At 35.4% G+C, this 144179-nt stretch overlaps 4 protein-coding genes across 7 annotated transcripts in view; 2 read left to right on the top strand and 2 right to left on the bottom strand.

Moving 5' to 3' along the window:
- LOC129261083 (cathepsin O-like) overlaps positions 1 to 16094 on the top strand; it is a 16974-nt gene extending 880 nt beyond the window's left edge. The window contains exons 2-8 of the mRNA XM_054899118.2: positions 4402 to 4604; positions 5564 to 5612; positions 7495 to 7508; positions 8214 to 8447; positions 10569 to 10610; positions 12150 to 12319; positions 13240 to 16094. Coding sequence (XP_054755093.2) covers positions 4402 to 4604; positions 5564 to 5612; positions 7495 to 7508; positions 8214 to 8447; positions 10569 to 10610; positions 12150 to 12319; positions 13240 to 13367 — 840 coding nt within the window. The 3' untranslated portion in view covers positions 13368 to 16094. The remainder of the gene's footprint in view (positions 1 to 4401; positions 4605 to 5563; positions 5613 to 7494; positions 7509 to 8213; positions 8448 to 10568; positions 10611 to 12149; positions 12320 to 13239) is intronic.
- A 5835-nt stretch (positions 16095 to 21929) lies between these two features.
- Positions 21930 to 49467, bottom strand: LOC129261084 (tryptophan 2,3-dioxygenase-like). 2 transcript variants are annotated; one of them, XM_064099255.1, is made up of 12 exons: positions 49341 to 49448; positions 47468 to 47567; positions 41724 to 41976; positions 40141 to 40301; positions 37632 to 37765; positions 36663 to 36800; positions 34964 to 35074; positions 29580 to 29687; positions 28420 to 28531; positions 27964 to 28101; positions 26706 to 26796; positions 21947 to 25969 (listed from the first exon to the last, which is right to left on the bottom strand). In XM_064099255.1, exons 3-12 carry the CDS (start codon positions 41753 to 41755, stop codon positions 25636 to 25638), a joined length of 1359 nt encoding a protein of 452 aa, XP_063955325.1. In that variant the 5' UTR covers positions 41756 to 41976; positions 47468 to 47567; positions 49341 to 49448; the 3' UTR covers positions 21947 to 25635. The 2 variants fall into 2 exon arrangements, with proteins under 2 accessions (XP_063955324.1, XP_063955325.1); XM_064099254.1 differs by lacking the exon at positions 47468 to 47567 and having other exon boundaries at positions 21930 to 25969; positions 49341 to 49467.
- Positions 49468 to 50980: 1513 nt separating this feature from the next.
- LOC129261085 (exocyst complex component 1-like) lies at positions 50981 to 88834 on the bottom strand. 3 transcript variants are annotated; one of them, XM_064099250.1, is made up of 24 exons: positions 88782 to 88834; positions 80840 to 81012; positions 79963 to 80090; positions 79261 to 79356; positions 78488 to 78557; positions 77347 to 77534; positions 76772 to 76897; positions 73500 to 73734; positions 73025 to 73134; positions 72290 to 72439; positions 71531 to 71788; positions 69645 to 69743; positions 67498 to 67574; positions 65680 to 65721; positions 64225 to 64260; positions 61516 to 61596; positions 60785 to 60920; positions 59980 to 60063; positions 59514 to 59667; positions 58627 to 58647; positions 58064 to 58188; positions 57375 to 57497; positions 56853 to 56924; positions 50981 to 54776 (listed from the first exon to the last, which is right to left on the bottom strand). In XM_064099250.1, the coding sequence occupies exons 2-24, from the start codon at positions 80961 to 80963 to the stop codon at positions 54624 to 54626; spliced, it is 2688 nt and encodes an 895-aa protein (XP_063955320.1). In that variant the 5' UTR covers positions 80964 to 81012; positions 88782 to 88834; the 3' UTR covers positions 50981 to 54623. The 3 variants fall into 3 exon arrangements, with proteins under 3 accessions (XP_063955320.1, XP_063955321.1, XP_063955323.1); XM_064099251.1 differs by lacking the exon at positions 64225 to 64260; XM_064099253.1 differs by lacking the exons at positions 64225 to 64260; positions 65680 to 65721.
- Positions 88835 to 107017: 18183 nt separating this feature from the next.
- Positions 107018 to 137845, top strand: LOC129261271 (exosome complex exonuclease RRP44-like). The gene is made up of 19 exons (XM_064099249.1): positions 107018 to 107379; positions 108501 to 108563; positions 108971 to 109065; positions 109889 to 110070; positions 110855 to 110943; positions 111523 to 111696; positions 112318 to 112461; positions 113111 to 113233; positions 113997 to 114134; positions 122928 to 123074; positions 123601 to 123717; positions 124516 to 124617; positions 129657 to 129806; positions 130251 to 130378; positions 131840 to 131926; positions 133075 to 133231; positions 133740 to 133960; positions 134179 to 134269; positions 135471 to 137845. The coding sequence occupies exons 1-19, from the start codon at positions 107155 to 107157 to the stop codon at positions 135609 to 135611; spliced, it is 2574 nt and encodes an 857-aa protein (XP_063955319.1). The 5' UTR covers positions 107018 to 107154; the 3' UTR covers positions 135612 to 137845.
- Positions 137846 to 144179: the final 6334 nt, after the last annotated feature.

Here is a 144179-nt window from a genome sequence, read left to right as displayed (position 1 = left end):
TGGGATTTTATGGAGGAAAAATATAAAATTCATGCAACATCACGATCTTTAAAAACAATTTATAACTAATATTCTTACTTTACACAAAGTTTCACTTCTTTTCCATGCTTCTATCAGTCTAAAAATTGGTGATTTAGAGCCAACATGAAATTCCTCACATGTAAAAATGATGTATAAATAATTCGCTGCCGATTTCAAAACATCGGATGCGATATGCGCGAGGTACCGTATGGGCACTAGCATGACCAGTATTCAACCCGGCATAATTCAAAGACTTGGCCGAATTCCCCCAAATATCTAGAAATAAGGAATTTATCTTAATTTCATACCTTTGTTATTTCAAGGGTAATCTGTTGTCGGTATTTTCTTTATCAATCTGTCGACTGTATGCACGGAGTATCGAATTATGTGGCGATGACCTTTTGCACTGAATTGCACTAGTATTCAACCTAGTGATGATAGATAGTGAATCTCAAAATGGTTTAAATTGCTAAACTAGATCTAGATCTATGTAAGTCTCTGGCTTTGACTAATTCCCTGTTTGGTCTCATCTCAATTGGTCTAGTCCATAGTCGGATGGGACAAGGGCAGATCGAGAGACAGGGCCATCTTTCATCGCTAGGTTGAATACTAGTGCCGACGGATTGAATACTAGTGCCAAAAACCATCGCTGTATAATTCGATCGCCCGCGTACACAGTCGACGGGTTGAAAAAAAAAATAATGCAAAAAGTATAACCAACATTTGCTCTTGAAAATAAGGCAGGTCTGAAATTAAGGTAAATTCCATATTTCTATAAATTTGAGGAAATTCTCCAAACGGGTTGAATACTAGTGCCCTTACGGTACCGGGTCCGGTCCGAGCTCGGACTTTCGCGCATGCGATGATTTGAAATCGGCAGCGAATTATTTATACGTGTGAGGAACTTCATGTTGGCTCTAAATCACAAATTTTGAGACTGATAAAAGCATGGAAAAGAAGTGAAACTTTGTGTTAAGTAAGAATATTAGTTATAATTGTTTTTAAAGATCGTGATGTTGCATGAATTTTATATTTTTCCTCCATAAAATCCCACCTTTGTCACTTGGAATATCAGATCGAGGTCACGGTCTCAAAGTTCGGGTAGGTGGAGCGTAGTGTAGCGGTAGTGAAGTGGAGTGGAGCCTGCACGAACTTCGCTCGAGGTAGTTTTTCCTAGGCCAATAGCTTTGGGCTAGGCCTTGGGTAGACAGCTGGCAGCCGTCTGTTTCGAGGAATTTTTAAACATTTTTTTTTTATTTCTCGTACACAGACGGCTCGCTATCGTGCAGCCACCATCTGACCATTAGGGGGTGAACAATGCAAAATCCCCCCGACGGGGCTCATCGATTTTTGTCTTTATTTCATCAAAATATTGAAAAAGAATTGCACCAAAATAGAGATTATTATTCCCTTTTGGCCTGAAATGCACCAAAACAGGGAAAAATAAACTTAAAAGGGGAAAAAACAGTGACTTACTTCGGCTGTCGCGCAACTTCACTTCCCTGTTTATCCGAACTTAAGTACATAAACATATGGCCATTGAGTCCCCTGTACAGATCGCGCTAGAACTTCAATCTCTGTATTTGGTGACTGGAGCCAACGGAGTTCAGCGGAACAACCAACATAACAGAGACCGAAGCTTTTGGTCTAGGCCTAGGGTAGACCAAAGGCTTCATTCATTCTCTGTATTTTGGTTGTTCCGCTGAACTACGTTGGCTCCACTCACCATGCAATACATGAATGAATGGGGATATAGTGAAATGTCAGAAATTGTTAAGGAAATCCCCAGAAACGACGGTTATTCCTGGTAGGCCTAGGGTAGACAGCTGGCAGCCGTCTGTTTCAAGGAGTTTTTTAACATTAAAAAAAAAAATTCTCGTACACAGACGGCTCACTATCGTGCAGCCACAATTAGGGGGTGAACAATGCAAAATCCCCCCGACGGGGCTCATTGATTTTTGTCTTTATTTCATAAAAATATTGAAAAAGAATTGTACCAAAATAGAGATTATTATTCCGTTTTGGCCTGAAATGCACCAAAACGGGGAAAATATAACTTAAAAGGGGAAAAAACAGTGACTTACTTCGGCTGTCGCGCAACTTCACTTCCCTGTTTTATCCGAACTTAAGTACATAAACATATGGCCATTGAGTCCCCTGTACAGATCGCGCTAGAACTTCGGTCTCTGTATTTGGTGAGTGGAGCCAACGGAGTTCAGCGGAACAACCAACATAACAGAGACCGAAGCTTTTGGTCTAGGGCTAGGCTTGAAGACTCCATGATGATATTTTTTAATATTTTGACATATATACTTCTTCATCACGGAGCCTCGAAACTCTGTCCATACAGCCATAAGCAACACCTACATTCCCGGATGGATTTCCCAAGGAAATCCATATTTACAGGGTGAAATCGGTGTGTACGGTTGAATTTTATTTATCTATGATGAACCTTTGTACGCCTAATGCGTATATTAAAGGGATAACAATTATTTCACTATAAATGGCAAAAATGAGAGGTTTCTTACCAGACCGATCTCGTGTAGATCCCTTGATCCGTTTGTCAACAAAGCAAATACAATAGGCCTGACCCGTGAACCGCTGCGTTATGACGTACTGTACCTTCGATTAGCGATGTTACAAAATGCCGTTTTGAAGAACAATTTATAGATAGAAATTATTATTTAACAAATACTAAAATTTACCGTAAGGGCACTAGTATACAACCTAGCGATGAAAGATGGCCCTGTCTCTCAATCTGCCCTTGTCCCAATAGACTATGGACTAGACCATTTGAGATGAGACCAAACAGGGAATTAATCAAAGCCAGAGGCTTACATAGATCTAGTTTAGACGGGAATAACCATCGTTTCTGGGGATTTATTTAACAATTTCTGACATCCGCAGAACAACCAAAATACAGACTAAAGCTTTTGGTCTAGATCTAGTTTAGCAATCTAAACCATTTTGAAATTCGCTATCTATTATCACTAGGTTGAATACTAGTGCAATTCAGTGCAAAAGGTCATCGCCGCATAATTCGATCCTCCGCGCATACAGTCGACAAGATTGATAAAGAAAATACCGACAACTGATTACAATAAAAATAGCAAAGGTATGAAATTAAGATAAATTCCCTATTTCTTAATATTTGGGGAAATTTTTCAAAATCTTTGAATTATGCCGGGTTGAATACTAGTGCCCATACGGTACGTGATTATAAATAATATAATACTAATAATTATTTATAATCATGTATTAAATATTAGTATTTGTTAAATAATAATTTCTATCTATAAATTCTTCTTCAAAACGGCATTTTGTAACATCGCTAATCGAAGGTACGTCATAACGAAGCGGTTCAAGGGTCAGGCCTATTTTATTTGCTTTGTTGACAACGGATCGAGGGATCTATGTACACAAGATCGGTCTGGTAAGAAACCTCTAATTTTTGCATTTATAGTGAAACAAGGTGTCGCTTATGGCTGTATGGACAGAGTTTCAAGGCTCCATGATAAAGAAGTATATATATGTCAAAATATTGAAAAATATCATCATAGAGTCCTCAAGGCTAGGTTGTTCCGCTGAACTTCGTTGGCTCCACTCACCAATAACAGAGACCGAAGTTCTAACTCCATCTGTACAGGGACTCAATGGCCATATGTTTATGTATTAAGACCGGATCAACCAGGGAAGTGGGAGTTGCGCGACAGCCGAAGTAAGTCACTGTTTTTTCCCCTTTCAAGTTGATTTTTTCCCGTTTTGGTGCGTTTCAGGCCCAAAACGGAATAATAATCTTTATTTTGGTCCTCTTCTTTTTATATATTTTTGTGAAATAAAGACAAAAATTGTGAGCCCCGTCGGAGGGATTTTGCATTGTTAATGGTGGCTGCACGATAGCGAGCCGTCTGCGTACGAGGAGAATTTTTTTTTTCTTAAATGTTAAAAAACTCCTCGAAACAGACGGCTGCCAGCTGTCTAAGACAACACCAGCATTTCCTGATCTCACCTTCAGTTAGAGTAGACTCGGCGCTGCCCATTTCATGAAGGCAATTTTGTCTTCCTAGTCTGAGACATCGTTTGATAATGACAGTATTTGCAAAATATTTAGTCTTCATTGTCACCTGAACCCTTAAAATCATATATTTCAGTAAATGGAGATAAAATAATTCTTTATGTATTTCAGTTTGTAGAATTGATGTAGATCTTTTGGTGCTTATAATATAAGGTAAAAAGAGAAACAGCTTTATAGATAGATTCACAAAAATAAATGGATAAAATCGAAATTTCTATTATTTTCCTTATCTAGTCTTTGTAACTTTATTGGTTCACTGTTTAATTTACCTCATTTTCCTTCCAATGATGCTGTTTATATTTCAGGAAAGCTTACTAAAGCATGAAATGTTAAATGCCTTTGCAACTCATAGGGACCATGCAACATATGGAATCACCAAATTTTCAGATCTAACTGTTGAGGAGTTTAAATCTGAGTACCTTGGAGCCATTAGAACACCAGACCAAAAGCTAAGCATTCCTGGGCCATTCCAGAGACCTTTGAAGACTGTTCCATCTGTTTATGACCTGTGAGTGCATACATACAGTACGTAGTCTGTGGTCTACATTCCATGAGTTTATTAACGTAGACCCATGTTATACCTGATTCCGGGGAAATAGTCTCGGGGTGTCCCTAGACCAGTCTCAGGCATGTTTCTAATCCGGTGTTAATGCATAAACCTACCCAAGACCCCTTCTGAGCAAACCTCGGACCACCTCGCGCGATGTGTCCCGAGACCGGTCTCAGGGCGCCCCGAGACTGCTTTAGATTTGGTGTAAATGTAAACCTGCCTGAGACTGGTCCGAGACAGGTTCGCTTGATGCGCTACACGTGGAATGATTATCCAAACAACAAACACAGCGCACGCTTTGCGCCCTGCCAAACCTACATGTACCTCGGACAGCTTTGGTAATTCGCTGTAAAAGCACAGAAAGCTGTCTCGGGCACACCTAGACTGGTTACGATTCCAGTGTAATAGGGCCAAAAATTTAGGTAAACCTTTTGGAAACCAGTCTCGGGGTGCCCTGAGACTGGTCTCGGGTCGGAAATCCAGTGTAACAGGAGTCTTAGACATCCACATTGAAAATCATTTGTTGAATCCTTAACTGTTCAACGAGTTCCTAGTTTCTTACTCAGAATTCAACACTCTGATTTTGACGTGAAGAACGGCAATATTAATTGTTATAGAATACTTTGAGAAAATATGGTATACATTACTTTACCTGTGATAGGATTTGATATATTGACAGTTTCTCAACGTATTTGCAGAAAGGTTGCATAGATACCTAGTTATAGAGTACACTCTCAACAAAACAAAATAATTCTGTTTGATAAAACCATTTTCTGTTGAGTGATTGGTTGAATACACAAATAACACAATACATGTGCCAGCTATTGGATTAGTAATTCATGGCTAGTATTATATTGAAAATAATTGTTTTGCTCCCAATTTCTCAATGTTTTTTGTGATTTTTTTGGATAAAACAGAAGATCCATTAAGCCATCAGTTGTCACGCCAGTGAGGAATCAAAAGTCGGTAAGTTCTTTAAATGAGAATAACTGACCCTCAAATTTTTATGTACAGCGTATTTATTTATAAAAACATTCTATAAAGCTGTTCATAAGTTATAAGGGACTTTATGAACGACTGTTGATCCTGTCTTTGAATTTGAAGCTAACTGGAGAGAGAATTTGCAGTATATCATTTACCACAAGAAAGAATCACCAGTCATTCATGTAGTCGCTCATAACTTTATAGCTTTATGAAACACCCACCTGTATGTTTAATAATAACTAAATAAAAATTAATTCTGAAGCTTTCAAATAAATTCAATATTAAAACATTTTCCCGGCCTAGTCAGGAATGTGCTCATTGTAATTTTATCTTACAAATGTATTTTGTTTCTTGTTGAAAAAAGTAAAATAAATAAATAAATAAACCAAGAGGGATGTAATAACTTTAATCAAACAGCGTGAAATAAATTCATGAAAATTAATCAGTCCACAGATTCTTAAAATCAATTTCATCTTTTAGAGAATAATCCTGTGGTATTGTTTTTTTATAGAAACCTGCTTGTCATCAGGAATTAATTTGAGTTTAATTTGTTGGGGTAACAATTTAAAAACAATTTTTGTCTCGCCTGCATAGCAGAGCGAGACTATAAGCACCGCTTTTCCGACGGCGGCGGCGACGACAGCGTCGTCAACATTGAAATCTTAACCAGGGTTAAGTTTTTGAAATGTCATCATAACTTAGTAAGTATATGGACCTAGTTCATGAAACTTGGACATAAGGGTAATCAAGTATTACTAGACATCCTGCCTGAGTTTCAGGTCACATGATCAAGGTCAAAGGTCATTTAGGGTCAATGAACTTAGACCATGTTGGGGGAATCAATATCAAAATCTTAACCAAGGTTAAGTTTTTGAAATGTTGTCATAACTTCGAAAATATATGGACCTAGTTCATAAAACTTAGACAAAAGGGTAATAGTGTATCACTGAAGATCTTGCCTGAGTTTCAGGTCACATGATTAAGGTCAAAGGTCACTTAGGGTCAACAAACTTTGGCCATGTTGGGGTTATTTGGGGAATTGTCATCATAACTTTAACATTTTATGGATCTAGTTCATGAAACTTAGACAAAAGGGTAATAGTGTATCACTGAAGATCTTGCCTGAGTTTCAGGTCACATGATTAAGGTCAAAGGTCACTTAGGGTCAACAAACTTTGGCCATGTTGGGGTTATTTGGGGAATTGTCATCATAACTTTAACATTTTATGGATCTAGTTCATGAAACTTAGACATAAGAGCAATAAAGTATCCTTGAACATCCTGTGCTAGTTTCAGATCACATGACCAAGGTCAAATGTCATTTATGGTCCACAAACCAAGATAATGTTGGGGATATTTGTGGAATTGCCATCATAACTTTAAAAGTCTATGGAGCTAGTTCATGAAACTTGGACATAAGAGCAGCAATGTATCCCTTAATACCATGTGTGCATTTCAGGAACATGGCCAAGATCAAAGGTCATTTAAAGGTCAATGAACTCTGGCTGTGTTGGGAGTACAGTGTATGTGTTGAATTGGCATCATAACTTATGAAGTTTATGGATCTAGCTCATGAAACATCGACATAAGGGTAATCAAGTATGAATGATTATTTTGCACATGTCTTAGGTCACATGATCATGGTCAAAGGTCATTTTGGGTCAATGGACATAATATTTTATTATCATATTGGTGTTTTCTTCTGTGAATAATTATTCATTAGCTGTTTCAAAGGAAGCACTGCTGCTATATCGAATTGCCTAATGCAGGCGAGACTGCCAGAGGCATTCCACTAACTTGTTTATATTTTTTTTTCTCTGATCTTTCCCTTTCTTTTCAAAACATCAATCCTGCTGTATCCCAGTGTGGAGCATGTTGGTAAGTTTTTTTCGAGGATGTTTTTTTTTCCCCTTTGTGAAATCATTTTAAAAGACAAATGCCTGTTGATATTGGGGCCTTTTGGGGGTGTGGATTGTGAAGGAGGGGGGGGGGGGATTTTGCATTTTTTCATGAATTACGTAAACTATCAGGGTCTCCAGCATCCAATACAAGGTATTTTGCTACAATTAATTTGAATATTACTTTGTAATATCTCAAAAAAGTCTTTTTTATGACTGTCTGCAATTGGGAATAAAAAAAATGGAATGTTGAATATTATCTCGACAAGGATTGTTACAGTCGAAGTTAATTCCAGATTCATGTATATTGAATTGATTCAACTTTCTTGTCAAATTTGGAGATAAGCTTCAGAGTCATTGAGATGACTGACAATTATTAAGGTTGATTATCATCGTAAAGAAATAATTCAAAGCACATTGTGAAACTAAATGGCATATTTTGTTTGCTTATTTTCAAATATTTTATACTTATGTTATTGTATATGTATATTGGGGATAGTCCCAAAATACATTCTTTTATATGTAAGTTTTATGTGTAGTGCATATTTCACAATAAGTGGGGCATCATCTTCATCATCATTTAGAAGGGGATAAGAAAAGTTTTGACATCAACTCAATGTTCAAAGAAGGATATTGATGCTCAAATTTTTATTGCAGAACATTTATTTGTGTATGTATTTTATAGGGCTTTCAGTGTTGTGGAGACCATGGAAACTCAGATTGCTTTGAAATATAAACATCTAACTGAGCTCAGTGTTCAAGAGCTGGTGGATTGTGGGACGGCTGCCGGAGACGGTGGTTGCCGTGGCGGCGTACCATGCAAGACACTCCATTGGCTGAATCAAACCAAAACATCACTTGTTCCTGAGTCTACTTATCCATATAAAGCTAAGAAAGGAGACTGTAGGATTATCAAAAAGTGAGTGTAGACTATTCCAGATTGTTTGATAGAGTTGGGGGATAGGAGTCCAGGGAAGGGGGTGGGGGCTAGGTGTCTTTGATATACTGTATGTCCTTTGAGAAGAGTTGTCAGGTGAAAATCATACTAGTGGAACTAGAACCATCTTATTCAATAGAGATAAACTTGTCTACATGTACTTTTCTCAGGATGTTGTTATCCTACCCCTGTCTTCCCCCAGTGTGCCGCAACTTTCATGGGAAATGTGTTGTTTTTGTCTCACCTCACCTGCATAGCAGAGATTAAGACGGCGACGGGTCAGCGGCGTCAACACCATATCTTAACCGAAGGTTAAGTTTTTGAAATGACAGCATAACTTAGAAAGTGTATGGACCTAGTTCATGAAACTTGGCCATAAGGTTAATCAAGTATAACTGAACATCCTGCTTCAGTTTCATGTGACATGACCAAGGTCAAAGGTCATTTAGGGTCAATGAACTTTGGCCAAATTGGGGGTATCTGTTGAATTACCATCATAACTTTAAAATTTTATAGATCTGATTCATGAAACTTGGACATAATAGTAATCAAGTATCACTGAACATCCTGTGCAAGTTTCAGGTCACATGATTAAGGTCAAAGGTCATTTAGGGTCAATGAACTTTGACCAAAGTGTGGGTATCTGTTGAATTACCATCATAACTTTAAAAGTTTATTGGTCTAGTTCATAAAACTTGGACATAAGAGTAATCAAGTATCACTGAACGTCCTGTGCGCATTTCAGGTCACATGACCAACGTCAAAGGTCAATGAACTTTGGCCATAATGGGGGTATCTGTTGAATTACCATCATAACTTCGAAATTTTATGGATCTGATTCATGAAACTTAGACATAAGAGTAATCAAGTATCTTTGAACATCCTGTCCGAGTTTCAGGTCACATGATCAAGGTCAAAGGTCATTTAAGGTCAATGAACTTTGACCATGTTGGGGGTATTTGTTGAATTACCATCATATCCCTGTAAGTGTATTGGTCTAGTTCATAAAACATGGATATAAGAGTGACCAAGTATCACTGAACATCTCATGTGAGTTTCAGGTCACATGACCAAAGTCAAAGGTAATTTAAGGTCATTGAACTTTGGCCATTTTAGTGGTAATTATTAGATTGCTGTCACAACTTTCAAAGTTTATAGATACAGTGTATAAAATGTGGATATAGGGGTAATCAAGTATCACTGACAAGTTTTAGGTCACATGATCAAGGTCAAATGTCAATGAACGTAGTATTGTATCATTATATGAATGGTGTTTTTTGTGAATGATTATTTTATAGTAGTTTTCAAGGTCAGCACTGCTGCTATGTTGAATCGCATGATGCAGGTGAGACCGCCAGAGGCATTCCACTTGTTCTAGGCTTTTACCACAGTAAAAGGAAGAAATCCCAGGGTTTTTTTCTGATAACTAAACATGGCAAATTATTTTCATACTTGGTCCAAGTACACATGAAGGTAAAGGTCGAACAAGGAATAAACTTCTAGGCTGGCCCCATATTAGTGAGGATGAGCTGATTAGATTTTGGAGAACTTTTACAATGGCTATTATAAGCTTAGAAGTCAGGAGTTCTACATGTAGGCCTATATGTAATGTGGCATTGACGGAGACATGGATTTTGACTATGTACTGTCAAGAACCCCCTAGTTCTTTTTCTAACAAGGGAATTATTTATGTAATAAAAATGGATTTGAATATCTATTTCAATAATATTGGAAAGGAAAGGAAACCAAGATTGTTTTAAATTTCAAGTATGCAATATATGCACTTTGTAGATCAAATTTTGTAATGTTTGATAAAGCATTGACCCAATATTAAAAGCTTCCAAACTGGAAAAAGCATACCAATAATTCAAATTCAATAAATTCAGTGTTTCACTTTTTTTCTTGTTCTATTTCATTTACATATTTAAGCTACATGTACTTTTTTAAGTCTTTGAATTGAGAGACTTTTATTAATCCAAGGGTACATATCCTACCATGCTACAAATCCACACATACTTGTAGCTTAACAGGGGTATTTGTACCCTTGGAAAAATGTAAATTAAGGTTTACTCTGAAGTTAAATCTTATTTCATATTCCTCCAGCTCAACCCTAAATGCAGTGGTGTCAGACTTTTCTTGTGGAAAGTAAGTATGTACCTTGAATGTATTCAATTTTCTGGGTTTATTTCCCATATTATGATTTTTGGTAATTATTCAAGTAAGGGCATTTTCAGATATTTGATGGATATTGCTATGAATCACCAGGGGTGCCCATATTATGGAATATACTGCCTGTAACACTAAGATAGACCTGCTGACAAGTTTAAAACGTTTAAATCTCTGCTTAAAACACATTTATTTGTTCATTGAAACTCTTTCTCCTTATATGAGTTTTTGGTGTAACTAGTGGTTTAAATATTCATGTTTAGTTCTTTTTTTTGTGAGTATGGCATGCTTTCGTAAGTTGGATTTGTGTTAGGGTTTAGCCTAGGCCTGGTGTTTTTAGAGCCATTGTGAGTTATGAGCCTGCCGGATTGCCTTCTGGGCAAGTTCTGCGAGTGAACATGGCATTAAGATCAGGCACCAGTCCCCGTAGATACATTTTAAAGTGCTGATCAATGTTATTTATTTATTGTTATGATTATTAGTTGTTCATTGTAAAGCGCTTTGATCATATGTTTGGTAAAGCACTATATAAGTACCTGTTATGTATGTATGTATGTGTCAGTAACATCATTTAGACATTATCACCGTGTGCAATAGATGGCATGTTTTATGCTTATAATCAGTACATAATCCATGGTGAAGCCTTATGATTCACAATGTACCATGTTGACGTCTTACAACCAGTGACTGTTGGCACAGTTGGTAGAACATCCGTCTCACAACCAGGTCGGGAGTTCAAATCCCTGCTGCGTCAGACCAAAAGACGTTAAAAGATAGAGTTTTTGCTATCCTGTTTGGTGTTCAACAATTCAAGAGCTATACCCACATCGATCTGGCGCTGCACAGTGGAAGCCGGGCCCACGATCAATTACGCAAAAAATAAAGAATTCTATTCCAGATTTTCTTTCGAACAATAGAATATGGATTTTTGAATTTTCCCTTTTTTTTTCTCTTATTTCTCACTATTCAAATATTGAATGCATAATGGCACTAGAGTACTAATACCATTATGATGATGTCGCATTGCACGCGATGACCAAATCACACCCCGTTTCATGTACAATCAATCGTGCTATAAAGCCTTATTATATTTAGTCTTTTGACAAAACATGTACAAAAACTTTTAATTGAATATGAAATTGATATTAATCCTATCTCTCTATGCACACGTTCATTAAACTACTTCTCGGGATCATACACATGTCATATTCAAGTCTTTTGGAATTGCATCATAGGAGTGTAACAAGAACAGTGTATTGTGATTTTTGATATTGTTATTATTGCTATTATTATTGTTGTCGTTATTATTATTATTTTTTATCATTATTATTACTATTGTTGTTGATTAATCATTATTATCATCATCATTATTTTTTCTATAATATTATTTTTATTGTTATTATTATTAATACTATTGTTGATTTAATCATTATTATCATCATCATTATTTTTACTATATTATTATTTTTATTGTTATTATGATTATAGTTGTTTTTTCTATTATTTCATGCTATTCAGTTATACAATCAATGAGGAGGTAATGCCTGGTATGGTGTACAACCATGGTCCTCTAAGTATCTCAGTGGATGCTGAAGCTTGGCAGTACTACCTTGGTGGTATCATCCAGTATCATTGTACACCATCATACCTCAACCATGCTGTTCAGATTGTTGGCTATGATATGTCAGGTATGTCAAATAAAACCAACAGGACAAAATTACTCTTTGGACATTTGAATAACTGTTAAAGCAGTTCCATGACAATTGCTCTGCTCTAAATTCCACACACTGATCAAGTGACCAACTTCAACCCTGGGTTTAACACTACTTCCTACCCTAAACCTAACTTAAAACCCTATTGCAACCCTAACCCAGACCCTACATCTTAGATGAAATTAAATCCAAAGCAATTGTTGCAGGAGCAAATGTCATGTACAAACAAATACAAACCAGTAGCCACCTCAAATCCTCAACTACTTTTATCTAGCCAAGTTCTTTATCCATAATGCATCGTTCTCAGAAGTGTAGTCTTGTAATATATAGGTCCACTTAATTTGGAACACACTAATTCACTGCTCATTATGTTACTACCACTATAGCTGTGGTGCCAAGTAGCAAATGAATAAGTACTTTTCCTGGACAGAAATTTTAGTTTCTCTTTACAAATGAAATTAAAGGCTAATTTATTCTCTAAATTATTAACAGTTATCTGTAAGGTACATTTTTAAGACTAGCTTCTTATGCACACATTCAATGACAGACCACACACAGCCCCCCCCCCTTTTAAAGGGGAGCGTCCATCAAAAGTTTTGTCTGATACAGTGTAAGCTCTCAGATTTGATAACTTTCCCTGATTTTGATTGGCTGAGAAGCTCTGTTATTATGGTAACTTTCGGATAAAACGTTTGATGAGTCCTTTGTGTTGAAGAAGTGCTATTAAATTGATTCATTTCTATTGATATGTAGATAAGCTCATTCAATCCAATACATCGACAGATCAATATCTTTAGCTATTTCATGATGCCTTGTATGCTTTCATGTCTGCAAGACTTGATTATTAAAGCTTCTTTTCTGTACAGCTTTTCATTTTTATACATTTTCTTTTACAGGGGACATACCATTCTACATCGTGCGTAATTCATGGGGAGCGGATTGGGGTATTGACGGTTATCTAAAGATCAAAATAGGCAACAATGTTTGTGGTGTCGCAAGTGCTGTTCAGACCGTTTCTGTGTAGATTGGTAAACGATTCACACGTGTTGTCTTTTTTCCCCATTGTCACTTCGAGGAATATATATGAATAATTTATAAATCTTTATATACATTGACTGGGACCGTTCACAGTTAGAATGTAACAATGTTCAGATTCCTCAAAAACCGTACCACGATTGAGATGTAATCCCATGGCAATTCCTTCAACAATATGGGAAACTTGTATTCTATATCATTTATTCATTTCTCGATTCTTGTTTTATTCTTTTATTATCATTTTTAGGGGTACAATTAAAGAAAATTAGATTCCTTGCTGTATTCCCTTTCCCTCCCCAGAACTGGGTCTCAAATGAGACAAAGAAATATCACTAATGCATTGCTTAAGATATGAAATTATTTTGTCTGAAAATTGCAGCAGTAACTCAGAATTTTCAAAACTAAGCTATAAAACTCCTAATTTCAAATCTGCTTATCAATAATCATCTGTTTCTGGTTTTTGCATGTATGTGTCCCCTAAAAAGTGTGCCTTGAGTATCTAAGGTCAGATGCCTATGACGTCTAACTAGTATTTCTATTATCATTATTGTTATTAATTTTTTAAATTGTTATTAGTATTACTTTTGTTATATTATTATTGTTCCTATTACTGTTATCAGCAGTGTTATCGCTACAGTGGACAGCAGTGGTTGGGCCCAATCGGCACAAAAGATTTTTGACCACCACTCATCATGGAAAACGCTGTTCCTTCGTCCACCACTAATTTCAAATGAAAAGTGTTTCAAATCTCTTAAACCCCTTGCAAAGAGGAATTACCCTTGCGTTATTTCCATCTTGTATCTTGTTGGGTGTTTTTTCTGCATAATTTACAAAATATTCTTATATTTGATAAATATTGTTATTACATTTATGTTCCTTCACTTTTTGCTTTAAGACCACTATAAACTTACTCGGCCTGAATTTTTTTGTAATGCTGTGAAATAGCGACCACCACTAAAATGGGTCTAGCTAGTACACCGGTTATCAGTAGTATTAATAATAGTATTATCATCATAAATATTATCATCATCTTCATCACCATTATCATCATTTATGCCTACAAGGTTAAACCCACTTAGGTCAAATATTAACATGGACCAATAGCAAGTCAATTCCATGTTGGTCTAGTATTTTGTAATTTTCTTTGATCTACAAATGCCCCCCCCCCCTCATTTAATCTTGACCATTTTGTTGATTTCAAGTTCATGTAATCAAGAAGACTTATGAGGATAACTATTTAAACTTTATTAAAGTCTTTTTTTATAAATCATTGTAAATGGTACTTGGTCTCAGTAGCAGCTAGAGCTAGAGTCACTGGTTGTAGAACAAGTGGGATGAAAATTGAATGAAACTGAGACAAGTTCAATTAGAATCATACTTGCAATGTAAATTTGTGAAATCAGGAGAAATACACAGTGAAAACTGTCGTCTGTCAGTTGTAAATGTAATGAGTTAATCTACAGGCAACTCTGCCTAAGTTGATCTTCTAGAAGTCGAATAATTGCTTAAGTCGTAATCATTTTTTGACCAGATTATTGAAAACATGTCCAATGTACCTAAGTTGAATTTTGCCCAAGTACATGTAGAACATATTTCTCTGGTCCTAAGAGATTTGACTTGTCACTTAGGCAGAGTTACCTTTATGATCAATCTTTTTTTTGGCACATTAACTTTTTTTTTAATGGAAATTATCAGTGATACTTTTTTTATCATAAACATGAAATTAACTGATTTTAATCACTAAAGTAAACATACTGATTCAGAAATGAATTTTAGATAGAAACAGAATTTGCATTGGATTTGTACATGAAATCATGTTTGTGAGCAAATTGTGTACAAATTGTATAAAATAAATCAATAAAATCAATGAATATTGTAATAGAAATAACTTATTTTTGCTAAATTATTGTCATAATCAACGAGTAGGGGTGTCGAGTGTATTGAATGTAATGTGCATGTGAAATATTGTAAGTACATGAAATAATGCATAACAGATTCAAAACTCTAAACTTGTTTTGTTTGAGATATTTTATGAGAATATGACATTCTCACTGTTTTGTTTAATCATTCAATCAGTTCAACTCACATTTGGTTGAATTTGTCATTTTAGCTATCAAATTGTGTTCATGTATATAGAGAGCTTAGGATGAAAGAAGAAATAGCAAATGAAGATGTGGACAGGAAAAATAAAATCAGAAAAGGTTAGCATTGAGCTCACTTTTGAATTGAAGAAGGCATTGTATACTTTGTCTTGTATCTTAATATAATGTACTTTTCTGGTGATATAGAATTGTTCATTTATATATAAACAAACAACTTGACATTCCGATGATTTTTCAGTTGAGATGGAAATTAATATGCCTGCATTTGTAATACTTTCTCTCATATGTCATTGTCATACATGTTCATTCATAAGTTGATATACTGTACTGTACATTTATTAGGCCTGTATTCTTGAATTGATAGGAATTATGTCCAATCTATTATCAATTCTTTGAAAGATATATTTTTCATGTATTTAACAATTAATATTTTTGTAATCTAGTACTTGCCATTTTTTGTTTAAAGAACTCACAAGACAAATTGAATCAAGATGTATGTATCATGGTATATGTATGTAAATGATTGTATGATTTGAGAATATATTTTCAATTATATAATATGCAACAAATAATTATGCTATTGTGCTTCCATTAAAATCTGGTGTATTCACTGAGGCATTTATTTTTTTTCTCTGTGAATTTGTGAATCTTTTATGTGTAAACACAGCCAGTGATGTCACACACCATTAATTTTGTATTTTATTTACCAAATTGGAAAAAAAAGGAAATTTTAGATTTGTTGAAAAAATGGATCACCAAATCACAATGAATTATAGTCCTGATGATTTACATTTCCATGAAGAAAACAAAGCTCTACATTATTGAAAAAAAATATTTGGAATTACATATAAAGGAAAGAAAAAATGTATGTGTAACATCATTACTTCTCTCATTTGCATATCACTGATTAACACTGTCTTTTACAAGTAGTGAACCAGTCTATTGTACAGTGTACATCCCATTTTTATTACATTTTCAGCGTCTTGCCTCTTTTATGAAATAACCTTCTTTATTGGGATTGAATTTACATAATACACTGTTGAATTGAAATCTTTTAAAGGTCAAGTCCACCACAGGAAGTATTTAAATCTATAGAGAAAAATCAAAGAAGCATAATGCTGAAAATTTCATAAAAATCGGGTGTAAAGTAAGAAAGTTACATTTTAAAGTTTTGCCTATTTTTTACAATAGCTATATACACAACTCAGATATGCAAATGAGAGTCGATGTCACTTTTGTTTTTTTAACCAATTTTGATATCAACATAATCAGGTAGTGTCACATTTTCAGTTCGGAATAAAAATTTACTTGACAATGAGAAAATTAACATATTGCATATAATGAAATACAAAATAAATAGTGAGTGTATGATGTCATCAGTCCCTTATGTGTTGTGAAATTAAGCAAAACTTTAAAATGTCATTACTCTTATTTTACATTCATTACATTTCTATTCAAATCAGTGTTTTGTTGGGGTGGACTTGCCTTCATAACATACACAGAAAAGCAGTCTTTTGTCCATTGTAAGTTGAATAAATTCAGTCAATCAAGAAACATTTGTGTTATAAAATATTTATTAAACTTGCAGATTGGAATGTTGGAATTTTTTTCTACATGCAATAATCCAATAGACAAATCTTATGAACTTTGGATGACACATGTGTACATGACAGTCATATGTAAGTGCAACCCCCACCCCCCCCCCCCAAAAAAAAAAAATCAAAACCAAATCCACATCAAAGTGACTACATATTTCTGAATGAAAAGAAGGAATTATCTGCTAAGTCTCACACAAAAAGAACTCACTTGAAGTGGTACCTTGTAATTAAAAAGATACTACAATAGGCCATATGATATCACTTGATTACACACAAGTGAATGGAATATGTGAAACTCCAGTGGCCCATTTCATAAAGACTTCAAGCAATTGTTACTATGCCATTCTAGTAACCATCATATATACTGGGCTCAGCAGCCAATCACAATGTTTTCATGGAAGTTACTCTACTGTCAAAATTACCATACTAGTGAGTCTTTATGAAATGGAGCTCCAGACATCAATAACAAATGAAACACACCAAATATTGTATGGTTCTCATAAAGAGATCACTAACATGTATTGGCATTGTTGAATGCAGAAATATAATGATATTCTTCAGACTAATAGTTTGGATCTCGGTTGAGGATGGTATTGTGAACACTGCTGAACATGACCTACATTGCTAGGCATAAATGTATATTACGGTATACTGACTGTATCCATCCTGCAAAGGGTACACACAGATACTGCATTATAAGTTTCACAAACAGAAGACAGATGGGTCTATTAATTTGTAAAATTTCAGCTCAGGAAGTTACATTTCAAAGGTTTCAATCATAAATCTGGTTGTCTTAAGAAAATGTCTTCGAGACAGTTCTCAAAATTATAGCTTTTCAGGTTTTATAATTCGGGATATCAGTTGTGTTTCCTTTCCATACCTCTATAAAAAGAAAAGTTGAACAATTGAATACTAAAAGTTTACAATAAAATTATAATAGAGTCACGTAGGAGTACTGCTACAGTCTAGACATAACATTGTTATGTTAAAATATTACAGCCTTGATTCCACACTTCAATAATTTCAGGTGAATACTTCTCAAGGTTTTCTTTTTTTAGATTTCAATAATATATGTATAAGGTGCTTTCATTTAAAAAAGAATTAAGTTGAGGACTTATGAAAGGAATTTTATCTTTCAATAGCAGACCATGAAAGTGAAAATGGAATAAAGGTATACTGTAGTCAGCTTTCATGGTAAGTAGATAGCAATTTGCTGATGCCAGATAGTGTGAAAAATCACTAGAAATACATGTAACTAATCATTAAAAAAATTCTGGAGCTAGCTAAGTTGTCCCACCACAGATGTAGATACTCTTCAATTAAGGGGCATTGTTGGTCGGGGAAGGTAAGATGACTACTGAATATAGACAGCGTCAGCATTTATTTGCAGTGTACACTGCCGCTGTTGCTGCCCTCTACGTTTGTTGATGAGGACCTTATCATGCAAGGTGAATGGGTCTAAGTTACAAAGCAAATAATGCATATTGTCTGTTGCTTTGACCTGATTCTATTTTGGGTCATTGACTACACCTTTGAATTCAATACCATGTGAATGCCAATAATATGCCTTTAAAGGACAATTCCATATCCCAGAAAAGTGTTGATTTGAATAAATAGAGCAAAATCAAACCAGCATAACGCTGAAATTTCAACAAAATTGATGGAAAAATAAGAAAGTTATGGCATTTTAAAGTTTCGCTTATTTTTCACAAAACAGTGATATGCACAACTCAGTGTCATGCGAATGAGCCAGTTGAAGATGTCCATCACTCACTATTTCTTTTGTTTTTTATTGTTTGAATTATACAATATTTAATTTGTTACAGATTTGACAATAAGGACCAAGTTGACCGAACCACATGTTCAGGGAGAAATTAATTGTTGTTTCACTTGACAATGAGGAGCAAATCAGAATATTTCACATTTCATATAATAAAATACAAAAGAAATAGTGAGTGGATGACATCATCAATCTCCTCATTTGCATACCCACCAGGATGTGCATATAACTGTTTTGTGAAATTAAGCGAACTTTAAAATGTCATAACTTTCTTGTTTTACATCCGATTTTGATGAAATTTTCAGTGTTATGCTTGTTGGATTTTTCTCTTTTTATTCAAATCAATTTTTTGTTGGGGTGGACTTGTCCTTTAATATAGATACCTATTCATGTTTGACAAATAGATTTCAAATTCTGCAATATTAATTTATTCCACACATTGCAATTGAAATTTGATTAAATAACTTTACCTAACATTTACATTTGAAAAAATTATTTTGGAAGAATCCTTAAAGTTTTGATGTAGTAAGAGTTAAACCTTTCCTTTCATGAGTTTGATATACATTGTTTCAGAATTATTCCACTTCTTTGATATTCCCTTTGACATGCATTATTCCCCTTTGGATCTAAAAATTTATCTTTCCTATTTTTGAGCCCAGACTCAGTACCATCCTCTCTCTATAAAGATTAATGTGATTAGGATCGAAATGGGAAATTGATAATATAAATCAGGAGTATAGCAGGATGAAGTACCACACTTTAAGCAGAACACATTCAATTGCACCCTATGAATTTAGTATATGTGCTTTTCCACTAAAGTAAGCCATTGTTTTGGAAAAACAAGATCAAGAAGGGGATGGTTAGAATTACAAACTTTCAATTTCATAAATTTTCTTTCTAAGAGAGGGTAAAAAAAATATATAATTGTAAATTACTACATATTCTGTATGTAATCGTACTAAAGAATACTGTACAGAAATTGTATATACACTGTATACAGTTTGTATATTTCATAATTAGCAAATTCAATAATTTCACATACTAGTAATATTTGAATGGCCAAATTTTGTACAACAGATTTACAGCAACTCTAATATTACCCCTTTTTGGTATCATTGCAGTAAATATATGGTTAATCAAACAACAATTGTAAAAATCACAAAATTACATCATCTGAATACAAATTGTATTATTTTTATATTGACTTTTTATCACCCCCTTAGAAAAAAAATCACCAATTCCATAAATTTCAGGGACATATAATGTACAAAGCAGCATACTTATCCTACCCCTAATATAAATGAAATTTCCATATAGTATTCTAGAAGAACAATAATATGGACATGCAAATACAATGAAAATGCATGGAACACTCATGTCCCCACGAGGGTATAAACATATTATGGACATTATCACGTTAATTAACAAATAGACAATTATAGCAGCATATCACTAAAATGTATGGAGCTGGTCCCAAGGCAGACAATGAGAGGGATCACGCGATTGTTACAAGAAATCAAATCATTTTCATTTTTATCTGTGATGTAGAAAGATTCATTAAGTTCGAAATTTCCTCACCAATTTCCATTGAAAATTATAAAGCAATATTTACAAGACATATAAAACATCCCCATCTTTGCATAAAAATTCATGTTTTCCTCAGTCACAAACAATATTTCAAGACATCAACATATACGTGCAATGATGGGAAAATAGGAATATAAACACTTCTTAAATATAACATTTATATATACATGTGCAGCTGATTTATGAAAAAAAAAATAGATTGTTCTCTTTAGACGAAAGGTTCTGTGATAAATATCAAATCCACTTGTGCAATTTTTTTTTCAGCTGCATTATCAACAAATATTTGTAACTTTTAAAAGGATGGAAATTTCATAAATGAAGACATCATGATAACAAAAAAAATTGTGAATGTTACATTTTTCATTGTGTTAATCTTTTATTATAAAAAAAATGAAAGCAATCACTGAGAAACTTGTGGAAATTATAGTTAAATAATGATTTTAGATTGTCCTGGAAAGAAGTCTCATGATTTTCAGCACACTAGATATGGATTGTGCAATTCAACAATATAAAGTCAAAACTACATTTAAACTTCAGAATGATATTGGGGCAACATGACTATCTGCCTACAATCTGTCAATCTATAGTGCAGACTGAGAGTGAACAGAGCCCTCAGACGTATGTTAGCAGTGGCGTACCTAGGATTTTTCACAGGGGGGGCAAAACCGTCCGCCAAAAATTTGACAAGCAAAAAAAAAAAAAGTCTTCAATCACAAATGAAGGATTTCGTACCAGAAAAAAATTTGACAAGCAAAAAAAAAAAAAAGAGCTTCAAGCTCGTCAGGGGGGGCAATAAAAGTCTTCAAGCTCGTCAGGGGGGGGGGGCAGGGATATGTCCTTTGCATGGGTTGTGGCTCATCAGGGGGGGGGACAGACTGCCCCCTCTGCCCCCCCCCCCCCCCCCGTAGGTACGCTAGTGTATGTTAGTATCTCCAACAAGCACATCATGGAAAAATGATAACCACTCACTGAAATTACATAAAATTTGAAGAGCAAAGTTGGCTCAGTCGGTAAAGTGTCTGCCTGTCGAACCAAAGATCGTGGGTTCAAGTCCACCCCGACCAGATGACTGAAGCCAGTGCGTTGTGTGTAAACGTCTCTCCCCTGTTTCATAGATGCAGGCTATGTTAGAGTGGAAAACACTCCATCCCTTGGATAGGACGTTAAATGGAGGCCCCATGTAGAGGAGAGTCACCACCTTTGCACGTTAAGAACCCACTGCACTATTCGAAGAAGAGGGGGAAACCCTGGTGTAGTGGTCCACCTGCATTCCCCTAATCAGTAAGATCGGGATGAGAGACCTGCGGGTCACAGTTCTGTGTGCGTGTCTTTCTAGGCGACCCAGATTTGGCTGGCTCATCCAAAAAAGCACCTTTGAATATCTGACAGATATATGGCGCTATACAAATGCTGTGCATCATCATCATTATCATCAGTAGATTAAACAATTCAACCCAGAACATTATCAGTTGATTCAACAATTTAAGCTTTTCAATAGCCTCACCCACCCAATTTCTGTTTAAATCACCATATCTCTTCATATCAGTGGTAATAATTAAGTTTTTTGCCAATTATCAATTATATAAAATTCACCAATTCTGGTATCCCCAGTTTATAACACTATTATGTTCAATCCAAGTATCAAGCACAGTAGAGTATACAGCATATATGCATATAGTAACTGCACTATATAATTGGACCACATTAATATATTTTTTTCATACCCTGCATCTCTACTTTGAGTAAATTCATTTCTTTTTCAATTTTCAACATACAAATCTGTAATAATAGAGAAATGCTTAGAATCAATGAGCAAAAATTACAATCATCCGACTGTAAATTTGTAATATTGAGACAAGAGAAACACATAGAATTTCTCATCAATACTCCAATTCTGTATCGAATTCAATGTATTGAATTTATGATTAATTGAGCAAATAAAAGAAGAAATGAATAACGAAACAATGAAACAGAGTTTGTTGGCCCCTGGAACACATGGATAAGTAGGAGTACTGTATAATATATTCTTAGTCACAGAATAACTAAGAGAGGTACGGATTTGTCTGGTCTGTACTGATTTAAATTAGCATTTCATACAAACCATCGGCCAATTACGTATTTAAAAAATATAGTAATAGCTGAAGGCACATAGAGGAATACATAATATGCTATAGGAATTTCAGACAGATGATTATCAAACGGGATTACACTACAGGCAAACAAAAACACACAGGATAATTATTTTGACCAATTACCTGAATTATTAAAGGTACTATTACAAAGTACAAGAAGAGCTGCATGGAGTATTAGATGAATACATGTGTGGGAACTTTTTCCAACACTATTTATAATATTAGTGGATTTAACAGTGGATTAGTGGAGTTTTATTAGTGGAGTACAAAAAAAAATGTTTATGTACAAGAAGGTCCAAACCTCTCTAATACCACTTTCATACTGACAGCCGAAGAGGAGTTACTCCGGAGTCCAGAAGGAGTTACTCCACTTTGGAGGGCAGTTGAAATTCTAGATTATTTTGATTCGAATTCAAAGCGGAGTACTCAACCCACTTCGAGAAGAGGGTTACAAATAGTTAGTCCGCATCGGAAGTGCGGCATCGCCTATCTCGCGCATAACTTCATTCACTTCCGCATGGGGGAGATTCCACGCGCCACACATTATGGCGCAAACTCACTTGGAAACCACAGTAATGACTGCAGATACACCGATGCGGAGCTTGCCAGTTTGAAAGGGGGTGTAATGTCGGTCCGCAGTACAAGCATATCAACTCAATCCAAAGTTACTCTGGAGCAACTCCACTTCGCCTTCAGTATGACAGCGGCCTAAGAGTAGGGACTTTTTCTAAAATGATTTACCATAACTTCATCTACTAATTTTGTTAATATGAAGGGATGTGCTCTCATATTCTCATGACCCAAGAAGAGAAGTAAATGAGAAAAACATGTCAGAGGTATAAGACATCATTTCATGGAACTGCTCATTTATCATATATCTAAATACAATTAATACAAATGCATCATGTGTGCACAGGAAATATAAAAACACCCCATAGAAATCACATCCTGGCGAACATTTCATGAAAGGACTTGTCAGACGTATTATCTGACAAGTCCTGTTTTATCTGACCATACTAACAATGCCTTTCAGCCAATCAGAATCAAAGAAAGTTGTCAGATCTGACAACTTGTCGAACAAAAATGTTGATGAAACACTACCCTGATTGGATCCTACATTGGTCTTGGACATTAAGATTAAAGGGATTCTCCAGGCTGAAAAAAATTTATTTCTAAAAAATAGAGTAAAATTCACTGAGCAAAGCTTAAAATCTCATCAAAATCGGATAACAAGTAACATAGTTATTGAATTTTAAAGTTTAGCAATATTTTTTTTTTTAATAATGTAGTTATATGCACGTCATCATGAATATTCATTAGGTGGGCTGATGATGCCACATCCCCACTTTCCTTTTTCTTATGTTATGACATGAAATCATAATTGTTTCATATTTTCATACATGTGTGAACAATGTGTCTCATTTATAATGAAATAAGTTGCAGCAATGAATATCTAATACAGTAAATCAGATGTCAATCCAATTTTTTCAGTTCTTGGTAGAAAAAATTTGAATAAACCCAATTTCATATTATAAAATACAAAAGAACAAGTGGGGATGTGACATTATCAATTTGCTCATTGAATATTCATGAAGACATGCCTAAAACAGTTTCACCGGAATAATGCAAATCTTAACAAGTGGAATGCCTCTGGCCGTCTCACCTGCATCACGCGATTCAATATAGCAGCAGTGCTGATTTTGAAAACTACTATAACTCGCACAAGATGTTCAGTGATACTTGGTTACTCTTATTTCCACGTTTTATGAACTAGACCAATACACTTATAGAGATATGATGGCAATTCAACAAATACCCCCAACGTGGCCAAAGTTCTTTGACCTTACATGACCTTTGACCTTGTTCATGTGACCTGAAACTCGAACAGGATGTTCAGTGATACTTGATTACTCTTATGTCCAAGTTTTATGAACTAGACCAACACACTTTCAAATTTATGGCTGTAATTCAACAAATACCCCAATTTGGCCAAAGTTCATTGACCCTAAATGACCTTTGACCTTGATCATGTGACCTGAAACTTGCACAGGATGTTCAGTAATACTTGATTACTATTATGTCCAAGTTTCATGAATCAGATCCATAAACTTTTAAAGTTATGATGGTAATTCAACAGATACCCCCAATTCGGCCAAAGTTCATTGACCCTAAATGACCTTTGACCTTGGTCATGTGACGTGAAACTCATGCAAGATGTTCAGTGATACTTGATTAACCTTATGTATAAGTTTCATGAACTAGGTCCATATATTTTCTAAGTTATGATGACATTTCAAAAACTTAACCTTAGGTTAAGATTTTGATGTTGATTCCCCCAACATGGTCTAAGTTCATTGACCCTAAATGACCTTTGACCTTGGTCATGTGACATGAAACTCAGGCAGGATGTTCAGTAATACTTGATTAACCTTATGGCCAAGTTTCATGAACTAGGTCCATATACTTTCTAAGTTATGCTGTCATTTCAAAAACTTAACCTCAGGTTAAGATTTGGTGTTGACGCCGCCGCCGCCGTCGCCGTCGGAAAAGCGGCGCCTATAGTCTCACTCTGCTATGCAGGTGAGACAAAAATGCCATAACTTTGTTATACCTTGACCGATTTTGATCAAATTTTTAGTGTTTTAATTGTCTGATTTTTCTTTATCTGTTTATTTCATATTACTTTCAGCCCAAAGCATCCCTTTAAAGTCTTTGTCTCAGACTTTATGTCTCATTGAAAAACAGATCCAGACATCATAATTACATTAAAAAAGAAAGAAAAAGATTGTCCTCAAAATCAAACACATGTAGTTCTTAATTGCAAGGAGTAATTGCATGTAAACAAAACAGTGTTACATTCAGTTTTTCATAAAAAGATATACTTTACACTTTGTAAAGACAAGAACATTTTCAATATAAAATACAAAAATAAATGCTCGATATATTCATTTCAGTAAAACGTATCAACTTTGTTTGTGGCCATCTGTATTTCTACTCAATAAATGGTCCATTAAAGTTGCTTCAAATTTGCAGATGCATCTCTGCATGGCAGCATCTTTCATGCAGAGAATACAATTTGACCATTAGCCTGAGGAGATTGGTCACTATCCTCATCATCATCGGAAGAGCTCAGCCCTTCAAAGATAGCATCTTCAGGTGTCCCAGGCAAGCTTCCCCTCCCCAGTGAGCTAGGACTAGATGATAGAAGACCTCCTCCACTCCTACTAGGGCTGCCGATGTGAAACCTGCGGAACATTCCACTGTCCACGCTGGTGTTGAGGTTGGGGATGGACAGTGTGCGCTTCATAACGGGAGTGAGGGGAGGGATGTAATTCCTGGGGAGGAGGTAGTTGGAAAGGTTGAAGAGGTCGAGGAAGACCTTGTAACGATCACTGCCAGGAGAGGAAGAAAGAAAAACAAAATTCTATGAGTAAATCACATATTTATATTTACCATTACTTATATTTTATTCAAAGGGCAATTTCTACTAACAGCATTAAAACCAATATAAACATGTGATTACAAAATAAAAATGGCGAGATGCTAATCCAATTTTGTAGCCGTCTATATGCAATGAATGGCAACAAGAGGAAAGGAAATTTAACTTGGGACCAATCTGCCAGGTAGGTCAAGGTATCTCACTTCATCATCTTCTTTAATGGATGTGCTGGTTTTAAAGACATATTGAAGCATTGGCAGATGACACTAGAGACCTGTGTTGTGACTCAGTGGATAAGTCTCCGGACTTTAACAAGGACTGGGGTTTCAATCCCACCATGACACTCCCATTCTTTGGCAAAGTGTTCAGATATATTTGCTCATCTCCATCTAGATGTCGTAAATGGGTACCCGGTAAAAAGGAATTCCTTGAATGCTTGAGCACCTGATCAGAATAGCCATGCTAAAGCTGGGGTAATGGTATGCAGCATTTAAAAACATTGTATAAAGACTATATAAATGTTGCTTTATTTGAAACTTTGGACATGATCAGAGTTGAACGTCCTGCACTCTGACACCATCTGACAAAATAGTTAAGAAAGCATCAGATGACATCATCAGAAGTATGTGATAAGGCCTTAGATGGATCAACGCTAATCAACGTTTATTACAGGGATTCTCATTACTTACCTGACAGTAGATCGAAGGTAGTGATAACCAGATGAACCACCTGTTCCTGGCTTAGAACCAATCATTCTCTGAACCATCATAACATGATTATCTATCATCAACATTTTCAAATTGAGAAGGAAAACAAAAATAATGTATGGTAAGATATCTGATTTTCTTATTATTATTATAACACACTTGCCAATCCACAATTAAACCTACGAGTATCAGACTATTAACAAGTCAACAATTTAAAATCAGTTATAATAAACAATATCTATCAAAAAAAAAATTGTTACCATAATAGGCTCGGGCCCTATTTTTTTTGTAAGAGAGAGAGAAAGAAAGAACAGAACAGGCTAAACAGTTTGTTTGATTGATCGCAACTTCAAATATTCTTTATTCTCCTTTTCTTTATTTGCTTTTTCCTCAGCTTTCAGTGCCCAAAGATCTACTGCTTCTATTTCCATTACACAATGACCTTAGCTTTAACCTCATTGAAAAGGAGAACTATACAAAAAAGTGCAAAGCATTTTGAAAGGGGAAATTCACCCTGGCGTGAAATTGATTTTAATAGCAGCAGAAAAACAAAAACAAATCGGTGAAGATTTGGTGAAAATTCATCAAAGATCAACCAAGTTATAGATATCGGAATATTGATTTAATGATGTCACGTGCGAGGAGCTCTGCCATTGGTCACATGATATACATTTCATAAAATATATTTGCGTCAGAAAATTGAGAATTATTTTGTTTGTGCGTTCATCATATCATCAGACATCATTTTACATCCCCCTCTATAACTAGTATAAGAAAGGCATTTTCAGTCATTATGAACTGTAAACAAATGGGAATATATGGCATTTACATTACATGACAAATACAGCAGCTGCTCGAATATGACATCAGAAATTCCAATTGTTTACAATTGATTTCTCTCTCAATCTTTGATGATTTTGTCAAACCTTCACCAATATTTTTCTAGATTTTTTTTAGATCTTTTAAAAAACCTTTATCATTAGGGTGATCCTCCCCTTAAATAAAACATAGGTAGCAAATGATTACAGTGTCTATTTGTAAAGGTGATGAGACAAACTACACAGAGTAGTGTGTGAGCAGCACTTTGTAACCAAAAGGAAAAGGTGCCATATCAAATGTATATTGGATTGGACGCTATTAACATACAATTTACCGATAATCAGGTTGATACTGTCAATGATATAATTCAAAGTTGTTATAGCAGATATATCTAATTAAAGAAATATTTTTGAAATCTTACATCTCCATTTTGTGAGAAGAGAATCAATATCCATAAGCCTTGTCATAAACTGGTAGGGTTGGTGGAAGCGGACTTCTTCTCTGTAATGGGATATCAACAGCGCCCCCTGTAGAGCTTTGTGAGAGATTCGAACATCACCTGTACAACAAAGACATTTTCATTTCATTTTATCTTCATCTCTTAGAAAAAAAAAGACAGTCAATAATCTAGAAATTGTCTACAGCCCGAAAGAAATAGCTATTTTACAACACTACACTCCATCTACCCTATAAATTTGCACTTCATTGGTGTACAAATCCAATTACATTACTCGCATATCGAGCCATTTCACTTGCATGGATGAGCGCCAGTTCCAAGCGAGCCAGATAAACAAAAACATCACTGCTTGTTTCTTATTCATAATTCATCATTAACTCATGACATCATATACATTGCCAAATCCATATTAAGACTTACCTCTTGCCAGCATTGCTTTGTATTTCTCTGTGTCTAGTATGACATCAAACGTTTCCTTAAATGACTTGTGATCGTTCAAAATCTGATCTCTTTCTTCTTCACTCTCTGCAGCCTGATGGAGAAAGAACAGTATCAAGGAAAATTTTATTGACCTTTAGAGACAATCTTTGCCCCCATGAAATAAAATTCTACTCACATGACTCAGCATTTTTTGTTGAATTGCTAAATATCAACCTACATACATGGCGAAGATCATTGACTTGGAATGACATTTCTGTTTTGGGTTTGTAACCCAACATTAAAATGATCATATATAGTTCAATTAATTCTTCATCAACATCATTCATACTTTTGATCTGACATGCAATGCATACCTAGATTACTATATTGAAAAGGAAAGAGACATTAACTAAAACAATATCACATATCCACACATAGTATACAAATAATGAATGTTTATGAGTGCAATGGACAGAATACTTCATGAGGTGAAAGATGAAATGATCATGGTCATTATTTCATCTTTCACCGAATGAAGTATTCTGGCCATTGCACGAATGAAAAAAACATTCATTATTTGGTTTATATGACACCTAAATTTTTTTTTTTCCATATGAAATTGATGAATTTCGATGCAAAACATGCTCATGCAGTGCGAGTTCGGTCTGTTGATTGGTACGTCATTACAACACACGCACTGCTGGTGCCTGCAGCTGCAGTCTCGGTGCGCGCGTGCAATGGACAAAATTGTATGGATCCAAAATTGCACGGTTGATGACGTCATTGCAAAATGGGCTTAAATGAACGATATCAAACAACCAATCAAATCACAAGGATCTATCTAGGTGTCATATAATAGCTAATTAACCCATAAAGCCGTTGAGCACTATGCCCATGATTGTGCAGGCTACAGTCTATGGGAAAATGTGTTACACGATAATCAAATCATGTTTTTTGGGTAACAATACAAATATATTGGACTTAAATCACGCCAAATTCACTCGTAGAGACTTCTCAAGGCGTGTTTTACGAAATTTTTAAGGAAATTATTAAGAAGAATTATAAAACAGAAATGTTTTTAGGTATTGTTTCAAACTTTCAGAATTCAATTTTTCGTTTTAACGGAATAAAAAAAAACATTTCAAATAAATGTAATTTACCTCTGCTCTAATGAGATAATCGTTGAGGAATGCTTGAACTTGGTAATTATATTTCTCCCAGAAGTTAAACCCTTCTGGCTCCAAACCAGGACATCTCTCCAGCCAACTCTGTATACACCAAGAAAAGTTTAAAACATCACATACAATACATCAATAATAATTACATCTAGATTCTAGAACATTATATAATTATCAAAATTAAATCTACAACATTACTCAGAAATATGTTAGAATATGACACACAAGTAGTTATAAAAAAAAAAGTGGAGCGCCTCTGGCTGTCTCACCTGCATCGCGCGATTCAATATAGCAGCAGTGCTGACTTTGAAAACTACTATGAAATAATTATTAAAAAAAACACCATTCATACATGTATAATGATAAAATACTACGTTCATTGACAATAAATGACATTTGACCTTGATCATGCGACCTAAGACTTGTCAGTGATACTTGATTACCGCTATATCCGCATTTTATAAACTATATCTTTAAACTTTGAAAGTTATGACAGCAATCTAATAATTACCTCCAAAATGGTCAAAGTTCCATAACCTTAGATGACTTTTGATTTTGGTCATGTGACCTGAAACTCGCATGAGATGTTCAGTGATACTTGATTACTCTAATGTCCAAGTTTTATGAAGTAGATCCATACACTTTCAGAGTTATGAAGGTTATTCAACAAATACCCCCAACATGGCCAAAGTCCATTGACCTTTGACCTTAGTCATGTGACCTGAAATTCGTACAGGATATTTAGTGATACTTGATTACTCTTATGTCCAAGTTTTATGAACTAGACCAATAAACTTTTAAAGTTATGATGGCAATTCAACAAATACCCCCAACTTGGCCAAAGTTCATTGACCTTACATGACCTTTGACCTTGGTCATGTGATCTGATATTCGCACAGGATGTTCAGTGATACTTGATTACTCTTATGTCTATGTTTCATGAATCAGATCTATAAACTTTCAAAGTTATGATGGTAATTCAACAGATACCCCCAACTTGGCCAAAGTTCATTGACCCTAAATGACCTTTGACCTTGGTCAAGTGACTTGAAACTCCGGCAGGATGTTCAGTAATACTTGATTAACCTTGTGTCCAAGTTTCATGAACTAGGTCTATATACTTTTTAAGTTATGATGTCATTTCAAAAACTTAACCTTCGGTCAAGATTTTGATGTTGATTCCCCCAACATGGTCTAAGTTCATTGACCCCAATGACCTTTGACCTTGGTCATGTGACCTGAAACTCAGGCAGGATGTTTAGTAATACTTGATTAAGCTTATGTCCGAGTTTCATGAACTAGGTCCAGATATTCTCTAAGTTATGATGTAATTTAAAAAACTTAACCTTCGGTTAAGATTTGGTGTTGACGCCGCCGCCGTCGTCGGAAAAGCGGCACCTATAGTCTCACTCTGCTAGATGCAGGTGAAACAAAAAACAGCATACAGTTTTCAATCAAAACATGGCTAAGGAAATCAGTTTTTAATATAAATTAAGTTGAGAGCATCACATACTTTTCAATCAAAATTTAGTCGAGAAGATGAGATATTTATCAAACAAATATCATTTCAGTTTATATCAAAGTTGTTGATGCAGTGTGCCTACTTCACTGACTGCTGTTCAAAACGTAGAAATTTCACTGAAGCTGATAAATACCCCTCCCCAGGAAAATTGTTCAGGGCAATTTTTTCTAGTTTCCAGGGCTCTTTTGAGAATTGCAGGGGGCGATATCACCCCGAGCACATGTCATTTGTCCCTGCCCCTTCCCAAGGTCTAGGGTTATGTGATAAAAATATATAAATGATAAATGAAAATGGCATTATTCACATTTTTGCTGTATATGCTCCCAGTAATCTTGTATATTCTACAAGGTTTCCACTTTCTCTCTTCACCTTGGTTGAGTCACTCAAGTGTAGCAAGTACAGAATAACATTTAAAGACTTCTCAAATAATATTGGTGCTATGGCAGGATCGAAATTCTTACTTTGCAAAATAAAATCAGCAAGTCGACCACTTAACCATAACATTACTGAAATGGAGCGCTTGGGTTAAACTATACAGCTTGCACAAGACATTTGTAATTCATTCTTTTCTCAGAAACTTCGATATCTGTCTAAAACAAGTTATCAATAAGAAGCTTAAATAATTTTGCATCAATTTTGAAGTTATTCTCAATTTTTTTATTTGCTTCATAATATAGCCATTTCTGAACAAATTTTGCTCATATATATATATATATATATATATATATCACCTAAAATGTATCTTATGATGAAACTTCTATTCCTGCTGACAAGTATCAAAGCAACCACCACTCAACTAATAAACTTTATCTCAATCACTTCACATACAGTAAAGGTAATTAACCTCTGATCTCTATGTGTATCGTGACCATGGCATGCTTGGTTATCAGTTCATTTACAACCGATGTGAAGGGTATCAGCAAACAAGATCTTATTCTTGACAGTGCTCAGCTTTTAGCTATGTACATGTACATCATGTAAATAAAACATATTCACATGTGTGCAATCAGGAAAAGTATCTGTTTTTTTCTGATCATATCCCAATAATTACATAGAGTAATGGTCAGGTATTTTGCCAGCATGAAAAGAATTTGTGATACAGTGTATACCTGAAAGACCGTATGCCGTAAAATGTCATTCTCTTCTAAACTATTAGGCCCGAATTCACAAAGGTGGTTTTTGAAACCATCGGTTGAACCCATGGTTTATGCAGATTTCCTGTATAAATTACGATTCTTTGCTTCTTTTCCAATGCTGATGCGCGCATTTGTCACAGTGCGCCAAATTGATGCCTGTTGTCATGATTAAGTACGCTATTCATGAGTTCACTGTTTGAAGAGTGGACTCATTAATTCAAAACAGTGGACTCGTGAATAAAATAGACGTGGATAACCAGGGCAACAGGCGTCAATTTGGCGCACTGTGACAAAAGCGTGCATCATCATTGGACATTTTTTTAATATACACAGTAAATAAGCGTAATGTATACAGGAAATCTACATAAACCATGGGTTAAACCCATGGTTTTAAAAACCTCCTATATTCGGCCTTAGTGTTTAATGAGTTTTAGACAAGATATTCAGCTTGAAAAGCTATAAAACACAAATACTATCCCATTTATCCTAACTCAAAATATCCACATCTTTTAGTCTTTAATAATGGCTGAAAAAGAGGTACTACCCTTTACACGATGTATGACATTTATTCATCGAGGAAGATACACGTATGTTTTTCTTTTTTTATTATTTTTTTTTTACAGCTAGCGATAATTGGATACCCAAATATCATTCATCACTAGTATGTACATGTAATTTAAAAACTTTCAAAAATTTGATAAAATTCAAAAGTTACAGGTAACAGTGAAAAAGCAAAACATGTGAATTATCAGTCCATAAGGTGATAAAATAACAATGCATATTTCTTGTCTCTATAGAAATAGGTTACCATGTCATTTAAAGTACATAAACTTCAAGAACAATACATGTAGCTGGTTATACCTCGGTCACATTTGCTCTACGGCGGTCATACAGCGAGTCGAAAACAGCCGTTGTATTCATTTTTATTCAAACCATGTATATGCAGCTATTACAAAAAAAAAATTCAAAACGGCTGTTTTCGACTCGCCGTACGGCCGCCGTAGAGCAAATGTGACCGAGGTATTAAAGGGATGGTCCAGGCTGAAAATATTTATATCTAAATATCTACAGCCTGGACCATCCCTTTAAAGGTCAAGTCCACCCCAGAAAAATATTGATTAGAATAAACAGAGAAAACTCAAACTAGCATAACGCTGAAAATTTCATCAAAATCAGATGTAAAATAAGAGAGTTATGGCATTTTTAAACTTTCACTTATTTTTCACAAAACAGTGATATGCACAACTCCGTGACATGCAAATGAGTCAGTCGATGATGTCCATCACTCACTATTTCTTTTGTTTTTTATTGTTTGAACTATATGTATACAGTACTTCATTTTTTTACAGATTTGACAATAAGGACCAACTTGACTGAACCATTAAACAATGCTAATTCCACATGTTCAGGGAGTAATTAATCGTTGTTTCACTTGACAATGAGGAGAAAATTAGAATATTTAATATTTCATATAATAAAATACAAAAGAAATAGTGAGTGGATGATGTCATCAGTCTCCTCTCCTCATTTGCATACTTGCCAGGATGTGCATATAACTGTTTTTTTTTTATTAAGTATAACTTTAAAATGTCATAACTTTCTTATTTTACATCTGATTTTGATGAAATTTTCAGTGTTATGCTTGTTGGATTTTTCTCTTTTTATTCAAATCAACTTTTTGTTGGGGTGGACTTGTCCTTTTATTTAAGAAAGATGAAATGAGCGATAAAAGTTGAAACTATTAGATATTTGGGGCCTCGAAGAAGTTCTTTTGAAGAACAGGTACAATTACGCATTTTTTTCTGATTGGGCAGGTGTGTATGCAATGGCTATGTACTTTTTAGCTTCATACCAAACTCCATTTAAATAATATCTAAAAACAAACATACGTAATCTCATCTGTGCTCCTTGAACTTGTAAATGATTATAATAATCTAGTACATGTATATTTCCTCCTCAGAAATGATAAGAAAAACAAACAAATAAAGTACATGTAGGGAAACTGCAAATTATCACCTAAAGGTAATTGATCCATTGATTGAACAAAATCAATGACCTACAGTGAAGTTCATTAAGTTAAATTTTAGTTGTTTCATCAAAGTATTATTATTTTTTTTTTTTAATTTAGAAATTACATCCAAATCAAGGAGCAAAATGAAGCTTGTCCTGGGACTTAGTGACTGCTTTAAAAGAAAAGGTCATGTGCAAGATCACACAATATTTCACTCTTGATATAAAATCATTGCAAATTCTAACAGTGACAGTCAAATTTGACATACAAATGGTTCCTCAGCCTTTCCCTACATGCGATTCCATAATGATTCAAACATCTGAAACACTGTAAAGGTGTATGAAACAAGGAGAAATGCTCATTGGTTTTCACAATTGCTTTTCATGAATTCCTTTAACCAAAAGAATTTACAAACTGTTTGCTTTATATTATTCTATTGCTTTGTCTTTATACAATGGCTTCCTACAAGTAGTCAAGAAACTAGCACACTGTTGTTTTTGAGATCCTACCTTAACTGGAATTAACATCACACAAACAAAGGACAGGCAACAAGACATGCAGACAGAAAGAAAGCAATTCAATTACTTTAGAATAAATTGCTAATAAAACCACCAGATTCACCAAGTTCCACTAAAATTAAAGCAATGTAATTTACATATTTTGCACAACACCGCAGGAATAAACTGATAAAACTCACCTCTACAACATTCAATAAAGTAGGGTCTTCTTCCGATTTCTTCAAGGTAGCTTGCAACTCCTCGCTGTAAACACTGGCATAATTCCGACGCTGATAACTCACTCTCATGGTCTGTAATAAAACAAATAATCAATGTCAGCCTTTGTTGTTAAACCAATGTATGGTATTTTGAAAGAAGAGCTAGTCATTCACTTCCAAGGCCTGCAAAATTCTATCAATTCAAAAGCATTGAATTGAAAGATATGAAATGAGTACGAATCACAGAATTTGCAACTGACCAACCAATCATTAGTTCGATATATAATATCCCCTTTCGAACTTTGCTTGCTGGCCAGAAACTTCAGAAAGGGGTGTGATACCTATCAAACACAAAATCCTACATTTTTCAACATAAAGCAATCATAAAAAATGAGATCAAATTTGCAAACTAAACTTTCATTTTCCTGTGACTTATAAAGAAAACTGGATAAATTCTGGGCTTTTTGCAGTACTATTGAGGCAACTTTGCCATCCAATGCTTACTTCCATTAAATCCTGGGGTGGTATTCTGAAAATTGTCTAACTTTTCTTGTAACATTTCTTGTAACTCGATAAGATAACAGCTCGCTAAAATTCTCTTAAATCGGTATTCTGAAAATTGTCAACCAATCATTAAACTTTATGTTTCGGTCAACCAATAGAAGCGTCCCTTTTAAAAAACAATTAAGCGCATTGTTCACATGCGGCATAATTTCCTTTGCGCCACCGGCGCTTATGCTTGTACGCTACTGTGGTAAATACCTGTTGCTTTTTTCAGAGTCATTTTTTCTCTGAAAAGATTCATCATCTCGAATGCCAATTTTCAATTGCTGAAAAGTCTACCAATCCGTCGTTGTAACGTCTTTGGAATGTCTCCTTTTGTAAAACATGATGTTCTTGCGGGATGCAGCAACAAATCATTATTGTTGACCGAGAAATATCGCATTTAACATTAAGTTACAATAGCCCCCTACCTCTTGTAAATTTTCTTGTATTTTGCAAGAAAGTTAAGAGAATGCAAAGATAAGAGAATTTTCAGAATACCTTTTATCTCGATATCTTATCTTGCGCACAGAGATATATGCGCCGTTTTTAACTTTACGCATCATTGTAACTCTGACGTCATAAGCGCTTAGTGAAAGTTACAAGAAAATTTACAAGAAAAGATACAAGAGTTTTTAGAATAAGGATTTTATTGTAACTCTAAAGATACAAGAATATTTCTCTTAAGACAATTTTCAGAATACGGCCCCTTGATTTTTATTGGCTCTTGGGCCATGATCATATGTCACTTACCTTCGGATGGGTAAGTTAGAATAATAGTCATTTTTATGCAATGAGCCTGGTTTATAAGATTGAATTGAGGAAGAAATTTAGATGCTTAATGTGTTTCAGAGCAAATAAGACAAGAAAAGAAAAGAAAAAAATACATATATTACAGGTTCAACAATGAATATGTAAATAATTATCTGTCAAAAAGCATCATTATTTATACAGGAATGTCTTCAGCTTGCCCCTGAATATGGCATATGAAGAACAATCCTTTGCCAGAGACTTTTTTCTTTACACTTTAATATAATATGAAAACTTCACGATAATTGTTTTCACTTTTCAAACAATCTTTATTTCCCTTAAAAATTAGCATAAACATAGATCTATTTTTTCATTAATGCTTACTTACAGGTTTTATTCCCAATCTGTTCTCTAATAATCTGAATTGGAAGCTTTGGAAACCAGAGGCTGGCGAGAGATAATCTCTGAACTCAGAGAATGAGAGTGGAGTCATCGTCTCTAGGACATAGATCTGATCAACAAGGAGCTGTTTAGAAAGACAACAACAATGACAATAAATTACATCAACAAAACAATACATATGTATTTTTGCTGCTAAAATCCCCTGACAAATAGCAATTACAAAATGTGTACGGTGTACTTGCATTTTGGAAATGTAAACACTTATTATGTACAACTGCTGCTGCAATCTATAAAGAAATATACCTGGCTTTAGTACACTTATTATCCAATTCATTAAATCTGGGAAGAGATTGGCAACTGTAGATAAACACTTGCCAAAGGACACCAGTACCAAGGTGAAATTTGAACCCTGGACCTTGTGGTTCAAAGACCACAGACTTATCCAATGATCCACAACACCTCTACATACTTTTACATCTACATGTACATGAATTCAATGCATTTTATTTCTCAAAAAAGGTTCCATTGAATAGTGATTTAATCATAATTTAAAAGAAAAAATTATTTTCTTTTCTTAACACTACATTTAAGTATACCGTACTGTAAATAGCAGGAAAACCATTACATGGGGACTTGGGGTGATTTCATCCCCTGAAATGCTCAAAAGAGCCCGGGAAATTAAAAAGAGAGCCCAGGAAATCCCCATTCACTTAACGTTCAAGCTTTTCAAAATTAGCAAGTTTTCTGTTTAGGAAGTGGGTTGTGAAAAGTAGCCACCCACCATAATAAATAAATAAATGAATGAATGAATAAATGAATGAATGATTGAATGAATAAATAAATAAATAAATTAATTAATTCGAAAATAATAAATAATTTTTTTTTGCCTCATATACATGTATATAGTAGTAAATGAGTAGTGAAAGACCCCATCTGGCTTTTTTTTTTTACTGACCTTGAGTATCTGTACAATACGTTCCATCCTGTTCATCATGACAAGCTGATTCTTCTCATCCACAGGCACCTGACTGAGTATATCTATGATGGAATCAATCTCAAACAATATCTGTTTGAACCATAGTTCATAAGCTGGAGATAAAAACAAAAATGAAATACAAAACAGTTATTAGCCTTATACAAGTTGACAAGGCATAGCAATATTGAAAAGACAAGTTCACCCCAAAAAAAGTTGGCTTGAATAAAAAAATAAAAATCAAACAAGCACAACACTGAAAATTTATAACATTCTAAACTTTTGCTTAATTTCACATAACAGTTATATTCACATCCTGGTGAGTATGCAAATGAGGAGACTGGTGACATCATCCACTCACTATTTTTTTTGTATTTCATTACATGGAATATGAAATATTCTAATTTTCTTCTTGTTGTCACGTGAAACAAAGTTTTATTTCTCTCTGAACATGTGTAATTATCATTGTTTTAACATTTTGTGGTTGTAAGAACAGAGTCCTTATTGTCAAATCTGTAAAAATTTAAATAATTCATGCAATAAAAAACAAAAGGAATAGTGAGTGAATGACAGTGCATATCACTGAATTGTGCATATCACTGTTTTGTCAAAAATAAGCGTAACTTTTTAAAATGTCTTAACTTTTTAAAATGTCTTATCTTTCTTATTTTGCATCCGATTTTGATGAAATTTTCAATGTTATGCTTCTTTGATTTTTCTCTTTTTCTTCAAATCAATTTTTTCAGGGTTGAAATTGACCTTTAACTATACATGTAGTTTTCTGATTCATTACAATTGCCATGCTTACCTTACTACAATGTACATGAATACTCTTAAATTGTTAAAAAATGTTCTCAAGTTATTGATCATAATTTGTGTGTACAGGTACATATAAGTTACATGCCCAAAGTTTGAGGTACCAAATATTGTACACATACATGTATATCATCATTTCTGACAGAAACCTGTCTACATGAAGTTTCTTAAAATATTTTTTTTTCACATTTTTTCCCTCATGAAATGGCATATATATATGAAGCAAATAGAATCTACCAGATCAGAGCCAGACCTTCGAATCTTGGAACTTTGACACTCTGATCCTAAAAAATTCATGAGACTATTGTCACACCCATATTCATACAAGTTTGAAGCTGGCACATCAAATGGTTATTTGCAACTTTCTCATATTTATTTTTTTATTTTTTTGGCCTGCTTACAGTGAGTGCAAAATGGCCTCTCTGATCATAAAAAGATATACACCTAGCCTATGAATGGGATTTGATTGAATGGAACTGAATATATTTTAATATCAGAAAGGAGTGAAATGAAGTATTCTTAACAATGGACAAAGAGCAGTTCACTCAACTGTATAACTGAAACTAGAATCGACCCTCAATTCAAATTTTGAAGGGCAAGGTCTTTTTATCTGTGTGCAGCCACAGGGCATATTTCTACACAATACTGCTTAAACTCCACAATACTTGTAGAGAGAATTAAACAGGGCATGAATCAATATTATTTAATTACTTCGATTTACAAAATAGGATCAGCTTTACAGACTGACCTGAAATATTATAGGTAGGTTTTCTTTCAACACCAGAAATGGAAAGGTTATTGATGTGATTATCATTTTCTCCTCTTTCTTTTTCTTTTTGAATTCATTTCGTACTGAAATGCCATTATGACAATGTCATTTTTGAAGGGCACGTACATGTACATGGACAATGTATTCCTCTATATATTGTGAGTGAGAATATAATAGAATGGTATTGATAAATATCAGGTATAATATGACCTACATACAAAAAGTAACTGGGTCAAATATGATTTAACGTTCACAGCTCTTCTTTACATACAAGTGAGGTAATTGATTATTTCTCTCTCTCAACTGAATGTTTATTAAATGAAGAGTGGACCCAGGAAGGGGGGGAGGGGGGCACTCAAATTATTTTTTGATGGGGGTGTGCCTCACGAAACTCTGAAATAGGGGTCTAAGGAACTGACTAAGGTTAAGTACGGGGTCTTGGGAACTATAAATATGTACCGCATGGTGTGAAAAAAGCGGTCTATGGAACAAGATCGCAGCACTGTAGGTATAGCGCTGTGCATGCGCTAGCCATGCATGGAGCGGCTACTAGTTATCAGTGTAGGGAGTTGTGAAGCCGTATGTGCATCCTCTCACATGCGGTGCCTGTGCTTGACAATTTTGGCAGGGCTGGGGAGCTGAGATGTCTCTTAACGGGGGTCTAGCGAGCGGGGCTGGGCGGCTCCTGAACTGAACTTTTGTCATTCGGAGAATCTAGAAAACTGAAAATTAGGTCTGAAAAAGGGGGCCATCAAAGCAGCACGTCCTCGTACCACCAATATATGTGAGGCCTAAGTAAAGTTAAATTAATTTAACTGAAATTTTACAGTAGATATTAAAAAATTGATATAATGATATTTTCTTGTGTCCTTGGTTCTAAATATTAAAACTCAATTATAAACTTACCCTGATGTGTAATAATGAAGAGATGCTCATCATGCACTGGTGTACCAGTCGGGTTTGCACCGCTTTGAGGACCAACACAATCAAGAAGCTTGTCTAGCTGAAGATAGCTACCATATGTGAGCTTCTTATCATCACCTTTCTCTCTATCACCATTCGGCACCCTGTAATACAATTGAAGAGATCCATTTAAATTCTAATTCAGCATACCTTTCTTAAGTTTCAATAATACTACATACACAGCAAAGAAAACATAATAATGTGTACTTTAAAAAATGTATAAATCATCCCAAATCAACAAAGGTGATTCTTAAAGTTTGTGTAAAGCTTTGGAAATAATGATAAACTATTAGTGTGAACACAATCAATTATTGCATCCTGAAATTTTAAGCCCATTCCAAGCTTAGAAAGAGTTTTTGTATCAAAAAGAAAAAAATATGGAGATATTTAATTTGGATCAGGCACCTGATCAAAATATATTTTAAGCACATTTTTTTTAATTTCATATCTGTCACATAATAACTGAATATGGCATACACATTCATATATTCTTGTAATAAATCAGAATAGCAATATTCACCTTTGTGGGGATTTAACAAAACAAAAAAAAACTTTAAAAAATAACAAGCTTTAACCTGTGAAGAACAAGCTATAAATTTCATGAGAAAATAAACAGGAACACAACAAATCTCCAAGTCCATTGAGAGTGGTCTTCTTATATAATTTAATTTTATCTTATTTAACCCTTATTAAGCTGGGGGAGGGGTCAATTTGACCCCCCCTCAACAAATTTCGCTGCTACGCTGCCTTGCAAATGTTTTTGACCGCGCTGCTTGCTGACTTTTTACTTCCAAGTCTTGCACATCTTTTGAGACCAAATTTCGCAATATTTTGTAAGCGTATGTCGGTCCCAAAATTGCTCAAAAATGTGATTACGTGTACAAAGTCAATGCAAATTGTGTTTTTCAACCAAAAATCATAAATGTATGATAATTTTTACTTTTGTTGGTTTAGATGGATTGCTTTTATGTTATTTATGATCATAAAAGGGTCCCTGACAAAGTTTGTAAAAAAAAAACAAAGGTTTGAAAAAACATAGAAATACATAAGAATTAAAAAACAATTAGATACATAGAAAATCAATTATTTTTCAGCAAATTTTTGGTAGATTTTGTCACAAATGTAAAAAATGTTAAGTTCACCAAACATCAGCATTCTACTAGCTATAGAAAGTGAGTTAAAGGCAAAAACATACACAAAAACAAAATTAGGGCAAATTTCATACGCTTATTTGCTTAATTAATTAAAAAATATACGCAACTGATTTTTTGAAAATTTTACTATGCAGTCTTGTAGATTACATCCGGCTCTATGCGAATGCAAATTTTTGCGGCAATCGCGCAATCAACGGCCAAGATCTCAGTATATGTTGGTCTGAAATAGCCCAGGGTTAAGCCCTATGAGTAATTAATTCTGTGACTACTCAGGTCATGATAAATCTTTGAATAATAAATATATAGGCAGTAGAGACTACAGATTTTTTTTCTAGGGGGGGGGGGGGAACATTTGAAGATTTCTCTCTTTACCTGTTACTGCCACCTCCAAATGGGCAAGACATTCTGCTTAAGAATATACAGACTCGGTTTTACGTGATGAGAGGACCCGGTGGAACCCAAACGTCACTGGATGATGTGAAATACTGGGCACTGGCAGCAAGATTTGATCTACAGATGTTCAAGTGTTGACTTTAGGTCTGATAAGGATGCCTCTATAATCAACTTCAGTGATTTTTACCGGTATTATGCATACAATGATATGCTGGTAGTGATTTATATTATGCTGTAGAGAGAGAGAGAGAGAAATGTGCATGGAATATTTAAGTCTTTTCCAAACCAAGTGGAATGCCTCTGGCAGTTTCACCTGCATCATGTGATTCAATATAGCATCAGTGCTGACTTTCAAACAACTGTTGAATGAATTATTCACACAAAAAAACCCCATAAAAATCATATTAAAATTCCATCTTCATTGAACTTATATGACATTGGTCATGTGACCTGAAACTCTCACAGGATGTTCAGTGATATTTGATTACTCTTACACGTATGTCCAAGTTTCATGTAGATCCATTAACTTTCAAAGTAATGATGGCAATTCAACAAATACCCCCAACATGTTAAGTTCATTGAACCTAAATGACCTTTGACCTTGGTCATGTGACCTGAAACTCAGGTAGGGTGTTCAGTAGACTGAAAAATTGGCTGTTTCAAAGGAGTTTTTTAAAAACATTTTCTGATTTTTTTAGTCCTGCTACATAGACAAAAGTCTCCAATAGGAGTCGTATAGTCTGCTGTGCAAACCCTTCACTCGAATTAACCCTAAAAGGACGGGGGGGGGGGGGGAATGATGGCCTCCCCTCGACGCTTCGTGCGATATTTCCACGCAAAAAGAAAGCGCCGCAAAATTTTATGACTTTTTTCTTTGAAGTCTTGCGCAAATTTTGAGACCAAATTCACGACATAAGGGTATAGCATTGCGACGCCATGTGCATGACTTTTTATGAGACAATGTCATGCCGAAAATGGCTCAATTTTATACTTAGTGTACAAAGTCTATGGGAGATGAAATTCATAAAAAAGTGATTATTTTTCATTCTAATTGGTCTGCTTAACTAATTTAGGGTTTAATTTAGTTGTTAAATGGTATGTAATAATTTCCATTAAAAAAAAAACAGAAAAACTAAAGATGAAAAAAGTAAATAAATACATAACCAATTTTAAAAACAAAGAAATACATTTACGGTATATAAGGAAAAAAATGGCTTTCACAGTTTTTCTTTGTGGAAATCTTTAAATTAGATTACAAAGATGACATCAGCAAAAAGAAAAAAAAATGAGGTGAAATAGGGTGTTAAATATGCAAATAATGTTTTTCATGAATAAATTTGCATATTTTATTCATAATTAATAAATATTTTTTTTGTTAATACTAGCTTGTTGTTTACATGGAATTATATTGCATTACAAATCTGAGTTCAGAAGGGGGTGCCATCATGGCCCCCAGTCCTCAATACATCTCAAATAGCACAGTCCTTTTAGGGTTAAGGGTCTGAACATGCAGCCTACTCATGCCTTGTGTATTGAAGGCCCTATTGAAAAAACATGCTACATGTACATGTATTCTTTGCGTGGAGACACACCTGTTGATCAAAGTTTCAATCAGGGTCTGTGCCTGCAGACTAGGAGTCATAGTTCAGGTGCATCGCACAACGCTTAACTCATTTCATTTATTAAATTCTTCTCGCAAAAGAATGCCTATATTCTATCACACTGCTATGCAAGTGAGACAAAAATTAGTTTGGCAGAGGACACTTTAAATTTAATGTTTAAGTAGGGCCTAAAGCCACAGGTATGAAATAATTATCTAGATCTACATTTTTTTTTACTGGTTAGGAATTTGTAATCTACCCAAAACAAAAGCCAAACCATATATCAAAATCCACAATAAAGTTTCTACTGAAACGTACACGTCTTGATTCAACCATAAATTCATATTTATGACCACTTTATTTTTTTCCATAACATAGGGAATTTTAAAGCGTGAGTGAAGTGTACGATGATCAATCATCATCGATCGTTTTCTCCAATTACCATTCATTTTCACCTTTAATTTCCTGAAATGTCCAAAATTCCATTTAAAAAAAAGGGAATGAGGGTAGAAATAGGCATTAAAAATCATGTAAAGAACATTTTTTAAATCATATACATGATGTATCTTCATGGCAAGGTGTCCCAAGTCTGCGCAGTGCCCTTGTCTGCACACATGAGTATCTGCATGATTCTAATAAAAGATTAGCCTCTTGTCCAGGCCCTGGCGGCTGCTTCCCGAGCGAAGCAAGGGATATCCTTATTCGCAAAGCAAATTAGGCTTGGCGAGCGCAGCGAGCCAGGGCCTCTTGACATCGGAGCTGAATTATATATTCATGAGGAACCTTTGTTTATGAATATACATGAGCTCAATGAAATATTTAACGGTCACCTATTAAATTGACCAATGAAATGTCAAAAGCTGTTTCGTCCGGGGTTCGGAATAGTCCACTATTTTGCAGGGGATTCATTTAATTGCGGGACACTAAAGGGGATATAACCATCAAAATGCTACAAGTAGTGGTACTAGCTGTAACAGACATATCACCGCCCGAAACTTCCCGGGAGATCGGCCTGGTCCACAAGGGTTAGCACCTTGAACAACTCGACTCCAGCATTCCCTCACTGCGGAGATAATTGACGCGACGTGGAATCGCATGAAAGATTACACTTTTTTAATATCCTGTTTACCAGATTTACAAACAGTGCAGTGCAGATTTAATTGCATCAACTTGCAAATCCTTAAAGCGGTCAATATTCAGCATTTTAGAGGCATATTCAATGCTCTTTGATATTTCGTTGTCACCCTTCACCAAGAATCCACGGGTCGCCATTCAAGAAGTGCTCATGAATATTCAATATGACGTTATAGCAACCCGCGCTCTCATTGGATGATTTTCACCGACCAATTTTTGGTCGGAATATTGGTAAAAACAATAAAAAACAAAGGAAAGTCGGTGAAATTCGGCTCAGATGTCAAGAGGCCTTGGCTTGCTTCGCTCGGGAAGCAGCCGCCAGGGCCTCGACAAGAGGCTAATAAAAGATAGGCTACGACCAGACTTCACACCTGAAATACAAAGACAGATATTCATTAAAAAATCTGACTCAAAATGGTGGGAAAAAAATGAATATCGGGTATTTCATGACAGCCTCAAAATGCAGCCTTTCTCATCAAAATCCCTGAATTGTGTGTCGAGTGAATGGGTGTGCAGACAAGGGGCACCATTGTTTTGTTCAATCTGAAAATGAGTGTCAGAGGGTTTTTCCAAGAAAATCATATATTTCTTTCAAATTTTCACGAGATTTTTGGTACACTTACTCAAAAGAATACATGTATAACTTTAAGGAACATCATCAACTGAAAACTTTGGTGGAATAAAAATAAATTCAGGTTTAATCTCGATAAGTCTACCCCAAAAAAAGTTAATATGAAAAAAAGAGAAAAATCTAACAAGCAGAACACTCAAAATTTCATCAAAATTGGATGTAAAAAGTTATTTCACAAAACAGTTATATGCACATCCTGCTCGGCATGCAACTTTTTTCCAAAACCGTCTACAAAAACGTAAAAATGACCATAGGATTGTGATATTTTGCATGGTCAGCCCCCCCCCCCCCCACTTTGAAAACCGTTTGGCGGCCCCTGAATGGAATCGAGAGATAACACATTTGTGATTAAGTTTTGTAACATGTACTGTCGCAAGAAATGCATCGCTTGTGTTACGCGCTTGCGATTACTGCCGCTGCATAGAGTATAAGTGACACGTATAGCAGTATCCTCAGCAGGGCCAAGTAGTATTGGATATATACTATAGCCACACGCGTGTGGCCGCATCAGTGAAAAAAATACACGGGGGCGGCGGGCGAATTCGCCCCGGAAATGCCTAAAGTCGCCCTCGTATATCACCCAAAATCATGCTTTCGGGGGCGACATAAAATCTGAATGTCGCCCCCGAAATTATTGCCGAGTGATAACAACTCAACGACCCACTAGCGCCATATGCTCGAGCTCCGCTTACCATTTAAAAATCATCAAAAATCCACACTCAAAATCATGAATAAGCTTTGAAAATGGCGAGGAGCGCAGTTTCAAATTCCGAAGTTGGGTCTTTTTTTCTGTACCACGTATTTCCACACACATGGTACCAGGTATGCAAAAAAAAAATCAACGCGACGGTCGGGAAACAGTTGGATGTAAAGGGGTCCATTATGAATACCACCATGTGCAATTTCTAATGCACATGTTTCCCCTACAGATATCACAATTCTGTGATAAAATAATTTTAATTACACAGGAAATAAATCCCGAGTCTAGTAACCTATCATTGGTGAGTTGTCATTCGGCTTTGCTTTTCAAACCGGCCTATTAACATCCAAAATAACTTACCTAATTTATTAATTATAACTTAAAAATCATTTGTTTTATTTTTCTCGGGGATGTGGTAAATATCAGACAATAAATCATCAAACAAAGCTCCATCTATTTTACAAGGCCGGCGGCAGGCGCACGCATTGGCGCTTGTATTAGCTAGCCAGTCTGAGCTCTGTCTCTCTGACAGAGCTCTGGGGGACAATTCGCTCAGTAAAGGCCTCAATGATGGTGATTTTCTGTTTCAGACAGAGTTTACATTTCAGGTATATCATTCAAAACTGCCAATAAAGCTTGATGATTTCTTCATTGTCATGTATATTTAAGTTCTTAATGAATACATTCTAACCAAATTTAGACTCCCCCATAGAGAAATGCAATTTTCATGGAGATCTGCATTTTCAAAGAACTTCACGAAAAGTTAGGGTATGTGGGCCTTTATTACATGTACATGTACATGGCCGAGTACAGGGTATTGTACTGGAATAGACGGAGTAGAAATCAGATATTGAATTCATTTATATCCAAGTCCAACTCACAGTCACACCCACACACACACCCAAGATTCAAAGCATGAAAAAATTAACTTAAAAAATCATACAATATTAAACAAAAAGTAATAATTCATTAATAAGTGAACAGGTATTCTTCAAAATACAAAAAAGTAGCATTAAAAAAGAGCCCCCGAAATGCAAAAAGTAGCCCCCGAAAGGTAGAAATGGAGCCCCCGAAATTTGACAAAAAATTTAAAATGGAGCCCCCGAAATTTGACGAAAATTTTAAAGGAGCCCCCGAAAAAAAAAAAAAATTCCCTGGGCCGCATGCATGTGGCTGTATACGCTGCATGCATGCATGCTTTGTATTTCGCTGACCCGAGAGAGGTAAAAGGGACTTGGAACTTCGAAGCTTTACTCAGGGCTGCAAAAAGGAATGCAAAAAAGTTACGAATTGTAAAAAAACTTTAAATAATGCGACCAAAATACCACAAACAACCCCCTCGAGACAATCTGCGAACAATTTAGCCATGTTAAGAAAAAATTCCAGCTCGATTGAGTGGAAAACCATGGAGAAAAGCGCTTTCAGACAAACGGAAGGACGCACAAGATTAGCCAAATTATAGTAAGGATATGGTTTAGTCAAGTTGGTCTTTATTGTCAAATCTGTAAAAAATTAAATGTTGTATGGTAGTGGATCGTATTACTGAACAGTTCATGAATTTAATCATATCAAACACATTCTCATGAAATTCACCTAACTTTCACCATAAATACACAATTACCTACCAAATATACATTTAAATATGTAAAAATCTTACCGAAATTTTATGACATTAGCTTCCAATCGGACCCCTCTTCGCATGTGAAATATTTTGGTCACTTGAAAAAGGTATTGTAAAAATACCGAACGTGTGTTTTCTATGGGAAAAGTTGAGAAAACAAAATCACTGATAAGCTATTTTGACCATATTTTATTATTAAGACTTTGAAAATGTGTTTTTGACCATTTTCATCATCTTTCTATTCAAGTTCTCTTTGGAAGGATGTTGCAAAATTTTGAGCGTATGAAATTATTTTCTGATGCACGCGTTCGGTAATAAAAGGCCAGTCGGTAATACAAGGCCGGTCGGTAATATAATCACTCACTATATAATTCCAACAATAAAAAACAAAAGAAGTAGTGAGTGATGAGGGACATAGTCTGTCTCATTTGCATGTCACTGCATGAGTTGTGCATATCATTATCACTGTTTTGTGTGAATAAGCGTAACAAATAAAATGTCATAACTTATTTATTTTACATCCAATAATTTTGATGAAATTTTCAGCACTATGCTCGTTTGATTTTTCTCTATTTGTTCAAATCCAAATTTTTCAGGGGTGGACTTGACCTTTTTAAAGGTCAAGTCCACCCCAGGAAAAATACTGACTTGAATAAATAGAGAAAAATCAAACTACCATAGTGCTGAAAATTTCATCAAAATCGGACGGAAAATAAGAAAGTTATGACATTTTAAAGTTTCGCTTATTTTTCACAAAACAGTGATATGCACAACTAGGTGACTCAGTCGATGATGTCCATCACTCACTAGGCCCTATTTCTTTTGTTTTTTATTGTTTGAATTATACAATATTTCATTTTTTATAGATTTGACAATAAGGACCAACTTGACTGAACCATATAGTATTAAACAATGCTAACTCCACATGTTCAGGGAGGAATTATTCGTTGTATCACTTGACAATCAGGAGAAAATTAGAATATTTAATATTTCATATAATAAAATACAAAAGAAAAAGTGAGTGGATGACGTCATAGTCTCCTCATTTGCATACCAGCCAGGATGTGCATACAATTACAAGTTTACAACTGTTTTGTGAAATTAAGCGAAATTTAAAAATGTCATAACTTTCTTATTTTACATCCGATTTTGATGAAATTTTCAGTGTTTATGCTTGTTGGATTTTTCTCTTTTTATTCAAATCAACTTTTTGTTGGGGTGGACTTGTCCTTTAAGTTAAAGTTTTAGCCTAGGTGCACAGACATGGGGCTCCCCTTCAATCATACTACAGAAGTAACTCAGTCAGAGGTCTTACTTAGACCAAGATCTAACGGTAGGCCTAACAGTAACATTGCTACCCTCTAAAAAAGTAACTAAAAGTAAAATGATTTTAAAAAATGTTCTTACTCTCTTACTCTTAGTTTAAAGACTTTATTCTTTATTTTTTAGACTTCACTAAAAAAATCCCATTTCTGCCTCATTCCTTTGACTTGAATTTTTTTTCTTTTATGGAATTACGGACAATTATAACATTTCTATCTAGATCTAGATAATCTAGATTTGTGTTCTAAAAGATTCTAATTTTAGTCAATGTAAACACTGTTGCTGCTGTTGTCACCAGAGCTGGCTACAGTATTTAGCCCATGTGCATTTTAAATATACAACTCACAAAACCGTGATGCCGATTATTTAAAAAACACACATCAAAAATCGCTCACACAATTACCGGTACGGTATGTACCATCACATCAGATGACCACGCGCGAGTGGTCGACCGGTTCCGTATTAAAAATAAAATTGAATACATTTAATTCCGACCACTACCGTCAGGCAAATTAAGCCATTCAATTACCATTGCCATGCTTTAAAGGTGGCATCATGGCCTTCTCTTTTTTCCTTTGTTACTCACCTCTTTAGTCCGCAATTGGAAGTTGGAACTTCGGGAAGACTTAAGTTTGATATCGAATGCGGCTAGCTTGGATCATTGACATTGCGCGGGAGTACGAGTCGAGAATGTAAACAATCGCCGACCGTGTGCATGTAAACTCGATTAGAAATCTGCGCATGTACGAAATACAGTGACGTGATATGGGTATTCTGGGGGTGTGTCCTGGGTGTGGCAGATCATGTTCAACATGTGTTTAGCATCATGTCATAGGGGGTATCACGCTCACGTCGTCGTGTGAAGATATCAAGAATAATTGCAAAATATAATTTATAACTGCACTGGCATCCCTAGGAAAATACCAATCTTGGCAAAGCTCACCTTATAATCTGCAGGCTTTTATGTACTAAATATATTTTGCATTTGATTTAGATGACGATTGATCGATATATGGCGCAGTATACCAAAACTCCTTCCCGAGATCTATACCCCCGAAGTTGCCCATTATTAGTCTGTCTTTCCATTGATGCCCACAATATTCTTTTTCTATAGTCGCTTTACAGGTACTATTTTAGAGAGGCACTTCAAAAATTAATTACCTTACAATCACATCCCTGACAGGATCATGTACATTTATTTTATCATTATGGTCAGTCATCATTATTACATCAGTAATGTTTCTATTATTCTCATTTAGAACATTTCATTTACTAATGGAACAGCATTATTATCACTCGATCATTATCAGTATCACCATATCGCCATCACCACCACCCTCACCATATCATACTAGTAATCGCGACATCTTCATCTGTCATTAATTGACATCATTAGCACTACCATCGTCACAACCACCGCCATCATCCTTATCATTACCACTATCATCATCATAAATATCCTCATCACTACCATCACCAAACATAGCAACCACATATTCATCATCAAGCTACCATCACCATCTAATCATCACCACGATCATAACCCATTACCATCATCAATCATCATCCCCATCATCATCGCCACCAACATCACCACCATATCATCACACCATCACCATCAACACCACCAGGCAGTACCATCATCACCACCAACATCATCATTTCTATGCATCAAAACCATAACCACTATTTTTTACATCATCAATAAAATATTAAATAATGTTGGATCACAAGAGGGATAGCTTTCCAGCTGTTCGCTGTAAATTCCCTACAACATTTTCTGTATTCCCTCAATCATCAAATAATCAACATTTAAAGAAAGCCTGTTAACACCTGGCATACACTACATGATCCTTTACGATCTGATTTTCAAAGAAATTCAGCCAATAAAATCTTAATGATCAAATTTCTGTTAAGACTACTGAAATTGAAATTCCAGTCTATATTAAGCATCCCATTACGAATAAAGCTAATTCAATTCCAAATGCTATCATCAGATGTGACTTGAAGCAAATTTGGCCTTTACTCTGACCACACGGTTTGCAGGAGAGCATAGTTCTGATCTAATCGCTAGCAAAATGCCGAACTTCAAATAAAATAATTTTACTTCCTGAACTTTCACATTTAATGCTAAATAAATTTTCTTTTAAAAATGTGTTGTATCAATTCATGTAGTGTTCGCCCGGCAATAACGGTATACAAAATGAACAGTCCCATACAGGGTGATTTAAAAGTTGATATCTTTTAATAATCATTGCACTTTGAGCTTAATCTACAAGATATATACATGAAGAAATATATTCTTATAACTATACTTGCATGAACATAATGTCTGTTAATATGGCATGCTTTATACATCACATGATTATTAAACATCATTTTTTGTCCCTAAAATGCTCAGTTTTCAGAATGGACATCGAATGAGCACAAATATTAGAATGGTCCCTTATAAAATAATTTAACGATGAACACAATGAACATATAATAGGATAGTTTATGAGATACAAATCAAGTCCTTGTTAATGATTCATATAGATTCTTTTTTTTAGTGCTCATGATAGGACACACTCCTTACTTGAGCAAACATGCATATGGGATACAATGTGACCTTTGACCTCTTTATCAAAACATATTCTAGGGATGAACCTGACTGTCATAGCCATAGGGCATAGTTCATGAGACCATCTTTAAATATCTTACTGATATCATCCTTTAACCCTAATTCTCCTGGGGGGGGGCCATAATGGCCCCCCCTCGACAATTTTCGCAATATATCTGCTGCGCAAAATTTTTTGACCTCGCCGCTCACTGACTTTTTACTTTCAAGTCTCGCGCAAATTTTGACACCAAATTTGTGATGCCCGGGTACGCGGTTACGACATTACGCAATATTATGTAAGTGCATGTCAGACCCAAAATTGCTCATAAACGTGATTTCATGTACAAATCCAATGCAAATTGTGTATTTAGCCTAAATTCATAAATGTATCATTATTTCTACTTTTACTGATTAAACTTAATTAGTTTTGCCTTGTTTATGATCAGAATTAAGTCTGGAATGATTTCCATCGAAAAAACAATAAAAAACAAAAAGTAAAAAAACAAAGAAATACATAAGAAATTAAAAAAACAATAAAATACATAAGAAATCCGTCTTGGTACCAGAATTTTTTTCATTCACAATTGTAAGGAATGCTAAAAAGAATATTTTTACCAAAAAATAGCATTCTAGGAGCTTTATTTAGTGAATCAGAGCAAAAAGTATGATTTCATGAATAAATTAGCATAATTAATTCATATAAAATAAAAATATATTAATTCAGTGAAATTTACCAATGCAACTGCGTAGATTATGTCATTCTCTATCATCATGCAAATTTTCATTGTGATCGCGCAATCTGCGGCCGAGATCTTAAGGGGGGCCATAATGGCCCCCCCCCCCCCCGGGAATGACCAGAATCAAAATACCCCAAGAGATTTAGGGTTAAATGTATTTCAGTAAGGCGAGATTTCTATTCAATATCTAGGTCAGAGCTGCCAACCTGAACAAGAGAATCCTAGTATCTTAAAAACTGAAAATCAGTATTTTCAAAGAAATACGATAGGACACTTAAAACTGAAACCCTGGCAATCAGTATTTTGCTTGAAACCATCAGTATTCTTCTCATTTTTCAGTACTAGTTACTGAAAATCAGTATTATTTGGTAGCTTTGATAGGTGCATCATCAAAGGCCCTGGTGAGACTAAACAAAAATTAATCCACTTAAAATGGCTGTTCGTTTTTTTAACCGGAAAGGACAAAATGACTTCATATAGTTGTACACAATCTGGAAAATAGGTATGTTTCCAGTCAAGCATAAAAGTTAGATAGATGGCCACACTAGCAAAGAAACTAGGGAAGTCCATTCCACAAACATAAAAAAAAAGAAAATAAATGTAATTTAGCAAAGGCAATGAAAATGGCAAGATATCAGTAATCAACCCTTGCTCCAATAATTCAATTAGAAAATAGAAACTTCAGGAATGAGATGTGTAAGCCTTGCTATTATATAAAATAGTCTGCCATCTTTGCAAAGTAATTAAAAAAATATCAATGTGGGTAAAGTGATTTTTTTCTTCAGATGAAGCAATCTGCCTTGAAAATCAAAGGAGCTCTATTTTGAAAATCAACATCATTTTTTATGTGAGCTGTAAGAAAATGACATTTCATATCTATTCATGAATATAAATATAGACTAATGTAAATAAAAACAGACTCCAATGAATTCTCAGATCAATGGGCCCCCTATTTGAGTTTTATTAAAACATGGTTCAATACCTGTGTATTATTGAAGTGTAGCCAAAATGTTAGATTTCGTTCTTAAATCTTTTACTCATGTTTTATTAAAAAGCGAATACACTTGCCACTAACGTAACATTTACTCCTGCAACAATGGCTACTCCTCTAATTTCTTTGAAGATACAAGGATAGGGTTGGGGTATGGTTTTTGGTTCAGAATGATGTGAGGATTAAGATATTGGTTAGGTTTATGTTTGGCTTAAGGTAGATATTTTCTGAAGAAGTTTACAGGAGCATGTGTCAAGGAGCCTACTTATCATCAATGTAAAAAGCAATTCTGTAGGAGGGCTTTCCATTACATGATCAATTTTTTGTTGCAATTTGCTCCATTCTTACTTAACTCCATGAACTGCTCAAGCAATGATAATTTGGAAAGCATGGCAAGTTTTCATATGAACGAGAAAACAAGGAAATTTATGCCATGGATATCAACATTTAAGGGGTCGAATTTACATATTTCATGGAATTTTCAATTACCCTAGATGGGATAAGGTATTTTAGGTTTTCATTTCATTTCATTTCATTTATTGGTTTTCGCAACATTTTTCATAACAAAATTCTGGACAAGAAAATACATATCTGAAACTTGACATCAAGATAATGAACAATAGTTTTGTATATAAATCCTCAAACATATCTTACATAAATGAAAATCATTAAGTGGTATTTTCTGTTACACAATAAATAGGATGGTTGATATCATCCTGTATATATCAGCATGACACATTGGTTCACTAATATGAACTCTGGTTAATCTGGTGAATTAATTTCTTTCATACTAATGAGAAGACTCTTGATAAATTTCTTGAAAAAGAAACAAAAGTTAATGGTGTGACATTACACTGTAGAGCAAAAGCTCATATAAACATATTTCTTCATAATTAAAATAAGTCATGAAAATGTACGTTTTGAATGGAAACAAAACATGACAATTTACAATTCACTGCATAGCATTTTACCCTATCTCTCACCAGCACTTCTTCATTGGTTTTCACTTTCAACATTTGAAGGGTTAAATTCAGAAAAGTTCCTTTTGTGTGTTCATCTGAGAGCCTTTACTTTCAATGGGAGCTTCACCAGGTGTCCTATGATGCATTCACTGAAAATTTGCCTTGCAGGAAAGAGAGGGTAGCTTTATCCCCCTGGGATCCATAACATAAAGCTTAGCAATTAATTGCGGGGCTAAATTTAAGATTGATCATACATAATATTCAATGCAATCAATGCAATCAATCAATTTTTCCTTGTTTTCCTGTCAATTTCCAATACTGCTTCCTTTTTCAAGTACTCAAATCATTTCTCTCTAATCGTATTGCAGTGTAACAATGTCGACTTCATATGTGTTGTATATAATGTGTTCTTTTGATTGTTTTTATGTATATATGTATTATGCAGGGCCCTGGTTGACAACAGTGTCTTAACCACTGAACAGGCTACCCTGGGTAAAGAAGACAAATAAAATAAATCATAGAATCAGCCCTACAATGGATCACTAAGCTTCATGTCACAGGGCCTTGGACACACTGAAGTCTAGTGAGACTGGGCAATGTCAGTGAAGAACTGAAGGACATCTTGGATGGTGAATTCCAGTGAGATCTTAGATCCTGGGTAGCAGCGGCCAATCATCGTCTCTATGTGTTTGTACTGACGGAGGAAATCTTCCTGCATCATTCGCCATACAACCTATAAAAAAAAAAGAAGCAGAAAGGACATTTCACAGTGCTGAATAATATTGGTAATAATGAGTCTCATGTAAACAGTTGCCTACGAGAATTTGCTGATCCTTGATTTAATCGTACTTGAATAAGAGAATCCAGACGTTTGATGTACCCATAGATCCTACTAGTTCTAGTAGGATCCATGGTATGACAATGCATCCATTATTGATTAACTCAAGAGCGGATGATAGGTACATGTATGTCTTTACATCTAGCTATATGCATTCAACTTTTCAGCAATCTTATCAATTAATACATGTAATTCATTTTCAGAAAACATTTCTCATGTTCTCAATATGTGCCATGCAATGTTTAATCTAAATACCAGATTGGAATATGTAAAGTTGAAGACAAAGTTAAAATATGACTTTATCACTTGTGTTAGAAACCAGAGAAGATACATAAACTAGAGTGGAGAATTGAGAAAGTGGTAACATTAGATGTTTCTTACTTCATGAAGACACAAATAATGTCCTCCAAGGAGTTGTTAACAGAGGTAGATTTTAAGGGAAATTATGATTGTTGTTTAACTGTAATAATAATAATAATGATAATAACGGTATATTCACCCAGGGTAGCCACTTCAGTTCCGAACACTGTTCTCCCAGCAGGCCCTGCTATTATTATTACCCCTGCTATTATTACTACTGTGAGAATGTTGCTGTAAACTAGGCCGGAGTCAAAGCATGGAAATGTTTGCAAGAGAGCAGTCCATTTTTACTAAACATACATACCCACTTGCATCTTATTGCCAATCAATAAATGCAGACAGGTTATCCCCAGTCCAGGGGACCTTTTCATGAAATTTTTCTGCATTAACAAGTTGTCATTATCCCACAGTTAATAATAATAATAATACACAGCATTTGTTATGCGCCATCTATCTAGTAACCTATTCCGAGGCGCAGAGGGATGGAGGGATTACGGGGGGAAATGCATTAAAATATTCAACAATAGTAAGAAGAAAACAGAAAGGATTTTAAATACTTTTTAAATGCTTCAAGCGATTCAATTGTTCAGATCCTTAGTGGAAGAGCATTCCAGAGAGATGGAGCTGAAGAGGCAAATGCCTTTTCTCCTAGGGTTAAATTTGTTCTCTGTACATTAAGCTGTTTGTAAGAGGAGGAACGGAGATTTCTAGCGGGAGTGTATTTTGAGATGAGGTTTTGAAGGTATATGGGGGACAGACCATGTAATGCTTTCCATGTGTGGAGTATGATTTTGAATTCTATTCTGTTAGATACGGGTAACCAGTGAAGACTTTTAAGAATTGGAGTGATATGGGTGAAACGAGATGTTCCACTGAGGACCCGAGCAGCAGAATTTTGAGCACGTTGCAGCCTGGCAAGTTGATATGATGTAGTCTTACACAATAAAGCATTGCCGTAATCAATACGAGATAATACATATGAGTGAATCACAGATGCTGCAACTTTAGGTGAGAGAGACTTCCTAATGCTATGAATATTACGTAATTGTAAATATACCATTCGGCAAGTAGCAGTAATATGTGATGACATTGTTAACTCAGAGTCAAAATGAACTCCGAGATTCCTACAACTGGACAGAGATTGTACTTCAACACACCCTATACGTATTGACTTAGTACGAATTCACTCTTATCGTCATTCAATTTCAGTTTGTTCTCTTTCATCCATGCCCTCATCAATGCAGGCTTCCGGTTTACATCTGGAAGTGGCCTCACTCAGATGGATCGAACGATGTGTAGTGTTGGGTGTCATCTGCGTAAAGATGTATACTGATGACCTTTTCATGAAAGTTTTCTGCATTAACAAGTTGTCACTATCCCAGTTACCATAGTAACACTCAGAAACCTGTGCTTCTCAGCTAACCATAACCAAGATAAGCTGTCAAATCCTGAACATATGTCATCAAATTGTTATATCTTATATTAAACTATCCTTAATTTTGATTGGCTGAGGAGCAAAGACAGATAAAACAGACTTTCTGAGATAAATCATCCTACAAGTCCTTTCAGATGACAAATATTGATAAAACATACATCTCCCTGAATACCAACCTGGACAAGATTCTCTTCTTCACAAAGTGTCTTCTCAACTTTCTTGATCAAACTCTCAAGATTCTTCTTCACCTGAAATTCAGATACAATCAAAATTTTTGAAACAAATATTGAATATCCACCCAAGGTGAAGCAATTATTCTGATGCAAAACGTGTTATAGACCTCTCCTGAGTTGGACTTCTCTCAACCTGAATAGATTTCTTTGGTCCTAATAGATTTAACTCAAGCAAAGTTACCTGTATATAAGCAAGGGTGTTAGTATGCAGCAACTAAAAACATTCTATTGAGTGCTATATAAATATTACATATTATTATCATCATTATTATAAATCTTGTAACTAAACAACATTAACTTAAAGCAAGAAAGACAACACAGGGTTTGATCTCTCTATCAATATAGACATCTTAGACTGTCTTTCTGTTTATTACACAATACACAATTATGTAAGTCTGTCTTCCTACTTTTTTAAGTTGATATTTTATGTTCATGTTCATGCTCATGTTTACGCTAATGTTTTACCTCTTTTTGTGGGTATTCCTTGATGATCTTGCGTAGTTCTTGTTTGCTGAACTGGATTTGATAACCAACCTCTTCTTCCTTCACTCCCTGAGATACAAGCACCTGAATACCTTCAAAGAAATGCTGAAAAACAAACAAAAACGATTTTGTGAAAAATAAAATACATAGGATGGAATTCATGCATTTTCTTTTATTTTTTTTTAATATACACAGGGTTCCCACAGTAATTTGAAAACAGAATTCCATGACTTATCCATGACTAAATTGCTGCTTTCCATGACTTCCTGTGACGTCCCGGGAGTTATGTAGAATTTGGGATGTCACAAAACTGGGAAAAATGAAAATCATGAACACCAATTATAATAGCAGAGTATGAGAGTTGCGAGACACTACAAACTGGAAAGCTGCCATAGCCAGGAGGCAAATGCAATTCCATGACTTTTCACAAATTTTCCAAATTCCCTGATTTTTCTCTAACTTTCCATGAACACAATTTTTTCCAGCATTTTCCAAGACTGTGGGAATCCTGTATACAACATAATAACAATCTACTCAAATTTTATACATACTACATAGAACATCCACAAGACATACAGTTAACATGTATTTCATTACAGTTGATTTCTGCTCATCAGGTATAAGCTTACCCACAATAATAGACAGTCTCTACTGGGGAGAATTGAACTTACATTGAGCTTCTCCATTGGTCTTCCTAAGGAATCTCTGACATAGGATTGTAAATGATCCTGATACTGTTGTTTGGCTTCCTTACGCTCTGATTCTAGACAGGTGATCTTCAGTCTGGACAGGACATCTGAAGAGTTGAAGGTATAGCATTATTATAATCACCAATCTTTCTTTACTCACACACAAATATCAAAGTCACAATCTTATACAAGGGCAGATATGGTCGATAAGAAATGGAATTAAAAACAAATTGAAACAGGTATCAAAGAATGTGCTCATGAATATCAAATAACCACTTTTTATTGAAATAAATGCTGATATGCTGGTAGAAAGCATTCAAATAAAAGATATTCATAAACCATTTAGACCTGTTTGGTAGTCAATCTACATGTAAAATGCAAATCCATATGTGTATACTACTTATTCATGAAAAAGCTTTTATATAAAATCATCACTTGCAACAAGTTATATACTGTTGTGAAATATTGAAAAATTTCATACCACTTTACCCTATTTTATCCTATAAAGTACAATCTTCAATAAATATTTACATTAAAATACTCACCGTGAAGATGATGGAAGTTTTCTGTAGAATAGTTGGAAAAAAATTGTGAAAAGGTCAAACAAACAAGTTATGCTCCATCTTTTGAAATACTTTTAAATTTTCTTATAATAAATTCAAGTGGAGAATATAAGTAAAGATTAATAAATATGATCATATGATGACTTCATCTTTTGAAATGTTGATTTAATTTGAAGCATTTTGTTCATCTGGCTGAAGGCCAATCAATCATGGGGCTTTATTTTACAATCAATTATCAATCACACACAAAAAATACTGCAATGTATCTGTGAAAGCAGTACGAATATAAAATATTAAGCTTTGTGTAACCTGGGGGCCATTTTTTATAAAGCTGTTTGTAAGTTAAAGGACAAGTCCACCCCAACAAACAGTTGATTCGAATAAAAGAGAAAAATCCAACAAGCATAACACTGAAAATTTCATCAAAATCGGATGTAAAATAAGAAAGTTATGACATTTAAAGTTTCGCTTAATTTCACAAAACAGTTATATTCACATCCTTGTCGGTATGCAAATGAGGAGACTGATGAGGAGATTGAATGACAGAGGTCACTTTGCGCATAGCCAGATAGCAGACTGAAATACTATGGAGGTAAATGCTGTGGTCATTAATGTTTTTTGTGCAGGATTATAGTACTGTCTTTTTGTATTTCAAACAATTTACAACATATTTTTCTACATCAATGTTCTAAACACCGGTTGAGAAAACGGGTATTCATGAAAGAACAAAGCATTACATTTTCACTAGAGAATACACATTACCATAATCAATAACACATTGCATTATCATTTTACAAACTTAGTTGAGAGTAAACAAAAAAATGCAAAGGTTTCATGGAAATAATGGGAAACATGGGAAATATATTTACCAAAGATGATGACATCACTGGGTGTCTTCTGATGTTCCAGGGCTACTCTATGGATGTTCCTAAACTGGGCCAGGACCAGCTTACTATAAGCCTTGTCTAGGTTTCCTCGTAAGTCTGATCCCTTGAACACAGACTCTGCTTGACATGCAAATGTCTACAAAAAAAAGAAAAGAAAAGAGAATTAGAGTTTTGCATTAGTGCTGGCTTTCATTTTTTTAAATCTATCCTATTGCAAAAATGACAACTCAATACAGAAAATTAACGAACTAATACAATTTATAGCTAAATTGCAGAGGCAAGACTTAACTATTTCCATATCCCACACCCTCTCCAATCACCATCACTAAAAACACATATTCCAAATATTACTGTAGAACAGTTAAAATAATGGAAGCAATTAGTGTGATCGTCTCTGAAATAATTCCTAGTATACACACTTTCTTAATGAAGAGAAGGGAAAACAAACCTCAAATTCTTTGACAAATGGAAGAATGCCGCATTTACTCTTCTTGGATATCCTTGTTTCCTCTACAGAGCGAATCAAATTATCCTGAAAAGTAAATGACAGAAAGAGAATCTATCAAAGGATGTATCATGGTAAAAATGTGACATTTATACAGATGAAACAAACCAAAGTAGAAAAATTGTTCTATACATGCATTTCTAAACACTATCATTACAAAGAAGAGATGATGGTAAGGTAACTCTTTGTAGGTCAAATCTTTTGGTACAACAGAGATCTTACACAAAATGCAACTTAAAAGTGTTGTATAACACCAACGAACGTAGAGGGCAGCAACACTGCCGTGTGTTGCTGCCCTCTACATTCGTTGTGTAACATGTTTTGCATGATCAGGGGAGTGTTTCACAAAGATTTAAGTTTGACTTAGAGTCACAGTTAAATTCCCAGTTGCGTGCTGCACGCAACTAGGATTTCCGTCCGTTTTCAGTGATTGCGGAAAATCACTATCCCTACGTGCAGTGTATAAGGCATCATCCCCACTGGTCAAAATATGCAAAGAGGACACGCGATACTGTGCATTAATCAATGAAATTGCGCAGTACATATCATGTGCACATCAGCATTTAAGCAGGACTCTATCAAAGTCACACTTAACTCTAAGAAACATCCCCCAGGTCTAAAAAATTAATCAAATGGCTGTACATTTTCTGTAGAGGAGGGATTGAGTAAGCTTAACTATCATTTCGTGTTGCATAGAACTGCATTTGACCTGACCTGCGCAGTGAGTGGCAGGGAGTGTGGGACTCACCATGTACTTGTCAAAGTTACGTTTGACTTCTACCAGGCAGTTGGCCATGATGATACTGAAATAAGAGGCTGATTTAGCTTGTGTTTCACTAGACATCACATGAGGGCTAATTCTCACAAGCATGTAGACTGAGTTACTAGGGCATTAAAGAAAAAATTCAAATCATATCATTAGAAAACAAGATAACCTAACAGCGAACATTAAATTCTCAAAAATTGCAACTTTAACCAAAAAATCCATGCTCTTAATTACTGTCTTATTTTTTTTCTTATTTAACAATTTCCTTTGATTTTTATATGTTTTATATTTTATATCTGTTGATGGAATGAAATCTATTTTTTTCAATTATTTCCAACGTCAAATAACCTAAAAAATATGACTGACTCACATTTTTGTCTTCAAAATCTACATGTTCATTAAATATCATCTAACTTTTACAATAAATAGTGTGAAACCTGGTCGCATGAAAATACAATTACAAACCATTACTTCCTTTCCCCAATTAAATCTGATGGCTTTTCATTCAATAAAAGGAACATGTGAAAGGACAGAAAAAGTTACAAAATCAAATAAGAAAACCTGTATACTAAGGCATAATTTGACACATTTTATATCGGAAGCAACAATCACTTGAGTTTATTACCTATCTTAAACCATTGTTCTCAGCATGTTTCAATTTGGGACCCCCCATATGGCTTTCCATAATACAGAATTCAAAATGGCTGACTTACAAGTTATCCATCCTCTCAGAGAATGTAACAAATGACTTGAATTCTGGCTCTAAACACTGGAATAGCTCTCCCATCACCTTCCTGTTTGAGATTAACAAATGAAAGAATATAAAAGAACATAAAAAGGTTATTCAACAACAAGTCCAATTTTATATTCACAGGGGGAAACTTTATGCAAGAAGTGGAAAAAGCACATATACTAAATTCATAGGGTGTAATTGAATGTGTTCTGCTTAAAGTGTGGTGCTTCATCCTGCTATACTCCTGATTTATATTATCAATTTCCCATTTCGATCCTAATCACATTTGATCTTTATAGAGAGAGGAAGGTACTGAGTCTGAGCTCAACAATAGGAAAGATAGATTTTTGGATCCAAAGGGGAATAATACAAGTAATATCAGTTTTCACGATGCTGTTTATACACAAATAAAGGGAATATTAAAGAAGTAGAATAATTCTGAAAACAATGTACATATATATCAAACTTATGACAGGAAAGGTTTAACTTTTACTACATCAAACCTTTGAGGATTCTTCCAAAATAATGTTTTCAAATGTAATTGTTTGGTAAAATTATTTACCGGTAATCAAATCTTAAATGTAATCATTTGGTAAAGTTATTTAATCAAATCTTATTTGCAATGTGTGGAATAAATCAATATTGCAGAATTTGAAATCCATTTGTCAAACATTAAAAGGTCTCTGTATTCAAGTTAAATACAAATGGAAAGCTGCATTAAATTAGCCAAGAAAAATAAATGATAACTTAAATCAATATTGTTTTAAAGTTTAGTCAACATTTTCTGAAGATATTCTAAAAAACAAACAAACACACAGAAAAAAAAAATTGCAAAAAAACCACAATAAGAAGAACAAGGAGAAATTAATTCTTGGAATAGACCAGTTAAGAAAAAAATCCAGTCCAGTACACATGGATAGGCTTTTACTTCAAAGATAGAACAGTAAACACCATTGGTAACTACAAAAGCTATCTGGATACATATATCTATAAAGTTTGGTGGAAGTGTAGAACAAAAGTAAAAAAGATAGAAATATAAATGCAAATATACAGATATACTAAAGTGCATGGTTACAAACACAATCTTCTGAAAATAAATAAAACAATAGTACCCTGCATAGAATGGCAGAAACAGTAAAATTCAGAACAGCAAAAAATGAAACTTGTTCATTTAAATTCATAGAATTTGATAACAGTTTCACCAGAAATGAATGAAAGCAAACACTAAAAATTCTAAGAAACTTTATTTATGTATAGATGCAGCTATTCATATCAGAAGACAATGAGACCATGATAGATAACATGATGAAGAAAGTGTCACAGTGATAAGGGCCCAGTAACATAATGCTTAGCAATTGATCATAGTGTTGACTTTACGATTGATCATACACAATATATCAATAAATCAATCATATAAATCATCCCAATGATCAATCACTAAGCTTTATGTTAAGGGAGCCTCATTACATGTATCTACAAGGTGACACTATTGCAGATATAGATGACAAGTGTAAACAGAGAATGAAGAACGCATAATGCTAGCTACATGTACATGTATATCCCAACCACCACCATATGTGAAAGGAACACGCTCACAGGGATTCTCGTACAAGAGTGAGCATGCATAATAACTGCAGATTGAAAGAGAGGGGATTGAATAAGAGCAATAATCCATTGTGATTTCTAACAATTGTAATAGCTGGAATCACAATGGCAACATTAGGCCAAATGCAAGCCTACCAACCTGTAAATATACAAAATAGGAGTTATTCATTAAACAAAATAGGAGTCACAGCATATTTCCCATAGATGACTGTACATAATATATAGACAGAAAAAGGGGTTTTCTTTCCCTATATGATATAATGTATATTAAAAGTTTACCCCAAAAGAAGTAACTTTTTTTTAAGGAATAGTTGGCAGGCCTGCAAATGGCAAATCACCAGAGTATTTTAACTCAATGATAAGCATTTCTTTAGGTTTTGAGAATTAAGATCTCTTGATCTCTCTAGGAAATTTTCAACTTGATGATGATACATGTATTTCAAAGCCTCTATTTTCTCCTAGTGAGGAAGAGAGACTGCCCCCTTTTCAATGTTTTTCATCAATGAATAAAATGTACATCTAACTTGGGCCATGTCAATTAGGGAAACTACGTTCATCGTTCAAAACTTACTTTCTTCTTCTGTTTTAGGCAGAGCATGTGCTTTAAAGATTTTTTTTTTTCAATTTTGAAGCAACCCATTATACCCAAAAAAAGAAATTCTACCCCCAATGCCATTCTACTGCTAACTGGAATCTATCATTAGGCTTTCTAAACTACTCACAGAAATACAACTTGCTATTATCCCTCTTTGGTTACCATAAACAAATTGCTTGATTTAAACTTTGTCTAATCAACCACAGTACAACATCTACACAGATAATTCTAAGTGGAGAGAAAATAACAATGTAGGAAAGAAATTCTCCACTGTTGGTCCATGAAGAAAAGTGACAGGGCAAATAGTTAATCAGTTAAAATAGTTAAGATGTGCTTCTTACTAGTCTACAAGGTGTTTAAATAATCTGGGAGTGAACAATTTAATATTGAGAGAAAGCACACAAGGATCTAAAGAGGCAAGTACATGTAGGTATAGCACACTAATATACAGCAAATAGAATAGTTCTGCAGCTACTGCTAAAATGTTACCTCATTCCATGCGTAGTCATCTTTCCATCAACATCACTTTTGAAAGTTTGGTTTCACGAAAATGCAAATAAAATAAAGGACTTGAAACGACTATAAAAACAAGTTCTTCCACAGCATACTCATACTGCACTGTGCATATTTACATAAATTTTCATATCAAAATCAGAGAGGGAGAAATAAATGATGGATATATCAAAATGATGATCTTTGAAAGAAGTGTGTGGCCAAAAGAGGAATGTGGATAAATACATATATCAAGCAAAGCAAAGCTGAAATGGTTGAAAATGTCTGAATTATATCCATCACATGCAAACAGTAATTTCAGTCCAGTGATCTGATATATTTCCATAATATACAGTTAAGATTTCTAAATGTAATTTTATTCAATAATACATTTTCTCCATTGCGACTTTCATGAGCTCACTTCAAAAAAACTAAAACCAATTAGACTACCTAATGCATACATCTTAGTTATAATAAAGTATCTACACTTGTGAAAGTTAGAACAGTTTTAAAATTTGTTATTGTTTTATTCAAAGCTACAATCAGTGATCTTCAACATATTATAAAGCATTAAATTTATTATGCAAAAGTGTTATTAGACTAACCTAAATTTTTGTTTTTTTGCACAGTGTTTTTATTTCAAGCGAATATGTTTGTATCTTAAGATAGTCAATATCTATGAAAATGTGCAAGCATATAATTGGAGAATTAAAATTAAAATTTTATCATGAATATATATAAATGGAAAAAAATATTTAAAAAAATAAGCAAGGAAATCATGAGGGAGAAAAATGGATCGAAAGCAGTGTCCAGCCATGAAGTATGTATACAAATGACATGTTAATGTATATAAAGCGAATGTATCAATTCCTTTATATTGGCATTCAAATAATGCAAATATTTTGTAATGAGTATTGGAAGTGATAAGAACCAATCAGTTCATAAAGATAAAAGGATTAAATTGTATCATTAATAGAGTACTATGCAATGGCATCACAAAATCTTCTCTTGCATTTGAGGTTTTGGATACCATTTCTTGGTAGATCATGATGAAATACATCCACTGCCTGTATGGGGGGGGGGGATCCATCCATGGGGCCCAAAAATGTGGCTGCATGAACACCGACTAAACCCCATCAAAATCAGTGAAAATTTGCATGGTTCCAAACAGTCTCAAACCAGGCCAAATTACAGTGATTTCAGCAGGGGCTTATTAGTTATTAGGCATTCATAATCATGAAAGTGATGAAATGAAAAAAAAAGAAGATTTTTTTATGATATCACACTTTATCATCATACTCTATACCAAAACAATCTATTCAAAGAATCTATTTATCAGCAATTGACTCTCTGCACAATTTAATTCCATAACACTTGAAGAAAAATATATTGAACAAATAAATTTCAAACTCGGACAGAGAATAATACAAAACCCTGTATGTTCAATCTTACCTGAGGTCAGGATTTAATGCAAATGCAACTCCTTTCCTTTCCCTAGAGAAAAATAATAAAATCTCACAAATGAGCTTTACAAACAAAAGCACTATTGAGAGACGAAATCATAAATAAAATTAAATCATATACTATACAACTGGGTAAAATGAAGTAACTTAATTCAGAGTAAAGACAGTTATTACTATTAGGAGGGAGTTTGTTATTTTGATATACATATGTGACACTTACTTTAGAATGAAATGAGTTCAAAATATTATGAAATCAGAAATCATAATACACAAATGAATAATATAGGACAATGAAAAGGTTCAGGAGATCAACTGATGATTTAAGAGAGAAGTTAGATTTCCATGGGCTTAGATTATATCAATATACTGAAGTTCTACATCATGTGATATACTACCACCATTTATTATAACCATTGGCAGCTGGCCCAAATACAAATTGTAGCCTCAAATGAAATGAAAGGGGCAGAGGCAGGTAGAGGAAAAAACACTGGTTAGAAACATCAGGGAATGAACTGGCTAGGTATTAAAATGACCAAAAAAAAGTACCATGTAGACAAAAAGAGGGAACGGAGAAAGATGGTAACTGATAATGTGGATTAGAGGGTGTTATATTACCTTGTGTAAACTCAGAAGTTATATCACTATGATATACTGTTTACCTAGCAAAATCCAATGCCAAGATCACAGCAATCATCACTTTTTTACCCTTCACTTATCCGGTAAATGATTTATTTAAAAAATAACTTGATCAGCAATGATCCGGTGTGTTGGCTCAGTCGGTAGAGCGTTCGTCTCACAAACGGAGATTGGGAGTTCAAACCCCAGCCGTGTCAGACCAAAAGACATAAAACATGGGAGTTGCTGCTAGCCTGTTTGGCGTTAAATGAGTTAAGGGATAGAGCCTTGTCAATCTGGCGCTGCACAGAGGCTCCTGGGCCCACGATCAATTGGGCAAAGCAAATTTTCTGAGCATTTCATTTCATGTCTATCTCGAACAATAAAGTATGGATTAATGGATTTATTCCTAAATTGGCATAATATTTTCTTTTATTATTGCAAATTCCCTCTAAATGCAAGAAATTTGCCACTTAATGTGCAAAATTGATGATTGTTAACGCATCTCCATTTAATTGAAAATTCAAGGAAACAAAAGATTATAAATATAAATATCTGATGCAATACAAATGGGCACAGTAAAAGTCTGATTATTTTACTCTTATTTCATTTGTCATTTCCAGTGCCTATATCACAAAGTTTTGGGCTACAAATATGTTCACTATGTCCTAAGTGAGTAAGAGGGACTCACATTGTTACAAATAAGAATAAGTCATCAATCTGCAAAATCACGATAACCTGGAATCACAACAGACAGGTTAATACAAGTCATCAAAATACAAAACTCCAAAACTATTTATAGCTTATTTTCATTGTAGAGAATGGGTTACACTCAACTACGGGTGAACTGAGACTTCTGCATCAATATTCAGGTCTGTGCCCTTCTGCAGTCCATCCGTCTATCCATGTAGGCAATCAGAACCAACAAATAAAGACATCCACTTACAGTGTCCTGACCATGAATAAAGCAAAACCTTCACAATAAAACACTGACCAGGAGACAGGTGTTTCACAAAGAGTAACCTTGACTGTGTACAGCAAGAATGTGTCAAGCAACATTGTGTACACGGTATCAACGCAGGTCTTCTGAATCTTATGCAGGAATATGACGTGCAAAGGTGTTCTGAATTGCTTGACTGGAGATAAAAATGAGAGTTACAGTAGAAAGGTAGGTATGGATAACATTTCTTACTCATGGTTGTCTTGTTTCTTGTATCTGCTGAATGTACCACCATCCACCTGGTCAGCCATGGGGAAGTATTCAGCATCCTACATGTTAAAGATAAACAAAGAATACAAGACAAAGAATGACAGAGAGAAAGAGAGTGGGTGGGGGAGAAAGAAATAACTTTATGCAAAATAGATAGAATATCCAAAAATAACACATACTAATTTACTATACAGTGCGTATCAAAAAAAAGTTTACACTTTGAAAAAGCCCTGGGAATTAAAAAATATACAACATGTGGGTAATTTTTTCACATATAATCTTGGGTTTGGGTCTCATCTATCTAATGAAAGTAAAAGTTTTGACAGAATGTTACACTTGAGTGAGCACTGTCCAATTTTGTAAAGCTCGCAGAAATCTGTTTGCGCAGAAATGCTCGTTTTCACGCTGTGTCAAGGGGAAAGGGCGAAATCAAACTTACCCTGCAAAACATTTCTCATACATTTCCCTTGCACCTTTAGTCAATTGAAATAAAACGGATACATTCCAGCATTTTGTAACAATTTTGCCACCCAAATTGAAATTTCAACACTTAGTAAGCACAACCTTTACCCTTTTGTGTGCCAGCTGGATCTGAGGATATAACTGAATCTGAACAAAAGTTTATATCAGACATCACCAGCATTTTTCACTATGTTTGTGTCATTAAAGTGGGTTTACATTTCATTTTTAATTTGATACTTGCTTGACAATGATTAATAAAATGAAAATGAAGCCTAAGCCATTTCATGTAAATCACAGCTCAGTGTAAAGCAAATATCGTCAAGATGGCCTCGGTGTGTGGGGGAGTGGGGTGGGGCGCAATGCACTCTTTGAAGTGTTTTGGGCAAGGAAACAAGTTTAAAAAGGTAAAAGATATCATCAAATCAATTTTACTAGCTAAATTCCATGTGTTCTTCATGATTAAGGTCTACTTTTATTCGCATAACTATTTCCAAGTTCTGCGCAAATCATTTTTCACTAACTTTTCAAAAGTAAGTGGTGCTCACTCAAGCGGAAATATTTTTCGACAGTTATATCGTCATTCGCTTAAATGGATCTGTACCAATGTTAAAATGTGGAAAAATCTTCAAGATATTACAAATATATAATTTTACAGGATTTTTTCTAAGTGTAAACTTTTTTTTTATACGCACTGTATTCATGTAGCAAGGGGTCCTAAAGCAACGCACCACTCATCGCGCATGCAATTTCAATTGAAAAATGCACACTCTGTGTGTGAAACTGTGACTGCAGAGTGACAAACGATTCCTATTCAATTTTTTCTACAGAGGCTGCAATAAATCACTAAATGCAGAGAAAACCAGCAACTCTGGAATTTTGGTGTTGTATACACTTTAATTTAATATTTTCCTCTAATAATATTAACATATTTTAGAAATTAAGGCATAGGAAATACTATTTCTTTGCATGATACATCGAGTGCATAGCTTTAGGACCCCTTCTACAACTGGCAGCAAAATCAAGAAGTGTTTGGAAAACATTTCAGGATTTTTCGTATTAGTGAGTTTTGCAATATTTTCTTCTTGGGTAAGGATCTTAAGAATATTTACCACTAATAAGTGAAAAATAATTTGTTTAAATATTATAATTGGCATAATTTTTATCGTTTGTAAACAAAGTGTGTAGCTTTAGGTGCCCCATCATACAGGAAATAATTTTTCTGGTATTGCATTGCAATTTGCTCATGTTTTAAAGACTGCTACACAAAAAGTCTTTTGTGAATCAGATTTTTTTACATAGATCTCGGTTGACAGCATTTCTCTTACGACCAACAATGGTAAGCAAATTTGGCAAGCAAAATTATTCCCTGATGTACATCAATTACATTAAATCAATAAAACAAGATTTATACTTCATAAATGTGTCTTCAACTGTAGAGTTACAAGGACAGGGAATGAGATGCAATTGAGATATTGAAAAATATAAAGTCTCTCAATTGAAATCATTTTATTTTTAGTATACAGGACTCCTTGATTATAGTGGTAGAGTGATACATGTTGCCAAAAGTTTTTACAAGTATAAAACCTGTATTGCTTTTCAACTGCTAGACTTCAGAAAGTTTTGACATTCAACAATCTACTCCATTCATGGAAACACAATCCACTCACCATGCCTTCTGTATCCAAACCATAGCCAAAGAACTTGGTACAGAAATCTTGCTCTGAGTTGCACATAGGTTGAATCTCATTTAAAAGCTGGGTGAAAACCTGCACATAAAGAAATATATTAAAGTCTTAAGCCAGTGTCTTCTGGTTGATTGATTTATATTTACTGCTGTAAAGCAATATCTAGAAGTTTAAAGAAAAGCAGAACAAAAAGGAGCAGAAAAAATTGGAGAACAAAAAGAAGAAAAACTGAATAAGAAAACTAGGGGGAAAAATGGGGGAGAGAAAAAAAAACGCAAGAAAATCAGGAACAAAGAAAGAGGTGGGAAAAGAAAAGTAAGGAAAAAAAATGAGGGTGGTGGCAGCTAATGATATTAGACAGGAAGAAACAAATAGGGGTCCCCCAGTAAACATATAAACCAATAAACAATTTAGACACTAATACCACATTTCAAATTAATATATTTTCCTCTTCTTTAAATATTCAATGGCAAAAAGAAGCTGCTGAAAACTGCTTATCTAATAAAAGAGAGCCAATGGAGTAAATTAGAAAGTCAAAAGGGGCCTAAGCTTTCGATCCCAGCAGAATCTTCGGCGGAGGCAAATATTCAGTCACATGCTGAAATCATTTATTATCAGGTTTTGTGCATTACAATGGTTATGAATAATAGCTAGTAAAGTCATAAAGTATAACATAAGTCATAAAAAGTAATAGTATAACATAAAGTATATATAAAGTCATAAAGTAAAACAATTATTCAATTTTCAAAGTGATACAACTTCCAGTAATGTAAATATAATGTGATTTTTACACTGCACATGACATTAAATTAAATTGTGTTAAAAGGGAGAAAGAGAGTGAAGGGAAGAAATAATGTTAGGTCAATCAACTTTTGAGGGTCATTAATTGGCAGGTCATATATTACACAGGAAATTCTTGTGGGTAATTTACTTCATAGGATCTATGAAACTTACATAACAGGTGTGTAACCATAGAAACCTTGTAAATTACAGGAGATGAGAAATCTACAAGAAATATCTGGGAGTACATTTTGTGGCTGAATCTGTAAACAAGGAGGAATGTAATTTACTAATATTCTTGAGCCATTTAAAGCTGAAGATCATTTTCAGGCATTGAGCAAATTATATAAGAAAAAGCTTCTTCTTGCCTCCAACTCCTCTATTAATTGATCTTATTGTTCTTCTTTTCCCCTCATTCTTCTCTCTTCTCTTCTCTATTCTTCCCCTCTTCTCCTTTGCTTCTTTCTTCCTTCCTCCTCATCTTCTTTCTTCTCCTTCTTTTCTCGCTTAATGCCCTCCCTCCCTCCTTCATTTCTTTCTTTCATTCATTCTTCCTACCTTCCTCCTCCTCCTCTTCTTTCTTCTCCTTCTTCTTATTCCTTTTTCGCTTAATGTTTTTCTTCCTCCCCATTTCTTTCTTCTTTCTTTCTTTCTTTCTTCCTCCTCTTCTTTCCTCTCCTTCGTTTTTTTGCTTAATGTTCTTCCTCCTCCCCATTTCTTTCTTTCTTTCTTTCTTTTTCTTCGTTTTCTTTTTCTCCTCTTCTTCCTTCTTCTTCTTTTCCAACTTTTTTTTTCTATTCCTTCCCCTCCCTTCTTTTTTTTCTCAATTTAATATTACTCCTCCTTTTCTTCTATCCCACAATTTTCTACTCCATATCGTCCTCTTTCCTCCCTCCCTTACCTCCTCCTTCTTCTTCCTTTCTTTTCTTTTTTTTCTCCTTGCATAAGCTCCCCTCTTCTTTTTCAAAATATTTTATCCTCTCCAATTATTCATTCTCATTTTCCCTCTCCCCTATTTTGGGGGGGGGGGGACACACAATTCAACTAATGATACAAACATGAAAACAAAATCCTAAACCCCAATTCACCATGTCAAATTTCTGTTTCTCATTGAGGTCCGTCTCCGCTGCTTTCAGGTTGGCCGAGAACTCCTGGAGTGATAGGGTACTGGCCTTGGTCCTAGTCCCACTCCTGGATGGTTCTGGGGTTGAACTGCCTTTATCCCCCTTCAGACCAAACTTCTTGATATCAGTAGTCTTTCCTTTCATCATGACAGCCTGTCTAGCTCTCTCAAAGAAGTCCTTCAGCTCTCTCTCATAGACCTTCTTTAGGTTGTCTGTGTAGATCTAACAAAGACAGAACAGGGAGAGGAAGAACAAAAATAGTTCAAAATTTAAAAGTGTTTATTCTTTCAGAATCTCTCTCATAGACCTTCTCCATTACTTGGCGAACCTGTCCCCATCCTATGTTGGGCAAATATATTCCATCCAACATTTAATAATTTATATAACTATTTTGGAGTATTAATTGCTCACATCTATTATTGAATATTTTCATATGTTTACATATATATATACATACAGTGGTGCTAAAAAGTTAGTGAACACAGCAGAAAATGAACAATATTTAATTGTGAAATTGGGTGACAGAAATTTTTACATTAAAAAAAGTTTGTTTCTCTAGGTTCGCCCGACATTGTAGTGTTGTTGTCTACATTTAGCACTCGGCATGAAGGAGTGCATTTTGTGAAGGGGTTCACTAACTTTCTAGCATCAATGGTAAACTTGTAGCTCCTTTCATTATTTTAAAATAAACCATTCAATGTTTAATATCTCCTTACAACTTACTTTTCCTAGTTGCTGGAAACTTGTGCGATCTGCCTTCCTAAGCCACTGCATGAGTTCAGCATATGGAATGAGATCTCGATGGAAAGTAAAATGCTTAGGAAGGGTCAGTCTATTACCTAATGTAAGCATCATTTCACTCATGTCTGCACCCTGCAATCAGAAAAAAAATGATTTAGTATAGTTCTCGTAAATCTTTTATCAATAATTCATAAAGTTGAAAAGTAAATTAAATATGATAGAAGATTAAAAAACTGATTGAGACCTGGAGCTAAATACATGTCAATCGGTACAGATTATAGTAAAAAGGTCTTTAAAATTCTACTTGAGATTCCAAAATATTTGCTTTTATGCATGGAATGTCTTGACATATAGAATGAAACAAATCAAATTTGTACAAATTGTTCTCATAAATTACTTTCTAATGCATATCATCTATAGATTACATCTAAAAGGAAATGACATAAACAAGATATTACATTTGCAATTCATTTCATACAAACTAATGAATTTTCATGATATCGGGCACTGGTGCATAGAAATTACTATTATTGTATCGTTCCTATCCAATGGTAAATTACCATAATAGTAATTTTCATGCAATGAGGTCCTCCAGTCATGAATCAATAATTGCAAATTTTAGCACTTATGATTTTATGCTAAATCGAAACATAAGTTCATTTCCCACCTAAAGCTATCAATTTTCATTTCATCTTTTTTTTTTCACTGTATTCTTACCTGTTGTATAAAAATGTTATTGAGATGTATGGCAAGCCTTTGTGCAAATTTCTCCTGTAGATTAGTTAAGAGTTCTCTTTGTTCTACCACTGCCCTCATCTTACCAAGACCTGCAGTAAAAAAATAAAGGGAAAATATTTTTTAAGAATAAAAAATAGGAATAATATTCTTTCTACGAGCAAGGGTTTGGGAAATCCTTAATCAAAGTTTAATACTGTTTTGGTGGCAAATACCATAAACTGACAAAACATTATCCAGATCAGCTCAATATTTAGCTAATATAAAGATCCACAATTAATAAAGCCAAGTATTTTGTAATGTACTTTGAATTAAAGAAAGCATGAATTCAGTAGAAATAGCTACATGTACTAATTTACTAAATATAATTTTTTTCCATTTCCACAGTCCTATATCAATGAATACTCAATTCAGTTAATTCATGTCAAATTCAACAGTTTCTACAAATAACACACACCAGGTAGAAGCTCTGCATCCATCTTCTCCTGCAGAACCTGAGCTGCAGCAGTACAGTCCATGATGCCTTTGGGTGATCCTAGATCCCTGTCCAGGAGAGCTAACTGCTGCTGGTGAGGCATGTCTAGCTTCTGCATGATGGTCTCTACAGCAGTCAGAAGCTGACCGTGATTCTGACTCTGGATCTGGATCATAGAATCCTTCTGCTCCATGATCTCCATGTGGACCCGCACACCCTGGAGACAGGGAAAAAAAATTATAAAACAAGAGGCTGTTTCAGAAAGCTGTTTGTAAGCATGACCTTATGCATGACTGATGACTCTTTCTGGAGCTAAATGGAATACCACAAATTACCTCATCATGGGAGTGCATTTCCAAACCTCAACATTTGAAAAATATTACATTTTCCAGACAGTGGCTCAACATTTGAAAAATATTACATTTTCTATTCAGTGTCTTGTTACAAATGAGATGTTAACGTAATATCCAGAGAGTATTTTCAAGTTTTACCCTATTCCGATCCTTCCTTGCATTTGTTTTTCTTCTGTTTTTTCCCCTCAGGCGTGGAACCGGAGGGGGGGGGGCAACTGCTACACAAGCCCCCTATCTGTATGTCAGTATTGCAAATAATTTTGTCAAAAGAGCCTTATATCACATATGGACGACCTGACTATATAGTGCCTTGAGTAACTACCTACAGCAGGAGAAGGCATATAAACATGAGGAACAGTAATTGCTTTATCATGATATTAAAGGGGAATCCAACCCAAATAAAAACTTCAGAGGAAATAGAAAAATCAGACAAGTTGATAGGTGAAAGTTTGAACAATATGGGACAAACAATAAGAAAGTTATGAATTTTTTAAAGGTGCAAAAATTGGTAATCACTATACCCATGGAGACTTCAAATTGGCCGCATACGTGATGTCATTATGATGTAAGGCAATGGCTACTCTTCCAGGTACTTCACATAAAATGGCTAAAATGTCATTATTTTCAAAATTTATACTTCAAATTATATTTTTACTTCAGGACATAAAACAATCTACTACCTGGGTTATATTTAGATTACTGCCCCAGGGGAATGGGCTTAGGAGAAAACCACAAATCCCTGATAATTAAGTCCATGGCCTATGGTAAAGTTGTCCTTTCCCCTTGTCGTAATTTACTTACCCAGTTGCCAATTTGAAATCTACATAATCTTAGGGATCTCAATTTTAAAGCAGCCATAACTTTCTTATCGCTTGCCCGATTTATTTTTTTAATTTTCACCATTCTGTTTTCTTGATTTTTCCCCTTTCCAACACAACATTTATGACCAAGGCTGGGTTCCCCTTTAAACTGGAGATAAATTGAAAACATGAAGGGAAAAAAAATCAAAGCCCTACTTAAACCTCTGTACATGTTTGCTCCTCTGTTCTATCTTTTTGTGGATGACACGCATAAAGAATTTTAGATTTAACAGACTAGCCCATGACACAGAATCTTCTCCCATTAACATTATCATCCATGTTCATATGGATGAGAAATCTAAAGCTCCCTGATGACTGATAAAGAGAACATACCGTATTTTCCGGTGTATTAACCGCACCTTTTTCCGTCGGGGAAAACCTCGAAAATGGGGGGTGCGGTTTATACACGAACACAGAGAAATCCGACCTCAGAAACTTGATTGACTTGACGAAAATTTAGCATATATAATGAATGTGTGACATGTTTGAAACGTGGACTTGTAAAAAGAATGAAATAAAACTCACTTTACATCATCTCTGTCTTTCTCTTTTCATAATTTAATGATTTTTGTCGTGGCGTTCGCGGGACGGCCAATCCATGTTCGGTGTGCGCTCCTCGGTAGCACCTGCCAGTGCCTGCTGGCATGGCTGGCCGGCGCTGGGCGCGCCGCAGCCTAGCGACAGGGAAACTGAAGGCGGAGCGTCGCGCAGTACCGTAGACGTAGTTAAGATTTTACCCTCTTCTGTTTGACCGATCTGCTAGTGTAATTGACAGCTAATGTCATACCTCTAATACTGAACAGTAGGGCACTAAATTTTAAAGCTGCCTACTATCGCTTTTCCAAACCAAAAATAAGAAAAATCCCAGAAAGAAACAGAAATCTTGCTCGAGGCCTTTCTAATGTGCAGCTAACTAAACTTGAAGACTGTACGTGTTGAAGCGCCATCTACCGGTATTAATTGCTTTTGCAGCAATGGAGAACGTCGCCAATTAAGTCAAGGAAGCAATGATTTTAGGCCTTATCTGCAGTTGATAAGATTTATATTTTCTTCATGCATTTATGAAAATATAATTTTACATTGAATTTGAGTGATTTTTTAATTTGAAGTAAAATATTGATTTCATATGAACAACATCGACTCGAATTGGATATAGAAATAATTGAGAACAATTATATGGGCGGGCCCTTTTCAGGGCCACCAATTCTCCAAGAAAGAATAATCTTAATACCCCATATGAAATAAATATTCAATGTTCCCTTAATATGATATACGATATCATTACAAAATAATAATATACGATATCATTAACAAAACTTTATCAAGAAGACAAAAAAACAATTAAAAAAAAAATTGTATTTCATCCACATCCACATCACATCATTTTTCTCATTTTTTTTTAAAACTTAAAATCAATGCAAGATGAAATGTCCGATCGTCCCTTCCCATCCCCCCCTGGCTGCGGCGACTCACGAGCAACGCTCATGCGCTCCCTCCATGTATGCTCAGAAAAAAAAAGTTAAAAGCAGACGTGACTGCTCGTCTCGCTCGGCCAACAGTCCGTTCTCAAATTATTTGGTCATGTGATGGTGTTAAGTTGCTTAAGTAAACACAATCCCAATTCGTCGTCAACAGGTAATAAGTCTGTTTTATGAGTATTTATGCAAAATTCATACGTCAGGACGAATCACTTTGGACGTACCAGAGGCAGAGCTCGGGGCAGCCGGCAGCTGCCCGTAGACTCAGCACCACGTACCGGTACGGTACAGGCATTATCGCTGTGTATTGCATGAGCGAGATAATTGCGTCAAAATTGTCGAAGTGAAAACACTTTGCATCGAACAAATAATATCTTTTCGTATATTTTATTGCTTCAGTATCACTGAGAATGCATGAAGATATTCCTTCAAATATATAGAATATTACACAGATTTCACTATTTCTGGTTTCCTCAATTTTTTTTTTTTTTTCCAAGAGTCAAAAATTGGGGGTGCGGTTTATACACGGACGCGGTTTATATACCGGAAAATATGGTACTTACCTCTAACATCTTGTCATATTCATCAAGACTAGACTCCACCTTATTGACCTCTCTTAGACTATCATCAAGAAGGAACATCAGTCTAGCAACCTCCTGCTGAGACTCTATGATAGAATGGATGTTGGCCTGATGGAGGAACAAAGAGGTCAAAGGTCACTTTAAATTGCCAATGAAATCAAAGGGAAAGTTGATTTGAACTAAAATACATAATCAACAATTTACCCATAAACATTAAGGAGGTTCCATTGAGTTTCATGGAAAATTGTTTATGATATTCAGTAATAATTTGTATTAAGCTTTGTCAAAGAGTTAAAATATACTGCATGTAAACTTGTTTGGAGGTGTAATGGAAGAATGCATTAACAAGCATTAAATCAAAAGAATATGAATGATGACATGTAACAATGACAAATGTGTTTCTGTTGGTTTAAATAGCATATTGTGAACATGAAAATGGCAACAAAACCTAAATAAAAACATACAAGCTTTCTGTAACTTCTTATTTTTGTCATCATTAATTTGTTATCAATGAAATCATCATCACTGTTATGTTTAGACTTTCTTCTTATACCTACCCCATCAAGAACAGACAAGTCATTGGCCAAGCGTTCAATGAAAGCCTCCGCATTGCCGATAGCAAATTCACATTCAGCCATCATCCTCTCTAAATCTGTTTCTTCTCTTCCTGATAATGCTTGGTAATCTTCATTGCTAAGTTCATCCTCTGATTGAGCTACCTTTGCTTGCTCCAATGATAAATATTCTGACAAGAAAACAAAAATAAATCATAGCTTTAATGAAGGTTTGCCAGACACCATGTACATGTACGAGAAAGACCATTGAGCAAATAATGTGCGAGCACAGCACAATCAGCTTGCACCACACAAAGATTGTGCCTACAGGAATATTCTTTTAATGACATAATGGTTAGCTCATCAGACATGAATTTCATATTGTACATAATTATCTCGATATCTGAATGATTGCTTAGTCTTTTAAAGCTCGAGCGATTCCTGTTTGAACTCAGTTTGTAATCATTAACAATGGTAGCTGATAATGATTTCTATCTTGACTCTCAGGAGAAAGTAACTATTAATTGCCAGGGACACAAAATTCAAATGTTGGGCTTACAGGAAAAGTGGCAATTAATGTAAACAAATAATCAATTTGCAACCATTAGATAAAGATCACATATTGGAACTTAAATGCCAGGGACACAAAATTAAAATGTTGGGCTTCCTAGAAAAGTGGCAACTAATGTAAACAAATAATCAATTTGCAACCATTAGATAAAGATCACATATTGGAACTTAAATGCCAGGGACACAAAATTAAAATGTTGGGCTTCCTAGAAAAGTGGCAATTAATGTAAACAAATAATCAATTTGCAACCATTAGATAAAGATCACATATTGGAACTTAAATGCCAGGGACACAAAATTAAAATGTTGAGCTTCCTAGAAAAGTGTCAATTAATGTAAACAAATAATCAATTTGCAACCATTAGATAAAGATCACATATTGGAACTTAAATGCCAGGGACACAAAATTAAAATGTTGGGCTTCCTAGAAAAGTGGCAACTAATGTAAACAAATAATCAATTTGCAACCATTAGATAAAGATCACATATTGGAACTAAAATATCTACATCTATTTGAGTTATCAAACAGATTATGTGAAATGTAGAATGAAGTAAAGTGAAAAAAAAAACATACCTTCCAAGAGGGCTGGCTTGACATTAATAAAATCTGGTTTCTTCAGCTGCTTTAAGTATCTCTGGCTCAACTGCAAAACATCATCAACAACAAAACTTGTATCAATGATTTATCAAAAATTAGTACAATACAAAAACAATATAAAAACGAACTATCATTGTAGAGCTTCGAGTCCCCTCTTTCATCTAGTGTATTTTAAGATGGTCCCCCATTCATGCTTGAGTGAGTAAAACAATTTGAAGAAATTATATGAAACTTCCTTTGGCAGAGGGTAACAGACTTTTAAAAAGAAAATCATGCCTAAAAATGTTCAATATCTGCAATTTGATACCTCACACAAAGAACATGATCAAGAAATAACAAGGTTCTGTTTCAATAAAAAAATGCTTGTATTTCTATAATTCTCAGGTTCCCTATCGTAGCTCTAGCACAATTAATTAAAGACTCTATGCATAGCATGTCAAAACGGAGTGTAGAGTTAGTCTGACCACTAACCTGTAAAACATCTTCATTTCATAAATTCATTTTAATACATTTCATATCTAAAAAAATTTTTTTTGAGACATGGGACTATTCTTTTTAAGTCAGAAAATGTCCGCCAAGTGACTTTCTGACGTCCTTTCTTCAAATTGTTGAAAGAGGAGACTCTATGCTTTACAATGATTGTTAGTGCTATCCATTTCAAGTGGTGATGACTTTTGAAACCGCTCAATGACTGTTTTATGACTTGGAATTCAATCAACTACAATAGGGTAAAGATAGAATACACAAACCTTCCAAAGTGATGAAATAAAAGCATTCTTCTCAGCTACATTGCTTGCTATCCATCTATAAACCTTCTCAAAATGGAGGTCAAAATCAGGAACATCCTATGATATATCAAAAGAAACACAAATTTCAATTATCAAAATTATGAAAATATCCAAAGGGAAATGCACAAAAAATTAACGATAGCATCAATTTTTTAAATGACAATATTGAAAACACTTTCAATTTCCTTTCACAGATTTTAATCTTAATAAATATGTCTTCAATTTATAAATCCTATTACCTCAATCCAAATCATCAGGGTCCGAAGGGAAAGGGTAAAAAAAAAAAGATCATCCAAAAATTTTCAACCATTGCTGTTCTTCTCACCATCTGTTTTGCATGTTAATCTCAGCTGAATAAAGTGATTTAAGAACATTGATAATTTTTAATGGGGATTATGTACTGAAATTGAATACCCAACATTATTTCCTACATATCTTGTCCTTAATTTATATAGATCTTACTAATAGATTTTACACACCAGGCGCACCACAAGACAAACGGATAAGGTTGGGAGAATTTAGTATGTTCATTTGATAGCCCATGAAAGCAAGGATAGCTTTGATACTATCTATTTCTTATTAAGTAGCTGAGAGCTACATGTTGGACAATTTCTTCTTATGAGCATCTTATCAATTCTTTAATGAAAATGGCAAGTTACTCACAGTTTTTGGATCTTTGCCATCGCATATCTTCAGCTCAGCTAGTGGCCAACTCTGTCTCTTCTTGAAAGCATCTTTATCTGTCTTCTTCACCTTATGAAGGAACACCTGTGCCGGTTGATCTGTAGTCACTATAAAAGTAAATAGAACAAGTTTACATGTTAAATGATCTATAAAAAAAATAATCCAAATACTGGAGATCCAAAATAAAACCATTTAAGCTACGAAGTAATAACACAAACTCACTACTGCTAGCAGGTGGTTTTTTTAAGTTCATTTTTAACATTCACAAAACGTTAGAATGATCAGTGGATAGCAACATACCGGTACATGTATAGAACAACTAATGTATTTTCACAATCCATTCCATCCTCACGTTGTACAAAATCAAGTACATTTAAGAAATTCTTAGTGTTTTCCAGAATTTGAGCCATATAAGTGTATGTGTGTATTTGAGTTTTGCCAGATGTGTTTCAATCAGATATGATTATTTACGTCTGGGACCGACCTGTAACGTCACCATCCGAAAGACGTGACCAGGGCTCGAACCTCTGCATCAATTTGTAACTTCCCCACATAGCTTGGATTAAAGGCACACGCCACAACGCCTAGTTGTATAAGGTCCATATAAGGGCTATATTTATGGCATGTATAGAAATTGTGCTCTTACAGTGGTCAGACTAACAAGAGCTACTTGAATTATTCAAAAATCAAAATGAAACAAATGTCAGAGATTCTGGGGATAGAACATGATTTATCTGAACTGTAAAAACACCCCTTTAAACGCGTTTTTTTGTCATGCGTGTGTACAGCAAAATATTTGACTGGCCCCCCCCCCCTCCCCCCGGATTTATCTCAATGGTGCTGTGTTTACACAAACCTGTGGCACAAAGGAAGCTAACTTTCTTCTTCTTGCCAGCTTTAGAGACATGAACAACCCCGATGAGACGTTCATCATTTGGTAAGAACACATCACGCTGTAGAGTGTGACGAATGGCAGTCATATTGACAAACTCCTTCTGTACTCAAGCACCTTGGACTTTAATTTTCAATCTGCAAATCCAAACAGCAAATATATCAATCATGTATTGTTTTTTATATCAAAGTATTTACTATACTCTTATTATTTACCATCAACATTCAAACAATTGTCTAATTAACTCAGATATAATCATATTACAGTATATCAGATGGTGTACATGATTTGCTTCAAAAGATGTGAAAGGATCATCAAAAATTCTCTTTTGAAGCTCATACAGACATTTTATTATCTTAGTCTTATCTTAAAACTAAAAGAATCTAATTAATATTGTACCTTATCTCATTTCTTAGATGTACAAACTTGAAGAATTGAAGAAATTCAAATAATTAGTATATTCCATTTATCCATGCATTTTTAATAACAAAATGAAATTTAAACAATCATTTATGTTTTTCAAGTAGCTCTAGCATCTATAGCCCATACCATTTTCATACTGAACGATAAGTAACAATAGGGGTACCAGTCTGAAAATGTAAATCGGTCTTTGTTTTTTTTTTACAAGGATTTCCCCCACACCAAATCAACAGGATAGTAATCAAAATGCGATAGAGCTGCCCGAGCTGAAAATTCTGATACAAGGACTTGAAAATAAAACATTCTGAGCACTTTTTATAACCATGATGAGGAGACCTATATATATATATATATATATATATATATATATATATATATATATATATATACCGTATATGTATATGAAATAAGCTAACACGAAAACAAGACGTTTTGGGGTCTGTTAAATAAGAATTCATGAGTGGGATAGGTAACTATCTATTCTATTCTTGTTCGTTTTCTATTATTATTTGTGTGTTGTGTTTATTTTTCTTGAAGCACCAAAAGGTGGACACGTCCGCTAAGATATATTAACGAAGTCACCATTATTATCACAAGCTAACGGATCAAAATGCGAGCGTGAAACGTGAGCTTCTTTTTTTCTTAATTCAGTCTTAACGATACTTTTTCATCATATTTTAAAGGTGAATCTCATGATTCAAAATGATAAATGCTTGTCGCACGGGCAGAAATAGCGGGACCAATAGTTATTTTCAATATTCCGAACTGCATTCTGGACGTTGTATAAGCGCCTTTGTATAACAATTAAAAGGGTAGGCCTATTTACCTTACAAATTATGCGAGCGCTGAACTTTTGGACATTTAAACCTCAACAAATGGACATTTTTAAAATATGAACAACATCATAAATGTCACTTACAAAAATGATGCCAGCGCGAAGCTCGCGCTTAGAGTTTTTGATATTGATGACAGGACTGTATCTAAATGAAAAATAATGCGAGGGCATTTGCGCTTAAGATTTAAATTTGGGATTTGAAAAGTCCGACAGATTACCCATAATGGTTAGTTTCGGTCATTATCGCTCATTTGGTTTACGTAGCAGACGATGCTAGCCTGCTAGTATATGGTATACTTACGCAGACCCTATTGCAAATCAAAATCAATTCCGGACTCGATATTTGCTCCCTCAAACTGTAGCTATATTATAAATATCAGTAGGCAAAGTTTTATAGTAGAAGAACATTTTACTTTCAAAATTAAATGCTTTAATTAAGTTTACTTGGACTGTATTAATCGTTTAAAATGAAAAGGGTCTAGGCAGGGTTGTAATAAAAAACGTTTTTTATAAAAAAAAACAAATGAAACGTTTTTTATTGTTTTAAAACGTTTTAAATCGTTTTAAAACGTTTATTTTCCAACGAACGATGAAATTTTCTGTAAATAAATTAAACTATACACTTAATACAGTACAATTTAAGCTGTTGATGTTTTAAATTCATTTTTAGAGTAAGTAAAAGATAACTACATTTTTTGTTACTGAATTTCCAATAGAAAAGTTCATATTTTCCCCCAAATTACTAAATCATTGAAATTGAATGCAAACAAGTAAGTTGACATTTTATAAGTTTATTCCTCATACATTTACATACATGTACATGTACATACTTTTGGGTCTCGTCAATCTAGGGGGTGAGAAGAATTCGCACAATGTAAGAAAATAACATAATCTATAGACTATGTGCTTTCAAAGCTTAAAGGGATGGTCCGGGCTGAAAATATTTATAGCTTAATAAATAGAGTAGAATTCACTGAGCAAAATGCCGAAAAATTTCATCAAAATCGAATAACAAAAACAAAGTTATTGAATTTCAAAGTTTAGCAATATTTTGTGAAAACAGTCGTCATGAATATTCATTAGGTGGGGAGATGATGTCACATCCCCACTTGTTCTTTTGTATTTTATTATATCAAATTAGGTTTATTCAAATTTTTTCCTCCAAGAACTAGAAAAATTTGATTGACAACTGATTTAGTGCATTAGATATTCATTGCTGCAACTTATTTCATTATAAGGGAGACATATTATTCACACAAGTATGAAATAATGAAAAAAATATGACTTTATGTAATAACATAAGAAAAAGGAAAGTGGGGATGTGACATCATCAGCCCACCTAATGAATATTCATGACGACTGTTTTCACAAAATGTTGCTAAACTTTAAAATTCAATAACTTTCTTATTTGTTATCCGAATTTGATGAAATTTTTCGGCATTTTGCTCAGTGAATTCTACTCTATGTATTAAGATATAAATATTTTCAGCCCGGACCATCCTTTTAATTTGATTTTAATCAATTTTACCAATTTTAGTGCATGAAATACAAGTTTGGGTTTAAATTGATAAATAAACCCCCTGAACTGCTTATTTTTTTAATTGAGGAATTAAAGAATTTAATTTTGAGGAATTAAACAATTTAAATATTTGTACAGTTTTTTGGTTAGTTTTGGTTTTTTTCAATCGTTTTTTAATGGAAATTATTGGCAATATTTTTCCAATCGTACAAATATTGATACAGATACGAATGTCGGCGAAAAATTCGCATTGGCTTTATACATGAAATCACGTTATTGAGCAATTCGGGGTCTGACATGCACTTGTGTAATATCATAATCGCATACCCATGCATGCATCCCAAAAATAGTCTTGAACAATATGGCATGGCCCTGTCGTGCTTATGGATTTATCATAGAAATTTTAGGGGGCCATTACGGTCCCCTTGGACTGTTAGGGTTAAAGGTCAAGTCCACCCCAGAAAAATGTTGATTTCAATCTGTAGAGAAAATTCAAACAAGCATACATGTAATGCTGAAAGTTTCGTCGAAATCAGATATAAAATAAGTTACATGTATGACATTGTAAAGTTTCGCTTTTATTCACAAAACAGTAATAACATCTCAGTGATATGCAAATGAGAGAGTTGATGATGTCCCTCAATCACTATTTCTTTTGTTTTTATTGTTTGAACAATACAATTTCAATTTTTTCAGATGACCTACTTGACTGAACCAAAAAATGTTAAAACAATGGTAGTTCCATATGTTCAGGGAAGAATTAAACTTTATTTCACATGACAATGAGAAAATAACGAAATACAAAATAAATAGTGAGTGATGTCATCAGTCCCCTTCATTTGCATACCGACCAAGATGGGCATATAACTGTTTTGCAAAATTAAGCAAAACTTTATTATTTTGTATCTGATTTTGACGAAATTTTCAGCATACATTTTTCTTGGGGTGGACTTTTAAGGTTTGCTTGCTGACTATCTTATACTGAATTTAAGTACTTTTCTTCATATTTACAAAGCGCAAAGTTTCACCTGCTTTTGTGTGTACCTCAAGAATACAATGTCAGTTTTACAGTCTATTTGTAAAATATTATGCTTGTGCAACACTTCCATTTCATTCAAGTTCCATATTTGAGCTTATTTTAAAGCACAACACTCATGTTTGTTATAATGAGAATATTCTTAATATAGATTGATGTGCACAATTGAACAAGAGGATTTCAAGGAACATGACAAAGGGATGGAGAAAGGGGGATAAGGGGGAAAAGAGAAAAAGAGTGGTGTGAGAAAGAGATCTAGTTAGAAGAAAATAATGTGCCACTTAAGAAATAAAAGTATAAAAAAATATTCATCTAAAATCACATCCATGACCATGCATATTTATAACACACAAGTCTATGAGGTGTTTTAAAACACGTTTTTTTTGTAAAAAAAACGGGTGTTTTAAAACGCGTTTTAAAACATGTTTTAAAACACACCGTTTAAAACGTGCCAACCCTGGGTCTAGGAATGCAAACTATCATACGTTAGTCACGTGACGTTGTACACAGAAATATGCCATGTTCTGCCTGCTCGATCTCAAAGTTTTGGGGAAAAATGAGATGTAACCATTATACCAGTCATAAAGTATTATACATCAAACTGTAGGTAATCTATTTAGCATTGAGATGACAATCAATCTCGACCTCTTTGACCCTTAGGGATATTCCATTGGGAAAACAAAGGTGCCAGGGTCTCGAAAATATGGGTGCTTTCAGACCGTTTGCCATAGCAAGAGTTGTGAACATGGACACTTTCAAATGAACAGCGAGACGTAAATAGTGAATTAATTGTAATAATATTTACATCAAATTAATGGAATTTGATAAAATTTTCACACTATTATCAATCTGGTGTGAGATTATTAATAATTATAAAGATATTCCCGGATTTCTGCAATATTACGTCCATGAAAACCACTGTTCCCTGTGTTGAAGCTGTGTGTGTGGACTTTCAGACACTCAAATGCACGCGACTAACCATTATGATACTTTTAAAAGAGGAATGACCTCCAGAATTCAAGCGCGAAGCGCCAGTAGATTTATGTTGAAGTTTAGACCTAGAACAGGGACGTTGAACCTTTATAATCATGAAAAAGATGGTATTTTTATCAATAAAACATGGGAGTCTAATTTTGTTTTAGTGTTAATATTCAGATCTTCAAACTTGACATTTTCCTATCCCCTTCATCATCCCCTCTCCTTCTCCCTTTCCCCATTTTCGTTCTCCCTTCTTTTCTTTTCTTCTCTCCCTTCCCTTTTTCGCTTTTCCTTTCCCTTCTTTTCTTTCCTTTCTCCCTCTCCTACTCTTTTCTCGCTCTTTCCATTTTTCTTTCCCTCTCCCTTCCCCTCTTCCTTTCTTTTGTTTTCTTTCTATTTTATGGTCTCCTTTTCCCTCTCTCTCCTTTACCTTCCCCCCTCCCCTGATCTGTCTTTTCTTGTCTCTCCTTCCCTTTCCCGCCCCCTCCATTCCCTTTCTCGCTTTTTCCTTTCTCTTCTTTTCTTTCCTTTCTCCCTCCCCTACTCTTTTCTCGCTCTTTCCATTTTTCTTTCCCTCTCCCTTCCCCTCTTCCTTTCTTTTGTTTTCTTTCTATTTTATGGTCTCCTTTTCCCTCTCTCTCCTCTACCTTTCCCCCTCCCCTGATCTGTCTTTTATTGTCTCTCCTTTCCTTTCCCGCCCCCCCCCCATTCCCTTTCTCGCTTTTTCCTTTCCCTTCTTTTCTTTCCTTTCTCCCTCCCCTACTCTTTTCTCGCTCTTTCCATTTTTCTTTCCCTCTCCCTTCCCCTCTTCCTTTCCTTTGTTTTCTTTCTATTTTATGGTCTCCTTTTCCCTCTCTCTCCTCTACCTTTCCCCCTCCCCTTTTCCTTTCCCTCTCCTTTTTTGTGCAAACATTAACACGAACATCTTGCTTCCTACACACACACACAAACGCCCGCAATCTAACACACGTAATGCGAAACAATCGGGACATTATCATTTTGTTCATATATATATATGTATATTTTCTCAATGAACATTTTCATCTATTTAAAGCTTTGAAAATTATTAAACAATGATTCCATAGGCGAAATCTCAATGATCATTAGGAAGGTACTTTACCCATTTTCATTTTATGTCATTGTGATTATTCCAGACTAAGGCAACATATTTTGGATATAAAAATACGTGAAGGATATGTTCCTCTTCTGTTTTATACTTTAACAGAAAACATTTTGTTCAACCAAATTATGATTTGTATTTCCAAGTTCCATGTAATATTTTCATTGGAAAATCTCTTAAAGGTCAAGTGCACCCCAGAAAAGATTGCAACCTGTTGATTTTTGGTACAATTTCCTATTATGCGCCGACGACTTGAATCGAGAATGTTCGATAGGAAAATTTCGCATTTCGATTGTTGTTTGCGTAATTTCCACCGCAGTATGAGGATGACTAAGGACGGATCGAACGAAGTATCCTGGTTGAGATTTGGAGGTAAGCGACAAAAACACTTTAATAAATAATTTATAATTCCTTTTTCAAATAAACTTAAATCATACGATCAAGATTAACATAGTGGACAAATAGGCGCTAGTGTAGTTTCGCACCTCCCCGTTTAATGGTTTTCAAACATGTACAATCTCACCCTAAATAATTCACAACCTAAATACTTGCATCTGAGCCTCCAAAGTCCAGTAGAAGTTAAATATTTGCCGCTTTGACACTTTTTTTTACAAAGTTTTACACCTATTTCGGAATCACTCGGTCGCTTGAAGCTCAGCGCTGCACATAGGCAGTCGGTACGCGTACAGTACGTACCACCTAGGCCTAGTGAAGTGCAAGAAGAGCGAGTTTTTCTATGGTATCTTCAAAAAGATTTTTTTCCCCTCTTTCAGCTTGCACCAAGTATTACGGTAGTGGTTGTGCAGAGTGGTTGATGTTTGTTGTGTGAAGGTGTGTGTGGGGTGTGCGTGTGTGTTTGCTTGTTTGAATGAAATAAGAAATGTGAAAAACCACTACCGTAATCACTAGCGTACCTACGGGGGGGGGGCAGGGGGGGCACTCTGCCCCCCCCTGACGAGTCACAACCCATGCAAAAACGTATCTTTGCCCCCCCCTGACGGACTTGAAAAAACCTTTTTTGGCCCCCCTGACGAGCTTGAAGACCTCTTTTTTTTTTTTTTTTTTTTTTTTTTTTTTTTTGCTTGTCAATTTTTTTTCTGGTACGAAATCCTTTATTTGTGATCGAAGACCTTTTTTTTTTTTTTTGCTTGTCAAATTTTTTGGGGTACGAAATCCTTTATTTGCGATCGAAGACCTTTTTTTTTTTTTTTTTTTTTTTTTTTGCTTGTCAATTTTTTTGGCGGACGGTTTTGCCCCCCCTGTGGAAAATCCTAGGTACGCCACTGACCGTAATACTTGGTGCAAGCTGAAAGAGGGGAAAAAATCTTTTTGAAGATACCATAGAAAAACTCGCTCTTCTTGCACTAGGTGGTACGTACTGTACGCGTATCGACTGCTTATGTGCAGCGCTGAGCTTGATCAAGCGACCGAGTGATTCCGAAATAGGTGTAAAACTTTGTAAAAAAGTGTCAAAACGGCAAATATTCAACTTCTACTGGACTTTGGAGGCTCAGATGCAAGTATTTTAGGTTGTAAATTATTTAGGGTGAGATTGTACATGTTTGAAAACCATTAATTAAAACGGGGAGGTGCGAAACTACACTAGCGCCGACAAATATTGAAAGGTTTGGCGTAGTTTAGTCCCTCACATTCGTGTGATGAATGAAAACGTCAAAATGCACTATGAAATCACATGTGTTGTGCGAGGTTAGTATACTAACCTCGCATGTTGTGTGAGTGGAAGCCGCCTGGCTACAGGGCCCCAGGCCCAGCCAGCCGAGCCCGTAACTTCACCGGCCCTGGCCGGCCCGCGTTATACCTCTCTTCGCTGTTATTAACACGGGCTAAATTAAGTTCGTATTCAACAGTATCTAGCGCGCAAATTTGTTCCACGAAATCCTCATATTACCTGCAAGCACATAAATAATTATAATTCCATGTGGCACCTATAATCATCTTATATTTATCAAAGAAATACTGATTAATTTCAGTGTTTACCTGGCTTACTTGGATGCAGGAAGTTCGAAGGAAACCGTACACTGACTTCCGCTGCGCTGCGCGCGCGCGCTGGGTCGATAGCCGAGCGCGCGTACACGTTGGATCGATACGGGTGATGTGATGGAGGGGATGATAATGATGATGATGCCCGGTGCCCGGTGATGATGATGATGATGATGGTGATGGTAATGATGATGATGATGATGATGATGATGATGGTGATGACGATGATGATGATGATGACGATGATGATGATGATGAAGATGATGATGATGGTGATGATGATGATGACGATGATGATGATGATGATGATGATGATGATGATGATGATGATGATGATGATGATGATGATGATGATGATGATGATGATGATGATGATGATGCATGATGATTATGATTATGATGATGGGGATGATGAACCAGGATAATAATGTCAATCCCGGTCATGATTTCTGAAGAGGTACCGATATATGGATAATGCTGGTTATGATATAATGATGAATACGGGGGTGACGATGTTGAGGGTGATGGATATGGTGTGGTGACGGTGGTGGCCAGTGCTGCTGATTCCTAGCACTGCTGTTGCATGCTGCCTCTGATGATGATAATGACACTGTTTTTCATAACATTGAAAGTAATATCTAGAGCAGGATGTTAAACTTTGGTATAAAATGTTTTATTTAAATGTTAGTAGTTTTGAGTTTCAATATATTCAGTAGTTTCAATATATTGTCTACTCTATCCACTAGCGTACCTACGGAGGGGGCAGGGGAGCAGTCTGCCCCCCCCCCTGACGATCCACAACCCATGCAAAGGACGTATCCCTGCCCCCCCTGACGAGCTTGAAAGACCTTTTTTGCCCCCCTGACGAGCTTGAAGACCTTTATTGCCCCCCCCCCCCCTCGCTGACGAGCTTGAAGACCTTTTTTTTTTTTTTTTTGCTTGTCAATTTTTTTTCTGGTAGGAAATCCTTTAATTGTGATTGAAGACCTTTTTTTTTTTTTTTTTGCTTGTCAAATTTTTTGGCGGACGGTTTTGCCTCCCCTGTGGAAAATCCTAGGTACGCCACTGCCTCTATCATTATCATAATCATAGTGTTGTTTCTATATAGGCTATCTTTGATTTTTAATATCATTCATGAACAATTAAGCGCAAGCTTATGTTTTTCATACAGGCCCTACTGACCAAATAAATGAACATTTTAGGTGACTGTTATATTTTGTGAAAACATGGGTGGATTGATGAGTTCCCTTTTCTTATTATGTTATTACATGAAATCATAATTATTTTATCAGTTTTTCATGCATGTGTGAATGATTATAATAAAATAAGTAAACTAGCAGCAATAATGTCTCAGGCCTGGAATATCTCATGCATTAAAGCAGTTGTCAAACCATTATTTTAGTTCTTGGAGGAAAAAATAACAAAGACAAAAGGCAAGTGGGATGTGATTAATTTACTCATTGAATATTCATGAAGTCAAGCATAAATTACTGTTTCACTGAAATAATGCAATTTTTTAAAGTGTCATAACTTTGTTATTCCTTCTCCGATTTAAATCAAATTTTCAATGTTCAAATTGTATTAATTTAGCCTGGAGTAACCCTTTACAAGCACTGTTTGTATCATGAACAGCACACGTATCCGAAATGCGAGCATTCAGTTTATATGACATATACAAAGATAAATTTTAAGGATTTTTTTTAGAAATTCATGAAGAGGAAAGTTTTCTGACCAATGAAAATGCGAGCGAGCAGCTCAAGCTGACTTTTTTCTCTTCAAATCTAAAAATTTGATAAATAATTGACTGTTTTAGGACTTCTACAGCGCGTCCCCAAAAATGTCCCTCTGACATAGGGCTGAATTAATTCTAAAATGTGGTAGTATTCTCAAAAAAATGTTCATGAGTAGAGCTCACTTCATGATCTAACTTCTATGAAAATTTCATTGGTTGCGCTTCAGCGGTTTTGAATACTGTTATACGTAACAGTGGTGCATTTTAGCCCATTCCAAGTTTGCAGCATTGATGCATTTCTGTATTGTCTATGGCATATTAACCCATCACATTCTTACATCCAGGATCTGAGCAGGGACATTTCCCTAATCATATCCAGGCTCATTAAATCATAAACTTTGGTATGTTCAGAAGAAAAGAAACATAAAAAAAAATTAAGCTTGTTTGATGATTGATAAGGGGAATCAGTGCACCAACTTGGAAAGAAAATGTGAATGATGGATGAGTAATATAAGCTGAAAAATAAATGGGAATCCACAAGTTAATCACCCTTTGCGAAAAGGAACTATACCAGAGAACAATTTGACTTTTTTTTCTTTTAAAAAGTTACATCGAATTAAATTGACCACAGTAGCTTATTAAAGGGATGGTCCGGGCTGAAAGTATGAATAACTTAATAAATAGAGTAGAATTCATTGAGCAAAATGCCGAAAATTTCATCAAAATCGGATAACAAATAACAAAGTTATTGAATTTTAAAGTTTAGCAATATTTTGTGAAAACAGTCGTCATGAATATTCATTAGGTGGGCTGATGATGTCACATCTCCACTTGTTCTTTTGTATTTTATTATATGAAATTAGGTTTATTCAAATTTTTTCCTCCAAGAACTAGAAAAATTGGATTGACAACTGATTTAGTGCATTATATATTTATTGCTGCAACTTATTTCATTATAAGGGAGACATATCATTCACACAAGTATGAAATAATGAAAAAATTATGATTTTATGTAATAACATAAGAAAACGGAAAGTGGAGATGTGACATCATCAGCCCACCTAATGAATATTCATGACGACTGTTTTCACAAAATATTGCTAAACTTTAAACTTCAATAACTTTATTATTTGTTATCCGTTTTCGATGAAATTTTCGGCATTTTGCTCAGTGAATTCTACTCTATGTATTAAGATATAAATATTTTCAGCCCGGACCATCCCTTTAAGTAAAAATAAGTAATAAAAACAAAAATGCAGTATTATAGGCATGAAACAGACATGACCCGTTGTATTAATCATTGTGCATCTCTTAATTGTTATCAAACGTGAAATGAACTGTCAAATATTGTTTTTGCCCTTCTGAACATGCTCAAGGTTGTGATTTGATGAGCCTGATTAGATGATGGACATTTCCCTGGTCAGATCAGGGAATTCCTTGGTCAGAATGGTCGAAGGGGGCTGATATGATATGTGCAGAACACACAGCAGTGCTGCAGGCATGCAAACTTGCAATGGACTAAAATGCACCACTGTTACATCATAGAGCTCTATGGTTACATAATAGACTGTGTATTCAAAATTACTGAAGCGAGACCAATGAAATTTTTATAGAAGTTAGAACATGATATGGGCTTCCTAGTTTCATACATTTCACTGAGAATAATTTTTATTTTTTGAAGTAATTTAGCCGCATATCAGAGGGACATTTTTTTGGGACGCGCTGTAAGGTGTGTAACTAAATGAGAGCCCGCAGCGCGAGCGAATTTTAATTCAGATCTGAACAGGGGCGGCGGAACCAGGGGGCAGGGGACAAGTGCCCCCAAAAAATTCTCCGTAGAAAAAAATCCCTTTTTTCAAACTAATGGAAAATGCCCTTTTTCAAAATGAAATGTGCCCTTTTAAAAATGAAATACCCTTTTTGAAGCAAAACAGCAAAGAGTTATGGTGGTAATTCAACAAATACCCCAACATGGCCAAAGTCCATTGACCTTTGACCTTGGTCATGTGACCTGAAACTCGCACAAGATGTTCAGTGATTCACTGAATATCTTGTGCGAGTTTCAGGTCACATGACCAATTAAGGTCAAAGGTCAATGGACTTTGGCCATGTTGGGGGTATTTCTTGAATTACCATCATATATCTGTAAGTGTATTGATCTAGTTCATAAAACATGAACATAAGAGTAACCAAGTATCACTGACTTGGTTACTCTTATGTCCATGTTTTATGAACTAGATCAATACACTTACAGATATATGATGGTAATTCAACAAATACCCCCGACATGGCCAAAGTTCATTGACCTTAAATGACATTTGACCTTGGTCATGTGACCTGAAACTCGGACGGGATGTTCAGAGATACTTGATTACTCTTATGTCCAAGTTTCATGGATCAGATCCATAAACTTTCAAAGTTGTGATGGTAATTCAACAGATACCTCCCACAGGGCCAAAGTTCATTGACCTTTGACCTTGGTCATGTGACCTGAAATTCGCACAGGATGTTCAGTTATACTTAATTACTCATTTACTCTTATATTTAAGTTTTATGAACTAGACCAATAAACTTTCAAAGTTATGATGGTAATTCAACAGCGCCCTCAACTTGGCCAAAGTTCATTGACCCTTTATGACCTTTGACCTTAATCATGTGACCTGAAACTCGCACAAAATGTTTAGTGATACTTGATTACTCCTATGTCCAAGTTTCATGAACTAGGTCTATATACTTTCTGAGTAATGCTGTCATTTCAAAAACTTAACCTTCGGTTAAGATTTGGTGTTGACGCCGACGCCGCCGCCGCCGCCGTCGGAAAAGCGGCGCCTATAGTCTCACTCTGCTATGCAGGTGAGACAAAAACGAAGAAAAAAAAAGTCCGATGGAAGCAAAAAAAAATACTGGTTTAAAACAACGAAATGATTCAGAGAGTTAAATGCGTTTTTGGCCAATCAAGTATTTATCGCAGGAACATTATAATATACATGTATTTTGTATTTATTGTATTTTCTTATATACAATGAATATTTTATTGGCAAAAAACACCTCATGAACTCTCTGAAATATTTTGTTATCATGAAACGTGAAACTGTTTTGTTTGGAACTAAAAACGGGATATTCTCATTTCTTTAATACGGTGTAGTGACCCGGGCCGTCGCTAAAGGGGGTGTGGGGGTGCGACAAAAAATGAAAGAAATGAGGAGATGAAAGGGGGAAAAAGGAAGAGAAAAAGAAGAAAGAAAAAAGCAGAGAAAGAAGGAAAAGAAAAGCAGGGGCTGTTGGACCGACGGAAAAATGATAAACTGTCGGGTCACGCAGATTAGAATGTACGTCTTCATCTATACCGACAGTGATTAGAATGTCTAGATTTGATCAAGTCGGAATATCAAAATTTGATGAGCGTTGTACCCTTCGTTTTCATTACTGATTACAAGAAGTGCAAAAAGAGTGTTGCCATTTTAAAGTCGAGATTTAAAAGAAAAATCAGCTTGCATTTCGCGCTCGTAATAACTATTTATTGAGATACATACATCCTGATCTTTATGAAAAAACACCGTTCTTAGAATGTCCAATTGTCAGGTCTTAATGGATATCCAATGTCTTTTATTGTAAAAAAAAAAAAAGGTGCTTAGTATACATGTATATCCATTTTCATATCGGAAAAAAGTCAGCTCGCGCTCCGCGATATCATCAAATAGTAATGTATTTTTATTGAAATACCCATCCTGTTCAAGGTTACATTGCTTCGAATGTCTTTTTTTTTTGGTCTAAATTTACCTCAAAAGTTAAGCTGGCGCTTCGCGCTCGCATCTTTAGTGAGATTTATATATCCTCTCCACATTTTCCCTTCATATTGGAAAATGTTTAAATTTTCCCTCAGAATATCGAAAATTTCCGCTCTCGCATTAAGGTACACATATTGTTAAATTGCAAAAGGGTGAAACTATTAAGTTTTAAGTCAAAATTTTATTTGTTAAAGTCAAAATATCAAAAGTGGTCAGCTCGCGCTGAACCGACAGTGATTAAAATGACTCTTTTTAAAGTCAAAGTCTCATCATATAGGGAAATCAATATTCTCTCCACAATTTTCCTTTATGTTTGACATTGCTCAAAATTTCCCTTTCGGGTCAGTACTATGCCAAAATTTCCACTCGCGCTTCGCACTCGCATTATGTTTTTTGAGGTACACAGCTTGTTCAATTGCAGATGCAGAAACTGAGTTTGTTTTAAAATTAAATTTTTTTAGTTTTCAAGTTAAAATATCCAAAAATTTAGTTAGGACAAATCATGAAAAAAAAACAGATTCTGGCGGCCGCGACGTAGAAAATGCGGATGAAAATATTTTCGCCCCCCCCCCCCCCCCTCCCCATTTATGAAAGCCGGAACTGCTCCTGGGCATGACGTAAGAAAATGTGACTAAGGAGAATGTAGAACGAGAACAAGATTCATGGTCGTGGGACGTCGGTTATCGGTACTGATATTTGTCGGTAATCAGGGCCTCCACACCCTTTACTGAAAAAGGCCCCTGATAGCGACCTGACATTTTTTTCTAATCTTTATACTAATCTCCCCTTTTTCTATTTTTCCTTATAATTTCCCCCTCCCCCCCCCCCCCCACTTTTCTCTTTCTTTTTCGAGCGCGGCGGTCCCGCACTATGGATCACCTGTGCGCTTGTCGAAACTCAGTTTTTTACTAACAAATATTTAAAAAAAGTTACTTTTCAGCGTTGCACATTAATTTTGACATGTTTTTCAGTTGATAAAATTGAATTCAGTTTTTGCAATGTTCGGTAGTTTTATGGCTGTACACCATGGCCCATCGTCACATTTTAATCTTACGGTGATGCCATATAGAAATGGACGAAAACAAACAAATCGGGGCCATGCAGAGGCGTAACAGGGGTCGGTGGCCGGGGGGGGGAGCCAAACAATTCCTGGCCATACAGTGGTGTAATGATCATTTTTGAGGGGGTCAGATATGGCGTATCGTACAGAATTTATCTTTTATTTGGCCTATTTGCTCATAAGTACAGGGACTTGCGGTCTGACTGTTTGTGACAGATTTTGACATAATATATTCAGAAAATAATATATTTCACCCCTCTCTCTTTCCTTTTTTTTTTGGTCTGCATATACATGTACGCCAATGTGAACAGGATTGTGCGCGAAAAAGAGGGGCACAGTATGACGCATGTGCCAAAAAGTTGCTTAAGGCTTAACTTATATCTCCCGAGCGAGTGAAGCGAGCGAGAAAAAAAAAACCTTTTCATGAAAATCTAACTTATTTGAGATATTTCTTGACACTTTATTTAGTAAATAACATCAAATCTGGCACTTATATAGCTTTTAGACAACAATAATTCAACGCAGTTGCGTAATGAACCAAACATTATTTTTGAGGGGACACAACATATAAATGTGTGAAAATCAGTGTAAAAAGCAGCCAGCGGGCGAAGCGAGCCTGAAAAAAAAATTGCCTTTTGAAATGAAATTCAAATTATGTGACAGATTTTTCCATTATTTCGTTGCCTCCTATATTTTCTGTTATTTCTTCTTCTGGTGTGCCATGACCCCCCCCCCATACGCCAGTTATTGAACGCAAAGCTTAATGTAGGAAGGGTCCATACAGGTGGGGGGCATTATAGAGCCCTTTCAATGTTACAGATGAAGCCTCTACTGAGTGGGGCCTGGGGCATGCAAAGTCCCCGGTACATCTTTGGAGATTTAGCCCATTCATTAGCCAAAGTAATGATTGCGACCCATTGTATATTTTAGTATACATGTATACTAAAATTTAGTCTGATTGTATACAATCCGTCCCTCTTCCCGTTCTTTATTTTCAATCTTCGGCAGCCAGGTCGTGTTATTAAGTTCTTTTTTTTTTCTTGTCCCTTTTCTTTGTTTTCCAATTTAGCTTTTGGCTACTCCATTCTACATTCATTTCCCGCTTTTGTTTGCCATTTTGTCATCTTTTAACAGGGAAGGATCCGGCCTTCGCCAATAGGGGGGGGGCCGGATTTTTTTCAGCCATATTTTCCCCGATCGGCCGCTCAAACATGATTTTTTTTCTTTGAAGGGGTAGTCGTAATAGTTACTTCTTAGCTTTATTCTTATAAATCAACATAAATAGTATCATAATTCTTATTTATATAATGCGAGCGCCAACCGCGAGCAAATTTTTTTTGAAATTGTATGTATTTTTTCCTAAAATTTGGACATTCTAGGCAATGTTTGTTATCCTGAAAAAGGTTTATATGCAACTATACTACGAACGCGAAGCGCGAGTATAAATTTTTTATACACGTTTTGAACTGATCGAAAAGGTATAGGCCTATACCTACTGCTTGCAGTTATACATTTAGACGTTATTTCAACAATCAAATAATGCGAGCGCCAGTTGCGAGCTGAAAATTTTTGACACTTTTACCTAAAGATTGAAAATTCTATGCACTTTTTGTAAAATTTCGAGATTTAGGCCTAATAACGAGACACTCTATTCATGTTCTGTAAATAATGAAAAGGATGAGTAATTGGGAATCTTCCTTACATTAATATGCGAGCGCGAGCAGAATTTTTTTATTACGTTTTGAACTAATCGAAAAAGTAGCCCCTACCTGCTAAGGACTGTTTGCACTTAGCCATGAAGAAGATAAATATTTCAACAATCAAATAATGCGAGCGCGAAGCGCTAGCTGAAAACTTTTGACATTTCTACATAAATAATTGAAAATTTTAATCAATATTTGTAATCGTGAACAGGATCGCTATATGGTACTTGGTTGTGGTTCCTCCAAAATACTCCTAATGGAATTTTAACTGGAGGTTGTGGTGGTTGAGGGTGGATTTAGGGAGTTTTTAGAATCGCAGCTTTAAATTTATCTGGGTCAGTTTGACATACCAGGGTAGGGTGGAGATCATTCCACGATGCAATTGTGCGGGGAAAGAAGGAGTTCTTGTACACATCGAGCCTGGAAGATGGTACCTCAAACTGGAAGGAATGTCCCCGTCTGTTCCTATTTGGTTTAGGTTTAGTGTTCGCTCGGGCGTCTATATCAAGTTTGCCATGTAACATTTTGAAGAAACAGCTTAAACGATGTGCTTCGCGTCTCTCTTGGAGAGAATTCCATTTGAGTGAATTTAGAAGTTGGGTAACACTTGATTCTCTTTCATATGTATTTGTTACAAATCGGGCTGCTTGTCTCTGGACTCGTTCAAGGGAAGAGATATTTTTGGATGTGTAAGGGTCCCAGGCAGCGACTGCATAATCCAGATGTGGTCGAACAAGGGTAAGATAGAGTCTCTCTTTGACAGAAGTTGAGCAATGATGGAAATTTCGTCTAAGGAAGCTCAGAACTCCTATTGCTTTTGTTGTTGCAAGGTGAGTTTGGCTGTTCCATCGGAGATCATTTTGAATTACAACTCCGAGGTATTTGGTCTGCTTGCATTCGTCCAAGGTGACACCGAGGATATCATATGAAGCTTCACCTGGTTTCTTCTTTCTTGTAACACGCATTGATTCACATTTCTGGGGGTTGAAATTCATTCCCCAGGTTTGTGACCATTTGACCATTTCATCAATGTCCTTCTGAAGAATATCTGGGTCATTTGTTGATTTAATTGGGCGATACAGCAAACAGTCATCAGCAAATAATTTAGTAGTACTCCTAACTTTATCGTGAATATCGTTTATATAGAGCAAAAACAGATGTGGGCCGAGTACAGTACCCTGCGGCGTTCCACTAAGTACCGGCTGCCAATCAGAGTGTTTTCCATTTACACATACACGTTGGAGTCGTTGTGTAAGAAAATTTGTTATCCATCTTTTAGTATTTGAGCGGATTCCATAAAAGTCCAATTTATAGAGCAGCTTTTGGTGGGGAATGACATCAAAAGCTTTTGAGAAATCAAGTGTTATCAAATCTGTTGCAATGTTCTGATCGAGATTCTTTGCCAAATCATTTATTGTTAGAATGAGCTGAGATTCACATGATCTATATCTCCTAAAGGCATGTTGGTTGTCGGCAAGAATGTTATTCTTGCTGAGATGACTCATAAGATTACTATCAATTATATGTTCTAACAATTTGCAGCATGTACTTGTGAGTGAAATGGGACGATAATTCGCTGGATCTGTAGTGGAACCCTTCTTGAACAGGGGAGTAATATTTGCTTTTCTCCAATCAAGGGGAAGATTGCCAGAATTAAGTGATTGTTGAAAAATGAACTTCAGCATCGGGGCCAGTTCTTCTGCTGCTATCTTAAGAATTTGATTTTTTATTTGATCGGGACCAATCGCTTTGGACGTGTTTATATGAAGTAGTAATTTCTTGACCCCTTCAACATCAACTTGGATAGGTGGCATATCTGCATACGGACTTGGTGGTAGAACAGGGAACGATGAAGGTGTTGTTTCTTCCCTAGTAAAGATACTTTGGAATTGGTTGGCAAGAGTTCTAGCTTTCTCAATATCCCCAGAAATGAGCTGGTTTTCTACTTTAAGCACCTGTACACCAGTGTTATCTGTCCGCCTAGATTTTATGTACCTCCAGAAGGCCTTAGGATTCTTATCTTCAAGGATTGAAGAAACGTGATGTCTGTGGGCGCTCCTGATGGTGCGGTCAATGTGTTTCCTTACTTTAGTGAATTTGTCCCAGTCCTGTTGTGTGCCACTCCGCTTTGCACGAATGTAAAACTTCTCTTTTTTATTACAGAGTCGTTTTAATTTCCCTGAGAACCATGGGGGACGCATACGACCTTTAACAGTCTTATGGGGAACATCCTCATTTACAATATCATTAAGTGAATCTTTAAACCAAGTCCAATTTTCTTCCACGGATCTATTTTCTGGTGTTAAATCGAAGAAATCCTTTCCAAGTTGCCTTATCTTGTTCTTTAGTTCTTCTTTATCTGCCTTATTCCAGAGAGGAATTTTGCGGGATGGTTTCGAAGGAACCTTGGTCTTGGTAACAGGGCCGTAGCCAGAAGCATTTTGTTGGGGGGGTGTACCAGCTAAATTTGCCAACTAAATTTGGCGTGACAGCGCCAACGTGAGTACAGGGGGAGTCTGATGGGGGATGTGCCCCCCCCCCTACAATAATCACATGCTAAAAGATTTTGAATTATTAGAATTGAATTAGTGGCATTTGGTGAATACTTAAAGGTAAATTATACAAAGATATACAAAGATATTTGCACTTTAAAAATAAACATTTTGGATCAAAATAGAAAGGCTAGTGTGCCGTAGTTGCTAACTTGCAGTATAATGATATACCCTATGCATTAATAATATCAAAATCAAAGATTTTTTAATTTTTAATTGACATTCTGTGCAAGATGTCTCAACTAAAATTTCAAGAGTGCTACTGCTAACAGTGGCGTACCGTGGGTCACGGCATTTGGGGGGGGGGCACCAGCAAAAATTTAAAGTCATTAAGGGGGCGCGCGAAGCGCGCTCAATTGCCAGGTATAATGACCTGATAGGGACATTTTAAGGACTGTGCCATTAAAAGGATATGTATCTTAGTGATCAAATAATGCGAGCGCGAAGCGCGAGCTGAAAATGTTTGATATTCAGTCCTAAAAAGGGACATAATAAGCAAAGTTTTGTAATCATGATACGTACCTGTCTTACAAAACAAACAATGCGAGCGCGAAGCTGAAATTTTTTGTATAACTTAACCCTAAAAAGGGACATTTTCAGGACTATCTTTGGGAATTTATGAAGTGCGTACTTATCTCATCATAGTCATCTAATGCGAGCGCCAAGCGTTTGCTGATTTTGTTAGAATTACACTGGCACATGAAGCACTTTTTGTGGTCATTGTAATCATGAACATGATACGTATTTCACTAATGAAATATTGCGGGCGAGAAGCGCGAGCTGACAATTTTTGAAATTCAGACCTGAAGAGGGGCATTCTATGGCTTGTTTGTAGGAATTTACTATTTCACTAAATTAAGTGATGCGAGCGCGAAGCGCGAGCTGAAAATTTGTTATAATTAGATCAGAAAAAGGGACATTTTAAGGACTGTCTTTAGGAATTCGTGCACTGCAAAAACGCCGGTGTTGATTTAACACCAGCCCGGTATCTATATCGGTCCACACTAATGCGAACGTAAGCACAGACTAGAAATGTTTTATTAAGGCCTTAAAAGGGGGCAATCACTTTAAGTATATAGTCATGAAAAAAGCATATGTCACTACATAAAACAATGATAACTTGAAGTGCAAGGAGATAGTTTGGTGCATAATCTTTATGGGCTTAAAATACAACAGGACTATATATCTCATTAGTCAGACAATGCGAGCACCAGGAATGATGCAACCCCAACCTGCCCCCATCCCCACCCTAAGCACCTTCTGACACCATAAATTAAAAAAAAAAGTTTAGTAAAAATAACTTAGAACATTTTTGTGTTTTTTGCCAACTGCAAACTTGTAGACAAGTCTACAAGTTGTAGACTGGTCTTCATGAATTTGCCAACTGCAGAGTTACCAGTTTTTTTAAGTCATGTGTTCTGTTCTTTTCAGATCTGAAACGGGGCAGTACTTGTACATCACTTTGCTGACTGGTAGAGCGTATAGTGTTCTGCCACTTTAATAGGCCCACTTTATAATTTGCCAACTATACTTTGGCTTTGATTATTCAACTTAAACCTTGGAAATTCATCCCACCCAATATTTATGTAGCTAGTCTTGCCTCTGATTTTACAAAACTAATGTGTTTGTTAAATCGTCAATAATTGTGGTATAATTTGCAAACTAACAAGCTTGTTCATATTGGGGGAGGACCGGGGGCTTACTTTGTGTGTTATTATAGCTCCATCTGTTTTGTACTTAGTATTTTGCTGACTAGTAGGGCTCTAAGCCTGGCTACATGGACTTGGATTTGCCAATTGCATGGTTGTCTTTACTCTAAAAGTCTCGTAAAACTCTTCGAAGTTAGTACCCCTATTTTTCTTTCCTTTTCTTTCTTTCTTTCTTTCTTTCTTTCTTTCTTTCTTTCTTTCTTTCTTTCTTTCTTTCTTTCTTTCTTTCTTTCTTTCTTTCTTTCTTTCTTTCTTTCTTTCTTTCTTTCTTTCTTTCTTTCTTTCTTTCTTTCTTTCTTTCTTTCTTTCTTTCTTTCATTCTTTCTTTCTTTCTCTCTTTCCCCCCTCTCTCTCTCTTTCTTTCTTTCTTTTTCTCCCCTATCCTCCATTTTGCCAACTGGTACATGATTTTGCCGACTGCCACGAATGTTGGGGGGGTGTCACACCCCCCCATACCCCCCCTCTAGCTACGGCCCTGCTTGGTAAGAAGTTCTGTTACAATAACAAGATGATCACTTATTCCGACACGGGAGTTGACCTCTGAAACTAAGTCTGGATGTGAAGTTAACAATAAGTCCAAAGTGTTTTCGGTACCGCTAGACTCATCGCGTCTAGTAGGAAAGGTAACTTTCTGGGACAGATGATTATTGAAGATAAGATTTGCAAGAGCTTCCTGTAGTGCACCTTTAGGTTCACTCTGAGTCCCATCGGTCCAATCTATCCCTGGTACATTAAAATCGCCACCCACTACAATATGGGGGGAGTGTGAGGAAGAATTTATTTTAGAGATGGCCGAGTCTAAGTCTAGAAGAGGGGAAGTTTTAGCATCAGGTGGTCGGTAAAAGCTTCCTATATGCAGAGTCTGACCTTGTAGGGTAGCCTGACACCATATTTGCTCGGATTCAGTATCTAAATCAGTTCTTTGAAAGCAAGGGATGGAGCTGTTAACGCAAATGAAGACACCTCCACCATGCGAATTCCTATCCTTTCTAAAAATTTGGAAATGAGCTGGGAAGATTTCGGCAGATTTAACAGTTTGATCTAGCCAGGATTCAGTACCAATGATTATATCAGGATTTACAGTTTCAATAAGCGAGGTAAGCATTGCAGTTTTTCCCCTTACACTGCGACAGTTAATGATGGCAATTTTTGTTGCATTTTTATCGCTCTTCATATTCCGATGAGCTTTATGGATAGTCCTACATATACTCCTAGATCTATTTGTTTCCAGTTGACGGTTGACATTTAGGCAAGAAAGTCTATTTGTTGGTGAAGTTCTATCAGTTGGAATGTTACTTTTTCCATTTTTTCCAACAATCGTCCAACTGTTGCTGGTTCTTGTAAGTTTCAGTGGAGTTACTCTTAGGTCTTTCTCACGGCGTCCAACTCCGACTTTAGAATCATTTAGGGGGCCTAGTCCTGAACTGGTACGAATTGGGCTTGATGATTTACTTTATTCCAGTGGTCATAACGTAGTTCAACGTCCTCGGTGCCCTCATTAAGGGACGTAAGACTTTCAAAGGAGTTAGACCCACTTAAGTTCAATATAGATTCTGTAGATTTATTAGAGTCAAGTGAAGAGTAAAAAAATGAGCTAGCAAAGTTCATCATATCACAAAGCGGGCATAGCCAAATGGCTGTTGGATTTTGGGCATGGAAATCAACAGTTCTATTTAATTATTAAATTGATATCTTATTTATAAATGCATAATGTGGGTGCGGAATTAATGCGAGTGCAAATCGCGAGCCAAAATTTTTGATAAACTGTCATATAACTAAACAATTATTGATGCGAGCGGAAAAATTCGAGATTTAGACCTAAAAATGGTACACTCTGTTCATGTTTTGTAAATCATGAAAAGGGTGACTAATAGGGGATCTTCCTACATTAATAATGCGAGCACAAAGCGCGAGCAGATGCACGCGCGTGTTTCAGATTTAATCCAAGAATCTAGGCATTCTAAATACATCTTTTATCATGAAAATCAAAGCGAGCGCGAAGCGCGAGCATAAAATATTTGATATTCCGATCTTAAAAAAGGGTCATTTTCAGCTCTATAGGCAAGCACTTTGTAGAAAAATTGTGAGGTGGATATGGATCGCACTTAATAAAGGGCTGATACTTTTCATCATTATTATTTTTTTTAGTTTTGACAAAGGACTGGGAAATCCTTAGGACATGTCATCATTTGAAAATGATGACTATTTTTCTATTCCTCTTGCTAAGCGCGAGATGAAACAAAAGGGACAATTTAATTATTAAATTGATATCTTATTTATAAATGCATAATGTGGGTGCGGAATTAATGCGAGTGCAAATCGCGAGCCAAAATTTTTGATAAACTGTCATGAAAAGGAGATTTTAAGTAGTTTGTTGTGTAATCAATATTGACACAAACATAAATCGCCAATCAAAATGCAAGCATGCAGCGCTAGCTGATACGTTTTGACAATCAGACCTGAAAAGGGATATTTTGAAAAACTTAATGGAATTCACGAAAATAATAAGTACCTGATAAATCAAAATTTGCGAGCGCACAGCGCGAGCAGAAAATTTTAATATTCAAATAACTGACATTTTTACATAGCACTTTATAAAAATCAATTTGTAAATCACACAAAATAATGAAAGTTCGATTTCCGAGGTGAAATATGTTTTGTATATTGACTTCCAAACTTGGTATTTAAGCTCAATATTGAACAAGTTAGTTATGTAAATCACCTAACAGGCAATGCGAGCGCGATGCGCCAGCGAAAATTTTGTATAGTGACATGAAAGATTCTTTTTATTTTTCCAAGTTTTCCCCTCATTTCAATATTTTTTAATTCACCCGTCTTCCTCTTCTTCTTTTTTCTCCGCTCTTTTCCTTTTTTCTTCTTTTTTCTTTCTTTTTTTCTTTTTTTCATTTTTTTCTTTTTTTTGCTCCGCCAATAGGGGGGGGGGGGGAGCCCGGGCCCCTCGGGCCCCCCTAGATCCGCCTATGTTTTAATTCATATCCCTTTCTCAATCATGTATCATGCTATTTCAGAATGGTTTATTCTTTCTCACATCTTCTTCTTTCGTTCCTTTTCCCGCTTTCCTTCCGTTTCCCATTTTTCTTTCTTCTTAGTTTTCTTTTCACTTTTACCCTTTGCCTTTTCCTCTTTCCTCTTTTCTCCCTTTAATTCCTTTCCCTTTACTATGTGCCCTTTCTTTCTCCTCCCTTTTCTATTTTCCCGTTTTTTCGCTTTCCCGGTGAAATCCACCGGGGGGGGGGGGGCAGCCTGCCCCTTCCCCCTTGCTTCCCCTATCCCTAAGGGGCGGATCCAGAATTTTCCAATGGGGGGGGGGGCAATTTTTTTCGGATTAAAATAAAGGATTAAAGGATATTTTGTACCCGAAAAAATTTGACGAGCCCCAAAAAAAGGTTTTCAGCAACAAATTAAGGGTATTTCGTACCAGAAAAAAAATTGAGAAGCAAAAAAAAAAGATATTCAATCAAAGGTCAAGTCCACCCCAGCAAAATGTTGATTTGAATAAATAGAGAAAATCAAACTAGCATAACACTGAAAATTTCATCAAAATCAGATGTAAAATAAGAAAGTTATGGCATTTTAAAGTTTCGCTTATTTTTCACAAAACAGTGATATGCACAACTCAGTGACATGCGAATGAGTCAGTCGATGATGTCCATCACTCACTATTTCTTTTGTTTTTTATTGTTTGAATTATACAATATTTCATTTTTTACAGATTTGACCATAGGGACCGACCTGACTGAATAATATAGTATTAAACAATGCTAATTCCACATGTTCATGGAGGAATTAATCATTCACTCTTAAAACCGATCAGTCAAATTGACTAGACCAGTAGTCAGCTGGGAGCAACTGATATGGCAATCACTGATAGTCACATTTCTGACATATATTCTAGTCAGAAATAACTCTATTCTAGTAAAATATGACTAGAAAATAGTCAAATATGACTAGAATAACAGTTGCACCCAGCTGACCCAATTAACCAGTCATTTTTGACTGATTTGTTTTTAGAGTGTTGTTTCACTGGACAATGAGGAGAAAATTAGAATGTTTCATATTTCATATAATACAATACAAAAGAAATAGTGAGTGGATGACGTCATCAGTCTCCTCATTTGCATACCAAACAGGATGTGTATATAAATATTTTGTGAAATTAAGCGAAACTTAAAATGTCATAACTTTCTTATTTTAAATCCAATTTTGATGAAATTTTCAGTGTTTTACTTGTTGGATTTTTCTCTTTTTATTCAAATCAATTTTTGTTGGAGTGGACTTGTCCTTTAAGGAATATAGGGGCACACCTATGTTTTAATGGCATTTTTACATTACAAATTTTAATTTTTGCTTCTCAAAGGGAGGGGGCACGTGCCCCCTGTGCCCCCTCCCCGGCTTAATCCACGCCTGCCCCCGGCACATTTGCTCATTTTAATGCTCGATTTCCAGACGATTCGCAGCTTTGATCGGTACGTAGGGGAAGGCGGGGTAAGTTGTGACACTTTTTGCATTTTGCATGTTAGATCTGATATGACTAATGATATTGTAGAAATAAGTACCTTGCATGCCTTTTAATTTGATTATTTGGAAATATTTTTCACCTATATATAACTCTCTACCCCCACACTAAAAGACACTCTGACCTTTGAAAAAAACGATGTCAAATGGCTCAACTTTTCCCATCTGTGGGGTAAGTTGTGCCACCTTCTGGGGTAAGTTGAGCCACAAAAACTATGTACAAATTGTATGCGAACCCGCACGTCAATTTATTATTTAAAGTCTTTTCACTTGCTATATCTATAAATACTAACATCCTCTAAAAGTAAAAGAACTGTCATGTGAATTTGCTCCTTTCTGCCTGCATATCAATGGCTTTTTAAGGTTTTTGTTTAATCATTTGATTATACATTACCATACGAATTACCATTGCTCAACTTGCCCCATTTTGGCTGGCTGAAATTACCCCAGTCGGAACTTAATGCGATATTTTCACATCCACACATTTCTTATGCATCCATCATGTAAAAGACTATGACAAGAATGAGAATCCATACCTGGACTAACAATCTTGTTCTTATTTCTTTATTATACAGTTGTACTTAAAGACGTGTGTGGGTAAAAAGCAGTGATCTATTTCACACCATTTTTTACTTTTTTGGCTGAAATTTGTATTTTTCCCTCTAAAAAAGTACTTTTTGTTTCAAAGTTGAAAACAATGTGGTGGGGTTAAGAGTTATGTAATGGTTATCAATACATGACACCACCACAATGTCTGACTCATCTATTATTGGCCTGGAGGTCAGGGGCGGATCCAGCTTTTTATAAAGGGGGGGGTTGGGGTGGTATGCGAGGGAGCGTAGCGACCGAGTCCAAGCGAGCGGAGCGAGCGAGGGGGGAGGGTGTGGGAGGGGGTGTCCCCCCTCCCACAGTAGGGAAAATTTTTGAAAATCTGTGTGTGAAAATGGAATTACAAGTTAAAAAAAAAAGATAAGATTTAAAAAAATGGTCCCCGGATTTTTTTTTTTTTTTTTTTTTTGGGGGGGGGGGGGTTGCAACCCCCCCTTTAGATCCGCTTCTGGGAGGTGGTGGCTCAACTTGCCCCTATGCTCAACTTACCCCGCCTTCCCCTACGCTACGGTTGCCCCAATTTTTCATTTTGATCGTGATCGAAGACACCATATCAAATGGTAAACATAATGGTCTCGCGTGCAAATGTCTTGTGCCGACGGAGAAGATCATTCATGAAATTAAGTTTTTCTTCAACGTTTTAGGTTTTTGTGATCTTTGAATAAGGTCAGTAAGTCAACCATGCTGACTTCCAGGAGTTTTGTGAAGAAGACTCGGAAAGGAGGAGTGATGAAGGTTGTGAGGGAGCACTATCTGAGGGACGATATTTGGTGTGGATCCGCTGTTTGTTCCAAATGCTCAATGGATAAGCCGGTCTTGGAGAAGGAGCCCGTGCCCGAAGTGGCAAACACGTTGTGCCGCTATCCTCATTATCTCCTTCTTGATACAAATGTAGTTTTGCATCAGGTGAGCTGTCCTCTTGAAAAGAATAGGATTTCATGATTGTGGGCAATTAATGGCTGCTCAATTAGTTGGCATGGTTGGAACATCAAAGATTTAATACTAGGGCCTAGCAAAAGAAAAGTAAAAAAAAAAAAAAAACACTGGTGAGTGGACAGTGGAGTGGTCACATGATTTATTCTTGGCTTGCTCGCAAAAGTTGCAATCAAATTTAAAATGTGGTCGTCCTTATCCTGAAATAAGTCACCTTTCTTCTCGTGTGTATCAGTGTGTGTGTGCGCTCGTTGTTTAGTAAAGTCAATGGGAGATGAAAAAAGTCGCCGCCACTGATGAACATGACAAAATAAACGGCAGTGAATGGAGTGGTGGATAATGCCGTATGGTCTGACGAAGACTGATAAATCTGCTGTTTTGGAGTAGTTTTTCAATATTTTCAGATTTTTTGGTCCTACACTACAAAGACGGATGACGGCCATTTGCATGATTAGCTAGGTTCGTAATGGTGGAGCAAACAACCTCCGCTTAATTACACTTACAGTACAGCGTCTGGAGAAACTAAGGCCAGGGTACACTTTTGCACCCTCTAGGCTCTATTACTCATAAATTTTGCTTTATGATGGGGGAAAAGGAAGAAATAATTAAGATGAATTGATATAAAATACAATCAGCTTACCACCTTTCTGAAAAATATGCTGGAAAATAGCAAATTTTGATGACAAACATATTTGGATCAGCCAGGTTCTTCTTTGATCGCCGTCAGCTACAGCTCATTCATATGCTCAGCTGTAGCTGTGCTGACGGCGATCGAAGAAGGGTGGGTGGGTGATACAAAGAGTATGATTCATCAATGTCATAATTTTTTCTTTAGGAAATTTGCACAATGTCCTTTGAATAGAATGAGAAGCATATTGAATTGTCAAGAAAACAGTGAATGTATGAATATGCATCATATCTGGAATTTTGAACAAACATGTATTTTAGATGTTGACGTTGCTGGCTTTCCATAGTTGTGGTTGATTGGATCAATCATAACTCTTTGTAAGACAGGGCCCAGAAGTACAACTCCCACATCACATTTGTATCTATACATGCACATTTCTCAAGGGTATTTTTTCTATCTTTCACAGGTGGATATACTGGAGGACAAAGCAATTAAAAATGTCATTCTCCTGCAGACAGTTCAGAATGAGGTATGGGCTAAATACAAATTTATTGATTAAATTATGTGTGTATTAATTATATAAAAAGAAGACTTGTGGTGAAGGTGTTTTCAAGATGGTATATTGTGATAAAGGGACTGCAAAGATGAGAATTTAGGGTAGTGATGCCACTAAATCTTACATAAGTGTAAAAAAATAAGTTCTCATTTGTAAGAAGCTTTTTATAGCTAAATATCTGAAAGTGCTTTCTGAAATCGCATTGATTTTTAGATGCCTATTTTATTAGGTTTTGTCTTACACTGTTGTATTGGTAGTTCATCTTGTCACTGGGAGATAAATGAGTTTTCTGTTCAATTCAAGACTGCTTTTTAATCACATTAATTGTGATAAAATGCGCCAGTCTTAATACTAAATAAAATGTCACTTTCTATTTTCAGGTCAAACACAGAAGTTTGCCATCGTACAAAAGGATACGAGATCTCATTGCAAATGACAAAAAAAAGTTCTATGTATTCACAAATGAACACCACAGGTGAGGATATGACTTCACTTTGATTTATCATCATTTATGGTCAATGTTGTGGATCTTACAATTAACATTATGTTTTTAAAATATTTTCAAAGTCAGAGAGATAAATGCCCATACCGTAATACAGAATTTTTCCATGTGACTATAATGCTGGATACAAGTATTATATTTATCATCATTTTGGTATCCTAAGTAAACATTTTCCTTACTCTTATTAAAGAGAAAGGTTTATCGATAGGCTTATGCCATGTACCTCCTCTGCACGATAGTGTGCTTGATAAGTGTATACATGTAGCACATGTATTTTTATTATTAAAGAAGGTCAAGGCAGTGGCATAACATGGCTTTGAAATAAATCAGGTCAAGTTGTTTTTGCCAGGTTATGATCAGGCAGAAGTATTACAACACTGGTATTATAAAATTTTCTGTTGCCCACAGGCCTGGCTGCCCATGTTTTTACTTAGTGGGCATTAGGGACTAGCTATCATGAAACTTGTTACCAAAATGAAATACCATAAATTAGTAATGAATATCTTCTTAGCCATTTAATTAACTTGGCGAGATTGCTTTAGCTTATTGTAGTGGCAAGTTGCCATCGATAACAAGCTTTATTAAACATGACCAGTCCAGTATAGTGTTTCATGGAGCTTCTTTTGAATGATTTCACTGACAGACTATGCAGAGCCAATCAGATGCAAGGATTTCAGTAGCTTATAACATTTTCAGTGGAAATTGCTGGCTTCATGTATTAGTTTCATGAAATGCTCCCTGGAGCGCCAGTTTGGAGATCACAACTCATCCTTTATCATTATTTTCTTTTCCTCAGAGAGACATATATTGAGATCGAACCAAAGGAATCTCCTAATGACTTCAACGATAGAGCAATACGGAAGAGCCTTACTTGGTATGATAATCACTTCAAAGACACTAAGATCAAGATTGTCCTACTCACCAATGATGTTGATAATAGAGACAAAGCAAGGAAAGAGGGTTGTATGGCATACACAGGTAATTATAGAGATGGCATATGTCAGACTTGGAATTAAGAATAAAAATTTTGTATTTCAAGGCTTGCAATAATCCAAGGCCATGACCATGGGTTGCCCTGTTGACTGGCCTTCACACTGCTCTCATTGGCCTTGGAGATCTGGGGCCCATCTTACAAAGAGTTTTGATTGATCCGATCAATCGCAACTATGCAGAGCCAGCAAAGTCAAAATATAAAATGCACGTTTGTTCAATTTTTTTTTCAAGATATGAATGTATATCCAAATTGATTTCTTGACAATTTGGTGTGGTCTCCTTTGTTTACAAAGGACATTTTGCAAATTTCATGTAGAAAAATTTATGACACTGATGGATTTCCATAGAGTTACGATTGATAGGATCAATCGTATCTCTGTGTAAGACGGGGCCCTGTTGTGCACTTCTTCAATTTTTCCTATTCGTCCTGTAATATAAATGTGCCCTATGGAAAAGTGGCCTTGCCCTAAAGATGTGAAATTGGCCTGTTGTTTGGCAAAGTTGTATTGCAAAATGAGACTGCAGTCATCAAATCCCTCCAATTCTTTGCAGTGAGCTCTTACATGTATAACTGTAGAATAAATTTTGTGTCATTTGGTTTGATGTGGGGATGTGTTTATATGGGGGGGGGGGGTGTCTGTGAAATCCCCCCCCCCCCAAAAAAAAAAAAAAAAAAAAATTATAGTAATGTATTTCACTGTTCCAGTATATGAATGAACAAGTATGCCCCTGTGATGTGGATGGTAGAATGTATGTTTTGTTGTTACAGTCAATGAATATGTGAAGGCAATGGAAGGCAGACCTGAGCTGATGGACAGACTGGCTCAGATTGAAACCAAGGAAAGACAACGCAAGGCTGTAAGTCACTCCATACTACTTAATTGAAGCATTCAATCATTACAATGTAGGGTTATTCTTTTTATCATAGAATAAATGCCTGGCTCCAATTTTCCAGGCATCTTTAATTTCTGATCAGTTAATCATATGATTTAAATCCACTGCAGCATTCAGGTCTTTGGCAAGGCTTTAATCTATATTTTCCATTCCTCACAAATGGGTACCGGGTAAGAAGAAACTCCTTGAAAGCTTGAGCATCTGATTGGGGTAGCCGTGCTAAAGTTGAAGTAATAGTATGCAGCCCATTGTGAACATTATATTATTGTATACCATTATTTATTCATATTTATTCATTCAGGGGCAATTAAAGTTGCTTTAAAATGCAACAAAAAAATAATGTGCATGTTCCAAATGCACACTTCTGATTTGTTGAAGATCTATTTATATTGATATTTGGAGTCCTGTGTGATTGCAAATCTTCCTTCAATGTGTCCCTCAGTTATTGAAAATATCAATAATATATTAATAATGTAATCACCTAAAGTGACTTGGCTGCCATTGTTTAAATTTCTCGGCATATTTGATCTTCTCCATTGATAGAATGATAGTGACATCACTGCACCAGGAGGTAAGAACGTTCTTTATCCAGAGCACCTGAGCTCTTGTGAAATCAACACTGGTATCAAGGAAGGGAGATACAAGAAAGGGACCTTCAAAGCAAGCAGAGAAAACTTTAGGGAGGGATACGTCAGTGTACAAGGAGTGGATAAAATGGTAAGAGTACAAGCTTGTAAGGTTTAGAAGTTAGTAGTAAAGGAACTTTGTTTAAAGAAAACAAAAAGGTAGGAAGGGATTGTCATAGAAATAGAGGAAGGGACTTTAAAAGTGTATAAACTCGTAGGCCTGAGTTCATAGTCTAGAACAATGGTTTGTTCTGATTTCATTGTGATTAAGCACATAAAGCCCATTAAATGATATTGTTTATCCCACAGGTAAATTGAAATTACTCACAGCTCTATAAAAATCATGGAAATGAACCATGGTTACAGTGGTAGCAATTATTTATGGTTATTATGGTTATGGTTATTATCTGGATTATGTGACTATTTGTACTTTGTGAGGGAGGAAGAAATATGTCTGAGGCCCTTTTATAAGGACTTACTCCTATGGTAACTTTGCAATTGTTATAACTATCATAAACATTTTTATTGTGGTTGGTTGCTGATCCCTGTTACCATGGTAGTTACCATTAATTTCAAAGTCACCACAGTTGTCTCTCTTTAACTAACAGGTCCTTGATCTTCAGTAAAAAACTTTTCATGTAATGATCATCAGTTCATATGATTTGATGTACAAACTCTGTATTGAATTGTAACTCTTGTAATTTAAACAAAGGTTTTCATCAAAGGACTGGCCAATCAGAACAGAGCTGTACAGGGTGATATTGTAGCAGTAGAAATTCTTCCAGAGTCTCAATGGACAGTGCCCTCTACTGTTATTGCAGAAGACAAGGGATCAAAAGAAGATGTACTAGATGAGGTAAGATGTTGTTGGATTTTGAAATATTTCTATTCATTAAAGGTAATGCAACATAGTTAAACCCACCAGTAGCGTAATGAGCTTTAAAAAATTGAGGTGGCGGAACATGGCGTAAAGGGCAAAATTTCTAAAAAGCTGCAAACGTTTTGAACTTTTTCATGCAAAAATGTAATTTTATTACAGATTTTGATGTAATATACTCAGAACAATGTATTTCTCCCCTTTTAGTTAGTTTTATTTTGTCTTCTCCTTTTTTTTTCTTGGTTGTGAAGCCCCCCCCCCCCCCATCTGTAGGCAGTGAAATCCACAAATAAATTGAGAGGGATCATGGGCTTGTATACTGAATTGGCCAGAACGGAACATGCCTGCAAGTTGTTACTGAGATGCTCATATAGGATAAACTGATTGGTTCACTTGCAGTAGTTTAGAGCCAGCCTGTATTTTATCTAGCATGTCTATTCTTGTTCGCAGATTTCATGATGTCATATTACATTAAAGTTTTCAAATAGTATTCAGTGTTCCCTTGTATTTCTTGCAATTCACCATGGGGTTTTTATGACTTCCATGTCATTGTTTTATAAAGTTTAACGTTAAACTGACAGTGCTAATTTTGCTCATTCCTAATTTGAGTAAAAATTCTATCTTTCAGGATATTGACAACTCAATCAGCAGCCCTAAGAAGGGAGCAATACCTACATGTCGTGTTGTTGGTATCATCCAGCGTAATTGGCGGCCATTTTGTGGTGTTATTATGCCTCCTGCAGTCCAAGGGGTAAGGATTTTGGCTGCTATTACTCAAGCATTTATTTGCTTATATAGTTTGCCACTGCATTTGTTTTTCACTACTTTTTCTTATGCTTAACTTGTATTCATGTCTAAATTTTGTTATGACACTGTTATAAATTTGTCACATTGTACTTTAATGTCATACTACGATTATGTTTATGTATTGTAAATTTATTTTGACTTTACAGTAAATGCAGAAACTCCTGCAAAAAATTATCTTCTTCTTTCTTTGTAGCAAAAACTTAACTGTCTTGTGTACAGTGTTCTAAAGCTCATCTGGGTCATGAAATGATATTCATACAATTAAAAAAACATACTTTCCAAAGGTGACAAGTTTAAAAAATTGGCAAACAAGAGACTATATCTATGTCTATTGTTTTGGTTGGAAATGTTTTGATGCTAGTTGATTTGATCATTAATTGCAATAAATATATACACTGTATTTCACAATAAGATACTTAAAAAGTAAATGCAGTCCAAACTCATTAATTAGTCTTTCATGTCTGGGAATAACTCTATTAAATGGCCTTGTCTCTGGCCAACATGCCTTTCCACAATTTCACAGAGAAAGAGAAATGTTGGAAATTTCCTGTTTGATTAAATTTCAAACACATGAAAAGTATGTACTTGTGTAATCATTATTTAGGAACACTAGGCATGACATGCCCTTGATACAGCTACTAAGATATGAAGGAATAAAAGTAAATTTGATTGCTATTGTCATAATTCTGATCTATGTTCTGTTTTAGGGCACCAGACATCTCTTCATGGCAGCTGAACGGCTTATACCAAAGATCCGTATTGAGACACAGCAGTATGAGACATTGAAAGGTAATAGGATTATAGTCAGCATAGACTCATGGCCAAGAGATTCTAGGTATCCTCGAGTGAGTATTAATTTCATCAACTTATTTAAGGGTTGGTGAATAAATTTCAAGGTCATAGGTCAATCTTTATAATCCATCATTTTATAGCAGTTTAAGAAATGCAGTGTGAACCCTTAGCCAGCAATAGGAATCATAGTCAGCATAGGTTCATGGCCAAGAGATTCTAGGTATCCTCTAGTGAGTATTAATTTCATCAACTTATTTTAGGGTGGGTGAAAAAAAATTCAAGGTCATACTCATAGGTTAGTCTTTATAATCCATCATTCTGTAGCAGTTTAAGAAAGGAAGTGGGAACTCTTAGCCAGTGATAGGAATCATAGTCAGCATAGGTTCATGGCCAAGAGATTCTAGGTATCCTTTTTGTGTATTAATTTCATAAATATCTATTTTAGGGTGGGTGAAAAAATTTGAGGTCATATGTCAGTTTTTATAATCCATCATTCTATAACAGTTTGGGAACCCTTAGCCAAATGATATGGAGATAGTCAGCATAGATTCATGGCCTATAGGTTCTAGATATCTAGCGAGTATACATATCAGAAACCTATTCTAATGGTGATGAGATATTTTGGAGAATTAGGCTATACATGTGTCAAATCAAGAATTAATAGATAAGATAAGGGGCCCACTTTAGAATGAGAGAAACTCAAAAAATACACAGCAACTTGATTTTCAGGTAATCAGAAGTGCACAGTGATGATTTGCATTTAGTTATGTTTAACCTCAACATTTTTACAACAGGAACATGACTGTTCACTGGGTCAGAGTCTACGTGTATATAGATCACTGGCTAGCATTTCATGAATTTTTTTGTCAGTTACTCACTGAGCTACTGAATCTATTGGATCTGATCTCTGAAAAAAAATAAATTACAAGTCACTTAATGAAATCATCCCTTGGACACATGGGATGTCAGTAGGTAAGTATGTTGGGGATGTCGTGGTCGAGTGGGTATGACTCCCATCTTTTATTCTGAGGAATGTGGGTCCAATTCCCAACCATGGCATGTTAACAGCAACCCAGGTGGGATGAATGGGTATTCCTTGAATGCTTGAGCGTGTATATGCCAAGTGTCAAGTGCAGTAGAGAATATTTATATTATAACTACGCTTTATAAATGCTCCATATTATTAAAATTGCAACTCAATGCAAATCAGCTTCAAATTTGGGTTTAATCAAAGGATTTATGCTTGAACTTGGGACTTAATTTGGGACCTAATTAAGAATTGAACTTTAAGATTCTTGCAACCCCAACAAGGCCTGGGAAGAATAACCTAAGTTTTGCCTTTTGAAGTTGGCCAGGGTAAACAATCAAATAGTTTGAACAGTCATGATTGTTGGAATATCAGAAATCACAAGAAAGCAGATCTATTTGCATGACCTACCAGTGGTCACACATAATGTGCGAGCTGACTCAATCGAGTTACTCAGTCGTGTGTCCCAATACAGCGCCTATGATATGCACTTCAACACAGCTGAATGATGCATGGTCGGCAACGCAGCTGTCCTTGTGATGTTTTGAAAGAATTGCAATGTTTGGAATTCATTTAACATTTAGCATAAATTTCATTTGTTATCTTGCACTTTGTTGTCAAATATCAAAGATTATAGCCATGTACTTTAATGATCAAATATATCAAATCAGTAGTCGACGTCATCTGGCGATCATTTGATTAGTGTAAAAAGTAGTATTCGGTTGCCGAATGTTGATTAACTGATCCAATGCATCGATTGTTTGAGTTTTACTCCCAGGACCAACCCCAATTAGACTTCTTGAATTATTCCATGCTTTCACTACATGTTTCTAATCAGTGTCATATCAGGAAAAAATGAGGGTGCAAAATATCTTGGCGTTAGAAGTTTGCAGAGGTAATAAAATCTTGTTTTTGAAATTGTCATGAAGAAATCATTATGTTATGCACTCATCAGAGTATGATGCACAAATGATTAAATGCAAGATGCTCTGTACTTTTGGTTGCGCCTTTGTAATGCATTGCTTCCTCTCCATTTGTTATTCTATGATTAGTTTACATTTATAATTCCTATTAAAAAATACTAGACAACATCTCTTTGTATAAAATCTTGTTTGCTGATAATTTGTTTGATGTTGCACTTTTGTCTCGCCTCGTAGCTGAGCGACTAGGCGCCACTTTTTCAACGGCGGCGGCTGTAACGGCTGTGTCGTCAACATAAGTTTATGAAGTGTTATCATAACTAAGAAAGTATATAGAGCTACCTAGTTCATGAAACTTAAACATAAGATTGATCAAGTAACCAGTCTCTTTGTTTCTTTCTCTCTCTCTCTCTCTTTCTAATTTCTCTAATTCTCTCTGTTTATTACGTTATTACCTTACGGACTGAAAACTTGCTAACTTAAAGGTTCAGTAAAGAAATAAGAACATGGAATCAGAATGTTGTTTTGTAAATTAAAAGGTTGACTTTGAAGTCAGCATTTAGCTCCATTGCAATTTGACTTAGTCCTTTCTTTCTCTCTCTCTCTCTTTTCTCTCTATTTCTCTTTCTTTATTACCTCGATCGGTTACGGATACTGAAGTAAGCTTTAATAGAGGTTCAGAAAAGAAAGAGGTTAATGGAATCGGAATGTTGTTTCGTGAATTATAAACTGAATGTCAATTTTAACTCGTGAAATCATGTTTTTTTGTGAAGTATCTGTCACTGAGGTAAAAGACTGACTTTGAAGTCAGCATTTAGCTCCTTTGCAATGTGACTTATCGGAGTAGCCAGTCTCTTCATTTCTTGCTCTCTCTCTCTGTCTTTTCTCTTTATTTCTCTTTTTTTATTACCTCGATCAGTGACAGATACTGTAGTTAGCTCTGCTAACTTAAAGCATCAGGACAGAAATGAGTACATGGAAATGAAATGTTTCATAAATTATGAACATATTAAGAGTGAAGTGGGTTATAACTAAAAAAATAATGTTTTTTTGTGAAGTATCTTTAACTGAGGTAAAAGACTGACTTTGAAGTCAGCATTTAGCTCCTATGCAACATGACTTATTGGAGTAGCCAGTCTCTTTATTTCTGTCCGTCTCTCTGTCTTTTCTCTATATTTCTCTCTCTTTATTACCTTGGTCAGTTACAGATACTGTAGTAAGCATTGCTAACTTAATTCAGGATAGAATTAAGTACATGGAATTGGAATTGTGTTTCATTAATTACAAATGTATGTAATTTTTGTCTAAGAATGAAGTTGATTTAAACTCATAGAATTATGATTTTTTGTGAAGTATCTTTAACTGAGGTAAATGACTGACTTTGAAGTCCGCATTTAGCTCCTTTGCAACATGACTATTTGGAGCAGCCAGTCTCTTCCTTTCTTTCTGTTTCTCTCTCTCTCTTTATTTCTCACTCTTTATTACCTCGATCAGTTGCAGATACTGAAGTTAGCTTTGCTAACTTATCGGTTCAGGAAAGAAATAACATGCATTCAAAATGTTTTGTGAATTACGAACATTTTTTTTAGTCTATAATAGTGAAGTGGATTTTAAATCATAAAATTATGTTTTTATGTGAAGTTTCTTTAACTAAGGCAAAAGACTGACTTTGAATTCAGCATTTAGCTCCTTTGCAACATGACTTATTGGAGTAGCCAGTCTCTTCCTTTCTTGTTCCCTCTCTTCTCTCTATTTCTCTCTCTTTATTGCCTCGATCAGTTACAGGTACAGTTACATGTAGCTTTGCTAATTTTAGAGGTTCAGTAAAGAAATGGATTCAAAATGTTTTGTTAATTATGTATATTTTTTTGTCTATAAAAGTGAAGGGGTATTACCTGAACCAGTTATACTGAAGTAAGCGTTGCTAACTTAATTCAGGAGAGAATTAAGTACATATACATGGAATTGTGTTTCATGAATTACAAATTTATATTTTTTGTGTGAAGTTGATTAAAAACTCTTATAATTATGATTTTATGTGAAGTATCTTTAACTGAGGTAAAAGACTGACTTTGAAGTCAGCATTTAGCTCCTTTGCAACATGACTTATTGGAGTAGCCAATCTCTTCCTTTCTTGCTCTCTCTCTCTCTCTATTTCTCTCCCTTTATTACCTCAATTAGTTCTATACTGAAGTTAGCTAACTTAAAAGTTCATGAAGAAAAAGTTTATGGAATCAGAATGATGTTTTATGAATTACAAACATATATATATTTTTGGCCTGAGAGTGAAGTTTATTTTAACTTGTGAAAATTTTTTTTGTATGTGAAGTATCTTTAACTGAGGTAAAAGACTGACTTTGAAGTCAGCATATAGCTCCTATGCAACATGACTTATTGGAGTAGCCAATCTCTTCCTTTCTTGCTCTCTCTCTCTTTCTATTTCTCTCTCTTTATTACCTCGATCAGTTACAGATAATAGCATTGCTAACTTAATTCAGGATAGAATTAAGTACATATACATGTACATGGAATTGTGTTTCATGAATTACAAATGTATATTTTTTGTCTAAGTGTGAAGTTGAATTAAACTCATAATATAATGTTTTTATGTGAAGTCTCTTTAACTGAGGTAAAAGACTGACTTTGAAGTCAGCATTTAGCTCCTATGCAACATGACTTATTGGAGTAGCCAGTCATTTCCTTTCTTGCTCTCTCTTTTTATTTCTCTCTCTTTATTACCTCGATCAGTTACAGATACTGAAGTTAGCTAACTTAAAAGTTCATGAAGAAAAAGTTTATGGAATCAGAATGATGTTTTATGAATTACAAACATATATATATTTTTGGCCTGAGAGTGAAGTTTATTTCAACTTGTGAAATATTTTTTTTAATGTGAAGTATCTTTAACTGAGGTAAAAGACTGACTTTGAAGTCAGCATTTAGCTCCTATGCAACATGACTTATTGGAGTAGCCAGTCTCTTCATTTCTTGCTCTCTCTTTCTATTTCTTTCTCTTTATTACCTCGATCAGTTACAGATACTGTAGTAAGCATTGCTAACTTAATTCAGGCTAGAATTAAGTACATATACATGTACATGGAATTGTGTTTCGTGAATTACAAATGTATATTTTTTGTCTAAGTGTGAAGTTGATTTAAACTCATAATATAATGTTTTTATGTGAAGTATCTTTAACTGAGGTAAAAGACTGACTTTGAAGTCAGTATTTAGCTCCTATGCAACATGACTTATTGGAGTAGCCAGTCTCTTCCTTTCTTGCTCTCTCTTTCTATTTCTTTCTCTTTATTACCTCGATCAGTTACAGATACTGTAGCTAGCTTTGCTAACTTAATTCAGGAATTAATTATGTACAAGAAAGCGGAACGTTGTTGCATGAATAATGAATGTTTATGTTTGGTCTTAGTGATGATGTTAGTATGTGAAGTATCTTTAACTGAGGTAAAAGACTGACTTTGAAGTCAGCATTTAGCTCCTTTTCAACATGACTTATTGGAGTAGCCAGTCTTTTCATTTCTTGCTCTCTCTCTTCTCTCTATTTCTCTTTATTACCTCGATCAGTTACGGGTACCGTTGGCTTTGCTAATTTTATAGGACCCAGGAAATAAATGGATTCATAATGTTATGAATTATTAATATTTTGTTTTTGTCTATGAAATTGAAGTGGATTTTCACTTATAAAAATTATATTTTTATGTGAAGAATTTTCAGCTAAGGTAAAAGGCTGACTTTGAAGTCAGCATTTAGCTCCTATGCAACATGACTTATTGGAGTAGCCAGTCTCTTCATTTCTTGCTCTCTCTCTTTCTATTGCTCTCTCTTTATTACCTCAATCAGTTACAGATACTGAAGCTAGCTTTGCTAACTTAAAGGTTCATGAAAGAATTAAGTACCAGTACATGTACCTGGAATTGAAATGTTTTATGAATTATGAACGTATTAAGAGTTAAGTTGATTTAAACTCATAATATTATATTTCTATGTGAAGTATCTTTAACTGAGGTAAAAGACTGACTTTGAAGTCAGTGTTTAGTTCCTATGCAACATGACTTATTGGAGTAGCCCGTCTCTTTATTTCTGTCTGTTTCTCTCTGTCTTTACTCTATATTTCTCTCTCTTTATTACCTTGATCAGTTACAGATACTGTAGTAAGCATTGCTAACTTAATTCAGGATAGAATTAAGTACATGGAATTGGAATTGTGTTTCATTAATTACAAATGCATATTTTTTGTCTAAGTGTGAAGTTGATTTAAACTCATAATATAATGTTTTTATGTGAAGTATCTTTAACTGAGGTAAAAGACTGACTTTGAAGTCAGCATTTAGCTCCTATGCAACATGACTTATTGGAGTAGCCAGTCTCTTCCTTTCTTGTTCTCTCTCTTCTCTCTATTTCTCTCTCTTTATTGCCTCGATCAGTTACAGGTACAGTTACATGTACATGTAGCTTTGCTAATTTTAGAGGTTCAGGAAAGAAATGGATTCAAAATGTTTTGTTAATTATGAATATTTTTTTGTCTATAAAAGTGAAGGGGTATTACCTGAACCAGTTATACTGAAGTAAGCGTTGCTAACTTAATTCAGGAGAGAATTAAGTACATATACATGGAATTGTGTTGCATGAATTACAAATTTATATTTTTTGTGTGAAGTTGATTAAAAACTCTTATAATTATGATTTTATGTGAAGTATCTTTAACTGAGGTAAAAGACTGACTTTGAAGTCAGCATTTAGCTCCTTTGCAACATGACTTATTGGAGTAGCCAATCTCTTCCTTTCTTGCTCTCTCTCCCCCTCTATTTCTCTCCCTTTATTACCTCAATTAGTTCTATACTGAAGTTAGCTAACTTAAAAGTTCATGAAGAAAAAGTTTATGGAATCAGAATGATGTGTTATGAATTACAAACATATATATATTTTTGGCCTGAGAGTGAAGTTTATTTTAACTTGTGAAATATTTTTTTGTATGTGAAGTATCTTTAACTGAGGTAAAAGACTGACTTTGAAGTCAGCATTTAGCTCCTATGCAACATGACTTATTGGAGTAGCCAATCTCTTCCTTTCTTGCTCTCACTCTCTTTCTATATCTTTCTCTTTATTACCTCGATCAGTTACAGGTACTGAAGTTAGCTTTGCTAACTTAATTCAGGAATTAATTAAGTACAAGGAAGCAGAACGTTGTTGCATGAATAATGAATGTTTATGTTTTGTCTTAGTGATGATGTTATTATGTGAAGTATCTTTAACTGAGGTTAAAGACTTTGAAGTCAGCATGTAGCTCCTTTTCAACATGACTTATTGGAGTAGCCAGTCTTTTCATTTCTTGCTCTCTCTCTTCTCTCTATTTCTCTTTATTACCTCGATCAGTTACGGGTACCGTTGGCTTTGCTAATTTTATAGGACCCAGGAAATAAATGGATTCATAATGTTATGAATTATTAATATTTTGTTTTTGACTATGAAATTGCAGTGGATTTTCACTTATAAAAATTATATTTTTATGTGAAGAATTTTCAGCTGAGGTAAAAGGCTGACTTTGAAGTCAGCATTTAGCTCCTTTGCTAACTTAAAGGTTCATGAAAGAATTAAGTACCAGTACATGTACCTGGAATTGAAATGTTTTATGAATTATGAACGTATTGAGAGTTTAGTTGATTTAAACTCATAATATTATATTTTTATGTGAAGTATCTTTAACTGAGGTAAAAGACTGACTTTGAAGTCAGTGTTTAGTTCCTTTGCAATGTGACTTATCGGAGTAGCCCGTCTCTTCATTTCTGTCTTTTTCTCACTGTCTTTACTTCTTTCTCTTTATTACCTCGATCAGTTACAGATACTGAAGTTAGCTTTGCTAACTTAATTCAGGAAAGAATTCAGTACATGGAAGCGGAATGTTATTGCATCAATAATGATTTTTTTTTGTCTTAGAGTGAACTGGGGGGCGTTTCATCAACATTTTTGTCCGACAAGTTGTCAGATCTGACATCTTTCCTTGATTTTGATTGGCTGAGGAGCACTGTTACTATGGTAACTGTCGGATAAAATGGGACTTGTCGGATAAAACGTCCGACAAGTCCTTTCATGAAACGCCCCCCAGGATTATAACTAAAATAAATTACTTGTATGAGTTTATGTGAAATATCCTTAACTGAGGTAAGAGATTGACTTTGAAATCAGCATTTAGCTCCTTTGCAACATTTTTTATTGGAGCAGCCAGTCTCTTCCTTTCTCTCCTTTCTTTCTGTTTCTCTCTCTTTATTACCAATCGATCAGTTACAGATACCAAAGTTAGCTTTGCTAACTAAAGGTTCAGGAAAGAAATAGGTTTGTATTGAATAGAATTTTATTTTTGTGATCTATGAACCTATAGATTTAGTCCAAGAGTGAAGTGGATTTTAACTCATAAACTTAGGTTTTTATGTGAAGAATCTTTTGCTTAGGAAAAAAGACTAACTTGAATTAGCCTTCTCTCTTCTCTCTCTTTATTACTTCGATCAATTGTTGATACTGAAGTCCGCTTTGCCCAACTTAAAGTTTCAGGAAAGAAGTAGCTACATGGAATTTGACTGTTTTGCTTTTCCGACAGCGGCAACGACAGTGTTGGCAGCGTCATCAACATTGAAATCTTATTAAAACCAAGGTTAAAGTTTTTGAGATGTAATCATAACTTCATGAAACTTGAACAAGAGTAATCAAGTGTTATTTAGGGTCAATGAACATAGTATTTTGTTGTCATATACGAGTAGTGTTGTTTGTGAGTTATTATTAATCTTAGAAGTTTTCAAAGTCGGCACTGCTGCTATATTGAATCGCGTAATGCAGGCGAGCCTGCCAGAGGCATACTACTTGTTAATTTTATTTCTTTCCCTTCATCTCAGGGTCATTTTGTTCGGAACCTTGGTGCAATTGGAGACAAAGAAACTGAAAATGAGGTGTTGTTATTGGAGCATGACGTACCTCATCTTCCTTTCTCTGAAGCAGTGCTAAGTTTCTTGCCAAAACTACCATGGACAATCACAAAAGAGGTAGGTTAATTGAAGCAGCATGAGAAGATCTGAGGCATATATACCTCTGCAGGGTGTATAACCATCGCTTGGATTTTCATTACTGGGCACTAAAAGGTTCAATTCAATTATTGTGTAAATTCCCTCTTTATTCATCCATGCGGGGTCCTCTCTATGGAATTCCGGGATCCGGGATAGCATGTGTGTTGAAACATTTAAGATTAAGCTAAAACAAAACTTACCTGTATAACTCATTTTATCAATGATGTTTCTTTGTTATTTATTATTTTGTTATGCTCCTCCCCTTCACTTGTGCGCCTTGAGCATCTCTTACGAGATGGATATGGCACCTAATAAATTGCATATATTATTATTATTCTTGTAATATAGGACGAAGCTGCAAGAGAAGACCTCAAGCATATAGACATCCGCAGTGTAGATCCTCCAAGCTGTACAGATATTGATGATTCTCATTATTAGATTGAATAGGAATACTAATTTTTGAAGTCATATTTATAAATTCCCTCCCACTATTCTTGTGATATAGGATGAAGCTGCAAGAGAAGATCTGAGGCATATAGACATCTGCAGTGTAGATCCTCCTGGCTGTACAGACATTGATGATGCCCTTCACTATAGACCATTGGAAAATGGCAATGCAGAGGTGAGTCCTTGTTGGAATGCTCCCCAGGGAGTGGATTGTGCATTGTGTGCGGGAAAGCTTGGATCTGATGAGCAGGGTGAAAGCATCTTTTCAGTGCTTAAGACACACTGTTTCGATGTATGGAGCGCTATATGAAAGTGGAATATTATTATTACTTTTATGAGAATACCAACATGGAGTTGGGGTTGTTTTATTTTAGTTAATGCTCCTTCAAACTTGATGCTGCAAAGCTAGGCAAAATTTTGTTTGCGAAGCCAATGAAATATAATGAATTAAAAAAAATGTTGCAAAGGCACGTTTGCACAAGATAATTTTTCAATGATTGTTCATGGCATCATTCAACATGATGTGGTTGTCACAGTGAATTTATGATATATAAGAGGAGTCATAACATATTGAAATTATATTGATATTTTTTTTCACACTAAACACTGTAATTGCCTCTATCCTGTTTTGCAGGGCCAGATAGTCCTGTACTATAGGTGGGGTTACCCCACTTTTCAAAGACGTTATGAAAAAAAAAAAGTGGACCAAGCTTAACCCCGGGCTATAGATAGGGCTAACTTGCCATTTACCCCCAACTGTAGTACAGGGTTAAGGGAAATTTTGTCTGTGAGAAAATGGTATTTGAGTACTCTTTTGTTTTGTTTTTTGGAAAATTCCTTAGGACAGGAGATCAAGCAACCATCTTCAATTTTGCTGATTGATAAAATTCAACTTTGGTTTGTTTTTTTTACTCAGATTTTTTACCTTGTAATTTTTTGAAACTCAAATTTTGCCCTTGTAATTTTTTGTCAGGTTGGTGTTCACATAGCTGATGTCAGTCATTTTATTAAGCCAGGAAATGCCTTAGACACAGAGGCCTGTAACAGAGGTACAACAGTTTATCTTGTTGACAGGGTAAGTTTCATTACTACTTCTACTTCTATACTTCATCGTTTTAAAGAATATGAAGTATTTGGATAAGTGTTTGTTGAGTGGTGCTTCTGACAGTGGATTCGAGAATTGCTTCATTGTCATGACAAAACCTCATATCTGACATTTTTGGGAAGATAATTATTTCTTGTATGATTTGAGAATTTCTGAATTGATACTCTGTCTTAGTCTATAGGGGAAGGCGGGGTAAGTTGAGCATAGGGGCAAGTTGAGCCACCACCCCCAGGCCAATAATGAATGAGTCGGACATTGTGGTGGTGTCATGCATTGATGACCCATGACATAACCCTTAACCCCACCACATTGTTTTCAACTTTGAAACAAAAAGTACTTTTATAGAGGGAAAAATACGAATTTCAGCCAAAAAAGTAAAAAATTGTGTGATATGTGCTTTTTACCCACACACGTCTTTAAATATAACAAAGAAATAAGAACAATAGTGTTAGTCCAGGTATGGATTCTCATTCTTGTCATAGTCTTTTACATGATGGATGCATAAGAAATGTGTGGATGTGAAAATATCGCATTAAGTTCGGACTGGGGTAATGTGTGCCAGCCAACATGGGGCAAGTTGTGCCATGGTAATTCTTATGGTAATGTATAATAAAACATATAAAAAAACCTTAAAAGCCATTGATATGGAGGCAGAACAGAGCAATTTCACATGACAGTTCTTTTACGTTTAGAGGATGTTAGCATTTATAGAGAATTAGCAAGTAAAAAGTCTTTAAATAAAACGTTGACATGCCGGTTCTTCCCGCATACATTTTGTACATAGTTTTTGTGGCTCAACTTATCCCAGAAGGTAGCACAACTTACCCCACAGATGGGGCAAGTTGAGCCATTTGACATCGTTTTTTTCAAAGGTCACAATGACTTTCAGTGTGGGGGTAGAAAGTTATATATAGGTGAAAAATATTTACCAAGAATCAAATTTGAAGGCAAGGTACTTAATACTACAATATTATTATTCATATCAATTCTAACATGCAAAATGCAAAAAGTGTCACAACTTACCCCGCCTTCCCCTACTCTTTATCTTAAAAATGTGAAGTAACTACGCCACTCTAAAGGGAATTGAGATCCATTGGATACTATATAATGGCAACAGGGTGCGACAAACCCGCTTGCCCGGGGCAAGTGAAAATGACGTGCGGGCAAGCATTTCTCAAAGTCAATTGCCCGATCGGGCAAGTGGTTGTTTTGAAAATGAAAAAGATAAATTGACAGTAAAGTTTAATAATTTTTTGATAAATTGCAATTATCGGCCAATTATCTCTCATACAATGTCATACCAGTAAAAAAACAGTGGAAACATGTCAAATCAGCGCCAATTTACCGACAATTTATCGCCAGCGGTCCCGTTCGATGGGGGCAGCCATCTTACTTTCTAAACTACACTGTGCGCATGTGCTACTAATCGACGAAGGCGCTAGCTGGGGAAACCCCTCTCTCGCCCTCTGAGCGCACGCTACAGTACATGTACGGACGTACACGAGCGATTGCGAGCCAGCCGACTCTCGAGCTAGATCGCGCTGAATGCATGCAAGCTTCGGCCAGGACCAGGGTGACCAGTATTTTATTCATTTCTAAAACATTTTAGTTTTTTTTTTTTTTAATATATAAAAAAAACCATCAAATATCATTAGGATTTTTGTTATATGATTGGATTGTTTTTATTTGCTTAAAGTTTGAACTTTTTCCTCTTTCTTTCTTTTCTATCCTTCCTTCTTGCCCTTTTTTGTTACATATCTATTTTTATTTCCTGATCCTTTCTTTCTCTCTCTGTTCATTTTCTTTCTTTCCTTCTTTCTCTAACTTGCCTTCTTTATTACATTTCCTTTTTTTATTTCCTTCATTCCTTCTCCCTTCCACTCGTTTTTATTTTCGTTCTTTCTCTCCTTCCATTATTTTCTTCTTTTTTTCATTCTGGCCTCCCTTCATTCTTTCCTCCCTCTCTTTCTTTCATTATTTATTTCATTTTGTCCTTATTCTTTTCCCTTATACTTTATTTCCCTTTCTTCCTTCCCTCCTTCCCTCCTTCCTTCCTTTCTTCCTGTTTTCTTGTTTCTTTGTTTCTTTCTTTCCAAGAAGGAAGGAAACATTTTCTTTCCTTCATTCTTTCTTTCCTCCTTTTTTCTTACTTTCTTTTTGTCTTTCTCTTCTTTATTTTGATTTTCACACATTTATTCATCTTCCCTTCTTTTTTTCTTTCTATATTCAATTCAAAGAATGACGGAAACATTTTTATTCTCTCTCTCATCCTTCTTTTATTAGAAATTTCTTATATTTTCCCCTTCATGTTTTCTTTCTTTCTTCTCAATTCATCTCTTTTCTTTCTCTCCTTCATTCTTTCGTTCACCCTTCCTTCCAATTCTGTATATTTTTTTCACAAGTCTAACACTGTGTAGCCTTCTTTCTTGATCTTTTTTTTGTTGTTGATTGTCCCGTATTTCATTTTGTGAAATCTGGTCACCCTGGCCAGGACTTGGCTTCAACTTCAAACCAAATAAAAATTGAGCCGTCAGACTAAAATAGGCGACTTTTGTTGAACAAGAGTCAAGAAAAAGAAATGCCAAGGGCAGCGCCATGCAGTAAATCAAGTTCAGCCAGGACAGAAAAGAATAATTAAGAGCAAAAGAATTTTTGAAAAAAAATCGGGTAAGCAGTTTTTTCTATCGGGCAAGCAAATTTTTTTATCACTTGCCCGACAGGGCAATTGATGAATTTTTTTTTGTAGAGGCCTGATGGCAAGAATGTTTAACACAAATTCAACACAAGAAAAATCTCAGAGAGTTACCTCAAAATTCTGGCTACTGACTGCAGCCTTTCTCAGTGATGTGACCCGATTTTACCTAAGTGACATAATGATTAATTGTTAGCTCATTGACATTCTGAAGCACGTATCGCCCTCTGTCCTTGTGGAAAGAAGGTTTGAACACTGAGATTTTTTCTTGTGTTGAGATCAAAGTTAAACATTTTTTTTTCAATCAACACATGAACTTTCATGATTGTATGATTGATATTTCATTAACCGCCGTTATAGATGATTGGCATGGTACCAATTCTTTGGAGTTCCAATGTATGTTACTTTGCGGGGTGGTGAGGTGAGATTTGCTTTCACCACTCTGGGATATGACCCCTGGTGGATGCTTCATAAAGCTGTTCATTAGTTACTAGTGATTTTAATATGATTGGTTATCATTTCTTGTAGTAAATGATACACACCAGATTTTTATTGGTTTGAATTAAATCCTAAGAGAGGATCACAAGTTCGTCATGAAGTCTCTCGTAACTTACAGCTTTATGAGTTCATTAAAGGAAACCAAAATCCAAGAAGAGAAGCGATCTTATTGGAAAAAGTAAAAAAAGAGGAACAATTTAAAACAAGTTTCATCAAAATCGGTTGTAAAATATGCAAGTTATCAGTCAGACTGCAGGTCCCAAGAAAGTGGCTTCTTTCATCCAAGTGATATTCATGACTTGAGATGTTTTGCATATTTAATGAGCTTGATGCAGACCAAAACACCTCTTTTCATTCGGTCATTACTGCTCTAATTATGCATCGAATTTCATGAATTTGGTACCATTGTAAAGAAGAAGAATCATTCTTTCAGGTCATGTGTTTGGATTTATTCAAAGATTTTGTAATATAGGTTAAAATTTTGATCTAAAATATGCTACTAAATAAATATTTTCACCTGACAAAAGCTGCTATTTTCACACTTTATTTTTGTTTGAGCCCAAATGATTGTTATATCATGATGAAGCTGAATATGTATGCTTTGAAATGATATAGGTTTCAAAATAAGAATTGGTTTAATCGGGTCAAGATCACACTTTTCATTTGCCAAGTACATAGAGCAGCTTGAAAACAAGTATACTGCACTCTGATTGGTCAAAAAGACCACATAATGGCAAATTCCAACGGTTCCAGTGCCTGGGTTCGTGGGAAGGTCACACTTCCCATGTGGTAATCTCCTCAAATACCCCGCGCCTGTTGTTCTGTGAACCTTATCCAGCCAAACAGAACTCTTGATTTCATGCAAGTACAAAATTTCAAAAATCTCGTCTTGTACCTTGGTGGGAAAAGTGTGATCTTGACCCGATTAAAAAGTGCCGCATATCAAGAGTGGCATTGTGAGAAAGTACAGAAGTTCAGCTTTATGGTGATATAGATATCATTGAGGCTCAAAATAAAAAGTTTTGCACAATTTGCAAAAGAAAACAGAGGAGGAAAATTCAGTTTTGAGGCACAATTTTAGGCCAGAAATTTACTTATTTAACAAAATATTGTATACAAAATAAATGACCAATATGAAAGAGTAACTTTTACTCTATCTGATGGTGCAATAATATTTCATTTAACTTGAGGTTAAAACAGGTAAATTCTTAGAGAAAGAAAATCTCACGAATCACGAGATTTTGCAAGGAGGAGGATTCAGCCACGAGATGATTTGGATGAATCTGGCCTTTTTGCTCATTAGCATAGGGACCTGCGGTCTGACTGTTATGGACGCTTAAAAGGTCTTGTTGTACTTTCTTTTCAGATTTTCCCTATTATCTTTAAAATTGCATACTGCATCATTCTGCGCATAACATATGGCATGGGAAAATATAATTCACACCGCATATATCAAGGTCAGGAGGAGATGATGTGAAATATGTAGAATAAAGGGGATAATCTGAAAATTTGTGTACAAATCAAATTGAAGGTTGTCCACAAAATCAGCCATTTTGAAGCATGTTTGCCGATTTGAGGATCCCATAGAAAATACAGCAAGACTTTTTAAACGTCCATAACTTGCCTATTTCATAACCGATTTTGATGAAACTTGTTTGAAATTGTTCCTCTTGTTTACTCTTTCCAATAAGATTGCTTCTTGGATTTTGGTTTCCTTTAATATCAGGTTCATGTAGATCTCTCCTCTATAAAAAAAAAAATTCATTCACTTCTTTATTATCATTATCTGTAATTTTATTTCATTACTGTCTTGCCACAGAGGATAGACATGGTACCAGATCTTCTAAGTTCCAACCTCTGTTCTCTGAGGGGTGGAGAGGTAAGGTTTGCCTTCTCAACACTATGGGAGATGACCCCTGAAGCTGAGATTGTCAATGTCAGATTCACAAAGAGCATCATCAAGTCAAGGGTAAGACGTCTACTGAATATCTCTACTTTAGACAAATTCATCTATGGATTCCTTATTCCTTTTTAATTTTTGAGTGTAAACTTATACTTTATCCTATCACAAATGGGCTCTTGAAATGATTGAAGGTGTTTGCATATCAGGGCCCTGTTACATCAAGATTAGGGATTTCATTTGAGTAGTGACTTCTCTTTGACTTTGGTCAATTGTATAGTTCATGCATTGATATTTCTGTACATCCTCTGAATTTGTATACACATGTGTAAACCACTAATTTTTAAGGGGAAGCACTTCTTGTCAGAAATGAATGCATTTGTCATCACATGTGACCTACCCTCTAGTTGGTAATATTTCCTATTTCCTTCATCTCTCTGTACATGTATATGTATAGTTTGTTCATTTTTTTTACTGAGAAATAAAAAAAGTCTCATTTATTTCTGATTGTAGGCAGCATTCACGTATGAAGAAGCACAGAACAAGATTGATGATAAATCCCAGAATGATGCTCTAGCAATAGGTCTAAGAGGACTCAACAGGATGGCCAAGATTCTCAAGCAAAAGAGAATTGATAATGGGTAAGTGGTGTTGGTTTTCTTCTCCCCTCCTTCCTTTTTAGCCCTTCAATCTTGAAATTCCATTGACTATCTATTCAAAAGAATGGAGAAGGAAACAACATAATTTCATTTTATAAAACTGACATCTGGGGCCTGTTACAGAAAGATTTGCTATCAAACGCAACTCAAGAAATCATACACAACTTTGATTTCAACCAGTCAAAAGCGCGCATTCAGGATTTGCGCTTGATATTTTGAGTTGGGTTCTAAAGCTTTTTCTGCAACAGGGCCCAGGATGTGCCAATCTTCAGGCAGTTGCCTGATTTCAGACTGTGACCACTTCCCAGGATTTATTGTACAGCACATATTGGGCATTAATGTTCTGATGGTGTTTCATAAAGCTGTTCATAAAGTTATGCACTGCTTTACGCACGACTGAGGGGCGTTTCATCAATATTTTTGTCCGACAAGTTGTCAGATCTGACAACTTTCCTGGATTCTGATTGGTTGAGAAGCACTGTTACTATAGTAACTGTCGGATAAATCAGGACTTGTCGGATAAAACGTCCGACAAGTCCTTTCATGAAACGCTCCCCTGGTCCATGTTCTTAGGAGCTAAGGCAGCTACATGGGGATATACTATTTAGTACAAAAAAGGGTCACCAGTCATATTGATAAAGTCTTTCTTTATAACTTGCCAACAGCTTTATGAAACGCCCACTTGGCTTCTTTTCAGACCCAGTAACTAACCGGTGGGTGTTTCATGAAAGATGTCGGTACGGACTAAATTGTCAGTGCTGACAATTTTAATGAAATTCTTGATTTCGATTGGCTAAGAAGCACTAGCCTCTGACTGTTACTATGGTAACTGTTGGAGAAAAACAGCTTGTCAGTGCTGACAACTTTCATGAAACAGTCCCCTGGTACCCCCTGTGATATGTCTTCTGATTATTTTGTACTTTTGTAACGTAAGAAGAAGACAGTGTTAAACTTAACAGGATATAATCATTCAACAAGGCAGTAACATTGAAAGATGGATTTACAGCATTTCTTGTTTCTGTCATTATTTGTATTTTCAACTAATTTTTAGCCAGTGTAAAATACAGTGATATCCTGGTTACTGTGGTCCTCTTTGTAAACAGCTATTATACTAATGTAAGAAAATCTGCACATTCTTTCATTGTGAAGTCTGCCCAGTGTTTTTCTCCTCTTGATCATCCAATTTCAGTGTAAAGAAAAAGGGAGAATTGGAATAGGAAAGAAGTTGAGAGAATTTCCTGATGAAAGAAGAAGCAAAAGAGATATGAGCAAATCTCAGTCCCCTTTATTTACTCATTCTCTGTCATGTCTCCCTCTACAGAGCTCTGACGTTGCATCATCTGAGATCCATTTCAGTATGGACTCATGATCCTGTTGAAAAAAGAGAGGAAAGTCATGAGGTCATATGATTTTATCTTGTTTGTCCTATCTCTTCCTCTACAGAGCTCTGACGTTAGCATCATCTGAGATCCGTTTCAGTATGGACAGTGAGACTCATGATCCTATAGAAGTTGAGAGAAAAGTCATGAGGTAAGTCAACCACGTCAGGCAAACTGGAGGATGGTCTTTAGGCAATTCCATGATGGCAATGTGATTCTTTTACTGTTGTTTTGAGAGTTTCTGCAACTTTGTCTTTTGCTGCCTTTTCCCATTAAATACAATGGGAATATGATAGCTGCATGAGCTCAATGTTGGTTAGCAATTCGGGTAATGTATTATCCAATGGTTTTGAGGTCTTGAATTTTGATATTTTGAGGGTAATCGGCAATGCCACTATCTTTGTGGCACATTACCGTATTACAGCACAAACAAGAAAAAAGGGGACCAAACATCTCACATATCAATGAAATGAGAATTAGACCAGTCAATAGAGCATCCACGTCCATTGCATGGAATGGCCTTGGATTAATTCAAGACATATGGTTACATAAGGTTCAGTCCTGGACGCAGGATCTCCTGTTCCTCTATGTCCAGCTCCTGGTGATATACAGTGCCGTTTGAAGAATTGGCGCGGTCCAGGGGAGGAACCTTATAATCAAATTTAAATTCTGCTTTACGCCACCAAAAATGAATCCTCTTTTCAAATGTAATACATCATTAGACTACTACAAGCTCAGGAAGACTATTCCATTAGTTACAGATCCTCAATGTAAAAAAGTTCTTACGTATATTCTTATTAGCTCTAGTCTTGGAAAGCTTATGTGCATGACCCCTTGTACTGGCGAGAGAATTAAGTTGCAGACATGGGTTAACATCAGGGTCATATTTGTGAAGAATCTTAAAGGTTTCTATCATGTCACCCCTAGCTCATCTGTAAACAAGCCCTGGGTTTTCTGAATGTAATGTACTCTCTCAGGATTATTCATTTCAGCCTGGTTGTGATATTTTAGAACCTCAATCTTGATACTCTTTCTTCCTTCTTCCAGAGAAACCAACTCCATGGTTGAAGAGTTCATGTTGCTGGCTCACATCTCTGTAGCCCAGAGGATAAGACAGGAGTTTCAGGAGTGATATTTAGAACCTCAATCTTGATACTCTTTCTTCCTTCTTTCAGAGGAACCAACTCCATGGTTCAAGAATTCATGTTGCTATCTAATATTCTGGTGGCCCAGAGGATAGGGCATGACATCTTATTCCTCCATTTTCTCAATCTTTGTAATCTATCTGCTTTCTTTCAGAGAAACCAACTCCATGGTTGAAGAGTTCATGTTGTTGGCTAACATCTCTGTAGCCCAGAGGATAAGACAGGAGTTTCCTCTGAGTGCTTGCCTTAGAAGACATCCTGTTCCTCCACCTTCAAACTTTGAACCAATCATCAAAGTCGCTCTCACAAGGGTACGTCAAATATTTGCTGTAAATTATTTCTAATTTGAGGTTTGTAGGATGTGTTGTAAGAAAATATTTGCAATCTATTGCAAATTTGTGTTGCAATTTTACAATTGATAGAGCATTTTTTACTGTAGCAAATTGGTTTACACTCTGTGTAGCATGGAGGAGATCAGCAAACGATTGCAAACTTGCAATGAAGTTCAAGACATATGATTGATTAGGGGAATTCCTTCCAATTTTTCAGTGTGAAAACAAACCAGAGGTGAATAGTGAAAGCCATTGTCAATGTCTGCTCGTGTCATTGCCATTGTTGCAACTTTTTCAAGGTATCATATTGAACTTGTTTCAGGTAGTATCAATGAGATTTTAAGTCTTTTAGACAGTGAATAAATGCATGTATAATTTGATATTGTCATATCCTGATATTCAATGAAAAATTATGTTTTTACTTAGATATTAATCTTTGAAATTCCTTTCAACTTCAAAATTCCTTTCACCTTCTTGTGTTCTACAGGGCTTTGAATTGCAGGTTGACAGTGGTAAAGCACTCGCTGATTCCCTGGACAAGGCCAATATTCCTTCCATTCCATTCTTCAACCAGTTATTACGTATGATGACAACGCGATGCATGACACAAGCACTCTACTTCAGCAGTGGGATGCTAAAGGAAGATGAGTACCTACATTTTGGTTTGGCCTCACCAATCTACACTCATTTTACATCTCCTATTAGAAGGTATGTAAGAATTGATGCAGTAATGCAGTTTGACTTTTCCAACATCACCAACATTTCCACTTCTGTATATTGGGAAATTATGAAAAATAATAACTAAGAAACATGCACAATCAATACAAAGTTGTAAGGATATGGACATGAATATGTAAAAAAAAGTATTGGCTTGTGCAGTTGTTGAATAAAAGCAGTGATTAACCCATCAGTCTTTGGTTTCACAGATACTCTGACGTGATTGTCCATCGGATGTTAGCCGTTGCAACCGCAGCTGATTCCTGCTACCCAAATCTCTTAGACAAGGCCAAGATTCAGGTGAATATATACACCAATAACCTGTTACTACAAAAGGAAAGAAATCAGGCCACCATGTCTCAAAATCTGTTTGCACTAACGATTAGTGTCACTGTCAGTTGCCATAGTAAAAAGGGTTTACTGAAATTGTCAGAGATGACAATTAGTGAGCACTTAGCACCTGCATCTTTTACGAAAAGTTCCCCTGGGTTAATTTTCCCCTAAAACTCTTTCTAGGCAAAATAATGTTGCCACTTACCTCTAAAGTCTGGCAATATCTGAGTTGTCCTCTAAATTTTTACATTTTGAGAAACAGGTTTTACAATTATATAATATTGACTGGCCTCTAGGGGAACATCAAATATTTCGCCCACAACAGAATCATATTGGCCCGAGTCTTTAGATGAGGGCAAAATGCTTCTTTTAAGGGCAACATATTTGATGTTTCCTGAAAGAAGAGCCAGTCAATATTATTATTATTACCCAAGGCTGTACAATGTGTAATTCAAGCCATTATTTGGAACAATTTATATGCCTGATTGCTTATCACTCCTTCTGATTTCGGGTTTTTCACAAACTTAGCGAAGTAACCCTTGCTAAGCAATTGTGATGTAAATTGTTACCTTGCATCATCGAATCATGCATGGCGCGCACATACACTTTACGCATAGAAATCTTGCGCTTGGTTTTGTGTATGCACTGGCCGTGCCGCGCATTATCTACAATGCGTTGGTTCATAATCTGGTTCCAGGCAGATTTCTCAGATATTGAAATCAGTGATCAGAATCGGCTCATACTGCGCAAGCGCACTAACAGAAATATGGCCAATATTGCCCTCTGTTTTTGTACAGGATTCCAAATGTTTACCTCGTTGGTCTAGGATTGAAAATAGCGAGCGAAATATGATATTTCTTTATCTGCTGAAATAATCAACCATATTCAATGATTTGTATGAATTGAATAACTTCATTAAAGTTATTGAATTTAAGTTGATAATGAATAACGTCTTGTGTTTCATGACATGCCATTATCAATTGGTGATACATCATTGGAACATTTGCCATGAAATGAGACTTTGTAATTTGAAAATCTAAGATTTTGTAAAGTTTGCTGGATATGATTTGTCAGAAAATATTTGTCTGATAAGATATCCTTGTGTTGTATATTGCTTAAATGTGAATATTCACACTTCTGTGTGTTCTCTATTTCTTTGTTTGTTTAGGAGATCTGTGACAATTTGAATTATCGTCATAGGATGGCACAGTATGCAGGTAGAGCATCAGTGGATTTACATACTCAGGTAGGAACGTATTCCTCACTGTGCGGTGTGAACACATCAGTGTGTGTATTTGTGACCATATGAAAGAGTTTCTCCTAGAATGTATTTGTGGTTGTGTGTAATTTGTTGCTAAAAAGTTATGTGGTGTGAACACATCCGTCTATGGTCAGTTTGTGTGGACTGTAGGAGAGTCTTTGGCCCGAATTCACATACATGTAGATAGTTTTATAAACCATTGGTTGAACCCACGGTTAAGTAGATTTCCTTTATAAATTACGCCTATTTACCGCGTATATTAAAAAATGTCCAATGCCGATACGCGTTTTTGTCACACTGCGCCAAAGTGATGCCTGCTGCCATTGTTAAGTATGCTATTTTATTCATGAGTCCACTGTTTTGAATTAGTAAGTCCACTTTTCAAACAGTTGACTCATGAATAAAATAATGTACTTAACCATGGCAGTAGGCGTCAATTAGGTGCAATGTGATAAAGGCATGCATCAGTATTGGACACATTTTCCTTATACGCGGTAAATTAAGTGTAATTTATACAGGAAATCTGCATAAACCATGGGTTCAACCGGTGGTATTAAAAACCACCTTTTTGAATTCGGGCCATTGTGTTTCTCCAAGGATATATTTGTGGTTGTGTGTAAACATTGTTTTTGAGAACTTAACCATGTGAATGCTTTATGAGGATCCACATGCATGTGGAGCTTATTGCCTTGCTTGTTAAAAGACTTAGCTGTGATTACTGGAATCCATAATGAATTGAAGATGATCGTGACAATCTTGCATATGCAAAACCTATCTATGTATATTTGAGAAATATCCTTGATGAATGAGGTGGTGTGAACTTATTCTTGATCAGAAGGATATGTTTGTTTAGTATGCTCAATCTTCATGTAATAACATGTTGATAAACATGGCGTTATCTGTGACAAAATATGATGATTGAATGGCAAACCATTTACCATTTCCATGATTTTAGGTTGCATTGACGACTTCACAACAACATCTGTAGGCCTTTTATCCTACAGTAGATATAATAAGACAAATTTATATTGTGAATTATTCTACTATGCTTTGATAAGATCTCCTATTGGTTAAACTAAAGAGATTGCTCTACCTCATTGCTACCTGACACAGATGATTATCCGATATTGATTTCAAAATTGGAACAGAATACAACTTTTTATTGAAGATAAAAAACAAACAAACTCAGTAAATCAAATAATGATTAATTGATTTATCAGCTTTGATGTTTCCATTGATTTTTTTTCAAGGTACTAGATGAAAGATTAAGATAATTCAAGTTTAGTCTGCATGACTCATTCATATAAAATCTGGTTTCTCTTGCACTTAAATACAATGATATTCAAGAAAATAGAATCAAGGAGTAAATATATTGTATAATGGATACAAAAATTTGAAAAAATGAATAAATACTGTGAAAGCAAAATTGGATATTGTTTATTTCCAATTTTTTGTTGCAGCATAATATCGAATTATAATGGCAATACACCTGCAAATTACAAAATATTATAATTATCATCCTCATAATATTTCTTTGTCATCATCCTCTATGAATACATATATGTTTTGATAAAATGAATATATGCAGATGAATTCTAAAGATGATATTTCATTAAAAGGTTCCCAGATAAAAAATATCCCATTCTTGTAACTAGTCTGTGACGTGGGGACAAAGTGCTGATGAGGCTGGAAAGTGAAAACCATTAAAAAGAAAAGAAAGAGAGAGAGAGAGAGAGAAATCATCAGAATGACTGTGTTAAACTCCAGAGCGGGTGTATGAACACCCAATAAATGGGCTTCAAATTAATTTCTTTGAATCCTAAATGGTAGAAAGGTAAATAATATGCGAAATTTGAATTAAAGAAAAAGAGTTCTCTCCTATGAGATTTGTCCATCAAAGTTTACACAATAGCGCCCTCTATCAGCAATTGTTACATGTACTTGCCACGTTAATTGTATGCATGGCAATCATCCATCCCACCCCATCACTCACAGTCAAACTCCGCCCACAATCTGATTAAGTACACATTTCAATGCGATTGTGTGTGTTTGTGTGTCAAATAAGGCTTGGATGGTTATAGTTAGACCACGCCCCCATAGTTGATTGTGATGCAGATTTAAAAAAAATCAGGTGATCAAAATTTCTGTATAGGCATCAGCACAGCTGGCATGTGTGGGCATTTAGCCCAAGTATTTTCTGCCATGTGTTAGAATACTGTAGGGGGAGAGGAAAGGAAGTGTAGGCCTGTTTTTAAATATTTGTTTTCAGGAAGAGAACACAGAAAAAAGAAGAGAAAATAAGAGAGATTTTAAAGGGAAATAATAGGAATCCTACTGTTTGGGGAAAATACAAACAGTGGTGCTTCCCACCAGTAAATTTCATTAATAGTGTTCAAGTTCTGCTATGTTTTAGATATTTGATTGGGAAGTCAGTTGATAAAATACCACACTCAATTAAGTTTTTTTCCCCCGGGCTTGCCGAATATCATATTGTTGTCTACATTCAACACTCAGCATGAAGAAGTGCATTGTTTGGTGGGGGTTCACTAACTTTTGAGCACAACTTTAGGTCTAATATAAAGCTGAAATAAAAGTATCAAGTCAACTTACGAAGACTACAGTGTCTTTTTTTTTAATTCCTGCATAATCACCACCAGATTTTTACTCTTGGTGAAAATATGAATGAAAGAAGCTTTATTGCTGATTTCTTGTTTCGCTATAGATTATTAACTGAAAGGGTTGGGAATGGGTGATGTAAGGATTATAAAGCTTAGAATTATAGTTTCATAAATTGTGAGCATAAATCATTGGGAATTAGTACACTCTCAGGTGCTCATTTATAATCATTTTCTGTTGATTTGAAGCAGGAAGTACATCTTCAAAAAGTAGTGTTTAATTTACCCAGGGAATTTAAAGTGGCATTCAATCCCAGGAAGTACAATTTTGAAAATATATCTTCCTCTTTTCATTTAAAAACAAATTTTTGACAGCTCCAATAGGACTGTCCATGGAAACGGTAATCATGTTTGGGATAGTTTTCCTCAATCTTTGGTAGCTAGTTTTCCCCTTTTTTTCTTTGATATGTAGTCCTGTCTTCATGTCACGTATTATATTTATTTATTCATATTTGTTATTGTTACTGCTACTGTTTAATATATCCTTGATTTTTCTTTAACATATATGATATTTAGATATGGTGATTATTTTTGTGATTGTTAAACTAATACAAACAAATAAAGAATATTGTCATTATTAAAGGAGAAGTCCATTATATGTTTATCTGAATGAAGGCCTGAAAAATAGAAGCACATATTTTCAATGATATTTTTTAAGAAATGAAAGCAAGTGAATTAGGGTTTAAGATTTAATTAATGGAAAACAAATAACCACTATTGTAAGGTAATATCCCAGCTTTATAATCTTTATATTTAGTATATTAAATGGTGTATAGATATTTGAGAGATATTTTGTATTTGCAAGTGAAAATCTCAAGTCTTTCAGTTCATGGACAAATGTGAAATAAGCTTGAATTTTGCAGAATGACACATTTTAACCATTTATTAGGCTTACTACTTGATAAAAAAATTAATGTGGAATAATCATCAAACCTTCAATGACACATTTTATAATCTCGGCTTCTATTCAAGCAAACATGATATAATTTTCATTGTAACTTCCCCTTCCCCCTTATAGTTACATGTATATTGATGTCCCTTATAAAGGGTACATGTATAGACTGACAGTCCAATCTTTTCACACTGGTAGTATTTATTCATCTGCATGCACAAACAGGCCCATTTTAACTTCCTGGTTCTGCACAAACTCTATAGGCCTACCGTAATAAAGGCAACAACTGTCAGTGCTCACCCAAAACCATTTTTAATTCATGTCTGCAATTCAGTGTACAGGTGCCCTATTCCCCACCCATGGATGGGATTTGGGTTATTTTCTTAGCCCAGGACCTACCTTTTTTTCTCCCTAGTTCCACTTTCTTAATTTTGAATGAAATGTTCTAATTGACATGTCCTGTGGTGGTAGAAGTAGTAGTAATCCAGGGTTTAAATTCGGTATAAAATGGGAGTTGTCGGATTCACCTCATATTCACAGAAATCACCCTTTGTCTTTGTATTTCTTATTTTCATGTGTTTCTTCATTTGATTTAGGCTATTTGTTACAATTGTTTTAGTCCAGTATTTATATTTTTGTAACATCCATGTGGGATTTATTCAAGCCTATTCATGAATTTATTATTAATTTGTCATTCCTCTACTGATGCTCATTGATTGTCATTAGACATTAACATTAGATACGGTACAATTTTGATGCAAAGTAGTGATAGCACTCTAAATCTTATTAGGTTTTGATAGGCCTATGTGTTGGCCAGTACATATCCCTACAATATCAAAGAGTAAAAGAAGTACTTAGTAAATTGCAGTTAAAGGCCTTTTCCTTCCTTCTTTTCCTGTCTGAAAGTTTTACTTCCAGGGCATGAGATATTCTGTATCAAATGCTACTACACATCGTTTTGATGTATATTTATGCTACCTGGGATCCATTTGCATTATGGTTCAAAAGATTTACATTTAATGAAGAGTTTGAAGAAAAAAATATATGAGAAACATTGTATAGTTGGCTTCAATCCCCTTCATTAATATTTTTTTCAGTGTTTGTTTGGCCTGTAAACTGTAATGAGGTTTGTTTGGTGTAGGACCTACAGTGTAGGCCTATATGGAATGATTGTAATTCATAGTTCATTTATAAGGAATAGATCTTGAGGTAATTACTGCTGAAGTTGTTTTGTAGAGTGCTATTTCATGGTATGGAAGTGACCAAACTACTGGAACATGATGTAGGATATAATTCTGAAGAATTTCAGGAATGTTCTGCGGTATTTACCCTGTGTTTGACAGGGAAAAATGGGCCAGGACTGTTGTTTGTAAATCGCCTCAGCAAGTTCAGCCGATGATAAAAAAGTTTATGATCACTGAACTTTAGGAATCATGGATTGGTCTTTTTAACAATGTTCTTTTGAACCAGTATATTTGTACATATTTTTTTAAAAATGAATGTCTATCTGTATGTTTGTTTTAGAAATATCAAACCCTGTATGTACAAAATAGAAATAAAAAAAGAAAATCAAAATCAAGATTTCACGAAGTCCACAAGCAGTAGGACCATGCCCATCCCTATCAGCTCAAATTCTTAAATTATCCAACTATTTCTGATGCGCTGAATTATCTCAATTGGAACCTACTCAAGAGGGCCGTCTGCACCATCCCGAAGTTTCAAATTAGCGCGCTATTTCTGATCCGGCAAATTATCCCGATCTGAAAAATCTCGAGATAGTTGGCGGTGCAGACGCAATTATCGCGCTAGTTCGTAGGATTAATCTCGAGATTGCAATCCCAAGTCAACTCGGGTTTATTTGCAAAATAGCGCGCTATTTTACGAATTATCCCGCTAATTCGTCGGTGCAGACGCACTCGAGATTGGACTCGGGGTAATTTATTCATGACGTCAGTCCATAATGCAATTCGCGTTCCACTTCCGCCTTGGTCAAAACATAAACACGTGCGGAAGTCAACTTTATACATGCGAATAGCGTTCATAAGCAACGATGGTGTCCCACCAGTGAATGGATTTTGGGAGAGACCAAACCGAAGGGGGAGGCGCTCATCGACGATGGTCATATTCAATAACAACACTGACAGCAGTGTTGTCTTATTCCTTCGCAAAATGTGAGCAAATAGCATTTCTTTCCTCCTTCTCTCCCTCTCTCTCTCTCTGTCGTTGCCTCCTACTCCGCCATCATATTTAACGAAGAATACATCACTTCTTCACTCGCTGAGCTGAGAGGATTGTTGCATAACACCGGTTGAATTCGGCGAAAGTGCTAGTGAAAGGAGTACATTGCTTGCATATCGCGGGAAGTTATTCAAAAGCGCGGGCCGTTGAAACTCCAAGATCCGAAAGTGCGCATGCTCGTAATATCGGGCTTGTTGCCTCGCTCGAGCAGGAATCGCTGTCGTGGGATGGTGCAGACGGGGTTTCTTGAATCTCGAGATTAATCGCGAAGAGGGCTGATCGGGCTAAAATCTCGAGATTGAGCAAACTCGGGATGGTGCAGCACCGCCTAAGGTAATTTGTTATGAAGACACAATAGGTGGTTTCAGACCGCCTCGAAGTTCGTCAGTTCCAGGTATTCTCTGATCGGGAAATTTACCCCGATCAGAAAATACCAGGTATTTTGGTAATGTGAAAGCAAACTACGCGTAATTTCCCCGAAAGAAAATACCCGCTAAATAGTAGGTACTTGGCGAAATTACGAGAACTTTCGCGGGGATTTTTCCAAGGTCACAGGTATTTTGGCAATGTGAAAGCAATTTACGGGAACTTTTAGCCCAGCGTGTCGTTGGGCGCGGGCGCCATGGGTGGCTGCTGGGCTAGTGATTTTGAATCTAGCGCCTTGCCTGCTTATACAGACCATACTGCGCATGCTCGTAACTTCAGGAACTTATCCCGAAGGGTATGTTTCGGGGCGATGTGAATGCAGGAATAATTAATGGGTATTTTTTAGTCAACGTATGATTGCTCCCTCCCCCTTATGAATTATCGTGCTAATTCACAATGAAGACATTCTCAAAATTTGACAAGAGATAATCATTCATGACAGTATTAACCTACATCTTGTGCCACTCAAACAAGTAAGACCATGGACCTACTATAGTAGGGCCATGGTGAGACCAAAGTGAGTATTGAAGGTTGCTTTCCTCTAGCAAGAATCTGCCTGATTGGCCTGAGTATTCCCCAACTTAGGATGTGTTTACGCACCACCATAGAATCATGATTTGTATTATGATTACTAGATTAGAAACACGTTTCTGTAGAATCATGGTTGCATTTTAGTCAAGAGTAAAGTTAAACATGTTTCAAATCATAAACGTGAAACAAGGAAAAATGGGGCGTTTGGATTATGAACGCCCCTTTTTTTTCACTGTAGGGGAAATGTTGACTGCCGCATAAGGTTTGTGTTTTGAATCATGTGCTTGTGATTCAAGCTCATGAGTTCGTATAAACGCAGCCTTAGCCTGATCTAGATTTTTTTTTTAGGTTAATAATGAAGAGGACAAACTTCTTGTGCAATGATCTCATTCTTTAAACTTCTACTGATCACACAATACCTCAATGATTTGATCTGATCTAGTTTTTTTTATTGGGTGATCTTTTCAGAAAATTCACTCAGTCAAACACTTCCTTGTTTTTTAATCTGATATTACATGTAAGATAAGGTCAATAAATGTCCAAGAGCTTGTCATTTCCTTATAGTGTAGTTAAGTCATTACCAATATCATATATATAAAAGCCCTGTTTGTTACTTTACTTTAGGTCATTTAAAATCTTGGTTTCAATGGAACTTCGGTTTCATAATTACACACAGTATATTGGCATAGTTATTAATTGGTTATTTATGAAGTAGTTTATACAGGTATGAAAGTATAGGGAACTAAATAAGTTTTCTGGAAACTAGGTTCTGCCTGGAGGTTTAATATTTATATACTGTAGTTGTAAGTTTTCAAAAAGAGATGCAAGAACTTTAAAGGTCAAGTCCACCTCAGAAAAATCAGACAAGCATAATGCTGAAAATTTCATCAAAATTGGATGTAAAATAAGAAAGTTATGACATTTTAAAGTTTCGTGTTTTTTTTCAAAACATAGTTATATGCACAATTTAGTCACATGCAAATGAGAGAATCGATGCTGTCCCTCACTCACTATTTCTTTTTTTTTTTTTTATTGTTTGAATTATACAATATTTCAATTTTTACAGATCTGACAATAAAGACCAACTTGACTGAAACATAAAATGTTAAACATGGTAATTCCACATGTTCAGGGCGAAATAAAACTTTGTTTCACAGGACAATGAGGAGAAAATTAGAGTATTTCATATTTCACATAATAAAATACAAAAGAAATAGTGAGTGAATGATGTCATCAGTTCCCTCATTTACATACCGACCAGGATGTGAATATAACTATTTTGTGAAATTAAGCGAAACTTAAAAATGTCATAACTTTCTTATTTTACACCCGATTTTCATGACATTTTTCAGTGTTGTGCTTGTTGGATTTTTCTCTTTTTATTCAAATCCACTTTTCGTTGGGGTGGACTTGTCCTTTATAAAGAAAGTGATTTCTAGATTTATGTATAAATTACATAGAAGAAATGTAGGGCCCATAGTACATTTATATGCTTTTCAGACTTCAGTTTCTTAACCCCAGACTATATGTAACCCCATTTTTGTTTTCAGACTGTCTTTCTTCTTTGTTTCCATACTATTTGCATGGATCCTATAAGGGCCGTCTGCACCATCCCCAGTTTTCAAATTAGCGCGCTATTTCTGATCCGGCAAATTATCCCGATCTGAAAAATCTCGAGATAGTTTGCAGTGGAGACGCAATTATCGCGCTAGTTTGTAGGATTAATCTCGAGATTGCAATCCCAAGTCAACTCGGGTTTATTTGCAAAATAGCGCGCTATTTTACAAATTATCCCGCTAATTCGTAGGTGCAGACGCACTCGAGATTGGACTCGGGGTAATTTATTCATGACGT

Source organism: Lytechinus pictus, chromosome 5, assembly GCF_037042905.1.
Source record: "Lytechinus pictus isolate F3 Inbred chromosome 5, Lp3.0, whole genome shotgun sequence".
NCBI classification, from domain to species: domain Eukaryota; kingdom Metazoa; phylum Echinodermata; class Echinoidea; order Temnopleuroida; family Toxopneustidae; genus Lytechinus; species Lytechinus pictus.
Note: the sequence above shows the minus strand (reverse complement) of the source record. Positions and strands in the feature narration are given on the sequence as shown.

Bases quoted from the DNA above. Each gene is read 5' to 3' on its own strand.
- LOC129261084 (XM_064099254.1), bottom strand. From the start codon at position 41,755: ATGTCTTGCCCATTTGGAGGTGGCAGTAACAG. The intron at 40,302-41,723 runs GTAAAGAGAGAA...ATTGTATTACAG, and splicing joins TTTGGAGGTGGCAGTAACAG to GGTGCCGAATGGTGATAGAG. The intron at 28,102-28,419 runs GTAAGTCTTAAT...TTTGTTGTACAG, and splicing joins CAAAGCAATGCTGGCAAGAG to GTGATGTTCGAATCTCTCAC.
- LOC129261085 (XM_064099250.1), bottom strand. From the start codon at position 80,963: ATGACTGCCATTCGTCACACTCTACAGCGTGATGTGTTCTTACCAAAT. The intron at 77,535-78,487 runs GTATGTTTTTTT...TTTTCTTGTCAG, and splicing joins CAAGCCAGCCCTCTTGGAAG to AATATTTATCATTGGAGCAA. The intron at 72,440-73,024 runs GTAAGAATACAG...TTCTGATTGCAG, and splicing joins ATAACATTTTTATACAACAG to GGTGCAGACATGAGTGAAAT.
- LOC129261271 (XM_064099249.1), top strand. From the start codon at position 107,155: ATGCTGACTTCCAGGAGTTTTGTGAAGAAGACTCGGAAAGGAGGAGTG. The intron at 108,564-108,970 runs GTATGGGCTAAA...TTCTATTTTCAG, and splicing joins TGCAGACAGTTCAGAATGAG to GTCAAACACAGAAGTTTGCC. The intron at 123,718-124,515 runs GTGAGTCCTTGT...ATTTTTTGTCAG, and splicing joins TGGAAAATGGCAATGCAGAG to GTTGGTGTTCACATAGCTGA.